A 124,184-nucleotide genomic window follows, 5' to 3' on the forward strand; every position below is an offset into this window, starting at 1 on the left:
GTAGTGTTTCGGCATCCGGGTTGCCAGCTCTGCTCTAGTTACCACAGCTGCAGCTACAAACATGTCGGATAAAAATTTTCTATCGTTGCGAAACCTAAAAGACCTCGTTATGAATCCGAAATACGCAAAACATCTCTCATGAAGCATAAACATAATTAACAGTAAAAAAAATATTACTGTGTAGGACTCGTCACTTGCCATTGGAAGCTCCTTGTAGCAGCCTACGTTCCTGCTGGATCCTGCAACCTAACTGGCAACCTCGAGTCAGGGGGGAGGGGGAGGGGATACACCGCTCTACAGTAATTTGAAAGTGATTGCAGTACCAGTTTTGGCCAGTGGTGGAGGAAGTACTGAATCTCAGTACTTAAGTAAAAGTACAAATAACCAGAGACTATTTACTTTAGTACAAGTAGAAGTACCACAATGAAAACCCTACTTAACCCATTAAAACCGGATCACACATCTGTGTGTGTTTAAGTCCTTTTTTAGCAGGTGTTTTAGGCCTAAATGGGTTAAGTAAAAAGTACCTGATTTTAAATGTACTTTAAGTATTAAAAGTAAAAGGACTTGCATAACAATAATTCTCTTAATGTCTATATTCTAATAATAATTAGGGCTGTAACAATATGCAATATGAATCCGAAATTGCTACACTCAGATCTACGAACCTGTGTCGCGGTGTGAGAAGGCAGAATCGCGACACACCCCTTTTTTGAAGTTAACATTATACAATACGTAGACCTACACCACAAAACTAGTTGAGGATAAATTATTTAATATCGGGCAATTCCAGCGTTATAAACGGGATATTTGCAGTAAAAACTTGAAATATAAATTCTCAGAAAATGCATTTAATACATATTGAAAAATATCAGTCTATACATTTTATATTTAATATGAGGGAAATAGCCTAGGCTACACATGCGTTACGGGACACAAAAAATCTTTAACTTTTAGGTAGCAAAATATGTTTTAGTAATTCTGTGAATTACACTGCGCAAACCAAAAGTAATACCCACCGGATGAAGAAGGGTTGGCTCTCCACAGAACATAAAATATTTGTTTTATTTTATTTTTCGTGTTCCCATTTATGAGGAAAAAACAATGTTACAGACGTGACCGCTCTGAAAGCGGCACTAAAAGACTGCTTTAAAACATTCACAGAGACCTCAAACAGAAAGCACAAAGCCTTTTTTTAAAGTGAATTTCGTTTTGTATTAATTGTATCTTAATTTTAATCAATGTTTCATCAACCAATTGCCAGGATTTAATGAATGAGAAGTAAATATAGTAGAAAATAGATAATCACGACACGGAGGCGCCAGCGTGTGAACTGAAGCGCGTCTCATAAATGAACCGAAACTCAGCGTATAAGGTAACCTACTTGCCTCACAGACCTGATAAATATATCTTTAGACAGCTTTAAATGTGTACTTTTAAACAGAACAATTCAAAACGAAAGAAAACAGACTGCTCTCTCTGCTTATGTAATCCGTAAGAAATGCGCATTTCTCTCTGGCACGTTCACTTCTGTGAAGTTCGCGGGTCAGCATAGTCAACTTCATCTTTGCAGCCGACACAAAAAACACTTGTTTATTAATAAACAATTAAAATGTCTTCTTGCTATTTTACATATTCATTACTTTTGCCGGTTCTTTGTGACAGCGTAGGTGCTTTATTGGCAGCGCCACCATGAGTTGTAAACATTAAAAATTTTGGCTAAGTACACTCAATCTGTCAGACTTGCCGACTGCAGCTTTAAGACCCACTGAAGTGCCTTGAAACACGCAGCTTTGTTTGATCCGTTGTCGTAAATTCCACTGAAGCGGGAAGCTAAAGCGGGACATATTGAATGGCTCCTCCCCCTTTTCAAATAGCCAATAGCGTTTAGTTTACCTCACAGATGCAAGTCCGACTTGACAGCACCATGGAAGCGAATCTGAGCGCTGATGATACGGTAGATTCAATAGTAGAGGTGTGAATAAATTTAAATAAATTTAATTTCATTCTTAACCAACGTACAGTTGGAAAACGGATTAAAACTTGAGCGTTTGAGCAACCGAACACACTTATCCAACCCATATTGCTCCGTGTTAATGCTCACTTTGGACTGGTTATTTATAGTATAAGGGGTGGAGCTTTAGATTCTAGAGAGCATCTGATTGGACAGAAGATGTGATGAGAAGCTGAAGCTGCAGTGATGTCATAAAAATCCCTGATCCATTTTAGCGGAAGTGGGAGACTGTAAGTTTTGAAAATCTCCTAAATGTGAATTTTGTCATTGTTTTGGAGCACACTAGCTTATTCATAACCTTAACGGCACAGTATGCAAGATTTGTACCTTAATATAACAGTTTTGAAATCATTTCGATGGTAAACGAACTCGTAGGAGAGCGAATCATCCCGATAGCAAAGCAGGGGGGGAACGCCGCTAGCAAAACCAGCAATGCAGGTTTGAGAGGTGGCGCCCCGACAAATCTCGCGAGAATCACGACTTGCGTTACGGCACAACGTCACATACATCAACAACACATGAAGCAGCCTCTGTGGAAGACACTAGCGCACATTTCAGACGTGGATCATGGCAGAGTAGATGAAGGAAACGTAGAAAGCGCGGTCGGAAGAGTGCAGAGATGGCTCTGCGTGAGTGGCATTTACAACATTAACATGGCCGTGGGAACTAGGGGTGCTGAGTGTGCTGCAGCACCCCCTGACGACAGCTGTTTCACTACATTGGAATTTAAGATGACATGACTTTTAAATAACTTTTTGTTTTTCAACCTGTTTTTTAAGAACACCTTCAACCTTTATTTCGTTTTTATATGTTGTTGAATAGGGTTTTATGACTCTAAAAGACATGGATATATCATAAGACAATAAGCCGATCTAGCATGGAGTGAGTGACGTGACACTGGTTGAGGACCAACATCTCAGAACTGATTTGACGCTCATTTAATGCATGTGAAAAAACTAAATATAGGTGTATTGATTAAAGCATTCTTTGGCATTAGGGGCTGTTCACACAGAACGTCAACCATTCCACTCTGCTACTTTTCCATTGTTTTTCAGTGTGAACGCACTACTCGTGTTTAACTGTTGCGCTCGCGTCTCGCGCATGACACAGCATTCTCAAAACGCAGCACTCAAGTTAAAATAAGTTCAACTAAAATGCGCCTCGAGACCTTGCGTTTTCCCCCCGTTCCACTGCCCGCATTTGCCGTCTTGCGTTTTCGCTTTGAAAGATTATGCTTTCTGTGTGAACCGGCACTCCTGAGTGAGATTTATGCAGATTTGTGTGCTGTGCTTTTTAAAATGTGCTTCTCACAACTCTGTACTCATTCATTTGTATGTTCATCCTTTTGTTTGGGCTGTTTTATATTAGGATTTTGTTTAAAAAAAAACTCTACCATAGCACCGCCCCACAATATCAAGCCCCGTCCATTAAGCCCCGCCCCCAGCACGCCCCTGATAAAATATGTTCCCGCGGCTATGGACATTAACGTTAAATACAAGTACTCCACAGCGACTCTAGGGGGCGCTGTTTGAGAAAAACGGAAACTGCATAGTGTGCCTTTAAGGCTAATTCATAGCCTGACTATGTCAGACTTCGTACTTCCGCTCAATTTCATTTCACTTCTGTACTCAGTCTGAGATAGCGACCTATCTTTCCGTTTTCCTCCGGCCTCAAAACAGCCGGCCAATCAACGAACAGAGGGCGGGCTGAGAGCCATGACGTAGACGCTGATTGTACCGTGGATGCGCATATTTACTTCACATAATCTGCAAAAGTCATTCACAGCCATGTTCACTCCGGTATTTCGCTCGAAGGTTTTGTTTTCGCATCATACATGTTTACAGTGGAAGTTAGATGCGGCTGAGCATGCGCATAACACACGCCATAACCAAACGTTATGTGATTGGCTTACGGGTAACCAATGATTTTAAACTTCAGACAAGAGCCCCCCCCCCCCCCCCGCGAGAAAGAAAACGCTTTTCAATTATGCCATGCCAGACTCTGTCTACGAAGCAAAGCAAAGTAGCAGAGTTTGGTATTACCAGGCTAGCTAATTAATACTAAAAACTAAAAAAATGAAGGCCTTTAAAAAAGCTGCCTTCGGAGGATGCGTTCTCCCCCCCCCCCCCCCCCCCCCCACCGTCGGAGATTTCGCGAACCGAATTAATCAGAACCCCCCCTCCACCCCCCACCCCCGTTGGAGATTTCTTGACTCCCGGAAATGACTTTGTGCAGGTTGGGATGCCTGCATCAAGGCACGTCCGAATGAAATGATAGCTTCACTAAAAAATAAAGATGGCGTCTGAAAGTTGGGGTTGCTGGTCAGTATGTGTGTAAATGTACGTTTTTGACCAATGTTTTCCACTTCTGCTATAATTTCTAGCGAGAAATTACTATTGTAGTAATTTAATGTTTACTTAATTTTCACCAAAGCTCGCTCTATTTGCTGTAGACCATTAAACCGTTCCGCTGCCTCAGAAGTCTGTCCGAAATCATTGTCATGAAGCACTGTAACTACATGTGCAGACACAGCCTACAGAGTCATTGATGAGCGCTGACCGATCAGATGAGAAGTTTGAATATCCTGACGTTGTGCAATATCTGTGTAGCACCAAAGTTAATATAAGGGAATTATTTTATACAATACAACTCAGAGATCCAGACCTCAATGTTGGGTATGGCAATGCAAAAAATAAATAAATAAATGTATACAAAACCATTTTCATTCAGACTGCTATGGTAAAATGCTTGTAAATTTCAAAAATAATTACTTAAGTAACACATCGAATTAAAGTCTGTAGAAAGACTGAAATAGTATTTCCTTGTAAAAGTCCCCCCCCCCCCATTTTTTTTCTTTCTTTTTTTATACAGAGTGTTAATGCCATTTGATAGCAGGAATAGTTTGTAAGCTGTAAGTAAAAACTTACATTCAGTAGCTGTTAATATTGTGTAAGACTGCCCTTGTGTAACTTCTTTCCGTTATGTTTTACACCTAGACTACGCAAGAACTAGGCCTTGGACACACTTATACACCGGAACTCAAGACTCACACATACATTTGATCAACTTCTGGCCTCTCTTACTTATTATTATATTTCTTAATGTGCCATATATGGTAAGGGTTGATCTTTGAGCTCTGTGATTGGATATTGCACATTGTGGATGGTTCTGGTTGACCTTGTGTAGAATATCTATTTGAATCTCATATAACTTAAAAAGTGCATTTCTTTTGATGAGTTAAAGTAATGTTGCCATGACTTATTGATCATATCATTATATTTACAGTGATGACCCTTGGCGTCATGCTTTGTTTTAACCTAAAAGGAAAGCGGTGCACACTTTAAAATCCACCAGAAATAATAAGCACCACTGGCATGTCTTGGGATGCACTAATTCTCATCTTGAATAGTGTTTAGGATGAATAGTGTAACAATCTGGACAGCATTTATTTATTTCTCTTGACACAGTGCTCGTAAAACTGCATATTGAGCTGGTATGATAAAACAGTAATTAAAACCTGTACATGATCAGTTTATCATGCAAAACATGCATGGCATCTTGGATGAGTGATAGAAATCTACAAATAGGTCATTGTGTTCATAAAGCATTGACAGCAATGGAATTAATGTGGGCTTGTTAGTAACACACCCATAGCCAAATATCAAATTAGTCATATATCATGTGTTGATCATATTGCCTGTGTGTTTTGATGAGACATAAATGAATGCAAATGAATATATAGATGATTTACCAGGAACTGTTAATCATTAGAGGGAGGATCAGCTCAGGCGTTTAAACTCATGATCACCACAGTTCGTTTCTCTGAGGGACTGGATGAGGAGCATCAGACCACATTGTAAGTATTCACCACTTACTCTTCTAGTATATTTGCATCTCAGTATTTTCTCATTGTTCAGTAAACATATCCTTTAAACAATACATTTACTTAGAAGCAAAATTGCATAAGATTTTAAGAAGGGTAACAAAACCCTCCAATTATAATGCACAGTTATCATGCTTTTCACTTTAGAATACTGTTCCAAATAACTAGCAATTCCTTCTGAAGGATTTGGTAAAACTAGTGGGTTACCATGATCTTCACTTTAGAATTATTTGCATTAGTCAAATTGGTAACACTTTATATTGTATCACTTTACTTTACTTTACTTGCAGTTAACTAACAGTCATTAGAGTTTTAGTAGACTAAAATCTGCTTAAAATCTGCTAACTCTTTATTGTGATGCTCCTCAACAGACATTATACTGACTATAAGTAACTTTGCAACTACATGTCAACTTATTCTAACCCCAACCAGTCTACTAATACTCTAATGAGAGTTAGTAGATATGTAGTTGCAACTTATAGTCAACAGAATGTGTTAAAGGGACCATCAAAATAAAGTGAAACTGTCAAATTAATTATAAACCTGTATATAGTAGTTATTAATAGTTCTCTGGGATTTATGAAAGAAAAAGTAGTTATTGATGAGCTAATAGTAAACTTCCACATTTGACTATGCACTTTTACTTAACAATTAGTTAATCAGAGTTGCCTGTTTGTTAATAACTAGAATGTTAATAGTGCGTTAGTCATAGTTTCCGGTGTAGTTAGCTATCAACTTAAAATTTACCGGATTGAACTTGAGATAGTAGCTCAAACTCTGCTTCGCGTTTAAATCATTTCATACACAGCTAGCTGTGGATTATCCTGCTTATACCATGATCATTTGCCGGCGTTGACAACTCAAAACCGTTATTGATGTTTGCAGTGCTAAATTTGACTAACATTCTGTCCACTTTAAATTAGACAAGAAGATGAAGTAGTGCAGTAAGGTTACCTTTATTTGAATTAATTATTTTTATTTGAATAAATTGGCTTATCGAGAGGGGGGGGGGGGGGGGGGGGGGTGAATTACCTGAGTTTGTGAGTTTAATTACTTCAAAAACAGCAATGTTACTCCTCCTTGCTGAGTAATAGAATGTAACGATTAAGTAGCAGCGACGTTAATTTATTAGTAAAAGTCACGGGCCGCGTTTACTCCTTAATGTTTCTGTGCGAGTGATGTACAGTATGTGTGTGCGCTTCAATCAAAACAGCGCATTGATATCGAAACGGTGATTAAACTGACTTGGAACTACCTGTGCATTAAACAATTTTATTGCACACCTTCCAGCCAATCAGAATCGAGTATTCAGACAGACCATGCAAATTATTTAAATGTTAATTATATTTGTTTTATTAATATTATTATTTTAATATTATAGCTATTCTGGAAAATAATTGTAAAAAATTCAGCTTCACATTGAGACCACAACAGATCCATATCTTAGAATTTCACAAGTGTTGAAATGTACCATTTAAACAGAGTTTGTATGCAGAATGCAGTGTTTTAGGTGTTCGAGCAACCTTTACTGTAGGTTATTGTGTGAAATCAGATAAAGTCATGCCTGAAATCTTAGAAATTCAAGTCAGACATTCAGTGCCATAAAAGAAGTAAAGTATCCGCACACACACACACACACACACACACACACACACACACACACACACACACACACACATACACATACACATACAAACACACACACACTTTCTTGTACATTCATTGACACAATGCAATCTTTAGGCGCTTACCCATACCCTTAACCTAATTATAACCTTATCCCAAAAACCAAGTCTTGACCCTTTAAAGGCTCTCAGAAAGTGAGGACCGGCCAAAATGTCCTCACTTTATTCTCTTTGTCCTCACTCCAATGGTCTAAACCTCAAACTGGTCCTCACAAAGATAGTTGTACAAGTACATACACACACACACACACACACACACATACACACACACACACACTCACAATCTCACAAAAATGTGATTCAATCAAGGCCACCAAAAAAGTAAAAAGGTGCAAAGAAGTGCAGAGAGCAAACACACACCTGCTTTCATTTAAATTACAGGACACTAATATAAACATACAAATGTACAACAAATTTTAGGCTATATTAATACAAAGGGCGTTGCTTATATATTTTTACATTATTTAAGTGCATTACACAACCCATCTTATATAACATTTTAAAGTAATTAACATGACCTTTGGCAATATCATCATTGTTAATAATTTTCCCAAATCAGTTTTTATATCAAGCCACAAAAATATATTTACCGAAAACAATTCAGGAGAAATTCCTCATTCAAACAACCTCACAGTCAAAAGTCCATTTACAATCCCTTTGTAAAAGTCTAAGTTCAACATTACCTCCTCTTTGAAGATGTACAATTTGTTCAATAACTATAAATAAACTAAAAAGTACCCGATTCTAAATAGACTTTGGTATCGAGAAATAAAACCGAGTGGGTGTCAATTTCCGTGTTAAATTTAATAGAGTCAACCATAACGTTTAAAGATAGACTGAAGTCATCAAAACAGTTCTGTATCAGGGTTGTTTTGATGACTTCATTCTATTTTTATAGAAAATATGGTTGACACTATTAAATTTACCGCAGACACTCACACCTACTTGGTGTGGATCCTTTTCTTCTTTCATTGCATCTCGTTGGATAGATGCACAGCTGTTTATAATAATAATACTATCAATTTCTACTTTGCATGATGTGTGCTCTTTAACAATGTTTGTATGTTTTCCTTCTGCTAGAACAACTATGCCGAGTAAAATTTACTACGGCTCGAGTAACAGCTCGAGTGACAACTGCACCGACGTGGACAGTCTCATGAAGCGCTACTACCTGCCCGCCACGTATGGTGCGATCTTCATTGTGGGCGTTGTGGGTAACATCACCGCTCTGCTGGTCTACGTGCTCAAAGTTCGTCCCTGGAAGAGCAGCACCATCATCATGGTGAACCTCGTCATCACTGACCTTCTCTTTATGGTCAGCTTGCCCTTCTTGATCTACTATTATGTCCTCTATGACACTTGGACGCTGGGGGTCGTCATGTGCCGCTTTGCGCGATTCATGTTCCACTTCAACCTCTACGGCAGCATCCTCTTCCTCACCTGTCTGGCCATCTTCCGGTACGTGGCGATCGTGCATCCGTTGCACATGCACAGCATCAAGCAGAAGCGATGGGGCGTGTTGGCTTGCGTCTTGGTTTGGGTCATTACAGTGGGCGAGTTAAGTCCGATTTTTAACGTGTTTGACACGGTTTCAATGGACAATAAGACATACTGCTTGGACTTTGCGAGCAACGACGAAAAAATCTTCTGGCCATATAGTTGGGCATTGACCGTACTGGGATATTTGGTTCCTCTGGTCGTGGTCTGTCTTTGCTATTGGCGCATCATTAAAGAGCTAAAGAAGGGTCCTCATATGGGAAGCAAGAAACGGGTTAAAGCAAGGCGACTCATCGTGTTGATATTGACGTGCTTTATTGTTTGCTTTCTTCCCTATCACGTTCTACGAGCTCTGAGAATCTACACGAAACTCACTCCGGAAACCGACTGCATGCTGGACCGCGGCGTTCACACCGCCTACATTATTTCGAGGCCGATCGCTGTAATCAACATCATTTTCAACCTGCCGCTCTACACGTTGTCGGGGGACTTTAAGCGGGCCTTCATGGATCTGTTCAAATGTGACCAGCTCATGTCGAAGACTTAGGGGATCATTAAAGTGGCTGTGATCAACAAACCCACGACCAATACCACATATGAGCAAAGGAGCTGAAACTCAAGCCACTGTCTTAGTCTTACTAGCCAGAGTCAATGCCACTGTGAAATAGCCAATACTGAAGGGATACTCCACCTAGAAATTAGTGTTCTGTCATCATTTACTAACTCTCATGCCTTTCAAAACCTGTATGACTTTATTACTTTTGTGGAATATAAAAGTTGATATTTGATAACCTCTTCTATATAATATATTTTTTGTAGAATTTCTTATAATATTACGGGATATTCTTAAGCACCAGGCCAAGAAAATAGTCTAACCCCCCTTAATCATAATATAATCACCTGAATGTACATCCTCAAGTGGTTTTATACTGAAAATGTAGGTCAACCACTAGAGCCTTGTGCTAACATGAAGTGAATGCATGAAATGACTAAATGCACGTAACTGTGTCTAAAGGTGTCTGACAAATGCATGAACATAAATATGCATGTAACCAACACAAGGCCATTTGACAAACATCCTTTGTTGCCCTAAATATGTCAATAGCCTATGGGCGCCACTATGGTCAAAATGGCCTTGATATAAACAAACAATGATGCAAATCTGTAAAGATGGCATTGCATTTCTCCTGTACATTGATGGTATCTATTTTTGTGGCAGCTGTATGTCTGTGTTTATTCATTGTGTGCTTGCTTTCCTACATTGACTTTATGATGATGGCGTAATGTAATTTGTTTATCAAACAAGATTAACATACAGTAAAAGTGAATCGCATTTGCATTGCTTACTTTTTAGTATGTACGGTGGCGTCGTTAGTGGGGGGAAAGCCATTGTAAGCCCACAAGATTGTGCCATGAGCACAGCATGCATGCAATTTGCATAGTTTGGTTGGTTGTCTAGGAATGTTGCAAAACGCTAATTGGCTGTGAGGGAGAGCGGACTCGCCGGAGAGGAGCAGTCATCTGAGTGTGGTGTTCTTCGAGTCGTGCCGCCCCAGTGTGCAATGTTCAAACAAAGATCAGGAAAAAAGAGGAGGAGAGGAAAGTAAACATAGGAAGGGAAAACAATTTGGAAAATTTCTTTCCAAAGAGACCAAGTGATGCCGCTGTTTATTCTGTGTAAATAGATGCTTGCTGCTCAGGAGTCTGCATTTTCCTACATGACGAGAAACAACTTACTTCTGCATAACACTCTTATCATACTCCAAACACAGAAGTAACACGAAAACTGTGTGAAAAATCTTTAGAGATAAACTGTAAATACGGAAAACGTCTCGGTTTCGTATGTAACCCCCTTTCCCTAAAGGAGGCAACATAGACATTACTTCGGATGAGCGACGAATAGGAATCTCGCTAGAGAGGCCAATCTACCTTGAGTGTAACTAAAACGAGGCAATTCACATTGGTATGAGATAATTGCATCAGCTGCGCTGCTTTGTGGCACCTGTTGAATCCTGACTTTGTTGGTACCCCTTATGTCGGCCAGACACAGCCAGAGATGGCATTCCTGGACCACTAGTTTGGACATCGCACGACTCAGAGACCGCGCAGCAACCTTCGTCGCTTGAGGTCTGTCGCGGTACAAAGTTCTTGTAGAACTTCTGGATCGTGACCACCCTCGTGCAGGTGTTTCAGTGCCTTCGCCAGAAGCGGCTTCCCCACAGGCCTGATAAGCCTCGCCGGCAGTAGCGGTTTTTGGCACGGGGGAACCAGGCAATCGCCCGGGGCGGCATTTTTGGGTGGGCGCCGCCGCCGGCACGAGCATAAAAAAAATAATAATAATTTGCGCCGCGAAGTGGTTTTCTATTATCTATCATTTCACTGTGTTGGGAATTGGCAAATTTGCGCCCCTGCTTGCTGAGAAGATGCCGTGCACAGAAGCTGTTTGTTTGAGAAGGGGAAAGGGGAGGGGGCGCGGGCGCGGATGACAGTTCACCTCTGGGTCTCTTCCAAATGGAACGGACGGACGGGGGGGGGGATCCATATAGTTATCTAAGTAAGTCACACCTCGACTTTCTTCCAAATAACGCACATTTCATTCATAATATTATAAATACAGGCCTCTATATTTCCTGCACATTTTGTTTTTCTGAATTGTCTGAATGGCTAATAAAAATAGGTAATACAAAACGATTACTTGGTCACCACCACCAAGGTGAATTGGTTTAGTCTTGACTTCTGGTCGTGACTCGTCGTGAGTGACAGTTGGTATGGGGGGGATCAGGGGAAATCTGTTGATTGTCGATGTCGAGTGCCAAATAAGAGATGGACAAGAAAGGTCAAAGCCATCAGGTGCCCAATTTAGAAACGAGCGAAAGATAAAGGTATGCAACTATGTTTTCTCTGTATGATTACGGTATCCATGTCATGAATGAAGGGGCAATATTAATTGGTGGGTATAACTCTTATTTGTTAGCCTTTTTGCTATGATTCTTGCTATGCTTAACAATAATTCGATTTTAACTCAAACACGAGATCTAATTTCACCATAATATTGTGCTTTGCAACAAAACTGTTACAAGTTCAGTTATTACACTGCAAAAAATGCTTTTCTTACTTAGTATTTTTGTCTTGTTTCCAGTCCAAATATCAAACTAAATTTTTTTAAATAAAGATGCATAACGTTATTTTACTAAAGTAGTAAAATGACATAAGATATTAAGTCTTGTTTTCTGGGGAAATAAATAAAAATTGAGTTTTTGCTTAAAACAAGCAAAACATGATCTGCCAATGGGGGGTTGGGGGTCTCTCGAAGGGGGTCTCGCCCAGGGTGTAATTCAATGTAGAACCGCCACTGCTCGCCGGTTAGACCAGACGAGTGCTCACAGGCCCAGGAAGGGAAACGCGGATTCCCCCGTGAGGTGGAGTTAGGGCATTCCAAGGGGAAATCGATGTGTAACCCTTTTAGCGGCCCCGTCATCAAGGGTGGAGGGGGGGAAGTGATCTCTTCATGCACCACCGGAAAGAAAGTCACCGGGGCGGGGCGCTGAGAACTGTCCAGAGAAGCCAATCAACCAGCGTCGAGGGCTCAGGACACGGTGGAGGATTCCACATGAGCCCGATCCTCTCTGTGACCCGGGAAAGCATAGCCGTCATTTCTCATTAACTCGGACAACGCTACGGTTCCTGAATGAGGCAGCACAGTCAGGCTGTGAAAAAAGTCAGGCACACCCTTCGATGTAGCGATATCGATATCCGGCCGTAGGGGGGAGTCCCAAATGAGATGAATGGTACACACTTTTGAGCCCGTTCCTGAGGGAGTTCCACTGGCCGCGGAGCGCACGAGGGATGAGGGTTCCTTGGGGGTTCCTCACCATGATCCTCAAATCACCTGCGCTACTGCGCAAAGTAACCCTCTGAGAAGGATTAGATCGACGCAGAGGTATGGGGACCCCGCCTCTTTCGAGGTATTGGAGTCTCGACTGCAACTCTGAGATGGTCATCTTCCCGCAGTGGGTGCATGACTCATGAAGTCAAAAACTATTAAAAATATTAAACACTCAAATCACAACATGCTACTGCAGCTAGAGCTCCTATTAATGTTGCTGAGAATGAGTGAAAGTAAGCCCAGAGTGTAGTCAGGCAACTACAAGTCCAACACACTTTTTTACAATAAGACAATAAAAAAAAAAAATGCTTGTAGTGGTATCTACACTGTTAAATGTTTGGAATAATAAAACACAATTCCAATTAAATATTGTTAAACTGTAATTTGTATGTCTAATGAGATACTGGGGTGCTCTATTTAAAAGCAAATAAAAATCCATCCATCCATCCATCCATCTTCTTCCGCCTATCCGGGTCCGGGTCACGGGGGCAGCAGTCTAAGCAGAGATGCCCAGACTTCCCTCTCCCTAGACACTTCCTCCAGCTCTTCCCGGGGGAATACTGAGGCGTTCCCAGGCCAGCTGGGAGACATAGTCCCTCCAGCGTGTCCTAGGTCTTCCTCGGGGTCTCCTCCCGGTGAGATGTGCCTGCAACACCTCCCCGGGAAGGCGTCCAGGAGGCACCCGGAACAGATGACCACCTCAGCTGACCCCTCTCGATGTGGAGGAGCAGCGGCTCTACTCTGAGCTCCTCCCGAGTGACCGAGCTCCTCACCCTATCTCTAAGGGAGTGCCCAGCCACCCTGCGGAGAAATCTCATTTCAGCCGCCTGTATCTGGGATCTTATCCTTTCGGTCATGACCCAAAGCTCATGACCATAGGTGAGAGTAGGAATGTAGATCGACCGGTAAATCGAGAGCTTCGCCTTGCAGCTCAGCTCCTTCTTCACCACGACAGACTGGTACATCAACTGCATTACTGCAGAAGCTGCACCGATCCGTCTGTCAATCTCCCGTTCCATCCTTCCCTCACTCGTTAACAAGACCCAAGATACTTGAACTCCTCCACTTGAGACAGGAGCTCCCCACCAACCTGAAGCGGGTAAGCCACCCTTTTCCGACTGAGAACCATGGCCTCGGATTTGGAGCTGTTGATTCTCATCCCAGCCGCTTCACACTCGGCTGCGAACTGTCCCAGTGCATGCTGAAGGTCCTGGTCTGATGAGGCCAACACGACAACATCATCCGCAAAAAGCAGAGGCGAAATCATGTGGTCCCTAAACCAGACACTCTCCGGCCCCTGGCTGCGTCTAGAAATTCTGTCCATAAAAATTATGAACAGAACCGGTGACAGAGGGCAGCCCTGCCGGAGCCCAACATGCACCAGGAACAAGTCTGACTTACTGCCGGCAATGCGAACCAAGCTCCTGCTCCGGTCGTACAGGGACCGGACAGCCCTTAGCAGAGGGCCCCGGACTCCATACTCCATATAAAAATATGAGTGTTATACTCTATTAATGATATACAGTACAACCGTTTTTCTATCAATTTTCTTGTGCTATATATAGTTGTACACAATTATTTAAAAAAAAAAGCGTAGATCATGGGATGATGGCTACGGGGCCCCCACACACTGTCTTTGCATAGGGCCCGATATTCGGTGCTACGGCACTGTACAGTAGTACTACATTCAAAACAGCGGTAACTGTGTTTGAGTAATATCTGCATGGCACAATTGACTCTACAGAGTGAAACTCAAACTTCTAAACAAACAAACTGATGCTATTTTATTCAGAACATTTTTACTCTCAGTTTCTCAATTAATAGTCTTTGTTTTACATAACCTGATGGAAACATTGGCTCATTCACAAAACACACATGGCTCATTCATACGGTCTGAATGGAGTAACTGGCCCTTGTATAACAGTGCACAGAATTCCAGCTGATGTTTGTTTAGATGTTTTACAGTAAAGGAAGAGGAAATGTGAAGCCTCCATCAAACCCTAATAAGATGCAAAATAGGGCGTGTTCAAAAGATTTTTGTCACAATTCGTACCTTATTTGAAGGTTTCTTGTTTCAACTTTATTGTGTTAGGTGGTTTTTTGTGTGTGTGTGTGTGTGTAATTTCCGCGAACTTAAGTCACCACTTTAGTGGAAGGGATTAACTAATGAAATCAAATTAGATGAAGTTCCTCATCGACTTTACCTTGTATTAATTATCTCAAGAATCATCTCAGATTTCATCAGTTGTTCACACACGAGGAAACTCCTCTCATTGACTAGCAGCTTCTGCATATTTATTGTAAATAAACACCTGTTTAGTCTCCAAGGTGATTAAATCTAAGAAAAAAATTAAACGGGTTTTTCCAAGCTTCCCGGTTAACTGTATGAGAAGTCCACATCAGTGAAATGAAATCACATGGTGTTTCTCTAGATCTGCAGTGCAAATTGCAGTTAAGAGTTTGATGGTTTGTGGACTCATGACTTTAGTTTATATGTATGGTGACATTCCTCTGTCCACAATCTGCGTCATAGTGTAGACATGTTATATATAGTAACCATTGACAGCTAAATATATTTGGAATTATGCAACATCAAAAAATAAACAACATTGCCATCACAAAAACAACTGTTTCTCAATCCACCTTTGAATGCGGTGAGAATAGAGACGTCTTTCTTTCTTGAACCAACCCCATGAGAAAATTTCTCTTTCACAACTCAGAATACATTCCCCCGGTTCCACAGACCAGACTCAAGCCTCCCGGACTAAAATGCATGTTTGAGTTGTTTTAGCTGAAATCAACTTGCACTGATATGTCTTAAACATATCTTAAAATATGTCAGTGCCATTGTTTTGTCTCCAGATGCACACCAGTAATGTTTTATTCTAAGGCATGTTTATAAAAGCTACTTAAATGCCCTGATTGAACGAAGGCCTAATCCTGGTTTAATCTAAGCCCTGTCTGTGAAACCAGGCCATTGTGATATACTACATTTCATGTGAGCATAAATTTGGTCTCGGATGTTCCTCCTAAAATTCACTAAGAAGTATAAATAAAAATGGCACAATTAATTTAAAGTTGGCAGGTAAGAATATAGAACTTTGTGGGTAAGAATTTGATGTGAAATTGTTAAATTCATTTTCATTTCATTTTCATATCGTAATGATATAATAAAGATTAATATATATATATATATATATATATATATATATATGAACTTCCCGTATTTATATATATATATATATATATATATATATATATATATATATATATATATTTATATATATATATATATATATATATATATATATATATTCATCTTTATTATATCATTACGATACAAGAAGTAAGAATACACAAATAGAGTCATTAATACAGAGAAAAAAATATAAACAAGAGCAGAGCCAGGGGGAGTTTCAAATAAATACATTAAAGATAGAGCACAACTGAATGGTTTTAGCAGCCTTCTTATTTTTTTAATCATGGATGGATTTGATGTACTGTTCCGTCTCCTTACCAAAAGCAATAAAAGAAGGTTTAGAATTACTAAATTTGGCTTTGTGAATATGATATTTCCCTAAAATGATCAACAGATTAATTAGGTATATTTATTTCTGTTTTTTTACTTTTATTATCATGGAAACCAAACAGTACATCTTTCCACAACAAAGAAAAATCGGGAAGTTCATATATTCTGACTAGAATCTGAGTAGGCTATGATGATGTCAGGCTAGTCATTGCTAGGAGATACAAAAAAAAAAAAAAACTGAGACAATAAAGAAATCTCATTCATGTCATGAACAGTGATAATGAATATATTGGGACATGATCAATATTTGCTGATCATCATGAAATCATTGAGAGTATTGGTATGCACCATATTTCCTGTAAGTAAAAAACAAACAAACAAATAAAAACAAATCTGTGCAGATTTACTGCTAAACGGAGACAACATCGCTAAAGTGGTTTCCTATCGGTGCCATTTCATTTTTGCATTTCACTGGCATTTATTGTTTTATTTCCTGCTTTCACACAAGCATGTTATGTCACTGGTACACAGCTGAAGTCTCTGGTGGCATGCGAGGGAGTGAAACCAGTTCACACACTTATAGAAAGGTTGTAATGGTGCTGAAAATTCAGCTTTACCATCATAGAAATATATATTTACATTTTGTAAAACATCAAAACAGAAAAGTTATTTTTTGACCAAATAAATGCAAACCACAAATTTTTAACAGTGATGTAATACATTGGTGAGCAGAAAAGACTTCTTTCATTATCATTAGCATTAAAAAAAAAAAAAAAAATCCAAACTTTTGACTGGTACTGTATATATAGCCTATTAAATCATGCCTGTATAGGGTTTCAGTTGTTATTTAAGTGTGAGTATTACTCCCTCTAGTGGTTAAATTGGAGGACTTCCCTAAGATAGATGTTCTCCATCTCTCCATGACTTTTTGATCATATAATTTTTTACAGTGATGACCTTGGCGTGATGCTTTATTAACCTAAAAGGAAAAAGCGATGCACACTTTAAAATCCACCAGAAAAAACAAGTACCACTTGCAATATTGTCTACTAACTTCCGTTTTGGGACGCACTAATTCTTATCTTGAATAGTGTTTAGGATGGATAGTGTAACAATCTGGACAGCACTTTATTTCTCTTGACACAGTGCTCGTAAAACTGCATAATGAGCTCGTATGATAATTGAGCTGACCTGTCTGTCCTGTTCATGATCAGTTTATCATGGAATTAACGTGGGCTTGTCAGTAACACACTTTCCCATAGCCAGATAACTATGGCAAGCCGATTTAACATGTAATCCTTAAAACCTACTAGTATCTAATTTCATGCTATACTAGTACTTATTTTTTAGAAACTAGTATCTATTCCATTAAGTATAGTACTTATTCGTTAGATACTAGTGCTTATTTTTAGGTACTAGCCTACCTTTTTAAAGCTACACTGTGTGATTTTTACCCCCATCTAGCGGTGAAATTGTATATGACTACCCAGTGAATATTATTTTCTGTTCCTCTCAATTCCGAGGGCGTTTTAACTCCTACGGTGGCCGTATTATTCCAAGATTAACATGGCTTCCAGTTATAGACTTTGTCCATGACAATAATAAACAATACGTCTAAAATGAATAAAACTACAGGACAGATGTCAGGAGGTAAACGTCACCCTTGGAATCGGCTATCCCAGCATAATCAGATTAGGCTAACGTTACAATGTGTACAAAGTAAAAGCAATTAAAAATAACTAAAATTTACAAAAAAGTGTCCTTTTTTTTTATATAGCTTAAAAAATTGCGCCTTTAAAACTATTCATTACCTGTGATCCGTCGCAGCACAGATTTATGTTACAAGGTAAACAATACTTTTTCACCATTGACGCGAGGATGAAGTTATACTAGAGGTCGTTCTGGCGTTATGCACAACCATGCTATGGTTAGACAAGCAACTATAAAACTTCGAATTTACACAAATGAATTACAACAGGCTGAATTACCTGTCGAGAAGAAAGCAGGCAACCTCGGCGTCCGTTTTAAAATCTTTTCTCCTCATGAGCTCTTTCCATCTGGGAAAAGTTACTCCAATATTGACTATGGTCTTGCTGATTTGTCTGTCGCGTTGACGTTTTAATTCTCTCTTTCAAATGTGAGTACGCACGCACACACACACACACACACACACACACACACACACACCACACTATCTTTCAAATCTGCCGGCACTCGCGAGCTCGCGAGTAATCTCCCCCTCGCATTCGTCACGGTGTCACTGAGTGAAAAACGCAAAAGGCGAAGCTTGAATTTACAGGTATGTCCCTCTTTGGCTAATGTAGTTTCAAGATGGAGGGGCAACATGGCGACCGGCATTCGAACCCCTCACCCGTATGTACTTTCAATGGCAGATTATAAACTTAAGAGAATACTTTATTACTTGAAAGAAGTAAATATACATTAATGAGCACATATATTTTTGAAAGAACTAAGTGTTTTTTGCTAAGAATCAACTAAAAAAGTTACACAGTGTAGCTTTAAAGATACTAGTACTTATTCATTAGATACTAGTTCTTATTTATTAGATACTAGTACTTATTCCAATAGTGACTAGTATTTAATTATACCTAACTTGTTAAGAAAAAACTAGTGGTTGTTTTTAAGTTACTAGTTACATTTTAGATCAAAGATATCCTTAATATATAGTACTATTTAAATAATCAGTATGCAAATAATATGTTGAATATTAATGAACCAACAACATATCAAAGAGAGATGACACAGGACACGGACTGAATTGCAGAATTACAATAATTATATAATATAGCCTACCTTTTTAATGGTATTAGAGTAAAAATATATATATAATGAATAGGCATATTTAATATAGTGCATATATACTCTTATTTTGACATGACTCTCATTCTCAGACGCAGATTAATATTCTGATTTTTTTTTTTATTGTAAGGAATTATGAATGCTGATGCTCACCAAAATCTCTGGGTATTGTGGTTGTTTGGTGGTGGGTATGAACCGGTTTTTGGATCTACTTAACTGTTGTTTGAATTTTATTATTGGCAGTTAAGTCTTTATTATAGCCTACTGTACATTCAAAACAATAAATGTCATATTAAACATATATCTTTCTTTGTGTTCATGCTAACCAATTAGCTAGATAAACCAACAAAGTCGCTTACTTGCGAAAAATCAATCTTCTTTGACCTTAGTTTAGCCTGCATTACCATATGAACTCTGATTGGATGGTTGAGAGTATGCTCATGTTTATGTAATGATCTGTTAAAAGAAGATATTTCTTAATATTCTCACTTGTTCCTTATGAGGTTGAAGATATCTGCAAATAGATACTAGTAGCTATTCTGTTTTAATATCATCTAATAATTTATAACTAGTAATAATTCCAATATTGACTAGTATATTTTTAAATATTACTAATAAGTATTCATTAGATGCTAGTATTACACTGTAAAAAATTTGTAACCCTCCCAAATCAAAAATTTCAAGTGACCGATAACATCTAAATTTTTCAATTGGCCCAAGTGAAATTCTGTAAATTTAATTTTATAATTTACAGAATTTCACTTTGGCCAATTGAAAAATGTAGATGTTATCGGTCACTTGAAATTTTTGATTTGGGAGGGTTAGAAATTTTTAACAGTGTATTTATTGTATACAATTACTTTTCATTCGATACTAGTACCTATTTAATAGATACTAGTTATTCGTTAGGTACTAGTACTATCTTTTTTAATTGTAACTAGTAACATTTCTTATTTTACTAGTCACAGCTGTTTTTTTACTTGCCTTATGTTATGACTAGTCAGAACGACCACTGTAGAGTTCAATTAAAAATCTTACTAGTAAAATAAAAAACCTTACTACATTTGGAATAAATACTAGTAGCTAATGAATAAGTATTGAACAAGTACTAGTCTCTAGGTACTAGTATCTAAAAAATAAGTACTAGTACTTAATGAATAACGACTAGTATCTAATAAATACGTACTAGTCACAATTGGAATACATACTAGTCAGAACTGAATAGTTGATATCTGAATGACAGATCCCCGTAGAAGTCAATGGCAATTTTTTTAAATGTTACTAGTAACAAAATAATAGTTACTAGTCACTATTGAAATAAGTACTAGTATCTAATGATTAAGAACTAGTATCTATTTAATAGGTACTAGTACCTAATTAATAAGTACTAGTATCTAATAATAAGGACTAGTAACTAATGACAACCCGTTCTCATACCCAAGGCGTCACTTTCAACCATGCTTCAATATCTGACGCTCAAAGCACCCTTTAGCGTCCATATGAGACGCATAACCCTACCACATACCTAAACCTACCCAACCGAAGCGTCACATATTGACGCTAAAGGGTGCTTTGAGCGTCAGATATTGACGCTTCCGAAAGCGTCAGTTACATGACGCCTAAACCTACCCATAACCGAAGCGTCACATATGGACGCTAAAGGGTGCTTTGAGCGTCAGATATTGAAGCATGGTTGAAAGTGACAAAAAGTGACGCCTTAGGTATGAGAATGTGTTGCTAATGAATAAGTACTAGAATCTAATTAACCCTGGAGAACCCAAGAACCCTTTTTTTCTTTGGAAAATTATGAACTATGCATTAAATTACTGCTGTAAGTTCACAGAACACCAAAATATCCACTTTTTCAATTTTAACCCTTTATACCCTAATTTAGGATTAGGGCCAAATTTGACCCATTGGGCTTTAGGCGTATCATTTCAAAGAATCACAATAACAAACATTGTCAATGCAAACTATTTTAAATTTAGGAAAATAATCAGTCAACCACACAGCTACATTTAACAATGTAAAAGTTTTTTTTTTTTGCTTTATTTGTTGCATGTTAGAACTGGATTCCAAATGTGGCCAATGGAAACGAACACAAGGCCAAAATCACGACTGAAAAAAACTAACACCATGGGTCTTTGCTTATCCAAAAATCTGTACTGCTAGAGAGAGGAACTCACACTAGACATTGTGGTAGTCTTTGAAACAATTTCTTTTTTTGTTGATGCAGAGAGGAACTGCACATTTTTCACAGTGCATTTCAGTTTTGAGGTCCTTGCTCATACGCCATACTCCCTGAAAAGATATACTACTTTATTAGTGTCTGGCCCTGTACTACTGAGGTAACTTATTAAAATATATTATACAAATGAAATTATTTCAATGCTTTAGCCAAATACAGGACTGTTACCATTCTCCATCAAAGTCACTCAAAGAACCAAAGGGTCATTTTTGACCCGACATTTTTTTAACCCATACACCCAGAGGGTCATTTTTGGCCCATGGTTTTTTAACTAGCTCAGAGTCACTAATTTATCCAAAAATAATATAAAGCGTACTTCTAGGCATTCTGCAAGCTAATACTTAATAGATTAACAAAAAATACACAATTTTACCAACCGCTGGTTTGCTGAGAAGACGATTTTGTTTGGGTAGGTTTCCAGCTCAACAAAACAGCATGTGGTCAGCCATCATGTTACTACCACTCTGGCACTTGTGAGTTCAATATTCATCCACTAGGTGTCTCTATGCAGGGGTCAGAAGTGGCACTCTGGGTTTTTGAAGTTAAATTTGACAAAATTTTTTTTTTGTTCATTTTGGGTAGCAGCAATTAACAGCGGCCAAATTTGACCCCGTGGGTTCTCCAGGGCAAGAAGAAGCACTAGTACTTAATGGAATAGTGACATGAAACTAGATACTAGTAGGTTTTAACGATTAAATGTTAAAACAGCTTGCCATAATAATCATATGGATAAGATCAGACCTGTGTGGCTCTAAATCCCGCCCATAGGATCATGTGTTGATAGATCATGTATTTTGATGTGACATAAATGAATGCAAATGAATGGGACAGACATTAAGCACCAGGAACTGTTCATCAGAAGAGGGAGGATTCTCTGAGGAACCAGCGGCTGGATGAGGAGCATCAGACCACATTGTAAGTATTCACCTCTTTTAAAAACAGATTGTTGTTAGCTCTTCTAGTATTTTGGCATTTCATTATTTTGTAATTCACGAGTTCACACTTACAAATACGTTGAATAGATTAAATTGGTAAACGTATTTGGCGTGCTGTCTGGGGAGAGGGCTCTGATCTTGGTAATTGGCCCGAACACATAGTATCCACTCTCTACCAAGTGACCTGGTGAGTGAGAGGAGACGGGGTGGTGGAGGGATTCTGAAGACTGTAGAATATCCTTAGGTGAGTTTGACTGTGATAATATATGGTTTGCTTTCGTGCTGATTGGGTGGATATGTTGATTACTGATTGTAGACAGCTGGTGATACTAGAGTATTTGTTGATTACTGATTGTAGACAGCTGGTGATACTAGAGTATTTGTTGATTACTGATTGTAGACAGCTGATGATACTAGAGTATTTGTTAATTACTGATTGTAGACAGCAGGTGGCAACAGAGTAGCTTATTTTGACATGTTCCTCCCAAACTACGTTAATAAAACATCATTTGTCCAGTAAACCTATCCTTTAAAGGACAAGTTTGGTATTTTACACTTAAAGCCCTGTTTACAGATTGTTTCTGGTGAAATAAAACGGTTAAGATTAAAATTTGGACAAATGCTGCTGTCCCGAGAATTTTAGGTTTCTTTCGCTTTCCCCAAAACCTCCAGAATGGGTGTATAGGTGCACTGGAACAATCCTTCCTAATACGCATTAAACTTTCGTTTACAAAGATGTGAAACTCACCGAGTGGTCAGGGGTGTTCACTGATATGTTCACACAAAAATCGCTGCAAAAGATGCTTTCCAACAGGTGTTTTACCATTCGTTGTAAAACTGTGGACCTTTCCAAACGTCTCACACCCGTACTTCTTCCGTTGAGAGCTTGAATAATAGACACTCCAGCCCAGTTGGTGGCGATAATGCACATTTGCAAGCAAACCACTGGCATTTCAGTTTGCGATCCGCCGTAAAAAAAAAAAAACACAAGAAGAAGAAAACAACCCCATTTCAGTTTCCGCGCGGAGTAATACCGTACCTCACATCACATCCAATACAAGTCAATGGAGTTGGACAAAAACTACGATAAAACCTGTTGGAAAGCATATTTTGCAGCGATTTTTGTGTGAGCATATCAGTGAACAACTCTGACCACTCGGTGAGTTTCACGTCTTTGTAAACGAAAGTTTAATGCGTTTTAGGAAGGATTGTTCCAGTGCACCTATACACCCAGTCTGGAGGTTTTGGGGAAAGCGAAAGAAACCTAAAATTCTCGGGACAGCAGCATCTGTCCAAATTTTAATCTTAACCGTTCTATTTCATCAGAAACGATCTGTAAACAGGGCTTTAAGTGTAAAATACCGAACTTGTCCTTTAAACAATACATTTATTTAAGGGTTAGTTAACCCAAAAATTAAAATTTTGTCATTAATTACTCACCCTCATGTTGTTCCAAACCAGTAAATCTATAGCTCATCTTCGGAACACAAATGAAGATCTTTTTTAATGAAATCTGAGAGCTTGTGGTTTAGTCCAAAAGTCTGAAGATACTTGATCGCTTTATATGATGAAAAGCTTTAGTTTAGGCTTTTATTCACATATAAACATTCATCAACTCACACATCAGTTGTGGTAAATGGAAGCTCAAGCATGTTCGCTTGACGTGCGAGAACCAGTGAGGTTCATTCTCGTGTTACAAAGAACGTTTGAGCTTCCACAAGAACCAATGAGGTTCATTCTCGTGTTACGCAGCACATTTGATCTTCCATAAGAACCAATGAGGTTCATTCTCGTGTTACAAAGAACGTTTGAGCTTCCACAAGAACCAATGAGGTTCATTCTCGTGTTACGCAGCACGTTTGATCTTCCATAAGAACCAATGAGGTTCATTCTCGTGTTACGCAGTACATTTGAGCTTCTGTAAGAACCAATGAGGTTCATTCTTGTGTTACGAAGTACGTTTGATCTTCCGTAAGAACCAATGAGGTTCATTCTCGTGTTACGCAGCACGTTTGAGCTTCTGCAAGAACCAGTGAGGTTATTCTCGTGTTACGAAGTACGTTTGATCTTCCACAAGAACCAATTAGGTTCATTCTCGTGTTACGCAGTACATTTGAGCTTCTGTAAGAACCAATGAGGTTCATTCTTGTGTTACGAAGTACGTTTGATCTTCCGTAAGAACCACTGAGGTTCATTCTCGTGTTACGAAGTACGTTTGATCTTCCACAAGAACCAATGAGGTTCATTCTCGTGTTAAGAAGTACGTTTGATCTTCCGAAAGAACCAATGAGGTTCATTCTCGTGTTACGCAGTACGTTTGATCTTCTGCAATAACCAGTGAGGTTCATTCTCGTGTTACGCAGCACGTTTGATCTTTCACAAGAACCAATGAGGTTCATTCTTGTGTTACGCAGCACGTTTGATCTTTCACAAGAACCAATGAGGTTCATTCTTGTGTTACGCAGCACGTTTGAGCTTCTGCAAGAACCAATGAGGTTCATTCTCGTGTTACGAAGTACGTTTGATCTTCCACAAGAACCAATGAGGTTCATTCTCGTGTTACGAAGTACGTTTGATCTTCCGTTAGAACCAATGAGGTTCATTCTCGTGTTACGCAGCACGTTTGAGCTTCCGTAAGAACCAATGAGGTTCATTCTCATGTTACGAAGTACGTTTGATCTTCCACAAGAACCAATTAGGTTCATTCTCGTGTTACGTAGCACGTTTGATCTTCCATAAGAACCAATGAGGTTCATTCTCGTGTTACGCAGCACGTTTGAGCTTCTGCAAGAACCAATGAGGTTCATTCTCGTGTTACGCAGCACGTTTGAGCTTCTGCAAGAACCAATGAGGTTCATTCTCGTGTTACGCAGCACGTTTGAGCTTCCGTAAGAACCAATGAGGTTCATTCTCATGTTACGAAGTACGTTTGATCTTCCACAAGAACCAATTAGGTTCATTCTCGTGTTACGTAGCACGTTTGATCTTCCATAAGAACCAATGAGGTTCATTCTCGTGTTACGCAGCACGTTTGAGCTTCTGCAAGAACCAATGAGGTTCATTCTCGTGTTACGCAGCACGTTTGAGCTTCTGCAAGAACCAATGAGGTTCATTCTCGTGTTACGAAGTACGTTTGATCTTCCACAAGAACCAATTAGGTTCATTCTCGTGTTACGCAGTACATTTGAGCTTCTGTAAGAACCAATGAGGTTCATTCTCGTGTTACGAAGTACGTTTGATCTTCCGTAAGAACCAATGAGGTTCATTCTCGTGTTACAAAGTACGTTTGATCTTCCGTAAGAACCAATGAGGTTCATTCTCGTGTTACGAAGTACATTTGAGCTTCCGTAAGAACCAATGAGGTTCATTCTCGTGTTACGAAGTACGTTTGATCTTCCGTAAGAACCAATGAGGTTCATTCTCGTGTTACGAAGTACGTTTGATCTTCCACAAGAACCAATGAGGTTCATTCTCGTGTTACGAAGTACGTTTGATCTTCCGTAAGAACCAATGAGGTTCATTCTCGTGTTACGAAGTACGTTTGATCTTCCGTAAGAACCAATGAGGTTCATTCTCGTGTTACGCAGTACGTTTGATCTTCTGCAATAACCAGTGAGGTTCATTCTCGTGTTACGCAGCACGTTTGATCTTTCACAAGAACCAATGAGGTTCATTCTCGTGTTACAAAGTACGTTTGATCTTCCGCAAGAACCAATGAGGTTCATTCTCGTGTTACGAAGTACGTTTGATCTTTCACAAGAACCAATGAGGTTCATTCTCGTGGTACACAGCACGTTTGAGCTTCTGCAAGAACCAATGAGGTTCATTCTCGTGTTACGAAGTACGTTTGATCTTCCGCAAGAACCAATGAGGTTCATTCTCGTGTTACGAAGTACGTTTGATCTTTCACAAGAACCAATGAGGTTCATTCTCGTGGTACACAGCACGTTTGAGCTTCTGCAAGAACCAATGAGGTTCATTCTCGTGTTACGAAGTACGTTTGATCTTCCACAAGAACCAGTGAGGTTCATTCTCGTGTTACGCAGCACGTTTGAGCTTCCGTAAGAACCAATGAGGTTCATTCTCGTGTTACGAAGTACGTTTGATCTTCCGTAAGAACCAATGAGGTTCATTCTCGTGTTACGAAGTACGTTTGATCTTCCACAAGAACCAGTGAGGTTCATTCTCGTGTTACGAAGTACGTTTGATCTTCCGCAAGAACCAATGAGGTTCATTCTCGTGTTACGCAGCACGTTTGATCTTCCGCAAGAACCAATGAGGTTCATTCTCGTGTTACGAAGTACGTTTGATCTTCCACAAGAACCAATGAGGTTCATTCTCGTGTTACGCAGCACGTTTGATCTTCCGCAAGAACCAATGAGGTTCATTCTCGTGTTACGAAGTACGTTTGATCTTCCACAAGAACCAATGAGGTTCATTCTCGTGTTACGCAGCACGTTTGAGCTTCTGCAAGAACCAATGAGGTTCATTCTCGTGTTACACAGCACGTTTGATCTTCCACAAGAACCAATGAGGTTCATTCTCGTGTTACGAAGTACGTTTGATCTTCTGCAAGAACCAGTGAGGTTCATTCTCGTGTTACGAAGTACGTTTGATCTTCTGCAAGAACCAGTGAGGTTCATTCTCGTGTTACGCAGCACGTTTGAGTTTCCGTAAGAACCAATGAGGTTCATTCTCGTGTTACGCAGCACGTTTGATCTTTCACAAGAACCAATGAGGTTCATTCTCGTGTTACGAAGTACGTTTGATCTTCCACAAGAACCAATGAGGTTCATTCTTGTGTTACGCAGCACGTTTGATCTTCCGTAAGAACCAATGAGGTTCATTCTCGTGTTACGCAGCACGTTTGAGCTTCTGCAAGAACCAATGAGGTTCATTCTTGTGTTAAGCAGCACGTTTGATCTTACGCAAGAACCAATGAGGTTCATTCTCGTGTTACGCAGCACGTTTGAGCTTCTGCAAGAACCAATGAGGTTCATTCTTGTGTTACGCAGCACGTTTGATCTTCCGCAAGAACCAATGAGGTTCATTCTCATGTTACGAAGTACGTTTGATCTTCCACAAGAACCAATTAGGTTCATTCTCGTGTTACGTAGCACGTTTGATCTTCCATAAGAACCAATGAGGTTCATTCTCGTGTTACGCAGCACGTTTGAGCTTCTGCAAGAACCAATGAGGTTCATTCTCGTGTTACGCAGCACGTTTGAGCTTCTGCAAGAACCAATGAGGTTCATTCTCGTGTTACGAAGTACGTTTGATCTTCCACAAGAACCAATTAGGTTCATTCTCGTGTTACGCAGTACATTTGAGCTTCTGTAAGAACCAATGAGGTTCATTCTCGTGTTACGAAGTACGTTTGATCTTCCGTAAGAACCAATGAGGTTCATTCTCGTGTTACAAAGTACGTTTGATCTTCCGTAAGAACCAATGAGGTTCATTCTCGTGTTACGAAGTACGTTTGATCTTCCGTAAGAACCAATGAGGTTCATTCTCGTGTTACGAAGTACGTTTGATCTTCCACAAGAACCAATGAGGTTCATTCTCGTGTTACGAAGTACGTTTGATCTTCCGTAAGAACCAATGAGGTTCATTCTCGTGTTACGAAGTACGTTTGATCTTCCGTAAGAACCAATGAGGTTCATTCTCGTGTTACGCAGTACGTTTGATCTTCTGCAATAACCAGTGAGGTTCATTCTCGTGTTACGCAGCACATTTGATCTTTCACAAGAACCAATGAGGTTCATTCTCGTGTTACAAAGTACGTTTGATCTTCCGCAAGAACCAATGAGGTTCATTCTCGTGTTACGAAGTACGTTTGATCTTTCACAAGAACCAATGAGGTTCATTCTCGTGTTACGAAGTACGTTTGATCTTTCACAAGAACCAATGAGGTTCATTCTCGTGGTACACAGCACGTTTGAGCTTCTGCAAGAACCAATGAGGTTCATTCTCGTGTTACGAAGTACGTTTGATCTTTCACAAGAACCAATGAGGTTCATTCTCGTGGTACACAGCACGTTTGAGCTTCTGCAAGAACCAATGAGGTTCATTCTCGTGTTACGAAGTACGTTTGATCTTCCGTAAGAACCAATGAGGTTCATTCTCGTGTTACGCAGCACGTTTGAGCTTCCGTAAGAACCAATGAGGTTCATTCTCGTGTTACACAGTACATTTGAGCTTCCGTAAGAACCAATGAGGTTCATTCTCGTGTTACGAAGTACGTTTGATCTTCCACAAGAACCAATGAGGTTCATTCTCGTGTTACGCAGCACGTTTGATCTTCCGCAAGAACCAATGAGGTTCATTCTCGTGTTACGAAGTACGTTTGATCTTCCACAAGAACCAATGAGGTTCATTCTCGTGTTACGCAGCACGTTTGAGCTTCTGCAAGAACCAATGAGGTTCATTCTCGTGTTACACAGCACGTTTGATCTTCCACAAGAACCAATGAGGTTCATTCTCGTGTTACGAAGTACGTTTGATCTTCTGCAAGAACCAATGAGGTTCATTCTCATGTTACGAAGTACGTTTGATCTTCTGCAAGAACCAGTGAGGTTCATTCTCTTGTTACACAGCACGTTTAAGCTTCTGCAAGAACCAATGAGGTTCATTCTCGTGTTACGAAGTACGTTTGATCTTCTGCAAGAACCAGTGAGGTTCATTCTCGTGTTACGCAGCACGTTTGAGTTTCCGTAAGAACCAATGAGGTTCATTCTCGTGTTACGCAGCACGTTTGATCTTTCACAAGAACCAATGAGGTTCATTCTCGTGTTACGAAGTACGTTTGATCTTCCACAAGAACCAATGAGGTTCATTCTTGTGTTACGCAGCACGTTTGATCTTCCGTAAGAACCAATGAGGTTCATTCTCGTGTTACGCAGCACGTTTGAGCTTCTGCAAGAACCAATGAGGTTCATTCTTGTGTTACGAAGTACGTTTGATCTTCTGCAAGAACCAGTGAGGTTCATTCTCGTGTTACGCAGCACGTTTGAGTTTCCGTAAGAACCAATGAGGTTCATTCTCGTGTTACGCAGCACGTTTGATCTTTCACAAGAACCAATGAGGTTCATTCTCGTGTTACGAAGTACGTTTGATCTTCCACAAGAACCAATGAGGTTCATTCTTGTGTTACGCAGCACGTTTGATCTTCCGCAAGAACCAATGAGGTTCATTCTCGTGTTACGCAGCACGTTTGATATTCCACAAGAACCACTGAGGTTCATTCTCGTGTTACGAAGCACGTTTGAGCTTCTGCAAGAACCAGTGAGGTTCATTCTTGTGTTAAGCAGCACGTTTGATCTTCCGCAAGAACCAATGAGGTTCATTCTCGTGTTACATTTTACATTACATTTACATTTATTCATTTAGCTGACGCTTTTATCCAAAGCGACTTACAATTGCTATATATGTCAGAGGTCGCACGCCTCTGGAGCAACTAGGGGTTAAGTGTCTTGCTCAGGGACACATTGGTGTCTCACAGTGGATTCGAACCCGGGTCTCTCACACCAAAGGCATGTGTCTTATCCATTGCGCCACACCACCCCCATTCTCGTGTTACGCAGCACGTTTGAGTTTCCGTAAGAACCAATGAGGTTCATTCTCGTGTTACGCAGCACGTTTGATCTTTCACAAGAACCAATGAGGTTCATTCTCGTGTTACGAAGTACGTTTGATCTTCCACAAGAACCAATGAGGTTCATTCTTGTGTTACGCAGCACGTTTGATCTTCCGCAAGAACCAATGAGGTTCATTCTCGTGTTACGCAGCACGTTTGATATTCCACAAGAACCACTGAGGTTCATTCTCGTGTTACGCAGCACGTTTGATCTTCCTCAAGAACCAATGAGGTTCATTCTCTTGTTACGAAGTACGTTTGATCTTCCGCAAGAACCAATGAGGTTCATTCTCGTGTTACGAAGTACGTTTGAGCTTCTGCAAGAACCAATTAGGCTCATTCTCGTGTTACGAAATACGTTTGATCTTCCGCAAGAACCAATGAGGTTCATTCTTGTGTTACGCAGAAAGTTTGAGCTTCTGCAAGAACCAATGCTGTTTGTCCTTGCGCATCAAGCAGGTTTGGGTGACCTTCTGTTAATGTTCGCTGATCAGCGTTTATGTGTGAATAAAATCCTAAATTCAATCTGTTCAACATAGCGATCAAGTCTCTTTAGAAAATTTAAACCAGACCACTCAATTCATATATTCTATTGTTTAAAAATAGAATGAAGTCATCAAAACAGTCCAGAATCAGGGTTCAGAGTATTTTGATGACTTCATTCTATTGTTAAACGACAGGGTTAACAATGTGGATCCTTTTCTTCTTTCATTGCATCTCGTCGGATAGATGCACATCTGTTTATCACATTGCTGAGGTATTCAATGCCAAGTAGAGAACAAGAACAGTCTCTGAAATACTATCAATTTTAGGGCATCTACTTCTATGATGTGCGCTCTTTAACAATGTTTTGTATGTTTTCCTTCTGCAAGAACAACAATGGCGAGCCAAATTTACTACGGCTCGAGTAACAGCTCAAGTGACAACTGCACCGAAGTGGACAATCTCATGAAGCGCTACTTCCTGCCCGCCACGTATGGTGCGATCTTCATCGTGGGCGTTGTGAGTAACATCACCGCTCTGCTGGTCTACGTGCTCAAAGTTCGTCCCTGGAAGAGCAGCACCATCATCATGGTGAACCTCGTCATCACTGACCTTCTCTTTATGGTCAGCTTGCCCTTCTTGATCTACTACTACGTCCTCAATGACACTTGGACGCTGGGGGTCGTCATGTGCCGCTTTGCGCGATTCATGTACCACTTCAACCTCTACGGCAGCATCCTCTTCCTCACCTGTCTGGCCATCTTCCGGTACGTGGCGATCGTGCATCCGTTGCACATGCTCAGCATCAAGCAGAAGCGATGGGGCGTGTTGGCTTGCATTTTGGTTTGGGTCATTACGGTGGGCGAGTTAAGTCCGATTTTTAACATGTTTGGTGCAGTTTCAACGGACAATAAGACATACTGCTTGGACTTTGCGAGCAATACGGAAGAAATCATCTGGCCATATAGTTGGGCATTGACCGTCCTGGGATATTTGCTTCCTCTGGTCGTGGTCTGTCTTTGCTATTGGCGCATCATTAAAGAGCTAAAGAAGGGTCCTCATATGGGAAGCACGAGACGGATTAAAGCAAGGCGACTCATCGTGTTGATATTGACGTGCTTTGTGGTTTGCTTTCTTCCCTTTCACGTTCTACGAGCTCTGAGAATCTACACAAGACTCACTCCGGAAACCGACTGCATGCTGGACCGCGGCGTTCACGCCGCCTACATTATTTCGAGGCCGATCGCTGTAATCAACATCATTTTCAACCTGCCGCTCTACACGTTATCGGGGGACTTTAAGCGGGCCTTCATGGATCTGTTCAAATGTGACCAGCTCATGTCGAAGACTAAAGGGATCATTAAAGTGGCTGTGATCAACAAACCCACGACCAATACCACATATGAGCAAAGGAGCTGAAACTCAAGCCACTGTTTCAGTCTTACTAGCCAGAGTCAATGCCACTGTGAAATAACCAATTTATGAAGGGATACTCCACCTAAAAATAAACGTTCTGCCATCATTTACTCACTCTCATGTCATTCCAAACCTGTATGATTTTCTTACATTTGTGGAATATAAATATGATTCTGAAATATCTGAAACGCTTCCAATACTCATTTTCCACATAATAGATACACAATACCAGCTGCTCTTTCTCTCTCTCTCATCTCCCCGACAGCGAGTTACACACAAACCCGCCTGCTCTCACTCACTCGTTTCATTTGCTCAGGATGAATATTGTTGGTGTTACAGGGCTTGAATTTCAGCATGGGATTGCGTATATTGTGCATAATTGTACTCGTTCCCGCAGATTTTGTGCTCACACCCAAAGTGCGCGCACATAAAGCTGCCTCTCAGTACTAAATTGAGTTCTTTGTCACTTTTTTTTATTATGCTTAAAGCTACACTGTGTAACTTTTTTAGTTGATTCTTAGCAAAAAACACTTAGTTCTTTCAAAAATATATGTGCTCATTAATGTATATTTACTTCTTTCAAGTAATAAAGTATTCTCTTAAGTTTATAATCTGCCATTGAAAGTACATACAGGTGAGGGGTTCGAATGCCGGTCGCCATGTTGCCCCTCCATCTTGAAACTACATTAGCCAAAGAGGGACATACCTGTAAATTCAAGCTTCGCCTTTTGCGTTTTTCACTCAGTGACACCGTGACGAATGCGAGGGGGAGATTACTCGCGAGCTCGCGAGTGCCGGCAGATTTGAAAGATAGTGTGGTGTGTGTGTGTGTGTGTGTGTACTCACATTTGAAAGAGAGAATTAAAACGTCAAAGCAACAGACAAATCAGCAAGACCATAGTCAATATTGGAGTAACTTTTCCCAGATGGAAAGAGCTCATGAGGAGAAAAGATTTTAAAACGGACGCCGAGGTTGCCTGCTTTCTTCTTGACAGCCTGTTTTAATTCATTTGTGTAAATTCAAAGTTTTATAGTTGCTTGTCTAACCATAGCATGGTTGTGCATAACGCCAGAACGACCTCTAACTTCATCCTCGCATCAATGGTGAAAAAGTATTGTTTACCTAACATAAATCTGTGCTGCGACGGATCACAGGAGTTTTAAAGGCGCAATTTTTTAAGCTATATAAAAAAAAGGACACTGTAAATTTTAGTTATTTTTAATTGCTTTTACTTTGTACACATTGTAACGTTAGCCTAATCTGATTATGCTGGGATAGCCGATTCCAAGGGTGACGTTTACCTCCTGACATCTGTCCTGTAGTTTTATTCATTTTAGACGTATTGTTTATTATTGTCATGGACGAAGTGATAACTGGAAGCCATGTTAATCTTGGAATAATACGGCCACCGTAGGAGTTAAAACGCCCTAGGAATTGAGAGGAACAGAAACTGATATTCACTGGGTAGTCATATACAATTTCACCGCTAGATGGGGGTAAAAATCACACAGTGTAGCTTTAAATACACACAAAATAATGTAAAAATGTCGGTCTTGGCGAGTATTCATGTAAACACAGTTATATGCATCAGCAAATGCATCATGAAATGTCATGACGTCTCACAAATGCATGAACATAAATGTGCATGTAACCAACCCAAGCCCATTTCATGACAAACCACCCATGTCGCCTTCAGCATGTCAATAGTCTATGGTCGCCACAATGGTAAAAAAAAAAAATGGTATTGCAATGTTCCTATGCATTGATGGTATCTTTGTGGCTGCTGTATGTCTGTTTTTATTCATTGTGTGCTTGGCGTAGTGTAATTTGTTTGCCATACAAGATTAACAGCAGTGAAAGTACTTAAAAAGACATTTGCATTGTTTACTTGTTGGTGTGTACAGAGTAGAACAATTAAATCAGAGGTACATATAACTGTGTTTGAATAATATCTGGATGGCACAATTGACTCTGCAGAGTGAAACTGAAACTTCTAAACAAACAACTGATGTTATTTTATTCAGAACATTTTTACTTTCAGTTTCTCAATTAATAGTCTTTGTTTTACATAACCTGATGGAAACTGGCTCATTCATACGGTCTGAATGGAGTAACTGGTTAAACAAATTCGTCAGAAATTTTTTTCTTGTATAACATTGTTCTATGGAATTCCATCCGAGGTTTAGATGCACTGTTTTACAGTAAAGGAAGAGGAAATGTGAAGCCTCCATCAAAACCCAATTGAGATGCAAATCAGGGAATTTTAAAGAGATTTTTGTCACAATTCACACATTATACGGAAGATTTCTAAATAAAATGTTTAACACACGTTAAACTGTTTGTGTTTTTTTATTTTTATTTTTTTATTTACGTAGTCACCAGTTTAGTGGAAGGGATTAACTATGTTATGAAATCATATTAGTGAAGTTCCTCATCGACTTTACCTTGTATTAAATATCTCATGAATCATCTTAGATTTCATCAGTTGTTCACACACGAGGAAACTCCTCTCGTTGACTGGACGAAAAGGAAGAAGCAGCTTTTGCATATGTATTGTAAATAAACACTTGTTTAGTCTCCAAGGTGATTCAATCTAAGAAAACGGGTTTTTCCGAGCTTCCTGGTGAACTGTATGAGAAGTCCACATCAGTGAAATGAAATCACATGGTGTTTCTCTAGATCAGCAGTGCAAACTGCGTTTGATGGTTTGTGGACTCATGACTTTAGTTTATATGTATGGTGACATTCCTCTGTCCACAATCTGCGTCATAGACAAGTTTTATATAGTAACCAGTGACAGCTAAATATATTTGGAATTATGCAACATCAAAAAATCAGTCAAAAGAGTCAATGACATCACAAAAACAACTGTTTCTCAATCCACCTTTGAATGCGGTGAGAATAGAGACGTCTTTCTTTCTTGATCCAACCCCATGAGAAAATTTCTCTTTCACAACTCAGAATACATCCCCCCGGTTCCACAGACCAGACTCAAGCCTCCCGGACTAAAATGCATGTTTGAGCTGTTTTAACCGAAAGCAACTTGCACTGAAATGTCTTAAAATATGTCAGTGCCATAGTTTTGTCTCTTTTTTTTTAAGGAATGTTTATAAAAGATACTTAAAAGAAAAAAGAAGGCCTAATCCTGGTTTAATCTAAGCCCTGTCTGTGAAACCAGGCCATTGTGATATACTACATTTCATGTGAGCATAAACTTAGTCTCAGATGTTCCTCTTAAAATTCACTAAGAAGTATAAATAAAAATGTCATAATTCATTTTTAGTTGGCATGTAAGAATATAGAACTTTCTGGGTAAGAATTTTATGTGAATTTTTTAAATTCATATTCTCAAGAAAAAAAGGTCTCAATTTGACCTCCATTCTATGTCATTGCTAGGAGAAAAATAACTGAGATAATAAAGAAATCTCAGTCGTGTCATGAACAGTGATAATGAATATATTGGGACATGATCAATATATGCAGATCATCATGAAAGCATTGAGAGTGTTGGTATGCACCAAACTGTCCTGTAAATTAAAATAAATCTGTAAAGGTTTATTGCTAAACAGAAACAACATCGCTAAAGTGGTTTCATAACAGTCACACAGTACAGTACCATTTCATTTTTACATTTCACTGGCATTTATTGTTTTATTTCCTGCTTTCACACAAGCATGTTATGTCACTTTTTTGACATTTTGGCGGAAGCATTTGGCGGAGGTGAAGTGGTTGGCGGAGTTTCATTTGCAGCGCTATGTACGCAGTTCGCCACGAGTCTTCATACGAGTACACGAGCACACAGCAGGTAACATTAACCTAATACCGAGAAGTATATAAGCTAATAGGCTACTACTAATAATAATATCCTACCATGCTACTGTAAAAGTTGCGTCAGCATGCGAATTATGCTTAACTATAGAAGTATAACTCGATGTCAGCCGCATTCTGAGTCTGACAATGTCATTCGTTTTTATCCAAGGCCATAGCAAGTGTTATTAGCTTGGGGAAATACATCTAGTGAAAGGAAATTTGAAGTCCATGTCCAACTCTAAATTGTAAGGAATTTATATATTTGATTTCATAGTAACACTTTACAATAAGGTTCATTTGTTTATTATTCATATTAACTACCATGAGCTAATCATGAGCAAAACATTTTTTAGGCTACTGTAGGCCTATTAATAATACAAGTGTTAATTGTTTGTTCATGTTATGTCACAGTCAGTGCAGTAACTAATGTTAACAAATACAACTTTTTTAAGAATGAGTTTAAGAATGTTTTAGTAAATGCTGAAATTAATGTTAACTAAGATTAATAAATGCTGTAGAAGTGCAGTTCAGTTCATGTTAACAAATGTCTAATGAAACCTTATTGTAAAGTGTTACTGATTTCATGATAGCTTTCATGAATACATCAGATTTATAACATCAACATGACTAAACATGAATTCCTCATAATTACCTTCTTGATTCTCACCATTTTGTTTGGTAAAGTAAATAATATTGAGTAATATTATCATAATTTCCCTATTTTTGTTTGATGTGTTATGCATTCTAATTGTATCAACGTCTTTTCATTGGTAATGAAGAGAGGCTCTCTGACCTACTGCTGCTCTCCATCGAGCGAGATATTACAATTAATTGTGAGTAAGTCATTAAAATATTTAAAGACACAACAGACAGACGGGTACTGCTTTAAATGCAGGTGATTTATTTAATAAATAAATGTAAAAAAAAAAAAATGCACGCCACTGGTACACAGCTGAAGTCTCTGGTGGCACGCGAGGGAGTGAACTCGCTTATAGAAAGGTTGTAATGATGCTGAAAAATATTACATTTTGTAAAACATCAAAACAGAAAAGTTATTTTAAATTGTAATAATATTTCACAATATAAGACCAAATAAAGGCAAACCTCAAACTTTTAACAGTGATGTAATACAGCCTTGGTGAGCAGAAGAGACTTCTTTCAGGAGCATTAAAAAAATTCACAACTTTTGACTGGTACTGTACACTCACCTAAAGGATTATTAGGAACACCTGTTCAATTTCTCATTAATGCAATTATCTAATCAACCAATCACATGGCAGTTGCTTCAATGCATTTAGGGGTGTGGTCCTGGTCAAGACAATCTCCTGAACTCCAAACTGAATGTCAGAATGGGAAAGAAAGGTGATTTAAGCAATTTTGAGCGTGGCATGGTTGTTGGTGCCAGACGGGCCGGTCTGACTATTTCACAATCTGCTCAGTTACTGGGATTTTCACACACAACCATTTCTAGGGTTTACAAAGAATGGTGTGAAAAGGGAAAAACATCCAGTATGCGGCAGTCCTGTGGGCGAAAATGCCTTGTTGATGCTAGAGGTCAGAGGAGAATGGGCCGACTGATTCAAGCTGATAGAAGAGCAACTTTGACTGAAATAACCACTCGTTACAACCGAGGTATGCAGCAAAGCATTTGTGAAGCCACAACACGCACAACCTTGAGGCGGATGGGCTACAACAGCAGAAGACCCCACCGGGTACCACTCATCTCCACTACAAATAGGAAAAAGAGGCTACAATTTGCACGAGCTCACCAAAATTGGACAGTTGAAGACTGGATAAATGTTGCCTGGTCTGATGAGTCTTGATTTCTGTTGAGACATTCAGATGGTAGAGTCAGTATTTGGCGTAAACAGAATGAGAACATGGATCCATCATGCCTTGTTACCACTGTGCAGGCTGGTGGTGGTGGTGTAATGGTGTGGGGGATGTTTTCTTGGCACACTTTAGGCGCCTTAGTGCCAATTGGGCATCGTTTAAATGCCACGGCCTACCTGAGCATTGTTTCTGACCATGTCCATCCCTTTATGACCACCATGTACCCATCCTCTGATGGCTACTTCCAGCAGGATAATGCACCATGTCACAAAGCTTGAATCATTTCAAATTGGTTTCTTGAACATGACAATGAGTTCACTGTACTAAAATGGCCCCCACAGTCACCAGATCTCAACCCAATAGAGCATCTTTGGGATGTGGTGGAACGGGAGCTTCGTGCCCTGGATGTGCATCCCACAAATCTCCATCAACTGCAAGATGCTATCCTATCAATATGGGCCAACATTTCTAAAGAATGCTTTCAGCACCTTGTTGAATCAATGCCACGTAGAATTAAGGCAGTTCTGAAGGCGAAAGGGGGTCAAACACAGTATTAGTATGGTGTTCCTAATAATCCTTTAGGTGAGTGTATATAGCCTATTAAATCATGCCTGTAGGGTTTCAGTTTTAATTTAAGTGTGAGTATTACTCCCTCTAGTGGTTAAATTGGAGCACTTTCCCTAAGATAGATTTTCTCCATGACTTTTTGATCATATAATTTTTTACAGTGATGACCTTGACGTCATGCTTTATTTTAGCCTAAAAGGAAAAAGCGATACACACTTTAAAATCCACCAGAAAAAAACAAGCACCACTGGCATTTTATTGTCTACTAATTTCCCTTTTGGGATGCACTAATTCTTATCTTGAAAACTGTTTAGGATGGATAGTGTAACAATCTGGACAGCACTATTTATTTCTCTTGACACAGTGCTCGTAAAACTGCATAATGAGCTCGTATGATAATTGCTTCTCGACCCGCACACCCGACCTGTCTGTCCTGTACATGTTCAGTTTATCAAGCAAAACACGCAACAAAATATTCGTTGGCATCTTGGATGAGTGATAAAAATCTGCAAATAGGTCATTGTGTTCATAAAGCATTGACAGCAATGGAATTAACGTGGGCTTGTTAGTAACACACTTTCCCATTGCCAAATATCATATGAATAAGATCATACCTGTGCGGCTCTAAATCCCGCCCATTGGATCATGTGTTGACAGATCATATTGCCTGTGTGTTTTGATGTGACATAAATGAATGCAAATGAATGGGACAGACATTTAGCACCAGGAACTGTTAATCAGAAGAGGGAGGATCAGCTCAGGCGTTTAAACTCATGATCACCACAGTTCGTTTCTCTGAGGAACCAGCGGCTGGATGAGGAGCATCAGACCACATTGTAAGTATTCACCTCTTTTAAAAACAGATTGTTGTTGTTAGCTCTTCTAGTATTTTGGCATTTCATTATTTTGTAATTGTCCAGTAAACATATCCTTTAAAAAATACATTTATTTAAGGTTTAGGTAACCCCAAAATTAAAATTTTGTCATTAATTACTCACCCTCATGTTGTTCCAAACCAGTAAATCTATAGCTCATCTTCGGAACACAAATGAAGATCTTTTTTATGAAATCTGAGAGCTTGTGGTTTAGTCCAAAAGTCTGAAGATACTCGATCACTTTATATCAGGGTTTCTCAAACTCGGTCCTGGAGGGCCACTGTCCTGCACAGTTTAGCTCCAACCCTGATCAAACACCTGAGCAAGCTAATCAATGTCTTCAGGATCACTAGAAACTCACAGCTAGGTGTGTTTGATCAGGGTTGGAGATAAACTGTGCAGGACAGTGGCCCTCCAGGACCGAGTTTGAGAAACCCTGCTTTATATGATGAAAAGCTTTAGTTTAGGCTTTTATTCACATATAAACATTCATCAACTCACACATCAGTTGTGGTAAATGGAAGCTCAAGCATGTTCACTTGGCGTGCGGGAACCAGTGAGGTTCATTCTCGTGTTACGCAGAAAGTTTGAGCTTCTGCAAGAACCAATGAGGTTCATTCTCGTGTTACGCAGAAAGTTTGAGCTTCTGCAAGAACCAATGAGGTTCATTCTCGTGTTACGCAGAAAGTTTGAGCTTCTGCAAGAGCCAATGCTGTTTGTCCTTGCGCATCAAGAGGGTTTAGTTGACCTTCTGTTTATGTTCGCTGATCAGCGTTTATGTGTGAATAAAAGCCTAAATTCAATCTGTTCATCATAGCGATCAAGTCTCTTTAGAAAATTTAAACCAGACCACTCAATTCATATTCTATTGTTTAAAAATAGAATGAAGTCATCAAAACAGTCCAGAATCAGGGTTCAGAGTATTTTGATGACTTCATTCTATTGTTAAACGACAGGGTTAACAATGTGGATCCTTTTCTTCTTTCATTGCATCTCGTCGGATAGATGCACATCTGTTTATCACATTGCTGAGGTATTCAATGCCAAGTAGAGAACAAGAACAGTCTCTGAAATACTATCAATTTTAGGGCATCTACTTCTATGATGTGCGCTCTTTAACAATGTTTTGTATGTTTTCCTTCTGCAAGAACAACAATGGCGAGCCAAATTTACTACGGCTCGAGTAACAGCTCAAGTGACAACTGCACCGAAGTGGACAATCTCATGAAGCGCTACTTCCTGCCCGCCACGTATGGTGCGATCTTCATCGTGGGCGTTGTGGGTAACATCACCGCTCTGCTGGTCTACGTGCTCAAAGTTCGTCCCTGGAAGAGCAGCACCATCATCATGGTGAACCTCGTCATCACTGACCTTCTCTTTATGGTCAGCTTGCCCTTCTTGATCTACTACTACGTCCTCCATGACACTTGGACGTTGGGGGTCGTCATGTGCCGCTTTGCGCGATTCATGTACCACTTCAACCTCTACGGCAGCATCCTCTTCCTCACCTGTCTGGCCATCTTCCGGTACGTGGCGATCGTGCATCCGTTGCACATGCACAGCATCAAGCAGAAGCGATGGGGCGTGTTGGCTTGCATTTTGGTTTGGGTCATTACGGTGGGCGAGTTAAGTCCGATTTTTAACATGTTTGCCACGGTTTCAATGGACAACAAGACATACTGCTTGGACTTTGCGAGCAACGACATAAACATTATCTGGCCATATAGTTGGGCATTGACCATCCTGGGATATTTGCTTCCTCTGGTCGTGGTCTGTCTTTGCTATTGGCGCATCATTAAAGTGTTAAAGAAGGGTCCTCATATGGGAAGCAAGAAACGGGTTAAAGCAAGGCGACTCATCGTGTTGATATTGACGTGTTTTATTGTTTGCTTTCTTCCCTTTCACGTTCTACGAGCTCTGAGAATCTACACGAAACTCACTCCGGAAACCGACTGCATGCTGGACCGCGGCGTTCACGCCGCCTACATTATTTCGAGGCCGATCGCTGTAATCAACATCATTTTCAACCTGCCGCTCTACACGTTGTCGGGGGACTTTAAGCGGGCCTTCATGGATCTGTTCAAATGTGACCAGCTCATGTCGAAGACTAAAGGGATCATTAAAGTGGCTGTGATCAACAAACCCACGACCAATACCACATATGAGCAAAGCAGCTGAAACTCAAGCCACTGTCTTAAGGCTGATTTATACTTCTGCGTCGGACCTACGCCGGAGCCTCTACGCTGTAGGCAATGCGTTGGTTTTCATTTATACTTCTGCGTCGTTGTCGTTGACGCGCAATTACACTTGCAGAGGGATCATGTGAAACCCGAGGGAGCGGTCCTAGCAGACCAATCACAGCGCTTGCGTCCGCGTAGAGTTGACGCGTTGTTACATTTTTGGAGAGGTGCACGTCAGGGTACGCCGAAGGGTACGCGCGCTACACACAGCCTACGACGTAGCTACGGCGTGAGTTCGACGCAGAAGTATAAATAGGCCTTAAGTCTTACTAGCCAGAGTCAATGCCACTGTGAAATAACCAATTTATGAAGGGATACTCCACCTAAAAATAAACGTTCTGCCATCATTTACTCACTCTCATGTCATTCCAAACCTGTATGATTTTCTTACGTTTGTGGAATATAAATACGATTCTGAAATATCTGAAACGCTTCCTCATTTTCCACATAATAGATACACAATACCAGCTGCTCTTTCTCTCTCTCTCATCTCCCCGACAGCGAGTTACACACAAACCCGCCTGCTCTCACTCACTCGTTTCATTTGCTCAGGATGAATATTGTTGGTGTTACAGGGCTTGAATTTCAGCATCGGATTGCGTATATTGTGGATAATTGTACTCGTTCCCGCAGATTTTGTGCTCACACCCAAAGTGCGAGCACATAAAGCTGCCTCTCAGTACTAAATAGAGTTTTTTTTCACTGTTTACTGCGCTTAAATACACACAAAATAATGTCAAAATGTCAGTCTTGGCGAGTATTCATGTAAACACAGTTATAGTGAACGTAAAGAGTTGAGAAAGAAAACGCATGTGTAACAGTATAATGGATCTGTGTGTCTTAAAGTGACAGCAGCCTAATATACCTGCTGCTGAATTATGAGATCGATGTCAAAATTGTGGCTAGTGAAAATGCTGAGTGGCGAGTAACTTTGGAAAACCACTAACCACAGTGGCTGGTGAGCAAAAAAGTCAAGCCGTGATTGTATAGTATTGAAAATGTAGCTCAACCAGAGTCTGGTGCTAACAATGGCAAGCTCATGGGTTTGATTCCCAGCAAATGCATCATGAAATGTCATGACGTCTCACAAATGCATGAACATAAATGTGCATGTAACCAACCCAAGCCCATTTCATGACAAACCACCCATGTCGCCCTCAGCATGTCAATAGCCTATGGTCGCCACAATGGTAAAAAAATGGCCCTGATATAAACAAACAATGATGCCAATCTGTAAAAATGGTATTGCAATGTTCCTATGCATTGATGGTATCTTTGTTTGTGGCTGCTGTATGTCTGTATTTATTCATTGTGTGCTTGCTTTCCTTCATAAACCTTGACTTTATGATGATGGTGTAGTGTAATTTGTTTGCCATACAAGATTAACAGCAGTAAAAGTACTTAAAAAGACATTTGCATTGTTTACTTTTTGGTCTTTGTTTTACATAATGGAAACTGGCTCATTCATACGGTCTGAATGGAGTAACTGGTTAAACAAATTCGTCAGAACATTTTTTCTTGTATAACATTGTTCTATGGAATTCCATCCGATGTGTAGATGCACTGTTTTACAGTAAAGGAAGAGGAAATGTGAAGCCTTCATCAAAACCCAATTGAGATGCAAATCAGGAAATTTTCACGAGATTTTTTGTCACAATTCACACATTATACGGAAGATTTCTAAATCAAATGTTTAACACACGTTATTGTTTTTAAACTGTTTGTGGGTTTTTTTGTTAGTGGAAGGGATTAACTATGTTATGAAATCATATTAGTGAAGTTCCTCATCGACTTTACCTTGTATTAAATATCTCATGGATCATCTCAGATTTCATCAGTTGTTCACACACGAGGAAACTCCTCTCGTTGACTGGACGAAAAGGAAGAAGCAGCTTCTGCATATTTATTGTAAATAAACACTTGTTTAGTCTCTTAGATTCAATCTAAGAAAACAGGTTTTTCCGAGCTTCCCGGTTAACTGTATGAGAAGTCCACATCAGTGAAATGAAATCACATGGTGTTTCTCTAGATCTGCAGTGCAAATTGCAGTTAAGAGTTTGATGGTTTGGGGATCATGACTTTAGTTTATATGTATGGTGACATTCCTCTGTCCACAGTCTGCGTCATAGTGTAGACATGTTATATAGTAACCATTGACAGCTAAATATATTTGGAATTATGCAACAGCAAAAAATAAACAACATTGACATCACAAAAACAACTGTTTCTCAATCCACCTTTGAATGCGGTGAGAATAGAGACGTCTTTCTTTCTTGAACCAACCCCATGAGAAAATTTCTCTTTCACAACTCAGAATACATTCCCCCGGATCCACAGACCAGACTCAAGCCTCCCGGACTAAAATGCATGTTTGAGCTGTTTTAGCTGAAATCAACTTGCACTGAAATGTCTTAAAACATGTCAGTGCCATTGTTTTGTCTCCAGATGCACACCAGTAATGTTTTTTTATTCTAAGGCACATTTATAAAAGATAATTAAACGAAGGCCTAATTCTGGTTTAATCTAAGCCCTGTCTGTGAAACCAGGCCATTGTGATATATGTGAGCATAAATTTGGTCTCAGATGTTCCTTCTAAAATTCACTAAGAAGAATAAATAAAAATGGCACAATTAATGTATAGTTGGCATGTAAGAATATAGAACTTTGTGGGTAAGAATTTGATGTGAAATTTTTTAATTCATATTCTGAGGTCTTTTTCTGAAGAGCAAAAAGGTCTCCATTTGCCCTCCATTTTATGTCATTGCTAGGAGAAAAAAACTGAGACAATAAAGAAATCTCAGTCGTGTCATGAACAGTGATAATGAATATATTGGGACATGATCAATATATGCAGATCATCATGAAAGCATTGAGAGTTGGTATGCACCAAACTGTCCTGTAAATTAAAAAAAAATCTGTGCAGATTTACTGCTAAACAGAAACAACATCGCTAAAGTGGTTTCATAACAGTCACAGTACAGTACCATTTCATTTTTGCATTTCACTGGCATTTATTGTTTTATTTCCTGCTTTCACACAAGCATGTTATGTCACTGGTACACAGCTGAAGTCTCTGGTGGCACGCGAGGGAGTGAAACCAATTCACACACTTATAGAAAGGTTGTTCATAAAACATATTAAAACAATTGGTATTCTAAAAATATACAAAAGGTATTTATCTACTCAGCTGTTAGGAATGCCGTTCTTTTGAACTTTCTAATCATCGAAGAATCTTGAAAAACAAAATGTATCATGGTTTCCACAAAAATATGAAGCAGCAAAACTGTGATGAAACTGTTTCTTGAGCAGCAAATCAGCATATTAGATCAGTAATGATGCTGAAAATTCACCTTTGAATCACAGGAATGAATTACATTTTACTGTATATCCACAAAGAAAACAGCTGTTTTAAATTGTAATAATATTTCACTGATTTTACAATATGTTTTGATCAAATAAATGCAGCCTTGGTGAGCAGAAGAGACATAAGAGAGATCACAAAAACAACAAAACAAAAATCTTACAAACTTTTAAATGTGTGTGTATTTTAGGTGCTTTAACTGGTCACCATTTTTAGCGTTCACTAGTTAAAACGGTTGTGTGGTGTGACAAAAAAAGTAAAAGAGCAACTTTTTAGTCTCATATGAGCTTGCCAAAACTTTAATAATTATAAATAATAACTATAAGAACTGAAAATTTTTAAATGTCAACTACCCATATATTTCTCTTAACTTCTTAAGAGCTTTATGATGATTATTAGGGGTGTAACAATATATTGTGTCACAATATATCGCAATACAAAAATGCAACAATATGTATTGTGAATAGTTCACCCAAAATAAAAATTACTATGTGAGAAAAAATTTAAGTTTTCAGAGTTTTAGTGTCAGTACTACATTAAAATATTATATATAATGTTGAATATAATGTATAATAATGCAATAGGGGAATATCTGTGTAAAAAAGTGGCCTATATTATTTTTAATGTATCTAGTCAGTGACAGAGAAACATATTCGTCTAAAATAACTCTGTATTTTCAGCTTCAGAATCATGAATATTGTTATTCTGGTGTCTCTATTGTCCTGTGCTTTGGGTTTCAGCACCAAGTCCAAGAATATTCATTTATACACACAATGTAATTTTAAATTTATCAGTTTAATAAACAGTCATTTTTTTGTTAACCTTTTATCATATGTCTTGGAGTATCGCAATAATATCGTATCGTGAGTTCAGTATTGTGATATGTATCGAATTGTGACATGAGGGTATCGTTACACCCCTAATGATTATACATTAATATGCGTTTTTAATAAAAGTCTCAGCTCTCAATCATCAACTGGAGTTGAAACAATATTGCAAGTGAGATATAATTACGGCGTTACTTTATCAAAACCGTGGAAAACCTAAAGAGCTTAGGGCGTCACACTGCTTTCAAGTTATACTAAACAATACAAATTTGTACAATGCAAAATATAAATTCTGCACACAATGATTTTGAAATCACATGGGAAACTCCAGTGAAATAGCTATGCAGAACAGGCTTAACAGGTTTACTGTCTGTTTTTACACAGGTTTATACTCTCACCTTTGGCTTTTGTTTGCTTAGTTGGGGACACTTAATATTTAACAATACTGTTGATCTGCCTGCCATTAACCATTATATGAGAACTGAACTGAGCTGGATGAGCTCAGAGCTGCTATATATATTAATGAACTAAATAAATTACTTTTTACAACAGAAATGAACCACCACTGAACTTATTTAAGCTGGACTATGATGCTATTTTCTTCTAGATCTGCTGTACAGCAGAAACTAACTTTGTTGCATTATTTTCCACTTAAACAATCTGTAATGTAAAAAGCGCTTTATAAATAAAGATGACTTGATTGTGTAAGCCTACTTCACAATACTGTACTTCAGACCCCATCTTTACTTTCATACCAAAAATGGCACTTATAAAGTTATCCAGTTAAAGTTCACAGTGGGTTGGAGTTCATTGAATCAACATCGATTGGAGAACTTTATTTCCCAACTTTGATTGGAGAAGTTTGAGGCTTGGTGAAGGTTCAGTTTTGACATGCATCATTTGCCAATCCAATTCCCCTTCTGTCTCCCTTCACTGTCCTGTTGATTAGCATGTCATTAATGGGTTTATCTCCCACCAGTGAAAACATCGAGCCTCCCAGACAGGGGTTGTGTTTCCTGAAAGCATCGTAAGCCAAATATGGTCGCAAGTCATTATCAGCAAACGAGTTCAACGAGTTGATGTTTCCTGAAACCATCATTCCAGCGAACAGTCACAAACAGCATCGCAAAGTTGTGTGGTTGAACGACAGATCTCGACCTGTGGTTAGAAGCAGTTTCAAGTTTGCATGACTTAATAAATCCTTATCTTGAGCAAAATAAGCAAGCTGACATTCAGTACAATCTATATCTTTCATTTGAATACATACAAATGTCAATTACGTCTTTTAGTTTGTCAAGTGATTTAAGCACCGTTTTTGAAGAGTGCACATGTGTGTAAGAATGAGTGATTGAATCTGGAAATAAAGCAAAATAACTGAGAAAATGAGAATCAGTCCTCAGATGCCATGTCTGTAATTTTTAGCAAAAATCTGGCATTAATACAATCTCAAATGGATTAATTAAAAGAAGTTATTACTCCATCGCCTGCGTGTCATCATTAACCAAAGTGGTTCAATGACAAATTTGCGACAATACGGTTTCTTCAGACCCTGATCAAACTCGCCTATCTGCAATTTTCTAGTATCTCTGAAGACCCTGATTAGCTTGTTCAGGTGTGTTGGCACTAAACTCTGCAGGGAAGTGGCTCTAGGGCCAGATTTGAGGAACCCTGCCATCACGCAGTATCTGCTCTGCATCAGACACACGGCTCAAAAAGATCGAGGCAATTCAGACTCAAGCTCTAAGGATCGGCTGAGGAGCATTTACAACATCTCCAGACCATCTATTCAAGTGGAGATGGGAGGAATGCCACTAGAAGTTTGTCGGAGAAAGTTAAGAATGAGATACTGGATCAATGTAAAAGGACATGATGAAAGACATCCAGTTAAAAGGGTACTGGAAAACTGTTAATATAGTATAAATAGTTTTGGCTGGGTAGCAAATAAGGAGGCACATGAAATTGGGGTATAATCGAGATAGAAGTAGCTCCTTCCATCTATACCTCCATGGTTAAACCCAATGCCAGAAATAGATCTATATTCATACATAAAGGGATACATAAGAATGAACCAAATTTGCCATTAAAAGTAATCGTTCAACAATACATTACACCGTAAAAAATGTCTAACCTCCCCAACTTAAAATTTTCTAGTGACTGGTCACATCTAAATTTTTCAATTGGCCCAAGTGAAATTCTGTAAATTATAAAATTACATTTACAGAATTTCACTTGGGCCAATTGAAAATTTTAGATTGGGGAGGTTAGAACTTTTTTTTTTTTTTTTTTTACAGTTTAATCAAGCATACAACAACATGACTTAAATATTCAAAAGATCCAAAATCAGGTAGAGCACTTGCAGCAGTGTCTATTCCTCAGTGCAATATTAAAATATCAAAAAGAGCAATAGATCATGTATTTGTTTTTACAACAGAATTGAAAGCAGCCTGAAAGTAGTGTGATATGTGCAAATAAAAAAATAAAAAAAAAGCTCTGCAAAGTTTAGAAAGTGGAACATCCTCAGCAAGACGAGATATTTTAAATGAAACATTACAGAAGTTATGTAAATGGGAATGAGGAAGCTGACAAACTGGCAAAGGAGTCGTTGAATCCTGAGATCAGCATCAGAGCACCGACGAGTAAAGCGGAAATTAAGGGGCTGATTGGAACTGAAGTGAAAAAGAGGTGGCAGAGGATATGGGACAATGAAATAAGAGGAAGACATCTGTATAGTATTCAAAGAAATGCGGGGGTGGAAAGAACAACAGGAAAACGGATGTGATAATGACAAGATTATACTGTATGTATTTGGGCATACAACACTAAATCAAAGTTTATATAAAATAGGTAAACATGAAACTGGTAATTTCGCTAAATGTGGATATCCAGAAACAGCAAATCTAGAATGTACAGCATACAATAGAGAAGGACTTAAATGAGTTCAATACATGAGGAATTATATATTTTTTTAAATGACACAGGACTGGTAAAAAAGATTTAAATCAATTTTGTGTGTGTGTGTGTGTGTTTTCAACCAATTAGTGCTTCATACTCCAATCCAGTAGGTGGCGGACAATGCACCTTTAAGTTGGTTTGCCAACCACCATTTAAACAACAGAAGAAGGTCTGGGTAATTAACGCTGCGTCCCAATTCGCTTTCTTATACTACGCCCTAAAAGTATGTACTATTTTTGTGAAGAAAAAGTACATACTTTTGAGTGTGTAGCAAAAGAGTAGGCAAGCTTTGGGACATACTGCTTCGTCATCTTTATCGGACGGATCTGTCACGTGAATCCTGTCACCGTAAATTTCCCTAATCAAATTGTCACAGTTAAAATCCTCCATTCAATCTAATTTAATTTCCTACCGTTTCGGAGAGAAATGTAGTTGCATCTGCCAGTCGTGGGTCTTTCATGCGGAGACTCTCCTCGAGTGTTTGCAATTTGAATATAACGATGCATTTAAAAGTTAATGGCTAAACGTATCTTTACAAAAGTTCACAATGCTGCTGCAGATACAATATAATGTAGACAACATTGAATAAATACATTTTCATCAGGTTAGATACTGATAATTAATCACTCAAACCCCGTAGTTAGGGGGTTTCGGGGGCATGCTCCCCCGAGAAAATTTGGATTTCTCTGATCTACATATGTGCAATTTAGGACTTTTGAAGGCCAAAAAATTATAAGAAATAGGCTAGCTTTAAAACCTTGTCATTAGATTATTTGTCAATACCGGCTCTCTCCTCATCTTCATATTTCTTTTTCTCTCAGTCTCCTTATACTGCCCTATTTCTTCCCCTCCTAAAGCTGAACTTTGTCTTTTCATTTTCGTCTGTGTCAGTGACGAAAGTAAACATAGGCTCAACTGATATTTATACGTTTTATGAATCATTTTCTTAGACAAGTTAATTCACTCAAGGCTACCAGGAAAGCTGGAAAGTCAGTATTGCCATTAGGAACCTTCTGCAAGCTTTGGGATTTGAAAAGGTCTGTTTTTAAATGTTAAAAGTAATTTTAAATAATACGAATTATAGACTACGTTTACCGCAGTTGGTGGAATTGGCAGATGTTCCCTTAAGCATCGCGCGCTGTGGAAACTCGTCAAAGCATTCTCAGGTATAATTATGCAGCATTAATGCACGAATGATTTTGAATGAATATTTTCATCATGTCGATATACAATGGTCACATAATGTTAAAACTAATCTTGCTATTGATATCTGTGTTAGACTGACTACCGGCCCTATAGAACAAATGTCCGGCTAATATCGAACCTAAAACGAACTTTACCGCGCTCAACCAGCGGGAGTGCATTTCACGAATTAGTAATCGCTGGCGTTCAACGGGGAGGGAGGACAGTCTGCGTGAACCCGCGTAGATGCACTTTATGCAGTGAAGACTGTAAAGTGTTTGATAACTTTATTAAATTTCTGTGTAGGCTATTTCCTCCTACCTGTCAGGGCCCCTTAGATGTCATGTGCCCCTGGGCAAGTGACCAGTTGCCCTAATGGTTAATCCGGCTCTGTCCATGTCTGTTGTTTTTTTTAACACTTTATCACTTTCACTCGTGTTTGTAGTTCTAACCGAATCCTCGTCCAACGCGCGATATGTTGTGGGCAATATTAGCCGTTAGAGTGCGCATTGATCTGCATTTCGGATTCTGACCGGAAATAGTAGACCATCCGGTTATCTTTGGAACACTAATTTCAACATACTACGATTTGGGATGTACTAATTATATTTTCGAATACTATTTAGGATGGATAGTATGCGAATTGGGACGCATTACTGTTTTGTTTGGACGCCATATTAGGGGGAATCGCGCTGCCTTTTTGCTATAGTGTGTTAAAGGGACAGTTCACCCAAAAATGAAAATTCTGTCATAATTTATTCACCCTCATGTTGTTCCAAACCTGTATGAGTTTCTTTCTTCTGTTGAACATAAAAGAAGATATTTTAAAGAATGTTGGTAACCAGACAGTTGATGGATTGACTTCCATAGTATTTTTTTCCCCCCTATGGAAGTCAATGGTTGCCGTCAACTGTCTGTTTATCAACATATTTCTAATATGCTGGACCTTTTATTGAAAGTAGCCTAGTTTGACCTGTTCTACATGCCTTCACAAGCACCCGTAAGAGCTGTGATGTTAGTGACATTAAAAAAGCATGAGAATTGTCTGTTTCTCACTCAGATTTACTGTGTAACTTCAGCAGACATGGAATATATTGCAAGGAGCTTTTCTCACTGCCTAAAAGTCCCCACCTCCATTAATAGTCAACAAATAACATTACATTCTTGTTCATCTGTTATTCTCTAAAAAGAAACATCACCAGAGCTCATCTCATCAAGAAGACGCCTCAAAGTTTGTACTTCCCCACACAATCATGTTTCAAGTCAGTCAACAACAACCCTTTGTTCAAATCTAGACAGCATTATATATAACAACAACAAAAAAAAAACGTTTTACCACATGGTGCTAACAATAAAAAACATGGAATGCATTGTCATGAAGGCTAATTAAAATATTAGTCTCTTGCACGCAAGTTCACAATACTCGCACTAGATTCTCATTTGTACATCCTTCTTACTTCTGGGAAATTAGAGTTGCCTGTAAACACACACACACACATTCACACACCTGACCTTTATACATCTGAACCACAATTAACATGTTCTCGGCCAAAGAGCTAACCAAAGTCCGCTTTCACATTTCTTTCTATGTGCAAGAGAACAATGTGGCATTTGATACCGAACTCTGCTGGCGTGAAAATGTCATGTCAGGTCGCTTACGGGAAGTAATTAAACCAGAGAATTAGAGCAGACGAGAAATCTGAGGTCAAATCTGCTGGGAAATGTTAAGAATCGCCAAGATTATTCGCCGTCTCTATTCATGCAGGTGTGAAAGCATGCAGTTTCCAGTGGTTTTCGTCCTTCAGTGCAATTGGCCACAAATCTACGTAGGTGAGGTTCCAAAGAAAGAAAACCACAAAGGCCTCAATACAGAAATACACAACATCGTACTGCTAAAAACTAGGCAGCTTTGTAGGACACCAGCCAAGCAAATATAAAAGTGACAGAGAGACGCTGAAATGATTTTATTTCAGTCACTTTGCTAACATGGGCTGAGCAAGGGTAAATGTTTAAGATTGGAGAGTTAAATATTTGAATGCTGAATTATTTGGACAAGAGTTTTTAATAAGCCCACATGATTTCGGTGACCCGTCACCCGACTTTCTGAGCATAGACGTGAAAATGCACTATCCAAACTGAAGTGGTTGTACTGTAATTTATGAATGCTTTGGTATACAGACCTAAGGTTGGTCTCTTTTTAAAGACAGCAGATTATTGCTAAAGTAAAAGCACTTCAAAAAATGAAAGTGTAAAAAAGTAATATAAGTTTAAGTTTACTGTAAAACAAATGTATTGAAAATGTAAACAAATGTAATATAAAAGATTTTATATTTGAAACTAAATATATATTTTACAAAATATTTTTTACTCTTTAAAATCAAAGCCATTTCTCTAACCAACTTGTGTTCCAAATTCAAAGTTAATTTCACAAAAATGTAAGTTTCTATGAGATTTTGTTTAGACGTAATACCAAAAAATAGCCACCATATTTCATTTATTTGATGCATTAAAAAATTAATGAATTTCTGTCACAATATCACTTCTATCACAAAACAGTCACCAAATGTGGAGTCTCAGACCTTTCCGACGATATGTGTTTTGTCAAGATTAGAAAGTTTTGATTGTAAAATAGTTTTATAATATGAAACATGACACCGCCCACTAGGGGGAGGAGCCTGCTAAAGTACTGTTTAAAGTAATGTTTCCATTCTAATGCAATGTCCAATTTTCATATGGATGAATTTGGAGTTTTTAAGCTTTCAAATGATATATAAGTTATGATGATTACTAAAATGGGAAGAAAAAGGTAATAAAAAAACGCCAAGTGGGAGGATGACAGTTAAGGGGTTAAAGAATGACAAACAAGCCTTGACAAACAAACACACAAAAAAATCCTATGTGTTTTTAATGGGGTCAGCGGTGGGCAGAGATGTTTCAGTGGTGAGACCGACTAACAGTTCACACACTGCTTTCACCTGAGTCATCTGAGTTACAAAGACAAAATAAGACAAGAATTAAAGCAAATAAGCAAAACTTGAAGGAATACTTTGGGTTAAAGTCAATCAACAGCATTTGTGAGAATATTTTGACTGATCCTTTTTAATTCATTTTTGTGGAAAGATAAAGCAAAAAAAGGTCCATTCTTTATTTTTCTGAGCTTTAAAGCTGTTTAAGTAATCATTTCTACAGTACTTGTGTTGACAAGCACGAGTTGAGGCTAAACTATTGGAAGAGCGAGTATTTTAACATTTATTGATTGGCCCCATTCACTTCAATTGTACTGTACTGTTTAATACCCCAATGTAACCAAGATTTTATTATGTTTTTAAGGAGGGACTTAACTGTGAGAAAACAGTGGAAAATGTATTTTGAAGTAATCAACTTTACACCACAAATGCTGTGGACTGAGCTAAACTTGTACGGGAAATTCCTTGAGGTTAAGATAATATCATATGGTTAATGATTCAAGCAGATTTGGTATGATCAGCATTAAATGTGTAGGTGACATGTTTTTTTGTTTGATTTTTTTACCAAAAAAAAAAAAGAAGCTTCAATGGTAACATTACATTTTACATAATTTACCTTCAGAAGTTTCGGTTACACTTTATTTTATGCCTGGTTCAGATTACACGATTTTAGCCCGATTTTGGCACGATCCGTTTGACGTAGGGTGTTGTGGGGATTCGCAAACGACAACGGGCGTCGGGACGCAAGATTCGATCGTTTCATCTCGTATAGTGTGTCATAGTGGGCGACAACCTACGTCGCGTCTGCGATGCTTCACGACATCACGACAGAAAGACTAGCATGTTTAATTGTTTAACGGTCCTCTACGACGACGGCGCGCGAGTGAGTGAGGGAGAGTGAGTCTGTGTTCGCGAGTGAGTGAGTGAGCGAGTGTGTGTGTGACTGTGTGTGTGCGCGAGAGTGAGTGTGTGTGTGTGCGAGAGTGAGTGTGTGTGTGTGTGTGTGAGAGAGAGAGAGAGAGAGAGAGAGAGAGAGAGAGAGAGAGAGAGAGAGAGAGTGCGTGTATGTGAGTGAGTGTGTAAGTGTGAGTGTGTGTGCGAGTGTGTATATGCGAGTGAGCGTGCGTGTGTGTGAGTGAGTGCGTGTATATGTGCGAGTGAATGAGTGTGTGAGACGGCTCGCGATGACTTGTCGGAAAACAACGTGTAGTCTGACATGTTTCTTGTCCACGACATGACAAGATTTTTAGGAGTCAAAATCGTGTAATCTGACACAGTGACTATCGTAACAGACAAAAAAATCGTGTAATCTGAACCCCCTTGAGGTGAAAATCAAGGTTTTAATGTTATGTATATGTCTATGTGGTGTATTTAATATGCTTTAAGACAAACCATGTGTAAATTCATAAGTCGACACCATCGCTAAAGTATTTCCTCCTTAAAACTGCAGTGAACCAAAGACAGTCTCAAAAACACGCTTTGAAATCGCTGGTGTTTCTGACGTCACAAACTACCTTGTAACCAATCAGATCAACGTGTGATCGTCAACCAGTGGATCTCTGAGCTGAGTGAGTGAGTGGAGGCGGGGCTCATTTGCATATTCATAGAACCGTGTATACTAAATGAGGCAAGGGTGTCGAGTTACATTCAAGCTATTTTTAGGCATAAATAAAAACATTTCAAGGACAAAACCTTTAAATATGTCATTTTCGTGATCAAAGATGAGTTTTAAGGGATAAAATTATTGACTACAGGGGGACTTTAAGGTGTCAATGTTACAGTTTAATTATGCATTTAAGTACTGAGTAATATTAATTAACTACACGTACTTACTATAGGGTAAGGATTAGGGTTTGGTTTAGGACAAAAAGGACAAAAATTGGCTGTCAAATGTCACATCCAATGACATAAATTTGATCGCTCTGTCAGTGTACTAATTAAACACAATGTGAATGTCTGACATGTTTAGAGATTAAATATGAGTCCTCAAACAAACATTGTAACCAGTGCCCTGGTAACCAGCACTTAAGTGTATCAGTAACATTGGGCATCATCACATTACATTTTGAGTTGTACATTAGATAGAATCATGAGCATTACAAAGAGAAGTATACAAACAAGAAAACTCCAAGTGTACACACTAACAAGAGGCCGAGATTGAGGACAATTTTGGTTTTTGGAGGTTCTTTGAGCATCTCAGTTACACTCCTGATTTCATCTCCCGCTTCCTCTGAGCTTTTACTAAAACCACAGAACCAATCCAAACATTTCACACATCTTCCTGCATGTTTGTGGGTGTGTTGAGACTCCAAGTGGCCATTTGGAAGTATTTCAGGGCCTGTTTGAACAACCTGAGATGATGGTTTCATTTCCACTCCATCCGACGTCTTCTCTTTTTTAGTTTCTTCTGAAAGCTGATGAAGTTTGCCATCGCCTCCCTTCTCTTTTATGTGTGCATCTGCGTGTGTATTCCTGTTGCGTAGTCCCCACAAAGTAGTCGTAGCAATTTGTTCCTTGCTTGGTGGATTTGTGCAAAGACTGACGACTACCGTCACAAGCCCTGAAACCCAAAACAACACAGTCGCCACATACATGAAATGAATATCCTTGATGAAGGACGGACGGTCATCAGTTGTGTCGCAGTCTGGCTCTCTATAGACAAAGGCAAGAATTAGTCTGGTGGCTCCAAGTAGGAAGCCCACAATGCCACCCCAGAATGCACCGGTTTCATTGCAACGTTTCCAGAGGATGCCGAGAAGGAAAAGTGCAGCAATGGGTGGCGTAAGATAATCAGACACCTCCTGAATGTAGAGGAACATCTGACCACCTTGCAACTCAATGACTAATGGGACCCAAGCTATGCTAATGGCCACTATGAAGACCACAAACAAGCGTCCCACCATCATGAGCTCTTTGGAGGAAGCTTGACGACGTACCATCTTATAGATATCAAGGGTAAAGATAGTACTGGCGCTGTTAAAGATCGAGTCTAGATCGCTCATGAGAGCGGCGAGCATCACGGCCATCATCAAGCCTCGTAATCCTACAGGCATGACGTTCATGACGAGACGAGGATATGCGATGTTTGTGCAACCAGCTCTGCTGTTGCAGACTTGCATACAGTGCTCTGGACTAATGCAAGCAAGCTCATCAGCAAAAAGCACACGCGAGATCATCCCTGGAATCACTATGATAAACATCGGGAGGACTTTTAGGACGCCGGCCATCAGAGTCGACCCTTTAGCGTGGGCAATATTGCGGGCTGCAAGGACTCTCTGAACTATGACCTGATCGGCGCACCAGTACCAGATCGAGGCTGGAGTTTGTCCTAGAAGAAAAGCAGGCCACGGCAAGTCTTTATCCATCGGACCTCTTAAGATCTTGAACGAATCTGGTTTGGGATGCACATGGCAGGAATTTGTGTAAGTGACGTTACTTTTTAGCTCGATGGCAGTGATGTTGGGAATGGCGTTCATGTACCTGGTTTGCAAACCCTCGAGACCTCCAACCTTGGCTAAACTGATCCCCATCAGGCACAAAGCGCCCGATATCATGAGGAAAGCCTGCAGGGTGTCCGTGTAGATGACCGCCGCTAGTCCGCCAGTGACCGTGAGAAGAGCGGTCATGGTGATAAGCAGGATTACGGACACGTAGAGATTCCAGCCTAGAGATTCCTGGATGAAAAGTGCTCCGGAGTAAAGATCCACGGAGAGCTTGGTGAAAATGTAGAGGAGGAGAGTTAGGCATGCGAAGAAAACCTTCAGCCGCTTCCCACCGAATCTTTTGGAGAGGTACTCCGGCATGGTGTACACACCTGAGTGGATGTAAACGGGTATGAAGACCCATCCCAGGAGCTGGAGGAGTAAAATCGCATTAAATTCCCAAGCAGCGACGGCGAAACCGCTCGCAGCTCCTGAGCCGGCGAGGCCGATGAAGTGCTCGCTGCCGATGTTACTGACGAACAACGATGCACCGATCATCATCCAGTTCATGGAACGGCCGGCGAGGAAGTATCCGCTTACGGTTCCCCGATTTGCCCTCCACATCGCCAAAAAGCCAAAGCACAGGACAAGAACGAAGTACAAGGCAACGACAGCGATATCTGCTGCTTCCATTGTTGAAGCCATTTTTTATGTGTTGATGGATCAAGACATATGATTCGGTGGGCCACATGTAGCAAATAATTCTAAAAGAGAGAGAAAAAATAGACATTTAGTAAACATGGTACAGATAAGGAAATAAAAGCACAACTTTTTTAGTATTTTAGTCGATTGTCTACAGACAGTGTTACACTTTATGAAATCAGAATCAGAATAAGAATACTTCATTGATCCCTGAGGGGAAATTCTTTGTCACAATTGCCCACCTGTCAAGCATAAGAAAAAGAAGAAATAGTAATAAAGTAGATAAATAAAGAATATATAATATAAAAGTATAAATAAATATAAAAAGAAAAATAAAAAATAAAGAAAATATAAGGAATGTGGGTATGTTCAATATTTACATTATTAGAAATTTGTTATGGTGAACATTTACATTATTTAGAATTAAAATCATAATAGTGAACCAAAAAAGGACTAGAGGAATAAATAGCAGCATAGAATATTGCACATTAATTATTAAAAAGATAATATTGCACAGAAACTCTATTGTCAGTTTAAAAACTAACTAAATGTCCGTGTATCAGCAACGCATTATCATCCTAGGGCGTCATATACTGACGCTTTTGACATTTCGTCTACATCCAACGCACATGGCACCCTTTAGCGTCAATATGACACGCACAGAGCTTTGTTCGGTTATGGGTAGGTTTAGGTCTGGGGTAGGGTTAGGGTTAGACCGCTAGGAGGCGCCTTCTGGCCCATATCTATCTGCGTCTCATATTGACGCTAAAGGGTGCCATGTGCGTTCGATGTAGACGAAATGTCAAAAGCGTCAGTATATGACGCCTTCATTTGTTACTGTACTTGCATTTTTTCCCATCACATTTTTTTATTTCTTTAGTTAGTCAGTTAGTTAGTTACTTTATTGTCCCCGGTGGGGCAATTTGTTGTGCAGAAGATAGTAGCCTATAGTACAAAACACACACAATCACACACACAGTACAAAGATTGCCTAACCTTGCAGGCATAGTTAAAACAATGAAAAACACTAAACAATCAAGTTGTAAGGCAATAAGTTATGGTTCTTTGTAGAATTAAAAAGTAGAATGGCTGCAGGTACAAAAGAGTGTTTATAGCCTATCTGTTGGTTCTGAATTTTGGGAGTTTAAAGCGTGATCTAGATGGCAACATCTGAAATTCAGGCTGTATCTGACAGGATATTTGTGAGCTAACATTATCTGCAGCTAAAAATATTCTTGATATTCTTAAAGTCCCCCTGTGGTGAAAATCAAGTTTTTAATGTTGTTAATGCGTCTATGGGGTGTTTTTAAGGTGCTTTAAGACAAACCATGTGCAAACTCATTTACATGTTCATAGAACCGCGTATACTAAATAAGGCAAGGGTGTCGAGTTCAAGTCAAATAAAATTCAAGCTATTTTAAGGCATGAATATATATTTTTTTCCAAGGGGAAAAAAAAACTTTAAATATGTAATTTTGGTGACCAAAGATGAGTTTTAAGGGATACAATTATTGACTACAGGGGGACTTTAATACAAAAAAAGTTATTTGTTTTTCGGTAAGAAAAAAAGTTGAAAAATAAAAGAATTCACCCTAAAAAAAAAAAAAAAAAAAAAAAAATGCCTTTTTTATTCCATGGTTTGTGGATGATGATGTTAATGTGATGAACTATAGGACAACATCCACTAAAAATCACCACGCGCTTCAGGACATTGAGCAAAAATTAAACAAATATCTAGTTCAGCCATGAAACTCTAGAGGGCGTGTGTATGTCACACATGTAAGTTAAAATCGTAATGTTTTAAAATATTTTGTTAAAAATCATTATTATTATTATTAATAATAATAATAATAATAATAATAATAATATCATCCACGAAAAGTTAATATCCATGTTAGTTGTCATCTACCATCAAACCAGATGTTATTTAAAAGTTAACCACCGTTACTCAAATGCACAATTTAACGTTAAACCCGTTATACTTGATAAGCACCAAGCAACACCCTGCACAATAATAATAAAAAACAAAACACATGGAAAACTCACTGAAATTAGCGTCACAGTTCATGAACAGTCTTACAGAGATCGATGTGATTTCTAAACGTTAAAAACTCAGACATACTTACCAGAGATGCTGTCAGTGCACTTGAACCGGTGTGTGAGGAGGAAAGAGTTTATCTCCTCCATCCATTTACCCCCCCCCCCCCCCCCCCCATCTGCGCGCCCGCACCCACCCATGACGTCATCGTACCCGCGCATCCGTTCAGCCCGAGCCCACGAGATTAGAGCCCACCCGCGGGAAGTCATGTGTGATGTGGTGCAGTGAAGTCATCAGAGACTCGTAGCCTGACATAGTTCTCCAAGCCAGGTACATTACTAGGGTACTACTATTGATGTGAATTTAACATGATATATATATATATATATATATATATATATATATATATATATATATATATATATATATATATATATATATATATATGAAGAGTTCAGATGCAAAAGCCTCTAAGTGCCAACTGAAATTTTCTTCTAGAATGATCATTTTTATCAAGCTCGTATATTTAAGTTCAGTAATGCCATTTAAGTGAAATTACTGAATTTAAATATACAAGCTTGATAAAAATGATAATTCTTGAAGAAAATTTCAGATGGCACTTAGAGGCTTTTGCATCTGAACTCTTCATATATATATATACAAGGATAAAAACAAGGATAATTACTTAATAGATAATAGATTAGTAGGCTACTGAATGATTAACATTAAATCTATGCGTACATGTCCAAAAAACCCTTTTTTTTTGTAAGTATACAGCAGGACTATTTACTGTATTGTTTATAATAAAATATCAATGATAATATGACATATTATAATATGACATATTATATCCTGTTTCATGAGGTTGAGATGCTACTCAAAGAATAGGTCATGGCTTTTTTTTTTGATAGAGTGCTTTAATTTTTCTGGGTTGCTGATAATCTAAACAGACAGACTTAACTATAGGCTACTGCATTATTATGAAACAATAAAATCACTATCTATGTAATAATAAGATACGTGTTTTTTTACGTTGTTTAAACAAGATCCCATATCAATTTACAGGTAGTAGTCATTATGGTATTTTGTCATTATTGCCATAGTAAACCTTTTAAAGAGATTGTCATTCGAGACAACATCATCTAACTGTTTTTATAACGATCTCTTCATATTCAGCATACTATCCGTGAGTGCTAACATGAACCCGATAACCAGTAGAGATAACCTAACCCATGAATGATTACATCACATCAACAGGAACATGACATGAGATAAACATTTTCATCTTCAAAACATGTGGGGAAAATGTTTTCACATGGAAAGTGCTATTTTGGTGTTGGTAATACAACAGAGTTTTGAGTAAGCTATGCTACATTTGTGTCTGTATTTGTCTTGATTATGAATGATTTATTTGTTGTATCAACTATTATATTGTAATATATTTAATTTATATGTGTGAGTGTTAATATATGTGTGCACTATAAACACAAGTGGCAGTGGAAGGACTGCAACTACATATAATCATCAGACGGTGGCAGCAGCGTCTTTCAGTTCAGAAGTTTCCATGAAGAAGAAGTGTTTTACAATCTCTGAGTGGTAGTTGGTACATGAGTAGATAAAGATCTTTTTGTATGTAGTCAGAGGCCAGGTGTGACTATGTAGGTCAAGGCTATAAACATAATACAACACTAGTGTGAAATCACAGTCTGTTTAGTGCTGTACTGTGTAGTCTATCATAATATAAATTATATATACAGTCCAGCCCTGTACAATAACAAAAAATTAGTAATATGTCAGTTTTTTTGGACATGCAACACTCTCAGAAAAAAAGGTACAAAAGCTGTCACTGTGGCGGTACCTTTTCAAAAGGTACATTTTTGTACCTAAAGGGTGCATATTGGTACCTTAATGGTACATATTAGTACCAAAAGTGTACATATAAGTACCTAAATGGTACATATTAGAACCCTTTTGAAGGGTACTATCCCAGTGACAGCTTCTAGACCTTTTTTTTCTGAGAGTGAAGGTGATTAGACATGTACCTTTTTTCCGGAAACGGATCATGATATGGTATTCCGTAATTTTTGTGTAATGTTGGAAATTTCTAGCATGACAGCTTTTGAAAACAGGACCCCGCCTCCTTCCTCCCTGGAGTACAGTTTTGATTGACAGCTCTCTTTCAGTATGCACTAGGGGGCAGACGAGCTCAAAGCTGACAGTGTTCAAACATGTAGTGAAGACCAAAGCAGGCGTCTGAAGACGTGTGCTGCAAACCCTGTGGCTGTATCTGCAGTAGTATACTAACATATTACTCTTACTATTTTGGCAGTATAGTATGCACTTGCACACTTTTGCCCGTATGCATATTTTCTGTATGCATACTTCGCATATTGTGCCGGTTATGGTCTTCCACAATGCAGTGCACTTGACTGGGTCTTCCATTTCCAAAATGATCAATAACAGAAAGTCACCATTTACTTTGATTGCTTGTATATGCATTTTGCTTGAAAATGCAAAATCATATGGATTTCAAAGGACATGAGAGTTGATAAATGATTAACAAAATCTTATTTCGAGGTGTTCTTCATCTTAAATCGCCAGGATAGTTTTGCTACTAGTGACACTTCCTTTGACCGTGGCTTCAGGCCCCAACAGCCATTGAACACAAATAGAAAGCAGAGAAATAGGTTAGTCGAACCCTTGGGTTGTCTCAACACCGGCTCCGACTGATTCTGTGTCTGAGCGCTGTGTAGTAGAGTAGAGGACGACAGTAGATCCCTCCTTCTATGCGCACTTTCTTGCTGGCATTGTACATTATGATTATTGTTGGCTAATGTTCCTCTATTGCAAGTCGCTTTGGATAAAAGCATCTGCTAAATGAATAAATGTAAATGTAAATATTTAGTGATAGGAGATCAGAACAATTAGAACCATTTGTGCTATACATGAACAATACCTCAGATAATACATAGTTTCTTTATGAATATTTTGTTACATTGCATTAAAGGGCGTTTTCACTCCTGAGAGTCCGCACCAAGGTCCGAACCGAAGTTCATGTTTTGATGGATTTTATACATTCGCATTCACATTGCAATTATTCGAGCACACTAAAGAACTTTACATACACACTTGCGTCCTGTCGTCATCATCTCTGTGGGCTGCATCTTGACATTGACTGGTTTGTAAGCGGACGTGCGTCTGACGTCAGCGTGTTGTCAATTCGGCAGGAAACTTTGACAAGAATGAATGAACAGACGCATATCGTTGCCACTATACTGTTATTATTACAGCATTACGACCTGCAGCTCCAGCTATACTCCAGGAGAGTTCACATTCGCCAAATCAACGTCCTCATTGTGTGAAGCATTGCTGTCTAAGAGTAATTATCTGGTTAAGTGGATTTACTTATTGTAGTGTTAAAGGGTTAGTTCACCCAAAAATGAAAATTCTGTCAGTAATTACTCACCCTCATGTTGTTCCAACCCCGTAAGGCTTTCGTTCATCTTCAGAACACAAATTAAGATATTTTTGATGAAATCTGAGTGCTGGATCACTCCTCCACAGGCTTATGGACACTATAACTGGCTGGCCCAGAAAATGTATTAAAGACATCGTTAATATAGTCCAAGTGACTCCAGTGGCTCAATCTTAAGTTTATAAAGCGACGAGAATACTTTTTGTGCGCAAAAACAAACAAAAATAACGACTTTGTTCCACTTTTCATTTCCTTCTCTCTGGGCCTCGAGTTTTTTCACGTAGTGTTTTTGCGTAGCGCGTCTGTGTTGCACGTCACCACGTAGGCTCACTATTGGGCGACGCTGGTCATGTGTGTGATACGTGGTGACGTGCAACACAGACGCGCTACGCAAAAACACTACGTGAAAAAACTCGAGGCCCAGAGAGAAGGAAATGAAAAGTGGAACAAAGTCGTTATTTTTGTTTGTTTTTGCGCACAAAAAGTATTCTCGTCGCTTTATAAACTTAAGATTGAGCCACTGGAGTCACTTGGACTATATTAACGATGTCTTTAATACATTTTCTGGGCCAGCAAGTTATAGTGTCCATAAGCCTGTGGAGGAGTGAGACAGCACTCAGATTTCATCAAAAATATCTTAATTTGTGTTCTGAAGATGAACGAAAGCCTTACGGGGTTGGAACAACATGAGGGTGAGTAATTACTGACAGAATTTTCATTTTTGGGTGAGCTAACCCTTTAATGAAAGTTATCATTTAAGCATTGTAATGTTTAAAAGTGGATATCACAACAAATGCCAGTAGACCGGGAAGACTTTAAAGGGGTGGTTGATTATGATTTGACTTTTCTAACTTTAGTTAGTGTGTAATGTTGCTGTTTGAGCATAAACAACATCTGCAAAGTTACAACGCTCAAAGTTCAGAGCAAAGGCAGATATTTGCTTTTAAAGAAATCGCTTTTTAAGGACTACAACAAACGGCTGGTAGGGACTACACCACATTCCTCCCGGGTTAGTGACATCACCAACCCTAGAATTTACATAAACCCCTCCCCCTGAACACGATTTATAGATTATCAAGACAGAATATGCTAATCAATGACTAGAAGATAACTACACATAAGCTACATAAATTCACCAACTAACCATTCAGAAATGTCCTGTTGCTTCTACATGTTGTCACTTCTTCTTGAGTCTCTCCATCATTGTCTGATTCCGGTTTAAACATAAACATTGACATTTTCAGTGCATGTCTGTGTGAGGTAAAAGGACACAAGCTCTTGAAGCTCCGCTCATTTGCATTTAAAGGGACACACACAAAAACGGTGCGTTTTTCCTCACCCTCAAAAAGTGACAATTATCACATGCTATATAAAAAATATCTGTAGGGAATTTTGAGCTAAAACTTCACACACACACTCTGGGAACATCAGAGACTTATTTTACATCTTGTGAAAAGGGCATTATACCACCCCTTTAAAACGAGCCTTTCATTCATAATCCGTAAGAGCGAGAACACAAGGAGCGCAGCGCTGAACAGGGGCGGGGCTACAGAAGGGGCGGAGCAAAATTCAAATTCAAATGTAGCACATACTCAGTATAGCATAGTTGTGCTTGATGAAATGGCTTCATTCAGCTGCAAGCACTGCACACACAACGACTTTCACTCTTTGTAGGTCAATGACATCCGCTGGAGCTCGACAGAGACCGTGGCATAAAAGAGCACTTCTTCCTCAAAGCCGTCAGAGAGTGAGAGCGTTTGCTTCATGTGGTGTGGGCCACAAAACTTCACACATGTTGTAATAATGAGGACATGCTATTTTTGTCACTCAACCAACAATGTAAGCATGTAAGGCCTCACCAGTGCCCGAGTCGCTCGCTGCCTTACGATGATGACGCAAGAGTTCGAGCGCTAAACATGCCGATAAGACTCGCCGCCAGGAGACGCTTATCATGAACGCTAATGATCGGACCGCAGTGGACATGTTTCTAAGACAAGAGGAGGACATGTTTCTGATAACCACGTGCACAGATGGAGCTCATCAGACCATTTTAGGAAACCAAAAGACCTGTGTTCACAAGAAATGATTGAAAACGGGGAGAGGAAGAGAAAAATAAATGTTTCTCATAAATGCATTACAATGTATGTGAACATCCCAGATGAAGATGCTTTTCATATCTCAGGACACTTTTTAGCAACATTATTTTGGTATTGTTTATATGCTATTAAATATGCTTTTATATTTATATTTTCAGTTTTTTGTTTTAGTTTTAGCAATTTTATTCTTCAACTTAAACATTTTTATTCCATTTAGCTGCCAAGAAAAAAAAAGAAAAGAATCTAATATTTAGCATATATTTTATTTTTCAGCTTTATTTCAATTACCAAAAACTAGGCCTATTTTAGATTTAGTTTTAGTTAATGTCAGCACTGTTTATTGAGCACTCATGTTATGTTTTCTTTGCCTCAGATGTTTCTCCTAAAATTAATAAGAACAGACCTAACTGAGTGACTGTAGTTGTCATCTAAGATGAGTTCATATCTGATATCTTTAGATTGCTGACTGGTATTTTGAGCACAGTTTGAGATATTGTTGAGATGCATGTCTCCATTCACTCTCTATTTAATCTCATTGCAGTCTTGGAGAAAAACTGTTATATTACAGACATCTTGTTCTTTTTCTTTCCCATGAAATGATTAACAGTATATGCGACCCTGTCAGTTTAGTCCACAAATAAACGTACATTCGATGCCATTGATGTTTAAAGCTGGACTTTTTTAACGATCAGTCACTTTAATCTTTAAATGAACAGCTTGGAGAATTACTGCTGACATTATTTGAAGCGAATATTCATAGACTAAAGGACAGTTACAGCTCCTCTGAAACACCAGACTTTAATATGCCACTGCATTAGATAGCAGAATATCAAAGCAAGCGTTTCTCAGAACGCACTTCACTATTCTTAGACCGGCCATGAAACTGATGTGTATTAAACACAAGGAGACAGATAGCTTTACAAGAAACCTCAATATGCTGCTGAAACCTAGTCTGATTGTAACTTCTCAGTTGGCCTTTAGCATTCTCCATCCAAACAGAAAATAGTTTATAGTTTGGTTTAATGTGCGGGCTGTCCTGTCCGTTTAGTTTACTGTGTGTTGTATATGGTCAGGAAGGATGTTTAGAGTGGTTTTGTGAACATGAGGTGCGCCGACGAGGATCCTTCTGTTGCCTTGAATGGATCCCAAAACTCACTCCACTCCACAATCTGCATGATATTCTGCTCATCTGTTATGAGTGTATCACTAGCTTTATATTCATGAGATATTTGTAGGTTGTACTTCTGCAGAATGCATATGGTGTGCAGCATAATGACCTTATTTGCAGAAACGTGCACTGTGAAATACCATCTGTAGCCCACAATGCATCTTTCATTTCCAATTATGAACCAGAACTAATGTCAACTTCAGTATTTTAACATTTTTTAAAATACCATCTGCCATATCTGGCATTTTAAATCCAATTTTGTGTAAATATATACCTATTTGGCAGAAATAAGGTGTTCCGAAATCAGACTCAAATTAAAAACAACTCAATGCAAAAATGAAGAACAAAATATTTTTTTTGGGTGTTGATAACTGAATGTCACTTGAATTAAACATGTATGTAAAAAGGGTAATGTGACATCAATGTAGCGTGCTGTACTAGGTGCGTTCACGCCATGTCGTAGCCTAATTACCGTAATTACAAGATTGTAAAAAGCGTTCATGCCCTCAGAGATCATAATTACAGCTTGTAAGATGGGAATTTTCTGAGAGCTCTTGTACCACGTGACCGCTGCAGCATTGAGAACGTAAACCACTTAACTGTACTGTATGATATATTGATTATTTTGAGAATTAATCGCATAATAGTGTATAATATTTTAATGATGTTGAGATTTAATCGCATAATACTTGTGCAATGATGCACATCCGAGTCCACAAGACGGAGGGAAGTAAGCGAGTAAAGGACATAAAAATTTTAATTAATTTGGAGCAACTGTTTTGAAATAATAGGTGTGTTCACAAAATGTCGGAATTACCGTAATTACGAGATTCCGACTTCATTCACATCCTCATAGAACTCGGAATTTTCTGTGAGCTCCACTGTAGATTCATTTTGCCTTTGGAAGCATTTCAAGTCCGTGTACAGTTTCGTCATCTAGTTAATTCTGTAATTACAACATGGGCGTGAACACAGCAAATGTGTTGCGTAATGTGCATTTTTAAAGGGGTCCTTGTGTTATGTCCCTTTTGGTCTGTTTATGTGTTTTATGCTATTGTGGGAGGTGTTTGTTTTTATCCAGGAAGAAGACCGGATTGGTTCCTGCAGTCTGATTGGTGCCACGCCCTGATTGATCAGCTGACACCTGGACGTGTATGAAAGCCTCCTTCGTTACTGCTTTCATTAGCCTTGTGCTCACTCACTACACTTCTCTTGCCTGACTTTGCTACTTAGTGTATTAGTAAGACTGTTGAAAGTGTTTATTCTGGGGTGTGCATTTGAGAATTTGTTGTTTGTTTCTTGTGAACTGCCTATTCGTGATAATGATTACCGCCTAGATTCCAGATTACCCCTGCACTGATTTATTTGCTCTTTTACCTGTATATACTTGTGTTTTGGATTTGGGAGGTAGGGAGACTGACGCCACTTTTTTTGTTTGGTCTTTATTGGCTGTTTTGGATTAGGGAGTTGGGGATTTAAATTTTTAATTTTAATTGGACAAATTTAATTCGCGCCCACACATGAACAATTTGATAAGTGCCGTAAAGATGATTTATTAGTGATTGCAGATTTCTTCGATATTTACAAACCTCGTCATGTACTTAAAATGGAGATGTTGCGCATTGAGCTTGTAAAACAAAGGATCTTACCGGAAGAGGGTGTGGCTCCGGGAAACCTAGAACTATCTGAAGGTTTAGGTGCTAAGGAGGCGGACCACAAATCTGGCGAAGTCGATGGCATAGATCCCGTTGCCCCTTCACCGGATGAGAAACGGTTGGCAATCTGTAAAAAGAATTAGACCTAGAATTAAGTCGGCAATAGCATCAGAGTCAGCTGTTAAACGTCCGGGCACTTGAGCTTGAGACACGGCGTGATGTCCGACTGAAAGAGCTGGAGGTCGAGTTAAAGACCCAAGTTCAGCGCCCTTCTCCGGAGACAAAGGAGAATGTTATTCCAGGATCAGTAAGTGCCTCATCTGGTGCATCATCTCCTCTACCTGCAGCATTGATTATGATTTCACTTTTCTAACTTTAGTTAGTGTGTAGTGATGCTGTTTGACCATAAACAACATCTGCAAAGTTACGACACTCAAAGTTCAATGCAAAGGGAGATATTTTCTTTAACAGAAATCACTTTTAAGGACTACAACAAACAGTTGGTAGGAACTACAATGAGCTTCTTCACGGGTTGGTGACAACACAAAATGGTGTAAACAGTTGTATTTTTATAAACTAAAGTTAACAAAGATTAATAATACCTCATTGTTGGCTCATTTTAGTTAATGAGATCTTATTGTAAAGTTCTACCGCCAGATTCATTACAATTAATTATTAAATGATAAAAAGAGCATGAACTATGAGATTAATAAACAGGATAACATTGTATCTACTGTATAATAATAATACATTTTTTTTAAAAACATACCACCCTGAACTGTCCTATGAATTCCGTGTTTGATATCCGTTCAGCACAATCTTCGTTTTTTAACATTGTCAGGGTCTGAATCGGGTTCGAAATGGTTTGAAATTGACGCCATTGTTAATATTTGCATCTGAGTAGAGCTCGAGGTTATGAAGGGGCAGGACATTTCCCGAACACGTGCTAAGCGCTGCCAATCATAACACACTGGGCCAGCTAACCAATCACAGCACATTTCGTATTTCAGAAGGAGGGGCTTCATCGAAAACGACGCTCAACCAGACTGGGGAGAGAGGAGCTGTAATAATGTAAAATATGTGAAAAATAATGTGTTTTTTGAACAATTAAGCATGAAAACGTATTCTAGTACACGCCAAAAACAAAATCAAGACTTTATAAAAGGACCCCTTTAAAAACAGTAGGCCTATATACTGTGCAGTATGCAATAAACAGCATGTTAGTGTGCAAATCAGTAACTTTAAGGGTTAAACTAAGCATTTTCAGTCTGGCATGGAAAGTGTCATATGGATGAGAGCAACTGCAGAGACTCGATGGCAACACACACACACTCACTCAGTGATGGATGGATGTGTGCCCTGTGCAGCAGACGGCCTTACAAGGAGAACTGGACCTGTTTGAGCACAGGCACATCGATCCAGCATTGTCAGCGTAGAGTTATATCTCACCCTTAGATTTTTTTTATGTTTTTGAAAGAAGTCTCTTCTGCTCACCAATGCTGCATTAGTTTGACAGTAAAAACAGTAAAAATGTAAATATTATTACAATTTAAAACAGATGTTTACTATGTAAATATATTTTTAATTGTAATTTATATCCTGCGATCAAAGCTGAATTTTCAGCATCATTACATTACTCTTCAGTGTCACATGATCCTTCAGAAATCATTCTAATATGTGGATTTGCTGCATTTCTGATTATTATCAATGTTGAAAACAGTCGTGCTGCTTCATATTTTAATGGAAACCAGGATACATTTTATTTTTCAGGATTCTTTGATGAATAAAAGGTTCAAAAGAACAGCATTTATTTGAAATAGAATCTTTTGTAATATTATAAATGTCTTTAATCTCACTTTTGATCAATTTAATGCATCCTTGCGGAATAAAAATCCTACTGCCTGTATATACTGTATACTGTGTGTATGGTAATGTACTATATATTCATATATATATATATATATATATATATATATATATATATATATATATATACACAAAAAAACAAAACTATTGTATGACCATTACAATTTGCTCACTTTTTTTTCCTTTTGACTTTGCAGTGAAATAAGTATTTTAATAAATGTGCATATCGTGCAAATATATTCATAAGCATGCACAATATGTGTTGGCACAGTGACTAAGAACTTGAGTGCAAATCCGCTCCTCTCCACTGTTTCTCACCATGGTGGGTTTACATTGTTGCCATGTATGGCAAGCCGTTTTAACTTTTATTCATTTCCAGGATATGAATCCTTGATATCAACAATTCAATTTTAACTAGTAAAAATGTTCATTCTTGATATCAACAATTAATTTTTTACTAGTAAAAACTATAATTCTTGATATTAACAATTTAATTTCAACTAGTAAAAACTATAATTATTGATATTAACAATTTATATCCTGGGAATGGCAATAGGCAAGCCGTTTTGACTTTTAATCATTCGCAGGATATGAATTCTTGATATCAACAACTAAATTTTCACTAGTTAAAATTATTGTTATTGATATCAGGAATTAGATTTCTACTAGTAACAATGGCAATTTTTGATATCAGGAATTACATTTCCACTAGTAACAATGCTAATTCTTGATATCAGCATTTACATTTTCACTAGTTAAAATGATAATTCTTGATATCAACAATTGAATTTCAACTAGTAAAAACTATAATTGTTGATATCTGTAATTGTATTTTCACTAGTGAAATGTCACCATAGGCTGCCATTCAAAATCAATTGTTGATATCAAGAATCGATTTCTTACTAGTTAAAATTCCAGTTTCACTTATCAGAAATACAATTCTTACTAGTAAAAACCTTTATTTTTGATATCAAGAATTCAATTGTCACTAGTTGAAATGTCTATTCTTGATATCAACAATTTAATTGCTACTAGTAACAATGTTAATTTTTGATATCAATAATTCCATTTTCACTAGTGACAATGTTAATTTCTGATATCATGAATGTGATTGTTACTAGTAAGAAAGCCATTTTAGATATCTGAAATAATATTGATATCAGAAATACATTTTCAGATATCAAAAATGAAAAATTTTACTAGTAGCAATTAAATTGTTGATATCAAGAATAGACATTTCAACTAGTGACAATTGAATTATTGATATCAGTAATTGCCATTTTTACTAGTAACAATGTAATTCTTGATATCAACAATTATATTTTTACTAGTAAGAAATCAATTCTTGATATCAACAATTGATTTTGAATGGCAGCCTATGGTGAGATTTCACTAGTGAAAATACAATTGTTGATATCAACAATTAAATTCTTGATATCAACAATTACATTTTTGATATCAACAATTCCATTTTTGATATCAAGAATTGAATTGTTGATATCAAGAATTGAATTGTTGATATCAAGAATTGAATTGTTGATATCAAGAATTTAATTGTTGATATCAACAATTCATATCCTATATGTGTTTTAAATGTTAAAAGGGCGACAAAACTATTACAGATATCAAAAATGTATTTCTTACTAGTTAAAATTCTGAATACACATATCAGAAATACAATTCTTACTAGTAAAAACCTTTATTTTTGATATCAATAATTCCATTTTCACTAGTGACAATGTTAATTTCTGATATCATGAATGTGATTGTTACTAGTAAGAAAGCCATTTTAGATATCTGAAATAATATTGATATCAGAAATACATTTTCAGATATCAAAAATTTAAATTTTTACTAGTAGCAATTCAATTGTTGATATCAATAATATATATTTCAACTAGTGACAATTGAATTATTGATATCAGTAATTCACATTTTTACTAGTAACAATGTAATTATTGATATCAAAAATTATATTTCTACTAGTAAGAAATCAATTCTTGATATCAACAATTGATTTTGAATGGCAGCCTATGGTGAGATTTCACTAGTGAAAATACAATTACAGATATCAAGAATTCAATTGTTGATATCAAGAATTACATTTTTGATATCAAGAATTGAATTGTTGATATCAAGAATTACATTTTTGATATCAAGAATTAAATTGTTGATATCAACAATTACATTTTTGATATCAAAAAACGTAATTCTTGATATCAAAAATGTAATTCTTGATATCAACAATTCATATCCTGGAAATGAATAAAAGTTAAAACGGCTTGCCATAGCCATGACGTTGACGAGACACCAAAGGATTCCTCGTCTGTCTGAGCGCTGGTTTAACATTTACACTGAGGAGCAGAGAGTGATGTTCTCATTACACTCCTTCACCACTCAGTCCAGAGACTTTACAAGCCACTGGAAAATGGCACAATGTTTATGAGTTAGCGACAGGATCAAATGAAGACGCCTAATATTTAAGATGACACTTTCCAAAATTTACCATGGTATTATCATACTATTTTGTACATGGGACCATAGTAAAACATATTGCTTTGGATATGCACCAAGATAATGCTTTTTTTTCTTCTTCTAGCACTATGATAATATTTGTGATACTGTACCATGGTGTAAAATTATGATGATCATATAAAAGTATTGCTCTACAATTGCTGTACCAGTGCATGTTTTTTTTGCGTTGGTTTATACATGTTTCTATATGAGGTTCAGCAGGGTTGCCTCAAGAGCAGAACTGCAAATATAAGTGAGAGTGTCAAATTAGAGTGAATTCGAGAAGAGCGACAGACTGCAGCTAAAAAAAGAAAAGAAGAGGAAAGTGGAACATGCCGCAACACAGAGCGAACAAATTGCCCGTCACACAGTTGACGAACGTCTTCCCAGTCCCACACAGCCAATCAGCAGCAATTACAGCAGAAGAGTTTCCCAGCGAGTGAAAAAAAAAAAAAAGCAGGTGAATGAAGACACTGTCATTTCCTTCCAGTGCTGTAAATGCATTTACCAAAACCTTATTGACACATGCATAAAAATATACGGCGCTGTCATATAGAATTCTGCACAAATGACGTGTGGTCACTTAGATGACAATTATCATAAATAATGTGCTATTTCAGATTTATCTGCACACGACCCCATGCGAAAGGATAAAATGCATAAATGTGCAAGTGGATGCCTATGGCAAACTACATTTGCATTTCCACAAAGAAACAGCAGAATTTGCAAGGCAGCAACATAATTGTACAAGTTTTAGATAAGTTTAGGTATTAGTTCTCGGCTATACAGTAAAGTTCAAAAGATTTTTTTTTTTTTTTGAATAATAAATGAATAAATGTGACAGATTTGTAATGTTACAAAAGATTTCTATTTCAAATAAATGCTGTTCTTTTGAACTTTCTATTAATCGAAGCAAAACTGTTTTCAACATTGATAATAATCAGAAATGTTTCTTGAGCATAAATCATCATATTAGAATGATTTCTGAAGGATCATGTGACACTTCACTGAAAATTCAGCTTTGATCACAGAATATAAATTACACTTTACTATAAATTCACATAGAAAACAGCTATTTTAAATTGTAATAATATTTCATAATATTACTGTTTTTGATCAAATAAATGCAGCATTCGTGAGCAGAAGAGACTTACAGGCACCAAACTTTTGAACCAATCATAATGAGTTATACACATATGCAAGATGAGGCAGTTAATATTATAACATTTTGAATTTATTATTATTATTATTGATAATTTATTACTTTTTCGAAAACAAAAGCACTGGACCATGACATCATATCCTGTTCCTTCTAAAATAACTCTGTATTAATTTTACATGCTTATTATCTATTGTGTCCACCTGGTTAACCATGTCACTCATTCAATAACCCACTCAACAGTCTTTCACCAATCACAATTCAGTATGCAAATCAAATCAAGAACGAAGACCAATCGCTATTCAGTTTGCATGATGACATCGCTTCATTTTCAATGGTGAACATTCTAACAAAAGGACGGTTTCCTCATTTTCTTAAAAAGTATAAAGTTTACAAAATCCAACAAGCACACTTGAGACTGAAATCATCTAGAAAATAAAGTTTGAGAGGAGGAGTGTGTATACCTTTAGGGCTGAATTAAAATGGCAGAAGTTTAATACTGAGGAAAAGAGATTGAGAACAAACCCAAACCAGAACGTTTGCAGAGTGCAAACACTGTGAATCTCCACTATCTTTCATGCGGGGGCTTTTTTTTTGTTCAGGAATGGAGACAAAGGCCCTCAGAAGCAGACAAAGCAGAAAAAGGCCGACCGATGCCCTTGAGGCGTCACTGAACACAAGCGTCCGTGTTCTGGGGGTCTTTTGGCCTTAATGCACGGCATTGTGTTTCAGCTCTACTTGCTCAAGCTGTTAGCAGAGCTTCAAGACCCAAAGATTCATCCTAAGCGAATCATGACCTCTGAGTGACTCTAACTAGCCTGTCTGTAGCAGTCAATGAGTCGACACTTCTCCAGCTCCAGGGGCGGCCACACATTCACACCCATGTACAGTAAAGGCCTTCGAAGAGCCCATTCCGCACACACACCAGAGGTGTTTTCCTGAAAGCATCGTTAGCCAACTATGGTTGCAAGTTCTGTCATTATCAGCATAGTTCAACGAGTCTGTGTTTTCCGAAACCATTCTTACGAACATTCGCAAACAGTATCGCAAAGTTGTGCGTTTGAACGACAGATCTCGACCTGTGGTTAGAAACACTTGTTTGCATGACATTGTGGACTCAATAAATCCTTACCTTGAGCAAAATTGTTGAGCAAGTTGGCATTCAGTCCAATCTGTATCTTTTATTTAGAATACATACAAATGTAATTTACGTCTTTTAGTTTGTCAAGAGATTTAAAGCGTCGTTTTTTGAAGAGTGTGCATGAGTGAACGTGTTTTACTACGTAAGAATGAGCCTACGATTGAGTCTGGAAATAAAGCAAAATAACTGAGAATTTTTTTGAAATTTTCCTCAGATGCCAAGTCCATAATTTATAGCAAAACATCTACTATTAATTCGATTCAAATACATTAATTAAAAGTAGTTATTACTCAACTACGTGCGTGACATCATTAACCAATCAACGATGTATCGTACTATGGTAGTAAAGCAGCGAGTTACGTCATTGTATGGGAAACTCACCCCAGGGCGGAAATTAACGGGGGCTTGGGGCAAAAATGCTTCCAAAAACCAAGATATCGTGAAAAAAAAGTCTCTGTTAAAGTTTTTTATATATTTATAAACAATTTCACACGAGCAAAAGTGCCGTTTTTCCGAATAACAGCAGCATTGTTGCAAATGTGATATTGATTTTATACAGCAGTTCAATAAACAATAATTTAATAGGCTATTAGATGACTTACACTTTAGACAAAATATTGTTGATATTGTCTGTCTTCCTCTGTTTTGCCAACGAAAACAATAAGATCCAAACACTTTGAACGAATCGTTTGACTGAATGATTCAATGACTAACTCTTTAATACAAGGATTTAAGCCGTTTTAGTATCAATCCATTTTAGTCGAGGGACGAAGATTGAATGGTGTTTTTGTTTTCGGTCTTGATTGTAACAATAGTTCTGATTAAAGAGATAGAATGCGTTTATAATGCGACTATTGAGAGAGAATGAGGTAACATTTTAAATGTAACAGTTGCAGTCGCATTGCATATAATGTCTTATTATTCCTTCGACTGTTTCTTTGAAACGAGCCTGTGAACTGCAAAGGCCGCCTCTGCGCTTGTAAACACGGGCTGTGTGAGAATGTGCGTAGGACTTCTATCTTTTAAGTCGGGTGATTCTGACCCCGCTTGGGTGATTAGGAACATTAACGTCACTGATTCCCCTCCTGGCTGATCATCAAACGCTCATTCTGACATCAGTGCCTGTTTAGAGGACATGAACTTACACTACAGAAAGAGAAACTTTGAGGCGAGCTTTACAAAGGTTGTTACAGACAAACTAGGTTTGCTCTGATGGAGTAAGTAGTTACTAGGGTGTTTCTATGCAGTTTTTATGGTGTTCTGGGTGGTTGCTATGATGCTCAGAATGTTGTGGAGTTGCTAGGGTGTTCCTATGCAGTTGCTATGGTGTTCTGGGCGGTTGCTATGGTGCTCAAAGTGGTTTATTGGCTTGTTCTTGGTCTTTGCTACAGTAGATTGTTTTGGTAGTTGCTAGGGTGTTTCTATGCAGTTGTTATGGTGTTCTAGTTGGTTGCTATGATGCTCAAAGTCTTGTAGAGTTGCTAGGGCGAGTCAAAGTGTAAAACTGATTTATTGGTTTGTTCTTGGTCTTTGCTACAGTAGATTGTTTTGGTAGTTGCTAGGGCGTTTCCATGCAGTTGTTATGGTGTTCTAGTTGGTTGCTATGATACTCAGTGTTTTGTAGAATTGCTAGGGCACTTTTATGCAGTTGCTACATTGTTCAAAGTTGTTTCTAAGCTGTTTCTAGGATGTTCTTTGTCTTTGCTGCAGTAGAATGTTGTAAGTAGTTGCTAGGGTGTATCTAAGCAGTTGCTATGGTGTTCAAAGTGGTTTCCAGACTGTTGCTAGGATGCTCTTAGTGTTTTTTTTTTTAGTGTTGTAGGTAGTTGCTAGGGTGTTTCTATGCAGTCGCTTGGATGCTCTTGGTGTTTGCTAGAATGCTGTAGTTGCCCAGGCATTTCTATACAGTTGCTATAGTGTTCTGGGTGGTTACTATGATTGTTTAAGTGGTTTCCAGACTGTTGCTAGGATGCTCTTAGTGTTTTTTTTTTTTTAGTGTTGTAGGTAGTTGCTAGGGTGTTTCTATGCAGTCGCTTGGATGCTCTTGGTGTTTGCTAGAATGCTGTAGTTGCCCAGGCATTTCTATACTGTTGCTATAGTGTTCTGGGTGGTTACTACGATTGTTTAAGTGGTTTCCAGACTGTTGCTAGGATGCTCTTAGTGTTTTTTTTTAGTGTTGTAGGTAGTTGCTAGGGTGTTTCTATGCAGTCGCTTGGATGCTCTTGGTGTTTGCTAGAATGCTGTAGTTGCCCAGGCATTTCTATACAGTTGCTATAGTGTTCTGGGTGGTTACTACGATTGTTAAAGTGGTTTCCAGGCTGTTGCTAGGATGCTCTTAGTGTTTTTTTTTAGTGTTGTAGGTAGTTGCTAGGGTGTTTCTATGCAGTCGCTTGGATGCTCTTGGTGTTTGCTAGAGTGCTGTAGTTGCTAGGGCATTTCTATACAGTTGCTATAGTGTTCTGGGTGGTTACTACGATTGTTTAAGTGGTTTCCAGACTGTTGCTAGGATGCTCTTAGTGTTTTTTTTTTTTAGTGTTGTAGGTAGTTGCTAGGGTGTTTCTATGCAGTCGCTTGGATGCTCTTGGTGTTTGCTAGAATGCTGTAGTTGCTAGGGCATTTCTATACTGTTGCTATAGTGTTCTGGGTGGTTACTACGATTGTTTAAGTGGTTTCCAGACTGTTGCTAGGATGCTCTTAGTGTTTTTTTTTAGTGTTGTAGGAAGTTGCTAGGGTGTTTCTATTCAGTCGCTTGGATGCTCTTGGTGTTTGCTAGAATGCTGTAGTTGCTAGGGCATTTCTATACTGTTGCTATAGTGTTCTGGGTGGTTACTACGATTGTTTAAGTGGTTTCCAGGCTGTTGCTAAGATGCTATTAGTGCTTACTAGAGTGTAGTAGGTAGTTGCTAGGGCGTTTCTATGCAGTTGTCATGGTGCTCTGGGTGTTTTCTAGGCTGTTGTCATGGTGCTCTAGGTATTTTCTAAGCTGTTGCTAGGTAGCATTTTTTTAGTGTTCACTGCAGAGTTGCTAATCAGTTCCTTAGGTGTTACTAAACTGTTGCTAAGGTGCTCTAGATGGTTGCTAGCTCGACAGATGGGTTGTATTGTCACTGGAAACAGGAGAAAAGGTATATTTTAACACTGTGAATTCATCCTGTATCTAAAAAATACTACTTTTTCAATAAATCTTCAAACATGATATATTCTTTCAGGTCTAAATTAATTTCATATGCTTAAAATGTAGTGTGACCGCCCCTATCGCATTACAGTTAACCAGTTGATAATGTTTGGCTAGTTAGAGGGATGGGTTGGTCAGAACTGGTCGACTCTGGATGGGTTTGGAAACAAAACTGAGTGATGCACACAGTACAACAATGAACAACGTCACAAAATCACGGATAAAACATCGTCTTTCCCATTGTGACTTGGGTTCAGCTCCTCCCACGTCTTGCAGAAGGAGAGTAGCACCATATTCAGAAGAATCATGGTATAAACTAGTATCTTTAAACCCTGATCTGGAAGCAAACAGTCTCTTTGGAGCTTGATGTAGTGTAATATAATCCTTCAATTTGTCAAAATCTGCTTGGATCTTGGCAGGTATCTCCTCAGAGTGTAAAAAAAAGTCTTCTTTAACACTTCTTGTTTCAATGCAGACTGTTGATAAATCCAACAAAAGTGTTCCCGGCTGATATAACAATGTGTTTAGTGCAATATTTGAGTGATTCGCCCTTGTCATTGACTCTGATTCAGTAGTTATTTCCTCTGAGAATGTAGTTGCTCCTTCCAGGCGGTGCATAATGTGACGGGACGTGTCCCAGCGTTTATCAGTTGTCACCACGCCGTCCAGGACGGAAGAGGACAACTGTACTGTCTTTGTCAATCCATCTCCAGCTCCATGAGTTTGTTGCGAGAGCGTGGAGTCGACGTGGCTGTTTTACAGCAGCAGTGAGCACAGACCAGGCCCAGGACCAGAGAGAAGACACCCACAGTTACTGAAGCACAGATCCCATACAGCAAAGGCAGCTTCATCGAGTCCCACACTGAATATATGCACACGGACACAAAGAAGTTAGTGTGCGTTCATAAAGAATAATGATAAAACAAGCAAATTAGTTATGATTTTAAACAGCTTTAAAGCTAAATACAAGTTTTAATATAATTTATAATAATTTAAATGTTCGCATGCATGCATAAATTCATAAATAAATATTTAAATAAAGCTTTTGCATGCGCATAAAGAATATGTCATAAAAGCATGATATCAGATCTTTGATAGATGTGATGTTTTTCTTCATAAGCCTGGGAAAAAGTCATATGGACTAAAGATTTTTATGGTGTTTTTGGGCCTTTTTGGCGCTTGAGAGATTCACTATGAATTGTTGTATGGAATAGAGCTGTGTGAACAGTTTCAAATGTTTCTCCTATTTATCTTTTAGGTTTTTTAAAGACTTCCTGAAGACTAAAAGGATGACAATTCAACTTTTTTTTCCTGGACAATTCCTCTACCAAGCAAATGCACAAGCTGTTTTAATATTACACATACATGCTCCAACATGCATTGTTACGTTTCGAATGAATGTAGTATTGTCGTGGGAGTGTGTGTCAAATGCTGGCAGCCTCCCATTAGAGTATAAAAACCTGTTAAACTTGCATGAGTGTTACATTAGCAATTCTGTGCACTCCTCTGTTACTCATCTTAGAATTTGTTCAGTCCACTTACATGCAAACTTCACGTTGAGGAACACTCTGTGTGAGGAGACGTCCGGCGCTTTGCTCCAGATCCCGGTGGCGGGTGAGCGGATCCAGGGTGTGACGGTGCAGTGATAGTCTCCGACGTCACTGTCCTGTGTGCTGTGGACGTTCATGGCGAATCTTCTGTGTCCCAGGCGCTCCAGGCTGCAGTCGCTGCTGTCGTTGCGAGGGGTTTTGCGCACGACGCCCCAGCGGTCCATACTGGCTAACAGGGTCTGGCTGCTGGAACCCCTCAGACGACCCAGGAACCACTTCATCTCGTACGCTACATCATCTGATGGGGAAGAAATCACAGAATTATCATTAATACGCACTGCAAAATAAAGCAGTAAGCTATGCAAGGGCGTTTTACCACGGCATTTGGTGATTGGTGAAAAATGTATTTCCCCCTTTCCCTCCCTTTTTGTTCCAAATCAGATAAAATCTGGATGACAGTGAAGGATAAACAATGGAAGTGAATAGTGCCAATCTGCAAACGTTAAGCCACAAGACGTAAACAAGATGTAGATGTAAACAATATGAGAGTTAACACGATTTTACATTGCTTACTCAATTATATCCAATTTTACAACAATATTGCCATGACAACAGAATAATTTAAACCCTAAATTGACTGTAATAATTATTATTTAAAAAGTAGATTTAAATACGTGTAAATAAGCGTATTTTTAAAAAAAATGCACATAAATAAACGCATTTTAAAAAATTTAAGTAAATAAATGCATTTTTTAAAAATACGTAAATAAATGCATTTAAAAAAATGCATAAACAAATGCATTTAAAAAATGGCATAAATGCATGCATTTACAAAAATGCACGTATAAATGCATTTAAAGAATGCATACATAAAGCAGCTTAACTTGTAAAACCTGGATTATACTTTTAAGAGGTGTTCATCCTCTGCTCAGTGTGCAGAGTAGTGAACACTGCTTAGAGACCCTGTGAATTTAGTTACAGAGCTCCATCGAATTACAAATTCTGGCATGTGTTTTTTTCCCTCTCAATATAAAATAATAACCTTGTGTCATAAGAAGATATTAAGTTTCTAATCTACCTCAATGTGGAGCATAAAAATCAGAGAAAAAAAATGCCTCTGGATTAAAAAATACTACCAACGAGGACATATTTTTAGGACTGCAAATCTCAAAAAAACCTTTCCTTTGAGATGCCTTTATTTAAAGATCTTCCACCACGTTTTCTAGCATAGCTTATTATTATGGAGGTCGTGCCAAGATCTCATCAAATTGCAAATCTTTCGGCTCCATTTCTAGCAAAAGTCTTTTCCCCTCACTAACACATACTGGTTCAAAGAACACAAGATCAATTAGAAGATGTGGCATGTCCCATAAAATAACGCTTTCCATCTCCTGTCACTGGAATGGCAATGAAATGCACATCTATGCACAGATGTGGCTGGCGCTGTTGAGAGAAAGAGTGAAAGCGACGACTATAAAGCCATGATGGTCCCAAACTAGCAATTAGACTGACTGTATGACGGCCCACTGCTGTCAAACCCACGCACTGACTCAAAGACCTGAGCAGCGGCGTCCTTTACAAAGGCCCCCTCTCCAGTATTACACAGATGAGGAAGACAAAGTGGGGAAGAGGAGGAGAAAAACAGAGAAAATAAGAAAAAGAAAAAAATTACTAAACCATTACAGGTGTTGGAAACTCAGAATCGAAGACCAGGAGATGTTTGGATATCGTTCAAGCAGAAGTTATTCTTTATTGAGCGTTGCTGCAGTTCTTCCAACAATCTAAATCTAATACAGTATGCATTGTAGTTATATACATTCCAAGGGGGAGGGATTACATAGAGGTGGAGACTCTGAACAAAGCATGCAAATGAAGTAGGAACACACCCTACTCTGAGAGCGCTACCAGTCCAATTGAATCAGCGTAACTATTCAAATGCTGATACTGGCCAGGAACTCCGGTTCCAAGAGCCACCCCAGAGCCATTAAAGACAAAAGGTGAAAGTCTCCCCTACAACTAATCCAATCAACCTAACGATTCAACGTCTGGGCCAGGGGCTCCGAAAGCCATTTGGGCTCCGAAAGCCATTTGCAGAACAAAAGGTGAGAGTCTCAGTGATCTGACTCAGTGATCTGACTCAGGACTGGCCGGAGTCTCTAGCTAGAAACTGATCCTACTAAAATCAAAGTCTTAACTTTTAATGTTGGAACCTAAATTAAACATTTAATAAATTTGTAATACAACACAGGACATTAACCTAGAAGAAAATGTTATCGCTCTTCATAGCTCAGGAAACTTGTATGTTATTTTACAACATATTTGCTATGACAATACCCTAAAACTACAATAAATCTTTACAGCTAATATAATACACACGTTTTAATGGAATAATTAATATAAATGCACTACAGATAAATGCACAAATAATCAAATGGATAAATAAAATGCATAAATAAACAAATAAAATGATCAAATAAATGCATGCATAAATAAATAAGTGCACGAGTGAGATAATGACTGAGTGAGTGAACGACTGAATGAGTGAGTGAACGACAGTGTAATTGACTGAGTGGCTGAGAGTGAGTGAGTAAAAGACTGACTGAGTGAGAGTGAGTAAATGAGTGAGTGAGTGAGTAAATGACAGTGAGTAAGTAAATGACTGAGTGAGTGAGTGAGTGAGTGAGTGAGTGAGTAAATGACTGAGTGAGTCAGTAAATGACTGAGTGAGTGAGTGAGTGAGTAAATGACTGAGTGAGTAAATTACTGTGAGTGAGTGAGTGAGTAAATGACTGAGTGAGTGAGTGAGTAAATGACTGTGAGTGAGTGAGTGAGTAAATGACTGAGTGAGTGAATGAGTAAATGAGTGAGTGAGTAAAATACTGAGTGAGTGAGTGAGTAAATAAGTGAATGAGTGAGTGAGTGAGTGAGTGAGAGAGTGAGTGAATGAGTGAGTGAGTAATGAGTGAGTAAATGAGTGAGTGAGTAAATGAGTGAGTGAGTGAGTGAGTGAGTAAAATACTGAGTGAGTGAGTGAGTAAATAAGTGAATGAGTGAGTGAGTGAGTGAATGAGTGAGTGAGTAATGAGTGAGTAAATGTGTGAGTGAGTAAATGAGTGAGTGAGTGAGTGAGTGAGTGAGTGAGTAAATGACTGAGTGAGTGAACGACTGAATGAGTGAGTGAACGACAGTGTAATTGAGTGAGTGGCTGAGAGTAAGTGACTGAATGAGTGAGTGAGTAAAAGACTGACTGAGTGAGTGAGTAAATGACTGAGTGAGTGAGTGAGTAAATGACAGTGAGTAAGTAAATGACTGAGTGAGTGAGTGAGTGAGTGAGTAAATGAGTGAGTGAGTGAGTGAGTAAATGACTGAGTGAGTGAGTGAGTAAATGACTGACTGAGTGAGTGAGTGAGTGAGTGAGTAAATGACTGACAGAGTGAGTGAGTGAGTGAGTAAATGACTGAGTGAGTGAGTGAGTGAGTAAATGACTGACTGAGTGAGTGAGTGAGTGAGTGAGTGAGTAAATGACTGAGTGAGTGAGTGAGTGAGTGAGTAAATGACTGAGTGAGTGAATGAGTAAATGAGTGAGTGAGTGAGTGAGTAAATGACTGAGTGAGTAAAATACTGACTGAGTAAATGAGTGAATGAGTAAGTAAATGAGTGAGTGAGTGAATGAGTGAGTGATGAGTGAGTGAGTAAAAGACTGAGTGAGTGAGTAATGAGTGAGTGAGTAAAAGACTGAGTGAGTGAGTAATGAGTGAGTGAGTAAATGACTGAGTGAATGAGTGAGTAATGAGTGAGTGAGTAAATGACTGAGTGAGTGAGTAAATGACTGATTAAATGACTGAGTGAGTGAGTGAGTAAATGACTGAGTGAGTGAGTGAGTAAATGAGTGAGTGAGTAAATGACTGAGTGAGTGAGTAAATGACTGAGTGAGTGAGTAAATGACTGAGTGAGTTAGTGAGTAAATGACTGAGTGAGTGAGTGAGTAAATGACTGAGTGAGTGAGTGAGTGAGTGAGAGAGATGGAAATACCAGTTATGCTCCTTTTAAAAATGAACTTGATCTCAGATGTTTCTCCTGAAATATTTCTTCAGAAAAATAAAAACAGACATAAATGAGTCAATAACTGATAAATTAAGAAGACAGAGCAATAAAATGAATGTGAGCACATTGTTGAGGACGAGATGCATGTGAGATTACTGAAGTCTTTTGTTCAGGAGAAACATCTGAGAAGCAGGAGACTCTCCATTTAATCTCAATACCGTCTATGAGAAACAACTGAGTTATTAAAGATCTCATTGGTGATTTTTTTTTTTTATCCTGTGATGAACATATAAAGATGTACAGAGAACCAAAGTGCACTGACCTGGAGTGCAATATATTTGAGTCATATTCGATATCCTGCTAATTACAGTTATTCTGTGGATTCGTCAGAGGATTGTGGGTAATGCGGTTAATTATAAGCCCAGCGCTCATGTTTGACCAGGATGCTATTGTGCTATTGTGTAATCCTTGGACGCCAAACTGTCTCATTTATAGCAATGACTGTTTGAGGGTGATGTGAATGTTAAAATGAAAAAAATATCTTGTTGCTATATAATTTCACCCTCCTCCGATGTACATCTGTGGTATTAATCACCCGTTTTACCGTCCAGCAAGTGAAAATCATAAATCCGACAGGGTTTTGTTCGAGTATGAGCACTAGTAACAGTGATGCTCACCTTAGCAAACACATTTTTGAGGACTGATGTGCATTAATCGGTGGACGATCAACTCTTCCAGAAATGGCAAGGTTTAATCTTCATGACGTCTCGAGTCATTCCCTTGCGTTTGAGATAGCGAGACGCTCTCAAGCAGAAATGCTAAGGCTCCATTATCCCTCCTACGATCTCCATCCCGTGTCTATCCTGAACTAATGTGTTTGGAACTTGACTTAGAATAATGAGGAAAGGGTCAGCGGTTGGAGTGCAGTTGATAGAGTTTGTGGGAAAGGAGCGGACGAGGTCACAGCAAGGCATTGTGGGATATGAGCTGACGAACACACGCACACATCTGGCCTGAGGGACTCATGAATAGCGAAAAGCCATTCAATTTAATGTGCTCAACCCAAATGATTTGCACAGGGGTCACAGATTTTTGTGAGTCCTCTAAATGCACATGACAGACCTCAGAATGTTAAGGCCTATTCAAACACATTTTCCCTGAGACAATATTCTAAAGTTAACATAAAATGAATAATGTTCATTATTCCGTTTGTCTTGTAATCTTTATGATTTTTTTTTTTTTTTTTGATGCGTAGGTCATTTCTCATTTGCTTTTACTGAAAAAACTCACTAACCATTAAGATATAAATAAAATATTAAATTTAAAATTTAAAAAGTAAAATATTAAATTTATTAAGAATAAATACAAATATTAAAAACATAAAATAGTGTAAAAAATGTTTATATATATATATATATATATATATATATATATACATACACACACACAATTTGACTAATGAATGAAACTGTAAAATAAAATTATATATATTATTTTATTTTATCAAATCAAATTGCGTGTATATATATATATATATACACACATTATTATTATTAAATATGTCATTATTAAATATATATATAAAATAAATAGACTTTTTAGAATTATTTTCTTATTTAAAATCTGATGAACAGATAAAAATATTAAAAACATAAAATACACATACTAAAAATATATACATTTATGAATAAAAAATGTCACTGAGAAGTAAATACTGAATTTCATAATTATTGTTTTCTTAATATTTAAACACTGACGATCATGTTCACCAGCATGATCTGAGATGCTCCAAAGCGCATCTTGAGCTTCAATGGAAGCAAATTTGCCTCCCAGATTTTCAGTGTGGTCTCAGACATTTGAACCCACAGTATATCATCATAAGCACGTGTGGAGGAAGGAGCAAAGGCACGTCACGCTGATGGAGACACAGATGGAGGACTAGGACCTGCTCTTTTCTGGGACAGCAGCAAAGATGGTTATGAAGAGCCACCGCTGAGGGGAAGTACATGCTGTTCATCCCCTGAGATTACAGTGTTACTGATGCGGCAAGACTTTGGCCTTAGGAGAAAATAAAGCAGCAGAGAATGAGATCTATTAGAGGAATGATAGATTCCAACGAGTTAAAGCATCCTTACAGATAAAACAACACGGCAGGACGCGTCTCCAAGAAAAAAGTTGTTCGGATTTCAGCTGCCACACTTTGATCTCAACATGACATGATCATACTGTAATATACACACACACACACACATACTCATAACAAAACACACACAGGCTCATAAACACACGCGCATAAGAAAGAAAACTCATAAAAGACAAGAGATCTCATTTGGTCCTTGTGAGTGTTGTTATTGCTAACTAAAATTAAAACCATTAAAATTGTTTTCATTAACTGAAATAAAGAGGGAAAAAAAGTATTCAATGAAAAACTTAAACGTAATTGAAAATTAGAACTGTCGCCTTGGCAACAAGTAGAAGTACTAAAATGACAAAAACAGAAATAAATCTAAATGAAATCTAAATAAATATTTAAAAACAAATACAAAACCTTATAAGAATGGCAAAGCACATAGCGATTACAAAAACTGAAAATATAAAAATAAAAGGTAATTTTAAGTATAAATAAATACGATAATATTGTATAAATAAATCTGAAATAACATTAAAAGACATTAATGAAATTAAATTAAGTATTCACATGACTTTATGTGCACGCTTCGGATGTGTGCGCTCAGAAAACCACACATCAGAAGTTTAGACTGAAATGGCTTTAAGACGCATGCAGATTTAAACTTTCATGATGATGAAGAACTGTAATGTGACGTGAGCGCAATACAGATGATAAATCAAAAACAAACACATTTAGTTTGTTGTCGCCGGAGTGTCGGAGGCACGAGCTGTAAAGGCTCCGCCCTCTTCCGGAAAGGGGGCGGAGCAGCAGCTCATTTGCATTTAAAGATACACACATGAAAACGGCATTTTTTCCTTCCACCCAGAAAGGGGCATTTACAGCGTGATCTGTGGGGATGCTGGAACTTTGCAGACACATTCTGGGAACAACTGAGACATATTACATCTTGACAGAGCATTTTTACGCTATTAATCCATAATATATGAGGATGATGTCTTGATCTTCACGCAGTGTGACATGTTAGTGCATGCTGAAAAACACACACTGGGTGACCCAGTTTCACATGACATCAGTTAATGAAGTCTTTTTCCCAACATTAAACATTCATTTCCACGTTAGTAACTGCCATTAAGAACAAGCGCAGACACGTCCGGACACGATTCCAGTTACATCCTGATTAAAATCAATTATTGCATCATTTCGACCAACATTTAACCTTTTACAGGTTACAAATATTTCCAGAAGAAAAAACGTCATCATGAAAGTGAAATGTGAATTTTTTTCATAATCATATTCCAGTTTAATGAAAGTGACTGCAAGAGTCGAAATGTGAGTCATCCAACATGTTTTTTGCATTGTTTTGTGTTAGTCGCACACACACCTTTAAGAAAATATTAGACTTTCACTTTAATTATATAAAATTTTCTTACATTTTTTTAACATTTCAAAAAGCAAGTTGACTTAAGTAAATATTAAAGTCTCAAGTCTCTCACAATAAAACGTGAACATATAAAACAAATCTAAAACAACTACTCAAAAAGGGATTACAAACTGAACACCTCTATAGAATTACATGTAAATGATATTGTGCAGCCAGTCGATTATTATTGCAAAATAAATGCTGCCTGTTTAACTTGATGTACTTCAATAACTAAATCTACTACTAACTAAAAATGACAATAAGAGACAACCAATTCATTAAATCTTTAAACGGGAAATCTAAAAAAAAATCAAAACTAATTCAAAAAATAAATATAAATATAAAAGTATCTCATATATATTAAAACTGTAAATTATAATAAATAAGAATAAATTAAAGTACAACCCCAAATCCGAAAAAGTTGGGACACTGTACAAATTTTGAGTAAAAAAGGAATGGAATAATTTACAAATCTCATAAACTTATATTTTATTCACAATAGAATATAGATAACATATCAAATGTTGAAAGTGAGACATTTTGAAATGCCATGCCAAATATTGTCTCATTTTGGATTTCATGAGAGCTACACATTCCAAAAAAGTTGGGACAGGTAGCAAGAAGAGGCCGGAAAAGTTAAATGTACATATAAGGAACAGCTGGAGGACCAGTTTGCAACTTATTAGGTCAAATGGCAACATGATTGGGTATAAAAAGAGCCTCTCAGAGTGGCAGTGTCTCTCAGAAGTCAAGATGGGCAGAGGATCACCAATTCCCCCAATGCTGCGGTGAAAAATAGTGGAGCAATATCAGAAAGGAGTTTCTCAGAGAAAAATTGCAAAGAGTTTGAAGTTATCATCATCTACAGTGCATAATATCATCCAAAGATTCAGAGAATCTGGAACAATCTCTGTGCGTAAGGGTCAAGGCCGGAAAACCATACTGGATGCCCGTGATCTTCGGGCCCTTAGACCGCATCACATACAGGAATGCTACTGTAATGGAAATCACAACATGGGCTCAGGAATACTTCCAGAAAACATTGTCGGTGAACACAATCCACCGTGCCATTCACCGTTGCCGGCTAAAACTCTATAGGTCAAAAAAGAAGCCATATCTAAACAGGATCCAGAAGCGCAGGCGTTTTCTCTGGGCCAAGGCTCATTAAAAATGGTCTGTGGCAAAGTGGAAAACTGTTCTGTGGTCAGACGAATCAAAATTTGAAGTTCTTTTTGGAAAACTGGAACGCCATGTCATCCAGACTAAAGAGGACAAGGACAACCCAAGTTGTTATCAGCGCTCAGTTCAGAAGCTTGCATCTCTGATGGTATGGGGTTGCATGAGTGCGTGTGGCATGGGCAGCTTACACATCTGGAAAGGCACCATCAATGCTGAAAGGTATATCCAAGTTCTAGAACAACATATGCTCCCATCCAAACGTCGTCTCTTTCAGGGAAGACCTTGCATTTTCCAACATGACAATGCCAGACCACATACTGCATTAATTATAATATCATGGCTGCGTAGAAGAAGGATCCGGGTACTGAAATGGCCAGCCTGCAGTCCAGATCTTTCACCCATAGAAACATTTGGTGCATCATAAAGAGGAAGATGCAACAAAGAAGACCTAAGACAGTTGAGCAACTAGAAGCCTGTATTAGACAAGAATGGGACAACATTCCTATTCCTAAACTTGAGCAACTTGTCTCCTCAGTCCCCAGACGTTTGCACACTGGTATAAAAAGAAGAGGGGATGCCACACAGTGGGAAACATGGCCTTGTCCCAACTTTTTTGAGATGTGTTGATGCCATGAAATTTAAAATCAACTTATTTTTCCCTTAAAATGATACATTTTCTCAGTTTAAACATTTGATATGTCATCTATGTTGTATTTTGAATAAAATATTGAAATTTGAAACTTCCACATCATTGCATTCTGTTTTTATTCACAATTTGTACAGTGTCCCAACTTTTTCTGATTTGGGGTTGTACATGATGTTGTCCATCTAGTTTAATTGTTCACTTTATTCATTATAAAAACACATACACATATTGTGGTTATAAGAGGTTGTGACTGTGACACAAAACAACAATAAAAAACAAAATAGTTCAAAGTTAATGGACAATTTAAACCTGTAAGTCTATATTTCTCTATTTACCTCTCAGAGATTATCTTTTCCTTTCACAGCACTCATGAGCCAAAATCTCTTTGTTTGTGCTAACCTCGCTTGAGCAAATTAACTCTAACAGTGTGAATATTCTTTCATTGTGTAATGATCCATCAAACCGTGTGACGGTAAACACACCTTAAGGAAGTAAAATACAGAAATGGGTGATAAATCAACAGTAAAGTAATCACGCGTGTCATATGACTCAAAACCGCTTGATCTTTAGGCTTTGTGAATAAAACCGAATAAAGTGAGGATTGTGTTGTAGAAACTCCTGCTCGGTGTCAACAAACCGGTTTGAACGTGCAGAGCTCAAACAGAGCTCTAGTTTCTCATGTCTAGTGCTTGTTTTTGATCCAAATGCAACATGCAAACACAAGCACATCTGCAGAAACTTCATCGGGGTCTCGCTGTGAAGCTGCTGATTTTGGCCGGTGTGTGTGGAACGTCTCAGGAACAGGGTTTGCATGATCTTTCTCAGCTGTGCCGAAGCGTCTGATAGTGTTTAATGAGCAGCGCAAGCCTGATAACAGCATCAGCATGAGCCAAGCTTGGAAAAATAACTGGAATGTGGCATGAGATGAATAGATTTGAACTTGAAAACTACTGTGATGTCTTGTCAATTTACTGTTTTCACTGTAACGCTTCCTTTTATATGGAAGCCACGAAATTAAGAATTAAAAACTTAATTGAGACTTTTTATCTTACAATTCAGAGCAACTGTTTAAATTCTCACAATTCTGAGAAAAAAAGCTAGAATTGCGAGTTTATTTCTCACAATTGCGAGAAATAAAGTCAGAACTGTGAGATAAAAAGTAGCAATTACCTTTTTTACTTTTTATTCCATGGCAGAATCAAGCTTCCATAGTTTACCATCAATAAATGCATGAAACGTCAATTATATATATATATATATATATATATATATATATATATATATATACACAGTAGAAGAAAAGGTGAAAACTGAACTTATAGTTTTGAAGGTCTGAGGAACCACATATGCCTTTAATAATGTATTTTTATAAAGATCTTTGCTAGATAAAGAGAAAATATATCGAAATCTTCAAAACAAGATAAATTTAATTGAGAAACAAAACTGCATTAGATATAAATATATATTAAATTATGTTTTTTTATGTCTAAAACATGAATCTAACAAGATTTAGTTCATGCTTAAAACTCTTCACTTTCAAGTAATTAAACTGAGATTTATTTTACACTTGCAGTGTAAAGTACTTCATAATGAGCATTAATCTGTGTTGTTGTGTGTTCAGTTGCGTATGTGCACTCGCCTGTATTTGGAGACGTGCCGCTCACACTGACGTCACACACCATCTTAACAGTTTCCCAGGGGAATACACTCGTTGTGTCTGAACTGATGGACACATCAAATGTGGGACCTTTAAAACAGGACAAAAATAGCATCATTCCAGTCTTATATATATTTACCAATACAGTGTACTACACAAATACATTAATATTGTGACATATTATTACAAAAATAACTGTTTTCTATGTGAATATATAGTAAAGTGTATTTTATATCCTGTGATCAAAGCTGAATGTTCAGCATCATTACTCCAGTCTTCAGTGTCACATGATCCTTCAGAAATCATTCTAATATGATGATCTGATACTCAAGAAACATTTATGATTATTATAAATGTTAAAAACAGTTGTGCTGCTTCATATTTTTTGTGGAAACTGTGATACATTTTTATTTCTAAGATTCTTTGATGAAAAGAAAGTTAAAAACAACAGCATTTATTTGGAATTGAATCTTTTGCAACATTATAAATGTCTTAGTTTATAGACTTATAAACTAATAGACTTTAGTTTAGGGTGCAGTTCTCACTATTAACTAGTTGCTTATAAGCATGCATATTACTATGATATTGGCTGTTTATTAGTACTTATGAAGCACATATTAATGCCTTATTCTGCATGACCATATTCTACATCCCTTAACTTAACAACTACCTTATTGACTATTAATAAGCAGTAATTAGGAGTTTATTGAGGCAAAAGTCATAGTTAATAGTGAGAATTGAAACCTATTCTAAAGTGTGACCTTATTAGACTGTTTAATGAAGCTCAGAGGGACATTAATGCACTTAACCTGCAGTTACAAATGCAGAAATAATGTTTTGATGTTTTAAACATAAAATGTTGAATATTGATATTTGAAATTATATATATATATATATATATATATATATATATATATATATATATATATATATATATATATATATATATATATATATAAACTACTTTAAATATGAAATTAAAACCAACAGCAAGTCACTGTTAATGAGTGAGTAACTGAGATTCGACTGATTCATTCAAACAGCCAATTAATTCATGAACGAAGCATTTGACTGTGATAATGAGAGAGTCATTGAATCATTCACTCAAACGATTCGTTCATTCAGTCACGAAACACTGCTGTGTGTTGCTCAGAGACAGTTCTGTGTTTTTTGTTTGGAACTATTAACATTGGCGAAATAGAGCAAAAACAGGCAATACTGTGTCTCACTTAATATTAACTTGTTTATCGAACTGTTGTATAAAATCAATATCATATTTGTAATTATGCTGATATTTGGCGGGGAAAAAACAGCACTTTTCGTGTGATATTGATTAACTATATAAAATTATATGAATATAAAAGACATACAGAGGTATTTTGCCCCTTATCTTGAATAATGAGTGCATTACAAATGCATTTTAATAGAGTAAATCACTCACTGAAAGCATACTAGTCTAACTTAGACTACATCATGTAGTGTACAGTATGTGTGCGCTCTCTAGGTGTGTTTATGTAAAATGAGGGACAAACTCGATAATGTCAGATCGCACATTGTTAAAACAACAATTATGATCTTATTGCAGACGATATATATCACACAACCCTATAATGTTAACTAGTGCCATACATTGAATTGGCACTATCACTCTCTCTCCTCTCCACCTATAGCTGGTGTGTGGTGAGCGCACTGGCGCCGTTGTACTGTGGCTGCCGTCGCATCATCCAAGTGGATGCTGCACACTGGTGGTGGTTGAGGAGAGATCCCCTGATATAATTGTAAAGCGCTTTGGGTGTACAGTAGTACATATGAAAGCGCTATATAAATGCCTCATTCATTCATTCATTCAACTAGACACAGTGGAATCACCGTGGGAAAACCTCACAGTAAAACTGGGAGTTGTGCAAAATATGATACACCGTTCTTTAGCCAGATAAGAAGTTTATCTATGTATCATCTTTCTACTCTTTTAATTCATTATATAACTGTATCATATATCTCTTTTAATTTCTTTTATAACTGTTTTAATCTTCCTTGCTTTTATTTTGTGATTATTTTAATTCCTTTCTGTGTAAAGCACTTTGAATTGCCATAGTGTATGGAATGTGCTATTTAAATAAACTTACCTTGCCTTGCCTAATGAAACCTTATTGTAAAGTGTTACCGTAATTTGGACATGTTTTCAAGCCTATGTAGAAGTATTGTGCATTGCTCATGTTACCTAACGTAGTTAAATCATGTTAACTAATGAAATCTTATTGTAAAGTGCTACTGTAATTTGGACATGTTTTCACGAGATTCATATTCTCTACCTTTGTGTTCGAAAGCGACCTTAAGCTTATTGGACACTCCTTTGGCCATCTCGACCCAGTCTTCCCCGGCCTGTTTCGTCCAGGCTTTCATTTCACACGAGTAGAAGCCGCGATCGGTCTCTTGCACCGCTTGGATACGAAACTGAAACTCCCTCTTCCCGGTCTTCACCAGCATCAGGCCGTCCCGTCGGCCCGGCTCGCCCCAGTCCTCCAGCTGAAGAACCGTTTCCGGGCCCAGCGAGGCCAGTTTGCGGCTGGGAGACCTGTCGTCCTTCTCGGACAGGACGAGGATGGAAAAGGAGGTTCCCGGCGGGAGGTTTTGCACATTGGCCTGGCAGCTCATCTCAAACGTGGAGCCAGTAGCCGTAGCTTCACGGAGACGACGGGCTACGGCACCGAGAACAGGACCTGCGCGAGACCAACACAACAGATCTCATTATTAATATCTCAACTGTTCCTCCAAGGCAGGAATGAGATTACATGGAGATTTTAATGTCTACACATGAGGTTTCTCTCCTCCAACTGTTCATATTCGCTTAGATGCAAAAGAGATCTCAATATGAATTCTCATCAAAAGAGCCGAGCTTCTCTCCAGATTGCTACAAGCACTAAATATTAACAAACAATACAATGCAAATGATACACCAAGCGTAATAAAATTAAAATAAATATTTTTTATTAAATAATAATAATAATATTATTATTATTAATGATCAGATTATTATTTATATTGTAATTATAATAAATAAATAAATAAATAAATAATCATATCATTATTTTATTTTATAATAATATAAACAATAATACATATTTAAACTATAATAACATTAACATAATAAAAGCACAAACATAATGATAATACTTATTATTATTAATTATGTATTTATTATTTATAATAATAATAATAGAAATACATACTAATCATATTATTATTGATGATGTGATTATTATTTATAATATAATAATAATAATAATAATAATAAATATGTATATTATTATTAAATATTATAATATTATTATTATCAATGATGTGATTATTATTAATAGTAATAATATAAATAATACATATTTAAAAAACAATAACAACAATTAACATTATTATTAATTATTATTATTATGTGATCATTATTTATATTACAATTATGATCATATAAATATAATAAATCTTTAAATAAATAACAATAATAATTGTATTATTATTATTTATATCATAATAATATAAATTATTAATATTATCATTATTATTATTATTTGTAAAAGCACTTTGTGCTACAAGCATTTATTCATGGCTATATGGCTCTGTTTATTTCTCATAATGCATTTAAGGAAAAACATCTGAGACAAACTTGACACTTGGAGCTGAGAGCTGGGAACTCTGAGCTCTGAATGAGATGAATGAATTTACGCAGCAACACCGAACCATGTCTTCTCTGTGAAAGAGAGTTATCAGTCTTTTGTTACATAAGACAATTTATTGCCAAGTCTCTTGGAATATGAAAAAGTGTCCCAATATAGGAGCGACGATATGAGATAATGGCAAAATTATGCCAAATGTTCTTAGAGGTCATTAAAGCTGCAATTGCAGCTGTATAACTTTGAGTAGCAACAGTTTTGAGCATAACCGTACAGCATGTCAGAATAAACTGCACCCTGTGGAGAACTGCATCAGTCCAGCAGCTCACAAAACACATCAGAATATAATACAAACGGCATCATTTGTAGCTCCTCATGAAACACAATTCTCCATTACAGAAGACGTTGCTGGTTGAAGTCAACCGGTGCAAATGCTTCCATGCATATATGTATTGCGTTCAGGTAATTATAGAAATGATGCAGGAAATCAATGAGCTGAGATGTCATATGTCAGACCAGAATAGAAGCGTGAACATTTGAGCTGCAATATTCACAGATGTCTGAGGCAAACTAGACACCTTATAATGTTTGATATTGGTAACACTTTACAATAAGGTTCATCAGTTAACCATCTTCAGCATTTATTAATCTTAGTTAATTTCAACATTTCGTTAGCCTCATAGCATAATTGCCTAAGTCATTTTTTAATTAATTATTTTCTTAGGCAATTATGGTATGAGGCTAACGATTTACAAATACATTATTAAAATCAAAGGTTGTATTTGTTAACATTAGTTAATGCACCCTGAACTAACATGAACAAACAATGAACAGCTGTATTTTTTATTAACTAACATAAACATTAAGATTAATAAATACTGAAACAAATGTTCTGCTTATTGTTAGTTCATGTAAGCTAATACATTAACTAATGTTAACTAATGAACCTTATTGTAAAGTGTTACCTTGATATTTTATATACAGAGGCAGAGCTAACTAAACAAGAAAAGTTTGTTTGTTGGTCTCACTAAAACGTGCAAAACCCCTAGAAGATTACATAAGCATTTAAATGCATGCAAACTTACGCTTGTTAGCAAAGCTGACTTTAAGCGCTGGGGTCAAATGCTCCACAACCTTTTTCCAGTTCCCATGACGAGTCGGGATCCACGCCGTTACGCCACACGTGTATTCTCCAGCGTCGGCGTCCGTCGTGTGAAGGAGGCGGAGCTTAAATGTGGAAGGCTCCGCCCTGGTCGCTGTAATAAGCCCCGCCTCCATGCGTTTCTTGTACGTCTTGCCTGGCACGAGGGTCCCGTTCTCATCCAATGACGCGATAGTGTGAGTAGATACTGGAGCGTCACCGGGAACAGCGTCTCTGTAAAGCCACGACACTCCCAGTCTTCCACTACGGAGATTGGACACGTTTGTAACTTTGCATTCCAGCTCCGTCGGGTCGCCGAAGAACTTTGCGTTCACAGATGAGTTTAGGACAACGGTGTAGTCTGGATCTGAGAGACACAGAGACATTAGTCAAAATAAAAATAAAGCGTCGCCTATTTCAGATTAAATTTAAAAAACACACATTAAATAATGATGTATAGTAGATTTGCACATTTTTAAAGCATGCCGTGCATGATGGGATGTTGTTTTAGCACATTGCCTGTCAGGGTGTTGCACTGCAGTGAGGTGTTTTGAGTGTTGTGATGTTTCTATATGGTGTTATTGTGAGTGTTATTGTGAGTGTTATTGTGAGTGTTATGCTCACTAGTTCAAGTCAAAAGTGATTCTTGCCTAAACAAACACCAAATAAAACATCCCCCTGTGGTGAAAATCCAGCTTTTAATGTTGTTTATGTGTCTATGTGGTGTTTTTAATCTGCATTAAGTCAAAGCATGTGTAAATTCATAATTCGACAGCATTGCTGAGTATTTCCTCCTTAAAACTGCAGTGAACCAAAGACAGTCTCAAACACACGCTTTGAAATCACTGGTGTTTCACGTCACAAACTACCTTGTAACCAATCAGATCAACGTGTGATCGTCAACCAGTGGATCTCTGAGCTGAGCGAGTGAGTGGAGGCGGGGCTCATTTGCATATTCATAGAACCACGTATACTAAATGAGGCAAGGGTGTTGAGTTACATTCAAGCTATTTTTTTGGCATGAATAATTTTTTTTAAAGGAAAAAATGCTTAAATGTGTAATTTTGGTGATCGAAGATGAGTTTTAAGGGATAAAATTATTGACTACAGGGGTAGTCAACTTTAAATTGTCAATACTGGCAAATAACCATTACATAAGTGGGATAATCTACAGCTAGCTGTGCATTAAACAATTTGAATGTCGGGCTGTTCTTTGCCTCCACGTCGTGCATTAAAATCGTTTAACCAAACAGTTTCTGGTCCCCCATTGACTTCCACAGTACAGGGAAAAATTACTATGTAAGTCAATGGGGGACCAGAAACTGTCATTCTTCAAAATGTCATCTTTTGTGTTCACCAGAAGAAAGAAATTCGTACAGGTTTGGAACAACATAAGGGTGAGTAAATTATGACACATTTTTTATTTTTGGGTGAACTATCCCTTTAACTCTGTCCCCGCCAGAATTTTTTTAAGTTGCCAGTCAAGCGCCAGAATTTTTATTTTTGGCTGAACTATCCCAAAGTGACTCTTTGGAAGAAAATTAAGCTGGATTATTGATTAAACTGATTCTTCAGCAGTGAAAAGACACTGTAAATGACTACAAATGTCCCTCACACACCTCCAAACATCAACTCACGTGCACATTCACACACTCATTAAAGCCGTTTCTAGGCTCTCAGCGCACCAGTGTCAAGTGTTTGTGGGCAGCCGGCCCGGTTAGTGAAGGGCTCCCTGCGTCTCTTCCTATACAGCTGGGACCTTCATGCTCGGGTGAGCAGTACTAGAGACACACAAAGACTTACAGCGGGCCAAAGCCAGTGCTATTCTCCCACACGGACAACCTTGACATAATCACATGACGTAAATAGCTCAGGAAAACACATGAGAGAGGCACGGGAACACAGACAAATGAAAATCATCCAGACAATCAATGGTATATACAACCCCACTGAGCATCACATGTGGTGGTGGGTTTTGCGTTAAGCTTTTTGGACGTCACGCCGGCTGAGTCACTGGGACCATCTGTGCGTTGTGGCTCTCATTCGCATCACTTCCTGTTCGCTAAGCCCCTCCCACTTATAGCCATTTACTTTGGGGAACATCTTATTGGCACATATGCAGCAAAAATAGGTTTTATCCCTGCAGTCTAGACCTGAAAACCTAGTCCAGCTGGTGCTTAAACTTAGTCTTAGCGCTGGTTACCAGTGTAAGGTAGGCTATGTTTTGGACACTTTTAACCCTCTTGTGCTGATTTTTTTGCGAAATGGTTACGAAACATGGTAAAGATTTTGCTGTGTGAACAAGAAAAAAAATCATGGACATGATTCAAAAATGTTAAATGGTCCTGAAAAAAATAGACACACTTGTATTGTTCACAGTCAAAAATGAGCGCATTGGAAATGAATGGGAAATGAATTTCATCTAGTGGAAGCGTCTGGTACTGCGGCCAAACAAAATCTCACTGAAAGCTCATTTTTTGAGATAATGACCTCAAATTTGGAGCACAGCTTGTTTAGATTTATGGCTTTGATTTTCTCACAGTTTTAGAGTAAAACGTGTTTTGGAAAATAAATATAAATAAAAAATATATATTTTTGTGCATTTTTCATAACAATAAATGTTTGTAAATTTTATAAATCTTTTTAAACTTTTTTTATTGCTTCACTTCAGCAATAATCTGCCATCTTTAAAAAGAGACCAAACTGAATTCTTCAAAGCATTCAATATTTATGACAGAGGTCTATGCTCAAAAAGTGAATAAATGGATTATATCTCCTGCATAAATATAAATTAGTACCATAAAATCCCCTAAAAATACAAAATATTAAATAAATAAAAACATTATTGGACTAAAATATAGTGCAATCATTTCAAATTCTGTAATTTTTGACCATCAACCGAAGAGCATCAGAGGCTTAATGCAAAAAATATTGCTCAAAATAAAATAAAAAATTCTAGATAGAATTTGATGAGAAATATTCCAGTTCACATTGAGATCTTTGACTTTGGATTGCAGACGTTGGCAAATCTTCGAGGCGTTATAGAGATCTTGTATGAAACACAAGATAACTGGAGTCTTTATACTGAGAAAAAGAATAATTAAGATTAAAATCCCCTAATCTATGGGAGAAACAGCTGAGATATCAAAGTTAACAATAGCCAATTTAACCTGCTTGTGGAAGTAAAAATTAAACTAGACATTTCAGGCGGTTCAACCCAGCGCTGTCATTGTTAACTAAAATTTAATTAAAAATTGTTTGAGATGAAGCAAAAATAAATAATATTCAAAGAAAATATTTTAAATTAAATGCTTATAAATAGACATTAAGTAGAAGTTGTAGTAAAACTGAAACAAAATAAAAATAAATAGAAATATAAAAAACTAAAACTACAAAAATGATAAAAGCATATAACAAATTTCCTAAAATGACTCAAAGATTAAAATGAAAGCTGAAAATAAATAAATAAATAAATAAAAGCCAATTCAATTAATATATTTTTTTTCCAGCATTGCCAGTTAACTAATAACTTTTTAAAGTTAGTTACTTAGTTTGTTGCTTTAGCTGAAGACCTTTATAATTCTGAGCACAGCTTGGTAATGAACTTTTGGGATCAAGTGAGGAGAACCAGGCAGCGAAAGAGAGACTTCTAGTTAAAGAAAGATAAATAAAGACAGGACGAGAGCAGGTCTACAATGTGTTTCTTTACCCGGACAAACAGAGAAGACAAGATGAATGTCTGAGAGGAGCTCTATAGCCGGTCGCTATGGACGGGAACCGAGTGTCCTGGGAACGAAACGAGGATCTGTCAATCACGATTCATTAAGAGCCTCTCCACTGCAGACATTCAATCTGCATTATCAGACTTTATCTCACACTCGCTCTCTTGCTCTCTCGCTCTTGCTTTTGTCTCCGTCTTCCTCTCTCCATTTCGTTCTCTCGCACTTTCTTCTGGCTTTCCGCACACCTGTCTAGAGAATGAGCTGTGGTGCTTGTTGGAGCATCAGGTTAGTGTTTGTGTGTTTGGTGTAATTGTTATTCAAATACAGAGAGAATGATGCAGACGAGTGACAGCTGAGTTTAGATTACAGGTCACATGATCCGGGGCTTTTGACATCAGCACTAAACTGGAGATTAGTAACCAATGGACACCCGATAATCTCTAAATGATTGGGTTTAGATTATAGACTCACTTAGTAGGATCAGAATATAACTATAAATATGAATAGAACACAACTTACTGAAGAAACACTTATATTTTATAAAAAAAAGAATGAATCAAAATATACATTTAATAATAATAATTTTATGAATCAGAATAAAATTATGGAAGCTTGTTTCCGCCACAGAATAAAACATTTTAAAAGATAATTGCGACTTTTTATCTCACAATTGCGAGTTTACATCTCGCAATTCTGACTTTATTTCTCAGAATTGCGAGATATAATGTCAGAATTGCGTGAAATAAAGTCAGAATTGCGTGAAATAAAGTCGCAATTGCGTAAAATAAAGTCGCAATTGCGTGAAATAAAGACTTTTTTCTCACAATTGCGACTTTATATCATGCAATTCTGACTTTATAACACATAATTGCGAGTTTATATCTCGCAATTCTGGCATCTTTTCTCACAATTGTGAGATATAAAGTCCAATTCTAAGGAAAAAAAAAATGGACTTTTTTTTTTTTACCTCAGAATAGTTTATATCTCACAATTCTGACTTTATAACCTGCAATTGCGACTTTATATGACGCAATTCTGAGATAAAAAGTCAGAATTGTGAGATTAAAAAGTCGCAATTACCTTTTTTATTTTTCACTCTGTGGCGGAAACAAGCTTCCATATAAAATAGAACTTTATTATATATAATTTTATATAACTTTATTATATATTATAATATAATTTTATTAATTTATTAATTTAATTTGATTAAAAAAACAGAATAATTTAAATATAAATTAAATTTTAAAATTTAATAAGATATAATTTTAGAAATCAGAATACAGACTGAATAAATAACAGAATAAATCAAACTATAATAATAATTTTGCTTAATAAATGAGAATATAAATTTGGAAATCAAAACAGAATAGAGAAACTAAATCAGAATATTTTTGATTCTTAAATCTCTTCTTAAATAAATCAGAAAAAAAGATTAATAAAATAAAAATAAAAATATTATAAAAAAATATATAAAAAGTTAAAATAACTGAAAACCAAGCGACTCGTTATACGTACATACACTATGATGTACAATTTACAAACAGGCCACACACACACACACACACACACACATGACTCTATAGAGACTATACAGAATTAACATGCTGGTTGCTGGGCTCAACGGGTCTTAAAGTCATTAACGCTAATGAGTTTGAGCAGCACAAGTCATCCATCAGTGCAAGACAACATGAAGAACATCTCCTGAAATCCTGACAGAGACTTCAGCTGTTTCCACAACAGTAAGATGCGTGAGCATATGGCATGGGTTCAGGCGGTACAGTACGTCAGCGTGAGGTTAGTGCACTTCACTGCTTTGATCGAGCGTCGTCCACAAACACTCTGTTCTTCAACGCTGGATGATAACGCCAAATACTACAAAGTGTGCTACTCATCAGACACCATGATAACAGACGACACCACCTTCACTATCAACACACCACAGACGCAGACTTTGATCTCGCAATGCAAAAATATGCCACAAATAAACATGCTCTAAACACACACACACACACAGTGGCGTGTTTCTCCGAGGAGACCAAATAAAGACATCCAGATCACCGTGTATTAAAGAGCTCAATTATAAGATTGAATTATAAGAGCAAACACAACAAGACAAATATACAAGAACGAGAACTGAGTCATTTGGCACTCATCTGAAAACAGTAGGCGCGTTTCCATTACAGATTTGCGCAAAACTTTTGCGATTTTTTCTAAATGTCGTCAAAAAACTATTTCGAAATGACGGCATTTCCATTAACCGATGTTATGCGACTAAAACTTCATTCCAAAAACCATGGCGACGGACGTTGGTAGGTTTATGTACTATATCCCAGCCACTGCACTGGCCATTATTATTAATGGAAGGAGATGTGTGTGTGTTTTCCAAGCATTAATGGTAAGGAACGACCCTTATTATACTCGTGAGCGGCTCATATGAGGTGTTTCTGGGTGTTTCTCCCTCATTTCTGCTTCGAGGTCTTGATTGTGGCATTTATTTGAGGTTTAGAATCCAGTATTCCTGTAATTCTTTCTTCTTATATGAGTTTAATAAAGAACTCTGTCTCGTCTTCTGTCCAAACGCACCGCGTCATCTACTGTACGTCAGGTGAGCTGTAAATGCGCAAAAACTGTTTCCATTGCAGTTTTGCAAAATATTTCTTTTTCGAATTGCCTGGAAAACCTCCTCATGCGAGCGTAAAAACTTTTTTGCAATAAATGTGAGTTTTTGCGAAATTGACTTGTTTTCATTGGGCGTATTTTCAATTCTTAATTTCAATTTGCGCAATTTGAAGGGTAATGGAAACGCGGCTAATGTTGGAAGGAGTGGTAGAAAAGTCAAAAGCTGTGGAATGGATATTTCACACTATGCATTGCCTTCGACATGAGCAATAGTTAGTGATGCTTGACTTTGCAAACGCCACTAATAAAGACAATCTTCATCTCGATAGAAGGGATCTGTGGAGATGAAAATTGTCTTTATTAGTGGCGTTTGCACAGTCTAACATCACTAACTATTGCTCACGTCGCTACAGTCAAAAATAAAGGTTCTTCATTGGCATCAATGGTTCCGTGAAGAACCTTCAACATCCATGGAATCTTTTCATTCTACAAAAGATTATTAAAATGGTTATTTTAAAGCTGCAGTCCGTAGTTTTCCTCTTTGTCGCCATCTCTGTTCGAAATGATTAAAATGGTTCTTTTAAGAACTGTTCTCAAAGGTTCTTTGAGGAACCAAAAATGGTTCTCCTAACTGTGAGTGTGAACTAACAGCGTTATATTCTGATTAACATAGAAAAAATTGTATTTTTTTAAAGTAGGAAATAAGATTATTGGAGTAGGTTTTAAAAGAAAATGCTATTTCAGTCTTTTTACTTCAAAATTTCACATTTAATTCAATGTTTTACATTTTAAATGTTTCACAGTTCTTTGTAAAAAGTGAAAATTGTTTCAAAGTAAAAAATAATTTTCAGTGCACAAACACTTTTAAGACTATTTAAATTTAAATAAATGTTAAGACCTTATTTATGAACCTTTCATTAAAACCTTTTGACACGTGAACTATATTTATAGTCAATACTTTAAAATACTCTTATTGCAATCATTCTGCGATTACCTTCCCAACTAATGATACCGTTCAAAATTAATTAATTATTTTAAAATAAATGAACTCTTTTATTCAACAAAGATGCATTAAATTGTCCAAAAGTGATAGTAAATATATTTATAATGTTATAAAAGATTTGATTTCAAATAAAAGCTGTTCTTTTGAACTTTCTATTTATCAAAGAATCTTGAAAAATAAAATGTATCAGTTTAATGACTGTTTTCAACACTGATAATAATCATAAATGTTTCTTGAGCAGCAAATCATATTAGAGTGATTTCTGAAGGATCATGTGACACTGAAGACTGGAGTAATGATGCTGAAAATTCAGCTTTGATCACAGGATATGAATTACACTTTACTATATATTCATATTGAAGACTTATTTTAAATTTTAATAATATTTCACAATATTACAGTTTCTACTGTATTTTACTGTAAATAAATGTAGCTTTGAAGAGTCTTCTTTTAAAGGAACACAGTAAAGCAAAGATTATTGGTACATTTTACAAGAAAGTAATTATTTCAGTCTTTACTACTGATTTATTGATTGATTACTTTATGGGGAAATTGTTGTTGCTTGTGTTTCAACATGCGTACACACAAAGAACCAACAATGCACATAAATATAAAAACACGAAAAACACCCAATATTTTTTTTACTAGTTTCTAATTTAGAAGTTTCTACACCATCAAATTGTAAATCCTACACCAAATATGTTGTCAGGTGATTATATGTGATGCTGTCTAGAGTTTGATCATAAAGATGCATCCCAGAAGGCAAGAGTAATCATGCTGGCCTTTTAGCAAAGCGTCTAAAGAGAAGGAAGTGAGAAAACAAAGGAGAGAACAATAACACTTTTCAGCGTCCCACACAATAACATGTTCTCAAGTTCAAACATTAGCAGTTCTACAGGTCTGTGTCTCGGCATGAGACCGGTTTCTTGGAACGGCGTGGAGGAACGAGAGCCAAAATGTTCATGGAAAGTGTAAAAGTTGCTCTTTTAAAGAGGACCTATCATGCTTTTTCACGTTCATCTGTCTTTAGTGTGTAATGTTGCTGTTTGAGCATGAAAAAGCTTTGCAAAGTTCCACAGCATGATATAATTATTCTCTATCAGTGTCACAGGAACGAACATGTCACAATATTCCTCATTTAAATAATTAATTCGCAGAATAAAGGGGCGGGGCCTGGTTGAGTTAGTCAGTAGTGTGTTAAACTGGCGGTTATGGAAAAAGGCAGGACATTTCCCAAACACACTCGAAGCGCTCGACCAATCACAACACACTGCTCCAGCCGACCAATCAGAGCACAGTGTGCTTTTCAGAAGGAGGTGCTTCATAGAGACAGTAAACAGAGCGTTACTGACAGACTGGGAAGAGAGGAGCCGCAACAATGGAGAATATGAGGAAAATAATCAACATTCAAGCAGGAAAACCTGTTCTAGTAGAGCCTGAAACAACATCAAGACTTTGATAAAGGGCATAATTAGGGCCCTATAATTTCCGCGATCACGGAATCGCGGACGGAATCGCGGAATTGGCGAATTAACGCGGAATCTAGTGTCAACGCGGAATTTCGCGGAATTTTACGTATTTGGAATAAAATTCAGCTTTTGTGTGGGAGAAAAACGTATGTCTGAGGAAAATCGCATATTACTGAAAGAATGAGCAGAGAGAGAGGCCCGGTCGCGCGCGCGTCTTCAAACTGTCTTGCTCTCTCTCACTCCCTCGCGCTTATTAATCTAAATCAATTGAGAATTGACACTAGGGGTGGGCGGATCGATCCTGAAGTATCGATATATCGATACTGACGTGGTATCGAAAAGGATCGATCCTCACATAAAAATATCGATCCAAATGTGTGTTTTTTTTACCAGTAATTTTCTATTAATTTATCACGCAATTCAGTGCATAAAATAAGCTTCTAAGTTGAAAAATAAGCGAATGTTAGCGGATAATTGTGTAGGATAGAACTTTTCTCCTAGTCATCTGTATACAAAACGAAACCAATCAGTCACAGAGAGCGTTCGATGCCGGTGCTCACAGGCCCAGTGCGTTTGGGAAACGAAGCCTTGCTTAGATGACAGAGAAACAATCGGGAGTTATTTCGCAATAAACAAACCAAAAGTGTACATAACGGTTCAAAATGTTGACGTCAGTAAGATTTTTTTAATGAAATTAATATTTTTATTCAACAAGGATCGATGCATTAAATTGATCAAAAGTGACAGTCAAGGGTTTTACACTGTTAAAAAAAATCTACTTCATATAAATGCTGTTCTTTCAACTTTGTTCATCAAATAATTCTGCATAAAATGTATCATGGTTTCCACAAAAATATGAAACTGTTTTCAACATTGATAATAATAAGAAATGTTTCCTGAGCAGCAAATCAGCATATTACAATGAATTATCATCATTACTGGAGTAATGATGCCGAAAATTCAGCTTTGATCACATGAATAAATTACAGTTTACTATGACATAGAAAACCTATGTTAAATTGTAATATTCCAGTTTTTACTGTATTTTTGATCAAATAAATGCAGAAGAGAATTAAAAGTCTTACAGACCCCAAACTTTTGAACAGTAGGCTAGTATACTAGTAGGCTAGTATACTAGTAGGCTAGTACTATAATTAGGGTAGTTTTGTAAAAGTCACTGACTAATTACAGGCGAGTTGCGAGCACAAATCACAAAATATTTAGTAGTCATGAAAACGTATTCAGATTTAGCATATTAATGATGCATTCACCTCATATATCGACACACTGCTCTAGCACAGGAAAGTGCATACAAGTTCAAGTGCATGCTTTTAAAATGAAAAAGTATCGGTATCGGTATCGATATCGGCGATACTGGCCCTGTATTTACTTGGTATCGGATCGATACCGAAATTTGCAGTATCGCCCACCACTAATTGACACAATGGTAAAAGATCGGAAGAACGAAGTTTCACGTGGAGCATTCGGATATTATTTTCCTGAATTAGGCTACCGCTGGGTGTGAATTGTGCAAAAAAAAAACTTTACCTTGCCTTCTTCTCTGAAAAGCGTTCCGCCCATTCAGCTGACATAAAAAACACTTTCAATAAACTAAACTAAACCTATCCAATGATGAAATGTTTTCTGTGTTGACAAATCTTGTGCGATGTCCTAACTGCCGGGATAATCACACAACGCGTACAAGTCTGCTAATGATACGTCCGATTCTCGAACTAATGACTCCTTTGAACCGATTCACTTTAATGAATGGTTAAAACAACTGATCTGTCCAACACTGAATCGGTTCGGTGTATAACAAAATCGGTAACACTTTACAATAAGGTTCCATTTATTAAACTTTAGTTAACTAGATCAGTTAACATCAGTTAACAGCATTTATTAATCTTTATTAATGTTAATTTCACCATTTAGTAGTCTACATTATTTAAATGAAAAGTTGTATTTGTTAACATTAGTTAGCTTAATGCACTGTGTGAAGAAACATAATAAAAATACAGGGTTAGGGTTAACTAAGATTAACAAAGATTAATAAATACAGTAACAAATGTATTGCTCGTGGTTCATGTTAGTTAGCCTAATACATTCACTAATGTAAACAAACCAAACCATATTTAACACCTCTTAAAATGAGAATTTTGTTTGTTACCTCAATAAATTTAGGGTCATTCTTATTTTATTTGTGTACGTTTTAATCATTAACATTAAAAACACTCTTTTTACGACTAAAATAACAGTAAAGGGTAAAAAAAAACTGAATTCCCAAAAATTAAAACGGAAAAAACGGAATTTGCAAAAATTAAAACGGAAAAAACGGAATTTGGGAAAAAATAAAACGGAATTTGGGAAAAAATAAAACGGATTTTATAGGGCCCTACATAATAGGTCGTATTTAAAGATCTGGAAACACAATGAGATTCTCTTTAACGCTTTTACAGGAGTAGTAGGCCTACTCACATACGGGAAAACGAATAATAGCATTCTTAAAGAGCTTGTGTAAGTACAGTACGTGTGTGGATTTACCACACAGATTTGACCATCTAACCAGCAAAAACTAATACTCTTCAAATTATTATTTTTAATGCAGTCAGTCAAAGTCAAGAGTCCTGCGATCTGGAGGCAATTTCTTTATAGATGAAACTGCTGTTGTGCTCTAGTGTTTCCAGATGTGCACCTACAAAGATGTGTACCGTCACATCTGGCCCTGAAAACACGACCACGGCCACTTCAGGAGGTCACAGACAATACCTGACGTCTTTCTATGGCTTAGACGGTTGTTGGTGTGCAATGCTGGTGGGGATTTCCTATTAAAACCCATTGAAACCCACTGAGCCATATCTAAATCTAGCTTTTTGTTCTCTAGGAAATCTGAAAAAAATTTTTTTTTTAAATTCCTATAGGAAAACACTTGGACAGTAAGAAAATAACCAGCAGTTTGAGATCAGGAAGATTTTTTAAAAATGTTTTTGAAAGAAGACTCTTCTGCTCACCAAGGCTGCATTTATTTAATCAAAAATACAGTAAAAAACAGTAATATTGTGAAATATTATTAGTATTTGAAATAAATGATTTCTGTTTGAATATAAAGTAAATTATAATTTATATCCTGTGATCAAAGCTGAATTTTCAGCATCATTACTCCAGTCTTCAGTGTCACATGATCTTTCAGAAATCATTATAATATGATGATTTGATGCCCAAGAAACATTTATGATTATCAATGTTGAAAAGAGCTCCATATTTTTGTGATACATTTTGTTTTCAGGATTCTTTGATTAATAAAAAGTTAAAAAGAGTAGCATTTATTTGAAATAGAATCTTTTGTAACATTATAAATGTCTTTACTCTTGAGGCCTTGCTCAAAAGTATTATTATTAGTATATATATTTATTCATATTTTTCATATTTATTTATATTTTTCAACTTTAATTTTAGTTTATGTTTAAGTCATTTTATGTGCTTTTGTAATTTTTGCTAGTTTTCTAGTTAATAAAAAAAAAAAAATCATTTTTAAGTTTTTGTTTGAGTAATTATAGTAGTTTATTTCTGTTAGTGGCAACATTTCTAGTTTTTTTTTTTCAAGTTTTTCACTTAATATTTTTATTTTATTTCAAATTTATTTCAATTAGCAAAATCAATTTTAAAATAGTTTTATTTACCTATAACAACACTGGCGTCAAGAACATTTGTCTTTACTCATACTAAAGAATATTGATCTAATTTTTTTGTAGTAATAAACTTCATCATCCAACACCCATACCATCTCAAATGAAAAATCTTGCATTTTCCTTGTAAATCTGATGAAGGCCGTAAAAATGCTTGGATAGTAAATAAAATAAACAGCATTTTATGCATTCCAACAGTGTGATATCATGAATTAATAGAAATCTGCAGCGGTTAATTAATGTGTGTGATCACCAGTTTTATACTATTATTTATATACTATTATAGATTTCAGTTATATTTTAATGTAGCTTTTATTTATTTTCAGTTTCAATTTAATTTTAGTTGAACTTTTAGTCATTTTGGTATGTGCTTTGTCGTTTTGTAGTTTTTTTGAATATTACTATTTAGATTCCTTTTTTTAATGTTTTGGCTCAATTTTAGTTATTTATTTATTCCCAATTAGTCATTTTAATGCTTCAACTTAAACATATTTCAGTTAGTTTTCAAAGCAACATATCTAATTTTTAATCAGGTTTTTCATATAATATTTTATTTCAGGCTTTTTTCAAAAACACAAATGTTTTTAATAGTTTTAGGTTGCACAACCCTATCCTCCTGTGACCTTCTGTTTTACAAATAAGAATCTGAATTCTGAAACATACACAGAAACCTTTTGATCTCAGACCTGCATCTCCTGCTTTTGGCGGGAAGATTTTCAGTGAATAATAACTTAAATGTCTATATTTTCCAAGTCAAACAAGGCACATGAAGACGCACCACACCAAGTTTGCACGACTTTGATGATATTTTCTGTCAATTTTGGATAAATTTTTGGAAAATTCAGCATGTTTCGAAATCAACGAGATGAGTAAACAACTCCAGAGCTTCCCTTTTACGGTGAACTACTCCTTCACTTTCCCTGTAACTCCGAACAGAATAAACAGGTTGAAGCTCTTCGCTGTTAATCACGCTGACAACGAGATCCCAAGCAATTAACTGTGACTTCAACATGAGCAACTGGCTTTTAGCCTGTAGATCTAGACAGCGGTTCTCCATCAGAACGACCACACACAGGCCTTTGATGCATTAGCACGCAAATCTTCAACCAGACACGAACACACAGACACACACACACACACACACACACACACACACACACACACACACATCTCATGACTGAAGCTTACTTATTAACACAACAGCACTAAACTCCCACAAACACACTGCCACACACGTTTACTTTCACTTAGACGGCTGAAATTGATGGACAGGTTAAGAGCGAACCAGTCGAGTGGTCTAGCTGAGATTTTATACTTCGATACGGTTATTAGGGCTGGGCGATATCTAAATATTCACAAACATTTGTGATCATTTGGCAACATAAAGATTTAGGGTATTTTTGTATGTTTATTATTATTTCACTTGGTCTAAATATTTCATAATGTCTTCTCAGATACATAAACTTCAAAACCAAAAATGCCGATTCATTTCCATTAAACTTCCATTTAAGAAACTGAAAAAATGTTCACTTTTCACATATTAAAATATTTTAGTCAAATATATATAGGCAAGTATGTCTGTTTATTGTTTTCATATATGCTACCGTTCACATGTTTGGGGTTGGTAAGATTCTTTTAATTGATATGCTCACCAAGTCTGCATTTATTTGATTAATATACAGGAATTTGTAAAAAATATTATTCTTTTTTAAAATGTGAAAATATAATAAAGTGTAATTTATTCCAGTGATCAAAGCTGAATTTTCAGCATCATTACTCCAGTCTTCAGTGTCACATGATCCTTCAGAAATCATTCTGATATGATGATTTGATGCTCAAGAAACATTTATGATTATTATCGATGTTGAAAACAGTAATTTTTCAGGATTCTTTCAGTAAAAAGTTCAAAAGAACAGCATTTATTTGAAAATAAATCTTTTGTAACATTATAAACGTCTTTACTGTCACTGTTGAACAATAGAGTAAACTAGAATGTACATTTCCTGAAGAAAATGTGAGTGGTGCTTGCAGTGGCAAAATTCGGCACGGTTGCTAGGGTGTTTCTAGTGGGTTGCTAAGGTATTATGGGTGGTTGCTAGGTGGTTACTAGGGTATTCTGAGTGGTTGCTAGGCGGTTGCTAGGGTGTACTGGGTGGTGTGTTTAAATACAATTATTCTCAGTGGGAAAAGTGTGGAAAATATGGCTTGCTTATTTTTTAATACATTAACTGTGTGTTAGTTAAATATCTTGCCAACAATTACTGAATGATTCATCACACTTATTTACACAAAAAATAATTTAAAGCCATTTCAGAGAGAATAAATAACTAATGAGATATATGTATATCATCAAAAAGCTGAAAATTATATTTTAGCTATATCATCCAGCCCTAATTGTCTCATCCATGATCTGCGAATCATCTTTTAACAGACAACCCAAGGCCATCGTCTGAAACACTGAGCTGACATATGGAAAGATATTTTTAAGTGCACAAATATGAACGACATATGCTTTTAATGTCATTTAAATACCAAATAATCAACATCAAATTAATATTTTATGGATGAGGGTCTCAGCTCTGGGTGAAGCAGAACGCATTCATACGCACTGGTAAAGAGCCTCAGATGGCATTTTCTTGAAATGTCACCCTCAAAATGTGAGATGCAACGGGGTGTTTATGATCGTTAAACGTTAGTTCACCCAAAAATTTAAATTCTGTCAGTAATTACTCTCCCTCTGAGTGAGTTGACGTAGTGTAACAGTGCAGCGCTTCTGGGTTTGTACGTCAGAACGGAGGCTCACTATTGGCTGATGCTGGTCATGTGTGTGATGCTGGCCAATAGTGAGCCTCCGTTCTGACGTACAAACCCAGAAGCGCTGCGGTGTTACACTCCGTCAACTCACTCAGAGAAACACAGAAGAAAATGAAGAGTTGAATAAAGTCGATATTTTTGTTTGTTTTTTGTGCACAAAAAGTATTCTCGTCGCTTGATAAACTTAAGGTTGAGCCACTGTAGTCACTTGGACTATTTTAACGATGTCTTTACTAACTTTTCTGGGATGGCAGATCTCGATTACAGAGAAGCCTATGGAGGAGTGATCCAGCTCTCAGATTTAATCACAAATATCTTAATTTGTGTTCTGAAGATGAACGAAAGTCTTACGGGGTTTGAACAACTTGAGGGAGAATAATTACTGACAGAATTTTCATTTCTGGGTGAACTAACCCTTTAAGGGCCCTATCTTGCACCCGAGGCAATTGACTTTGTACACCGACGCATGTATCATTCCTATTTTGACTTTTCCCTCCACAGACGCACGTCGGTAAATTAGGGAATGAACTTGCGCTCCCGGGGGCGGTTCAGCGAAAAGAGGAGGCGTGTTCCGGCGCAAACGTTCCCTGGTGCTATTTTGCAGTTTCAGAAAACAATTCCGTCACTGACCAGGAGAAACCTCGTCTAAAGTCAGTGGCGCATTCAGATGCTATTTTAAGAACACATGCTTGGCCATAATGTAGCGTGTGCACAACGCGCATGCACTTTGATTCTCACTTTGCAGATGCAGCAGTTCACATTTTTGCAAACCATACATAATTACAAGGAAAAATATTCCACACGAGGGAAATCATTGTGGTGTCCATGAAGATGTGAAAAAATAGGCATAAATCTAGCTTACACATTTACCCAAATTATCATACGCCTGCTTAACTGAAGCTAATTTGGGTGTGTTTCTCCATCCCCAATGTCACTTCTCTGTGTTTTACGGCCCTGACGAGAACGCCGGTCTCCTCGGCTGTGAACCACTCCTGCAAATCCGCCGTTATAATAGCAATCCGCCATGGAACAAGCGCGCCTGCTCTTAAAGGGAATGTATGCTCTGATTGGTTTATTTCAGGTTACGCCCAAACCACACCTATGAGTAATGAAGCGACTTCAGACTAACTCATTTAACATTTTAGATTAGATGTTACATTTCAAGAGTCATTTATCCCGACGGTATAATAGCAACAGCGCCCGAGACCCGCCCACAAAGTTACTTGCGTTTCGCGTTTGATACTTGCGTTTCAGATCGTTGAAATAGAGCCCTAAGAGTCGTGAATGATGCAGTGTGATGATTTCTCTTACTTTGCTTGATAACATGAACTCGTACGGAGTCAGAAATCCTCTCCGCGGCCTTGTACCATCGTCCACTCATTTGCTGAACCCACACGCTCACTTTACAGGAGTAGAATCCTGCGTCAGACATCTCCACGCCGTGAACTTTCATCTGGAAATCCCACTTCCCCAAGCGCCTGACGTCCACAAGCTCGGACGTGTTGTTCCTCAGGCCGTCCCGGCTCAGGTGTGCCAGCGTACGACTGGTGTTCAACATCCACGTCACCTCCAGCCCCACGGAGAGCTCGGTGTCCAACGAGACCGAACAGGTGAGCAGCAGCGGCTCTCCGGTGGATAATGTGCAGTTGTCCTGAACCACAACCGTCAGGGAGTTCGCTGAGGATTTCAAAGAAAGAGATGGAACAAAAATAACTCAGATTGTAATGATACAACATTTTTTGGGGTTACACCTTATGGTAACACTTTATTTTACAGTGTCCTTGTTACATGTTACATGTACTTACCATAGTAATAACAGTAAATTATGCATAATTACATGCAACTAACCCTCAACCAAACCCTAACCCTACCCTAACCCTATAGTAAGTACATGTAGTTAATTAATATTACCCAGTACTTAAATATATAATTACACCGTAACAATGACACATTAAAATAAAGTGTAACCCACTTTATTTGAAGGTGATGTAGTTATTGTACTTACTCAAATAAGTATTAATTAAATACATGCACTAGCAATAACAGTAAATACCAGCCATAAACCTCATGTTTCTTGGGTTATACTTTATTTGGTAACACTTTATTTTACAGAGTCATTGTTACATATGTTACATGTACTTACCATAGTGATAACAGTAAATGATTGCATAATTACATGCAACTAACCCTCAACCAAACCCTAATCCTACCCTAACCCTATACATGTAGTTAATATTCTACTAAAAGTATAACCCACTTATTATATAGTACGTACATGTAGTAACGCGTGACTACATCAGCTTACCATTTATTATTACCTAAAGCTATTAAAAATCGTTTTTTAACGATGTTGCCTTGGGATAATTGAAGCTAAATAAAATAAAAATACAAAAATACAAAATATGAAAATAAAAGCGCATAAACATACTAAAACTTAAACCCATAAAAAACTATTTTATATATATATATAATATTAAAATAACACACATTTAACTTTTTCTTCAATACAAAGAAAACAGTTACAAAAAAACCCATAACACTAATAGTCATTAAGATTTATTTCAACCGGTGTGACGTCATATCAACCAAAATCAACCAAAACCGAGTTTGTTCTGGAGTCTGAAACAGCTTGCAAATGCGAACTCTTTCCGGAAATGTAGCTCTGGCTGCTAAACATTCGTTTTATGGCACTTTTAAGGCCTACGTTTATGGCACTTTTTGCTGTTTGTACTATATACTTTTGTAATATGAAAAAGAGCAGCAGGAAGAATCTGCAAACCATCTACTTTTGAGTTTTGGAAAGTAATTTGGGTTTGCAATAACATGAGCGAGGAAACGGGGGAACTATTCCTTTAATTTCTCCAAGCAAACTCTCAAAATCATTTATCTGGGGAACAATGTGATATTCAGTACGTCTCGCTTAGATTGCACAGGCTGCTTTGAGTTCTCTTAACATCTTTCGGTAACAATCTCAAACAACATGAAGTCTCTGAGAGTTTGTGTAACGTCTGCTGGATGGGTCTCTGGAGTCGTCCTGATTTTAATTAAAAACTCTGCAGTAACATTGACAGTATATATGGTAACCAGACAGGAATTTCACCGGCTATGAGGATTCAAACAGCCTGGTTTGTGAGAAAGGTCTGAAGACATTAAACAAGATAAAACTGGACAAAAAGAGCACATCTATTCTTCTCAAGGGAGGCGTTGGAAGAACTGAATAACCATAATCGAAACTCTTTCGTTTCTCTTTTTCCTCCAAATGCAACTTATTTATCAGTTTTATCACACTTAAAGATCATCTGAGCAAATTACATAACAGCGATTCATCATAAGTACTTTTATCATATCAAATCTGATTATTTCATGGCATAATCTTTGATCATGTATCTATAACAGTTTCCCAGGAGGGCACAACAACACAACTAAACTGATAAGCAAAAACACAACAAAATAAAACAATAATGCAACAGAATTAAAAGAATAGTTCACTCACAAATGTTCATGTCAGAATTTTCTCTAGATTAACCTTTCCTTAAAACCACAATTTAATATGAATAGACGTTTGTTTTTTCAAGATTTGACAATGCATCATTTTTATGTAATTTAAATGTAATTTATAATTTAATTTCATACATCATTTAATTTAATTTAATGCATCATTAAAAAATGAATAAAATGTATAGTTTAATTTGATTTAGTGCATAATTTAATATACATTTAAAAATATATATAATTGAATTTAATTGAATGCATAATTTAACTGATATCATTTTAACAAACAAAAAATAATATAATGTATAATTTAATGTAATGCATAATTTAATATACACAATTTAAAAAACAAACTATTATAATGTATACTTCAATGCAATGCATATTTTAATAAACATAATTAAGAAACTCATATGTTTTTTATAATTTAATTTCATTGAATGCACAATTTAATTTACACAATTTAAATAAAAAAACTAATATAATTTATACTTTATTGTAATGCATAATTTAATATACATAATTTCATTGAAAACAATTTAATTTACATAATTAAAAAACTAAAATTAATAAAAATGATAAAAGCATAAACATGTTTGTTTGGAAATATAACAATTAAGCTAATTAAAAATATTAATGAATACAATAATAGTATATAAATAAAAGTAAAATATGAAATATAAAAAAATATAGATGCATTTTGTCTCAAATGTTTGTCTTAAAAAATGAGAAATGCAAATAAACATAATTATGTGTTGCATCATTTTTTACAAATATTTCAACTGAATTAATTCCATTGCGTTGTGGCTTCACTGTGTTGTGCTCCAGCCTATTTTTATCGTGTTGCACCAGAAATGAACTAACCTGTGGGGGTGACAGTCACTTCCCCCATTTCCATCGTCTTCTCCTGAATCCTGTTCCAGATTCCCTGCTCTCTCGTCCACAGTCTGGCTGTGCACACGTACATCCCTCCATCTTCCGGCATCGCTCTGGAGAGCACGAGACTGTGCGAGACCCCGTTTCCCATTTCTAGACGCATCCCGCCATCAGTGTAGCGTCCCGTGAACCCGTCGCCAACCGTCACACCCAAATCTGGGCCAAAGGTCAGCAGGTCCTCTAGTACAGACGAGCCCTTCTGGACCGACCAGGTTAAAGACAGGTAAATTCCTTCGATGAAGCTGCGGGAGACGTTGCACAGGAGTCTAATGGATCCGCCCTCGGGAACCACAGGGTTTGGGGTGTCGGGAGCCGCAATAAGACTGTTAGGAACAACTGAAATAGAAAGATAAAGGGTGCATCAGTGTGTCTTTTCATCTTTTTAATTTGACATGAAACAAAGTTTCAAAACATTATACGCTGTTAAAGTTTTAAATGCAAAAACAATGCAGGTAAATTCTAAGGCAAATGCAACCAGTAATTATAACTGGTTTGAACGACACTTTGTTTGTTTTAACACTCCTTGCGATCAATGAATTACAGTAATCATACAGCAGGAAATGTCATTGCGCACATCATCAATCCATTGGACAAAGCTTATATACAGACACACATATAAATGAAACAAAACACAAAAAAGATACAATGTTAGTCTGACAATAAATCCAACTTTGTGTCTGCCAGGTCTAACCACATGAACATCATTCATCACCAGTGACAGAACCAGATCGACAAGTTTAACCAATCGTGTGGAAACAGATGTGTAAAGGTTCTGCAGGAAAACAAGTTAACTCTCTCCGCACAATGCTTTACTGGCCATATCACAATTAAATATGAGTTGTTGGCCCTAAACCTCCCGCTTAGAAAGGAAGAGACGAGCATGTAAAATGATAAAAAATGAGTGGAATCTATAATTATGACTGTAGGCTATAAATGTAGTTTACTTGTTTAGTAAATGGACTAAACCCACTAGTCTCATATTACAGTCTCATGTTTCAAAACTGTATGTGTTTTCTTCCATTGTAAGTGCGTAAATAGACGGACAGAGGGAAGGACGAACATATGGATGGATGGATAGAAAGTTGGACAGATGGCTAGATAGATGGATAGATAGATGATAGATAGACGGATGAATGATGGACGGATGGATGGATGGATGGATGGACGAATGGATGGACGAATGGATGGATGGATGGATGGATGGATGGATGGAAAGTTGGACAGATAGCTAGATAGATGGAGGGATGAATGATGGATAGATGGATGGATGGATGGATGGAGAGAAGGATGGACAGAAAGTTGGACAGATGGCTAGATAGATGGATATACAGTATAGATGGATGAATGACGGACGGACGGACGGACGGATGGATGGATGGATGGATATATAGAGGGATGAATGATGGATGGATGGATGGATGGATGATGGATGGATAGAAAGTTGGACAGATAGATAGATACATGGAGGGATGAATGATGGATGGATAGATGGACGGAAAGTTGGACAGCTAGCTAGATAGATGGAGGGATGAATGATGGATAGATGGATGGATGGATGGATGGATGGATGGATGGATGGACAGAAAGTTGGACAGATGGCTAGATAGATGGATGAATGATGGATGGATGGATGGATGGATGGATGGATGGATGGATGGATGGATGGATGGATGGATGGATGGATGGATAGAAAGTTGGACTGATGGCTAGATAGACTGGTGGATGATGGACGGATGGACCGACGGATTGATAGTCATAGACAGACAGATAGACAGATAAATGGATGGATGGTGGGACAGATGGAAGATAGATGGATAGATGAACAGATGAATGGATAGACAGATGGACGGATGGATGGACGGATAGGCAGATTATAAATAACTAGCCTAAGATGCTGTACTGGTCTTGTCTGGAAAGTGAACTGTAATTATTATGATTTTTGTTGATCTTTCCTCTTTACACACTGAGGGACGAGTCATAATTATTTTCAGTGCTAACCAACAGCATTCAGAACGGCAGTTAACCGATGAGTTTATCAGTGCGGATCCCACTGATCTGAGATCTGCCAGAACTCCGCACCTGCTACAGTGAGTGTGTAGCGGACAGGAGGGAACACAGCACCTGACGCTGGGAAGTTAGTGTGATCCTAGTGTTCATCAGGAACACTGCTTATCTATTCCCGCTGAGAGAGAAAACATGAAGACAAACCCGACAGACCTCAGAACTGTGGTAACAAGGAGCGGTTTCATGAAGTCCACATCATTAGAAAGACTGGTTACACTTTATTTTAAGGTGTCATTGTTACAGTGTAATTATATATTTAAGTACTGAGTAATATTAAGCAACTACATGTACTTACTGTAGAGTTAGGGTAGGGTTAGGGTTTGGTTGAGGGTTAGTTGCATGTAATTATGCATCATTTAATGTTATTACTATGGTAAGTACATGTAACATATGTAACAAGGACACTGTAAAATAAAGTGTCACCGACAGACCTTTAACGGATCAGCATACAATAGAGTTAATGTTCGTTTGAGTTCATATTGCAATCTCTGACTTTTGATTGCAATCTGAGCCCAGTTTGAGACGCTGTTGAGATTACTGGACTCTTTCTGAGAGGAAGCAAAAATCTCCATTTGCATTTAATCCCATTGCTGTCAGGAGAAACAATTAAGATGTTTTACATGTCCTGTGGGTTCTTACGCAAATCTGCTGTGATTACACTAATTTTCAAGACGTTCAGTCAGTGCTCATGAACTAAAGATAATGATAATATCATTAACCCAGTGAATTTTGCATAATGAACGCTGTTGGCATTCAGAGAGACTTGCTAGTCCACAGATAAAAAATAATTACGTTTCCACTGCAAAAATGGTTTTGAACACATCAAACAAAAGCCGTTAGCAATTAATGCATTGCACAACTTTTTTTTTTTTAAATGATCTTTTAAATGTGTGTTTGTATTAAAAACGTAACATTTCTATGAAATCTTTTCTGCTCATGCATTATGCATTTGTACGCAATGTTTTACGTCGGATGAGTTTTAACTCTTTAAAACAACATATAAATAATCAGCTGGACATCTGCTTCATATTGATATTAAACAATATTATTGACTTGCATAAAACTATTTAATTTAGACAGGCTTTTAGCAGATCAGCATAAAATCTTGAGATATTTTGGAGTTATATTTCACAATATTAATGTGTTTACAGTAATAAATAAATGCAGCCTTGGTGAGCACAAGATACATATTTTAAAAACATTTTTAGAAATGTAAATAAACATAATTAAGTCTTAAAGAAAGAATCAACCCAAGGTGGGAATGGGATGGATGGATGGATGGATGGATGGATGGATGGATGGATAGACAAATGGACGGATGATAATATCATTAACCCAGTGAATTTTGCATAATGAACGCTGTTGGCATTCTGAGCGACTTGCTAGTCCACAGACAAAAATAATTACGTTTCCACTGCAAAAATGGTTTTGAACACATCAAACAAAAGCCATTAGCAATTAATGCATTGCACAACTTTGTGACATTAATGACATTGCATAACCTTTTCTGTTCATGCATTATGCATTTGCATGCAGTGTTTGTGCCAAATGAGTTTTATTTAAAACAGTTTATACATTCTCACCTTGCAGCTGGACATCTGCATTATAGTTTCCACTCATAATGGAGTCAGTGCTGGGAGTACTGCAGTGGTAGGCGGCGCTGTCACTAACTCGAGCCTCTTCAATCCTCAGTTCCACTGCGTTGTCCGCTAGTCGTGACACGCTAATGTCGCTGCTCTGTATGCGGTCCTGAATAGAGCGATCTGAGAATGTTTGGTCAAACGTTGAGATCACTTTGATGGATTCTGTCCCTCGCTTTACTGTCCACTCGAAGTCCTGCTCCTCCGGGCCCTCGTAGTCCGAAACATTACAGCGAATAGACAACGGCTGGCCCTCGACCCGGAGCAAAGGGCCCCTAGACACCGTCACCGACCTGCAGTGGCATAAACCTTTAAAACACAAACACAACAGAGCTTTATTGATTGCTCTTTATATCATATTAAATTTCAAATATGTCAAATGGTGTTGGTAGAGCATTTAATGTGTGAAACAGAACAATCAACCTCAGTAGGGACTTTTATTGTGATTTATTATGGTTTTTTTCATAGTGTAAAAGTGTTAACCCGTAGTTGTTTCCTTAAAGAGCCGTTTCTACTTAACTGAACCCATTCCACTTGGTATAAATTAATGTATTTAGGTGATTTTGGCTAGAATAAAGCCAGTTCATTCAGAAAGGCTTTCAGTAGATCAGAATACAATCTTGTAATATTTTGTAATAATAGTTTACAATATTACTGTTTTTACTGTATTTTTGATCAAATAAATGCAGGATTGCTGAGAGACTTCTTTCAAAAAACCTAATTCATCAAAACTTTTGGCCGGAGAACATAAGTGAGTCTTACAGTAAGAATCAAACCCTTTTATTGTTTTTTATTATGATTTTATCCACTTCGTAAAATGGGAACCTGCAATTGTTTACTAAAAGAGCTATTTCTACATGAATGAACCCATAAAAACCCGTTTTGTAGGTAAATTGAATGGATTTAGGTGAATTAGCGATATTTTTGACTTGCAGCATATCAGCATAACATTTTGGGATATTCTGAAGTAATATTTCACAATATTAATGTTTTCACATTAATAAATAAATGCAGCCTTTGTGAGCACAAGATACATCTTTCAAAAACATTTAAAAAAATCCAAATTATTCTGAACTTTCGGAGAAACGTAAATGAACATAATAATGGATAATAAGATTAATTAATATTAATCTTAATCTATATAGATTAAAGAGCTATTTTTACATGTTTTAACCCATACAACTTTTTTGGTATAAATTAATAAATTTAGGCGATTTAGGTGATATTAAATAATATTTTTGACTTGACTAAAAAAACTGTAAATTTAGATGTTATCCTTTTTAAGATACCATTTTTTTCAGTGCACGTGTAACTGAGGAAGCATCACTAATTCGCTAATCTGATAACCTGATTTATGAGTTTCATAAGCATACAATAGTTTGGCATATGGCACTTTACAATGGGATTATGAGGATTATCTTCAAAGCACATGATGGCACTTTCATAAAAGACCCCAAATGCAAATGAATCGCTATGCTAATGATAACTCTGTCTCTCTCACCCCACTAGACTTGCAAATGACACCAAACGAAAAAAGACTATCCTAAAATATTCCTTTCTTACAGGAAAGCTCCTGAAACACAGGCTGACATGCTGAAGGAACCTTCTGGGCAACTTCAAAACTCGGGAAGACACAGGAGAAATGTGTTTGTAAAACCTTGTTATTTTCACCATATACTCATTTATTTTCTTTTGGTGCGTATTAAAAGTCCATTGGGATTTCTGTCAGCATAGGGAAATAACAAATTCTTAATGTTCAGCTTTGAAGTCGATAGAGCAGTGTTTATGAGACCGCTCTATAATATAAATGAATACAGAACAGCAAGAAAATAGAGGAGAGGTGAGATATATATATATATGAAGAGTTCAGATGCAAATGCCTCTAAGTGCCATCTGAAATTTCCTTCTAGAATGATCATTTTTATCAAGCTTGTATGTTTATGTTCACTTATTTCACATTACTGGCAATGCAAAGTACCTATTAATTGTCATTAAAGTGAAATTACTGAACTAAATCTAAAACTGGTCAGAAATCAAGACATACATTTCTATAATAAGAGGTTTATTTAGGTCTCATGTAACATTCAACGCAACAGAAGTAGACAGTTTCGCCCTTCTTTTCTCTTTGGCTTGATCTGAGTAAAGAATGAACTGTCCTTCAAGGGTTCCTTGCAGTATTTTTCAGTTCAACAAAGAATCTGTTTTCATAAACAGCCAGTTTTGGCTGCGCAGCGTTCATGATTTGCTTTATGCTCTTTGAAGATTAAAACATTTTTGGTGTTTCATGACAGGTTCTTCAGATCAGTGTTTTGGAGCCTGGCTTCTTTAAACCCCTGTATATTGAATGTTTTCTACAGAATTAGAGAATAAACAGTAATTTGCGGAACTTACAATGATTTGACCAATTACATGAAACCTTTTCGATTCAACTTAGAAACCTTAAAGTATCAGGTTACATGCCATTCATGTCACATACAACTCAGTTTCCAACTTTCATTTTGTCATCACATGGCATGGCATGTTAATTATAAATGATAATTATTTAATATTTTGCAAATCTTACATTTTTATAGACTACTATTTTTGACCATGTTAAAAAATACATAATAAATCAATACAATTTTATAATAATGACAATACGAGCATTAGTCATTTTATATGCAAATGCTACACTTTGTATTAAGTAAGATACTATAAACTTTGAATTTTTGACCACACAATTAAACAAAACAAAATCAAGGCAGAACAGTTCAATGATGATGCTCATTCAATATGCAAATCTATACTATCAATATGCAAAGGCTATATGTTATAGGCTACTACTTCATTTGAGGTATTTACTATGAAATTTGACCATGTAAATCTAATAATAGTAAGAAATCAAGGCAGAACAACACTATAATGTTTGGCAGATTTAATTAGATCTCATTTAATATGCCTTTGCTATATTTCCATTGAAAGTACTATACATTTTGACCATGTAAATCTAATAATAGTAAGAAATCAAGGCAAAAAAAAAAAAAAAAAAAAAAAAAAAAATCTACCCAATTTGACCCTTAAAATCACTAAGCTGTAATCAGGTTCATATTAAATCATTTACACGTCGCCACGAGAAGCACATTTTAGTCACCTTTAGAGAAAACACTTTGACTGTTTCTGACTATTTGCCTTGACAGGAACGCTGTTACTCGTGTTAATAAGACAGGCTGAGGGTTTGTCTTCTGTTCCCGAAGGAAACTCACCGACAGCGGCGAACAGCAGGATCAGCGCGCGCGTGTTTCCCATGTCCACCGCTTACTCCCGATATGAGCTGAAGACGGACTGAAGGACAGACAGACACACAGGTTCACACACACACATACACCTGTGATCCGGAGAGAGAGAGAGAGACCCTCGCTGGGATGACGTCAGGATCGCAGTTTGAGAGCGAACGTGAGATGACTGACGCGCGCGTGCGCGCCCGTGATTGATTCACGCTCGTGGAGGTTTAACGACCGAATGACGGAAGTGAAGCGGGATTCCCTACGTCTCTCTCTCTCTCTCTCTCTCTCTCTCTCTCTCTCTCTCTCTCTCTCTCTCTCTCTCTCTCTGGGATAGATAGATAGATAGATAGATAGATAGATAGATAGATAGATAGATAGATAGATAGATAGATAGATAGATAGATAGATAGATAGATAGATAGATTATTCAGTATTATTGCAATTTAGTATAAGTTTCAGTTCCATTCTGCAATCACAACTGTAATCTGTTTAGTAGAAAAATGACTTTTAAATTGAGTTATCATTCTCTCAGCACAGCAAATTAGAGCCGTATAAGCCTACTGTGCCATCTAGTGTTGAGAAAACTTATAGTAGACACTTCCTATATGTGACTTTCAGTACCCTTGAGGAACAACCTTAGAATAACCTGGAGTACACCGACTCACTTCATGTTTACAGTTCACTTTCTTGTTGGACTCAAACCAGCAGCATTCTGGCTGTCGGCTCTGAGCCATTGAGCCAACCCTAACCCTAACCCTAACCCTAACCCTAACCCTAACCCTAACCCATATATACCAGCTCATTCAGTGTATATATGAGTATTGTTTATTACACTGCAATCTTGAGTTTGCGGTGCATCTTTATTAGCAAGAGTCAGTTAATGTGCCGCTATCAGGGTAAAGGTGCGGTTTCAGTTCGGAGAAAAAAGAGAGAACTGAGAATAAAATGTTAATCGATTCTGTTAGTTTCCTTCTGCTTCTAACATCAGATGGAGACTGCTGCATTATGGTCAAGAATGACGCATAACATCCTGATTGTAAGGCAAGAGACAGTCTTTAAAAGATTAAAGCCCTTTACAGACATTGTCTCTTAGCATTTCTCCAAAAAAGTGTTTAAAGTCCCCCTGGAGTCAATAATTGTATCCCTTAAAACTCATCTTTGATCACCAAAATATCATATTTAAATGTTTTTTCCTTAAAATATCTTGAATGTAACTCTACTACACCCTTGCCTCATTTAGTATACACGGTTCTATGATTATGCAAATGAGCCCCGCCTCCACTCACTCACACCAGCTCAGAGATCCACTCCCTTGAATATATACAAATGTAATTTACATCTTTTAGTTTGTCAAGAGATTTAAAGCACCGTTTCTGAAGAGTGCGCATGTGCGAACGTGCTCTACTACGCAAGAACGAGCCTATGATTGAATCTGGAAATAAAGCAAAAATGAGAAATAGTCCATGTCCGTAAATTTATAGCAAAACATCTAGCATTAATTTGATCTCAAAGAGATTCATCAAAAGAAGTTATTACTCCACCACCTGCATGACATCATTAACCAATGTGGTTGAACAACCACTTTGCAACAATACGGTTTCAGGAAACAGTCGTGACTAGCTCGTTGATTTCTTCAACGATGCATCATACTATAGTAAGGCTGGTGCCAGTAAGTCTGGGCTACCCTGAGAGAAAGCAAAAGGCTCTCCTGAGAACTGTTTCTTGCATATGTAACAGCAACATCCGAGACGCAGCACACAGTGCAACTCACACCTCACTTCTATAGTCTCACCATCTCTTCTCACCTAAAACTCACTAAAAACCTATATGTTAAATGTGTGCAATAAGTAATTATACATGTTTGGTATAATTTGAAATGTCTCAGTGCGACTGGTACAAAGGTCTCATTCCCAAAGAAGTAAAACAAAAGGTAATAAAGAGATAACTCACACACAGAGGAGGGCGTGTCTTCCAGGCAAATGGCATTCTGCTCCCAAAAGCTGTAAACTCTGAATGCAAACTCCCATTGTTAGCAAATGTGTTTCCATGTGAAAGAAGTATCTATATATGCAACAAGAGGCTCAGGGCCTTAGCCCCTGATGTGGAGTGTATGCAAAACACTCATTATTATGTATTTTATAATGTCAGGTTCGCATCTTCTCCCTTTATTCCAGAGCATTTGATGTTTTGTATTGATTATCTTTGAACTGATTATGAAACTGGCATGATACATTTACCTGACATAATAAATTGTTACATCTGATTTATTCCGACTGACTCTGAAATTGTTTTCCCAAGTAGATTAAACGGATTCGTATGTTACCGCAAGTTTTGCGTCAGATTAGCGACGACTAATATTTGGCACTAATTCAAGTGTATATGGTTTGCAAAGACAAGAAGTGAATTACCGTTTAGGGCAGCAAACGTGCTCCTTGACCAACCTAAATCTGGGTGTCTTACCATTTAATGTTACTTTAGATAAGTGTGCATGGGAAACCACGGCATGGCCAATCCAAAGCTTTTATAAGAGAAGTAGAGTTGGTTGACTTAACTGTAGTAGTGGCCATACCTCTACTGAAGTGATCGCTACGTTAAATTCAAGTGTATGCAATTCCATGGGGCTATACCAAAGTATCTTTGATTGTGTAAGCGTGAATGTGACCAGTCTCAGGTATATAGCCAATTACCGCTGTTTGGTGACCAAAACTGATGAGCTTGTGAACGTGAGACCTGTTTTAAGCGTGAGGACCTCTGAGCGACATACATGTAGCTTCCTAATATGAACGGGTAAAATATAAGTAAAGAGTTGAAAAGAATAATCGGTAACACTTTAGAATACTGTTCCTTCATTAATGAATAATTACACAGGAACAAACGAGTAACGTATTATTAACATTCTAGTAACTACTATTAACTAACAAGAAACTCTGATTAACAAATTAGTAAGTAATAGCGCTAAGATGAATGTAGTAGTTCACTATTAGCTAAT

General features: G+C 37.4%; 5 protein-coding genes across 7 annotated transcripts; 3 read left to right on the plus strand and 2 right to left on the minus strand.

The window, feature by feature from the left end:
• Positions 1-5,844: 5,844 nt before the first annotated feature.
• On the plus strand, positions 5,845-10,411 carry LOC307146348 (2-oxoglutarate receptor 1-like). Its single transcript, XM_079850250.1, has 2 exons — positions 5,845-5,870; positions 8,663-10,411. The coding sequence occupies exon 2, from the start codon at positions 8,670-8,672 to the stop codon at positions 9,624-9,626; it is 957 nt and encodes a 318-aa protein (XP_079706376.1). The 5' UTR covers positions 5,845-5,870; positions 8,663-8,669; the 3' UTR covers positions 9,627-10,411.
• Positions 10,412-22,363: 11,952 nt separating this feature from the next.
• On the plus strand, positions 22,364-34,365 carry LOC307154303 (2-oxoglutarate receptor 1-like). Of its 2 annotated transcripts, XM_079864110.1 has the most exons (3): positions 22,364-22,477; positions 22,585-22,741; positions 31,006-34,359. In XM_079864110.1, exon 3 carries the CDS (start codon positions 31,013-31,015, stop codon positions 32,033-32,035), a length of 1,023 nt encoding a protein of 340 aa, XP_079720236.1. In that variant the 5' UTR covers positions 22,364-22,477; positions 22,585-22,741; positions 31,006-31,012; the 3' UTR covers positions 32,036-34,359. The 2 variants fall into 2 exon arrangements, with proteins under 2 accessions (XP_079720236.1, XP_079720235.1); XM_079864109.1 differs by lacking the exon at positions 22,585-22,741 and having other exon boundaries at positions 22,377-22,477; positions 31,006-34,365.
• Positions 34,366-38,949: 4,584 nt separating this feature from the next.
• LOC307154302 (2-oxoglutarate receptor 1-like) lies at positions 38,950-41,351 on the plus strand. Its single transcript, XM_079864108.1, has 2 exons — positions 38,950-39,079; positions 40,267-41,351. Exon 2 carries the CDS (start codon positions 40,274-40,276, stop codon positions 41,294-41,296), a length of 1,023 nt encoding a protein of 340 aa, XP_079720234.1. The 5' UTR covers positions 38,950-39,079; positions 40,267-40,273; the 3' UTR covers positions 41,297-41,351.
• Positions 41,352-54,409: 13,058 nt separating this feature from the next.
• slc5a3a (solute carrier family 5 member 3a) lies at positions 54,410-58,962 on the minus strand. Its single transcript, XM_079864062.1, has 2 exons — positions 58,897-58,962; positions 54,410-56,832 (listed from the first exon to the last, which is right to left on the minus strand). The coding sequence occupies exon 2, from the start codon at positions 56,771-56,773 to the stop codon at positions 54,743-54,745; it is 2,031 nt and encodes a 676-aa protein (XP_079720188.1). The 5' UTR covers positions 56,774-56,832; positions 58,897-58,962; the 3' UTR covers positions 54,410-54,742.
• Positions 58,963-76,139: 17,177 nt separating this feature from the next.
• Positions 76,140-121,413, minus strand: ptgfrnb (prostaglandin F2 receptor inhibitor b). 2 transcript variants are annotated; one of them, XR_013820345.1, is made up of 10 exons: positions 121,175-121,375; positions 117,876-118,241; positions 114,157-114,564; positions 111,112-111,477; positions 94,435-94,857; positions 91,997-92,404; positions 89,667-89,774; positions 78,600-78,905; positions 76,686-77,919; positions 76,318-76,506 (listed from the first exon to the last, which is right to left on the minus strand). XR_013820345.1 is itself a non-coding variant. In XM_079864061.1 (9 exons), the coding sequence occupies exons 1-9, from the start codon at positions 121,215-121,217 to the stop codon at positions 77,756-77,758; spliced, it is 2,592 nt and encodes an 863-aa protein (XP_079720187.1). In that variant the 5' UTR covers positions 121,218-121,413; the 3' UTR covers positions 76,140-77,755. The 2 variants fall into 2 exon arrangements, 1 of the variants encoding a protein (XP_079720187.1); XM_079864061.1 differs by having other exon boundaries at positions 76,140-77,919; positions 121,175-121,413.
• Positions 121,414-124,184: the final 2,771 nt, after the last annotated feature.

The sequence above is a fragment of the Squalius cephalus genome, assembly GCF_949319135.1.
Source record: "Squalius cephalus genome assembly, chromosome: 2".
NCBI lineage: Eukaryota > Metazoa > Chordata > Actinopteri > Cypriniformes > Leuciscidae > Squalius > Squalius cephalus.

Coding starts and splice junctions, on each gene's coding strand:
- LOC307146348 (XM_079850250.1), top strand. CDS start 8,670: ATGCCGAGTAAAATTTACTACGGCTCGAGTAACAGCTCGAGTGACAAC.
- LOC307154303 (XM_079864110.1), top strand. CDS start 31,013: ATGGCGAGCCAAATTTACTACGGCTCGAGTAACAGCTCAAGTGACAAC.
- LOC307154302 (XM_079864108.1), top strand. CDS start 40,274: ATGGCGAGCCAAATTTACTACGGCTCGAGTAACAGCTCAAGTGACAAC.
- slc5a3a (XM_079864062.1), bottom strand. CDS start 56,773: ATGGCTTCAACAATGGAAGCAGCAGATATCGCTGTCGTTGCCTTGTAC.
- ptgfrnb (XM_079864061.1), bottom strand. CDS start 121,217: ATGGGAAACACGCGCGCGCTGATCCTGCTGTTCGCCGCTGTCG. Junction 114,565..117,875: donor TGCAGATGTCCAGCTGCAAG/GTGAGAATGTAT, acceptor TTTCTATTTCAG/TTGTTCCTAACAGTCTTATT. Junction 94,858..111,111: donor AGTTCATGTTATCAAGCAAA/GTAAGAGAAATC, acceptor TGTGTCTCTCAG/ATCCAGACTACACCGTTGTC.